Genomic DNA, 138,912 nt, shown 5'->3' with positions numbered 1-138,912 from the left:
CTCTCGTGGTCGCTTCGCTACGCGGACCTGCCCCAGGCGGCCATTCTACATGGGCTCCTCCCCTCACGTCCGGAAATGCGCTGCCCCGGCGCCCAAGAGCTGAGCTTAGGGCGCCCTCTCCTGGTCCTCAGGCCGAGGCCGGAGGCCTTCAAAGCCCCCTCAAGGCCCCATCCAGAATCTCACCTTTGCGCGCTCCGCCCCCCGCCCCCCGGCCCCCCGCCCGCCCCTTACTCCCGCAGGCCCACAGCAGTGGCTCCTCTTGCCCCATGGAGCTGTCCCCCCCGGCTCCTCAGGGGCTCCCTGCAGATTGGGGTCCCTCCCGGCTCAGAGCCCAGGCCAGAGACTCACCCCAAAGTGAGAAGGCAGTCAGCTCAGAGCCAGCCTTGAGGCCATGTTCCAGTTGGGCAACGCTTCCTTCTGTTTCAGGTTCATCTTTGTCAGGGAGGTGGAGTTAGTACGACGATGCAAAGGAAGTTCAGAATGAAATTTTCTCGCCGGTGGTCATTAAAACCGCAGTTGAAGAATCGGTCCAGGTGGCCAAGTCAAGAATCTGTGTGTCTTACTTAACAGTTCGGTTCATGGACATGTAAACAGTGTCATGACTGTGGGTGGGAGGGGGAAATGAGGGGACTAAATGGTAATGAGGAAAAACAAAACACATTAGAAAAGGACAATGTAAAGAAAAGAATAGAAAGGAAAAAAGCGAGGGGAAGACTTCCCACTATGTATAGTCTGATAAAAATTATAGGACAGGTTGTCTTTAAGAATTCATAAGGACTGGGTAAACCCAAGTCTGGATTCATAAGCAGAAATTAAACCACAATCACGTGTGCTGGTTGGTGACAACACATCATCTTTCTAAAGAAACGTGTGATGCCTCTTTTCAAACTTTGCACAACCTCCAGGTAGGACGCAGCTGGTGCTATCTTGCCAAGTACGCATGTCAGCATCTTTTTCATTAGAGGTGGACACAGTAGGTCTAATACTGGCAGGGCCTTCTCCATTCCGTATGTCCTTAATTTATCTCTTCCAGTTTTCCAAATCTTATCTGTGAGAAATCCAGCCACTATACTCACTGCATTCTCCATGCCCTCGTCCTTTCAAAATGAAAGAAGCGGATCCAATGAAAGAGGGTGATGCTCGTTTCCGTTGTTTTGCAAGTATGGCGTCGAGGTGGCCGAGTCAGCGTTTTTATAGAGAAGTGCTGGATACGTCACTTCCCCCTGAGGATTCTGGCCAACAGAAGTCTTGGCCAACGAGCGTGTGCCACGTTACCAAGAACTGCCTGTGATCCGAGACAACTTGCTGCACCAACTGGATTGAAGTTGAAGCTGACCAATAGGGCAAATGCTGGAGGGAGTGTAAGAGGGACCAACAAGGGACCCTCGTGCAGTACAGGCGGAGCATAGAACAGTGCAACTGCAGGAGCAGCTTGCGTCATGTGTAAAGAGTGAACGTTCTGAAGCCGTGTTAATGCTGTGAGAGGCTACGTAAGGGTCCCCAAAGAGCCAGGCTCTTCCCTTACAAGCTGAGGCCTGATGACTTGAGACAGACCAGGAAGGAAGGCCCCAGCACCGCAGCAGCCCCAACGGCCAGCACCGTCCCAGCTCCACACACACTTTCACTTCACTTTTATGGAACAAAATTACACAGATTTTAAAGAGATCCTGTCACAGCTCTGACAGGCTGTTTTGTAACTACTCCTTAAAAGCCATCAGCATTTGCTCTCTAGTGGATGAAAGATCCTGCCTGCTGTCCGCTGCCCCACGGCCCCACTGCAGGCTCACCCCGCTGTGCCCCACCTGGGTATCCACCCCAAGGCAGGTTTCTGCGTTCTCACGCATGTGCTTTGTTTGATATTTTCACAAGCCTGGTGTGTGTGCATGAAAGAGAGTTCACGCACAGACACGGGAGCTGAGAAATAAATTCTCCCTTGTGAGTTGTCTTGCTTTTTGCTCACGGTGGCTAGTGAGCCTTGCTTGAATCCTGGAGGACCTGAACAAGAGGCGGATGGTTGAAACCGGAGCTAGCGGCAGGGAATGATATGGAGGGAAAGGCTCCTGTGCAGAGTTAGGGTGAGCGCATTGTAAAGCCTGGGAAGGGTTTGGGCTATTGGATGAGTTTGGGATTAAGTGGACCTACTGTTGCCTCGGAGGAGGGCTTTGGAAAGGGGCTCAGGATGAGTCTGAGGCGGCGGCAGGCCCACCATTTACGGAGGAAGCAACTGAAATTGGTGGAATGAAGTCGAGGGTGTCCTTCTTCCAGATTTGGAAGGGCGCAGTGAACCTGGAGATACGAAGGACTGAGGAGAGGCGAAGGTTCTCGCAAACTCGGTTCAGCAGCCTGACAGCCAGACAGGGGACATGGGCCTGAAGCCAAGTGGGTGAGGAAAATGAGCATCCCGTCCGGAGAGCGAGGAAGGGTCTGGAGGACTGAGGACACCACGAACACAGGAATCCTGATCTGAGGGTGTCTGGGGACTTGAGTCAGGAAGGGAGTTTGAGGGTCAGGTGTTCAGACTAGAAAAAGGGACTGGGATAGCAGTCGGGGGAGGGCCGTGAATTGCAGAGCAGGGAACCAAGTGCACAGCAAGCCGTTCCCAGAGTGAGCGCCAAAGTGTCGCAGACCAGGTAGCTTGCAGTGAAGTGTGGTCTGGAGTCGGACATTGCCAGCATCTTTGCCAGCGCTGCAGTGGGATGTTTATCGTTTACTGAATTGTCAGTGGAGGCGTGGGATAGACTTAGAAATCTCCACCAAACAGTACTCGCTTTTGTTTCCTTACAGGTCAATAACCAGTGTAAAAAAACAACGAAAAAACATTTCTTTTTCTGCGTCTGGAGCTGGTGAAATGATCACCTGGTAGGTCAACGGACCCAGTGGGGCCGTAACTATACCCACCTGGCTTCTGGTGGCGAAGTGCTGGCCTCTGCCATTCCCAGATCCTGCCTCCCCCTTGCTGCTCTGGAGTCCGGTTCTGAAACACTTCCTGTTTTCCTCTCTGACCTACGGCTCCCTTATCATAGAATTGATATCCGCAGTTCTGGGTCTCTTTATTTATCGTGGCATTAACTTATGCTAGACACTCAAGAGGTATTTCTGCATTGTTCCAGAAGCTCACACAGCAGCTCTCGCCATGGAGTTAAGTTCTGTGTGGTATGCACCTGCCCTAGGTTGACACGCTCTTTCTTATTCAGGTGCGTGGTCCATCATCCCCTGCGTCCTTAGATCTGCAAGCAGACAAACTCTCTGACCACGGTTGTGCAAATTAGCTGGGTGCTGCAGCTCCCTTGTGCTTCATTCCTTCTTTTGTTTTTTGCCAACCCCCAAACTCCTGTTTTGAGTGTTCTGGCATCAACCCTGCAGTGGGGTAGGGACAGTCTTGATGGGAAAGCATTGCCTTGTAAGCTCCGCAGCGTCTCTTATCAAGGGCTGTCTTAGTTTCCGACGGCTTCTGTAACAAACTACCACGCACGCAGCGACAAAACCACGCACCCATTGAGTATCCAATAGTTCAGGATGTCAGAGTTCGAAATGAGCCTGACTGGGCTACAATCAAGGACCGTGGCTCCGCTCGGTCCTTGCGCTGCAAACCTGTGCTGCAGAGGGCGTCTGAAGGGGCGAACACGCATCCTCAGAGCAGGAGCCTGAGGTGGGCACCCGCAGATTCTCCTAGGGAGGTCAGTCCTCTTAAAGAAAAATATCAGATGCTCTGGCTCTGGCCATCTACGCTGCGTCAAGCGTGAGGTGTGTGTTAGCACCCGATGAGGTGCCCAAAGTTTACTTAGATCGGGCGTTTCCGGCCACTAAACAATATGCTTCGGTCACTAAACCATATATAACACACATGTTTGCTCTCATATAAATAAGGAAAAATACTTCTTTTCAGTTTCTACGATGATAAGGTTGAAACTTACAAAGAGAAAAAAATAAGTCTTCTGTCCACCAAGAAGAGAAATTTTTCATGTTTTTGGTTACATTTGCCATGTATCTATCTGCATCTCTCTATCTAGCTTTTAATTTTTTTTAATCTCTTTTTCAGTTCTTCTCTGGAACATCTGTAAATTAATTACAGAAGTGCAGAACTCTGTCCTTAATTCTACCACCAGCTTGTCTTCAGAAGGTGAGAATTTCTTTGGCTAACCATAATTCCTTTCACGCACCTAACAGAACAGTAACTCGCTCATGTCACCTAATACCCAGTTCACGTTCAAACTTCCTCACTAGTTTGTGGTTCTTTCAGACAGCAGCAATAGGAAACCCATACACTCACCTTTCTGAACGAGTATGCTAAAAATGTGTGTTAACAGCTTTCTTGAGATATCACTTGCCCGTGCAAAGTGCGCAGTTTAATCCTTGTGGTGTATTCACAGTTGTGAATCCATCACTGTCCTCTAATGGGAACATTTTCATAGCCCCCAAAGAATCTCCAAACCCATTATGAGTCACTTTGCCATCCTCACACCCTCCAGTTCCTGGCAACCAAGAATCTACACTGTTCTCTGGGTTTGCCTCTTCTTGTCATTTCATATAAGTGGAATCATTTATGCAGTACGTGACCTTTGTGTCTGGCTTCTTCCACATGCTATAATGTTTTCAAGGTTCACCCATGTTGTAACGTGTACAGTTTTCCTTTCCTTTTTACGATCGAATAGTACTCCGCTGGATGGACATACCACAGTTTGGTTTTCCATTTATTCGTTCATGGATATTTGAATTGTTTTGCTTTTTGGCTGCTGTGAATAACGTGCTACGTACACTTTTGGTGGGAAACATGTTCCCCTTTCTCTTGGGCATATGCCTGGGGGTGGAGTTGCTGGATCAGACAGCAACTCTGTCGAAGGCTTCGGGGGGCGGCCAGAGCACTGTCCAAGCAGCTCGTGCAGGAAGTGAGTGAGGATTTCCTATCAACGGCTGGTGATTCTGGCCAATTCAGATGGTGTGCAGTGGAATCTCGTTGTAGCTTTTACTTGTATTTCAGTTAAGACTAATGATGCAGGGCACTTTTCTGTGCTCGTTTGCCATGGGCATGTCTTCTTTGGACATCTATTTATTCATATGCTTTGGAGATGTTTATACTGAGATATTTTTGTTTTTGGTTATTAGTTTTGCATGTTATTTCCCATATATTCTTGATCCAAGTCCCTTGTCCGATATGCGGTTGGCAGATTGTCTTGCTCATTCTGTGGGTTGTGCTTTTACTTCCTCAATGAGCTCCTTGGAAGCACAACATTTTGACGAGGTCCAGTTTGTCCACTGTCATTTTTGTGCTTTTCCCCCACACATTTTGTGACCTTTTCGTAGTCATCATCTAAGCAAGGGTTTTACAGTGCACGGGATATTAATCTAGAAAGCCCTCCTTTTACGGCACACTTGACTGTCTGCGGGGCCCAGGCAGGCGGCCCGGGAGGCCCTTGTCTGGACGTTATCTCCTAGTATCCTTCTTTCCCCTTTACGTGGCCCACTTCTGTAAAGTGCAGGTGAAGTCTAAACTCAGCGGCACTCACCGAAATGTTTAGGGGAGGCCGTGTGGATAAAGCCCTGGCATCGCCCCAAATCCCGGCATAGACCGGACCAAAGAATCAGGCTGCCTGTAGAGGGCTGAGTGGGTGCTCCCCCACAAAGTATGTCCACATCCCAAGCCCTAGGACCTGTGAATGTGACCTACTTTTGGAATAGGTTCTTTGACAACATAATCCAGGTAAAGATTTCAAGATGAGGTTATCCTGGGTTTTCTGAACGAGACCGAAGCCTGATGCTATGCTCCTTCTAAGAAACAGAAGGCGGGATGACACGGAGCAGAAGGCCACGTGAGGATGGGGGCAGAGGTGGGAGCGATGAGGCCCCACGCCGAGCAGGGCCGGCGGCCACCGAGGGTGGAGAGAAAAGGAACGGAATCTCTCCTGGAGCCTGAGGAGAAAATGAGGTCTTGCCCATACTTTGATTTGGAGTTCCGACTTCCAGAATGCCAGAGGTTAACTATGTTTTCATTTTAACCCATCTATTTTGTGGAAATTTATTATTTCAGCCACAAGAAACTAAGGCTCTGTCTCCCTCAGAAAACAAACATACACACAAACAAAAACCTGAGACCATCTCCGAGTACAGACAGACAACTCGGTCTCCCAGGAGTAACTTCGTAGCCCCTCCGTTCCCGTGGGAACCTGATGGGACAGCTAAGCGCCTGAGGGGGTCACATCCCCAGCCCCCTGCTGCATCACCCCCCGCCCCTATTCCTGGCCTGAGCCCACTGTACTGTCTGCGGCACGAGGGCAGTCGCCGACTCTCTCGTCCACCCTGCACTGAGGTGCAGGCACCTCCTGTGCGGAGTGGGCTTCCTCACCCATGGACACTCATTCCTGCTGGGAAAACAGGACCCAGGCTGGGCACTGTTCCTAAAAGCCATGTCTTGTAGGGTAAGGAGTTGATACTGTCACCTCTAATAAAGAACATTTGGGGATGTTTTCTGTGTCTCTTTCACAGGAAAATTGTGGGGTTTTTTTTAACTTAATGAATGTATTTAATTTATTCCTTTTGATGCTAAAATCATCTCCAATATTGTTTACTTTATTTCTATTGTTGGCGTTATTGGAGATGTTCCCATTTCTCTCCCTGTGCTCGCTTCCCCCCAGCCCCCACCGCCCTTCCCTCTGCTGACTGTGTCTGCAAGTCACGCATATATTTTCTCTTGGAAACCCCCTCACCTTCTTCTATCCAGCCCCGCCCCCCATTGCCTTTCCCTCTGACAGCTGTCAGCCCATTTTATGTATCCATGCCTCTGTTTCTATTTTATTCATCAGTTTATTTAGTTCATTAGAATCTACACGTAAGCGAGACGATATGATTTTTTTTCCTTCTGACTGGCTTAGTTCCCTTAGCACAATAATCTCCAGGTTCATCTATACCGTCCCAAAAGGGAAAAGCTCCTCCTTTTTTGTGGCCTCATAGCATCCCCTCGTGTAAATGCACCACAGCTGTTTTATCCACTCTCCCTGATGGACACTTGGTCCGTTTCCAGATCTTGGCTATTGTGTCTAATGCTGCTATAACTGTAGGGGTGTGATGTGCGTATACTCTTTCGAACTGGTGTTTTGGGATTCTTAGGGTATATTCCCAGAAGTGAAATCACTAAGTCAAAAGGTACTTCCATTTTTAATTTTTGAGAAAACTCCATACTGTTTTCCTCAGTGGCTGCACCCGTCTGCATTCCCAGCAACAGACACTAGGGCTCCGGCTGTTGTTTGCTGAGTTACTGATGGTGGACATTCTGGCAGGTGTGAGATGATACCTCACTGTGGTTTTAATTTGCATCTTTCTGATGATTAGTGAAGTTGAGCATTTTTTCATATGTCAGGTGGCCACCTCAACGTCTTCTCTGGCAAAGGGTCAAGTCAGGGTTTTTGCCTATGTTTCAATTGGATTCTTTTGTCTTCCTGCTGTTGAATTGCATAAGTTCTTCATATATTTTGGATCTTAACCCCTTATCAAGAGCTCCCTTCCTGAACTGCAGCCCCGCAGACACTCACCACAGGGAGAAGGACCAGCCTGGTGGGAGTAACTCAGCAGAGGGAGACCAGCCGCAGTCCAGACCCCGGGGCCCTCCCCATGACCATGGCCCTGGGAAAGACCCTGCGCGGCTCGGTCAGGGCCTGCACTGAGGAGCCCCCTGGGATCCCCACAGAGAAGCTCAGCCCAGGAGCCCCTCTCCGGACTCTTGTCCCAAACATGCTGACTCGAGGGCCCCTGGGCAGCCCGTGTCCGGTTGGGTTTCGCCCCCTGGGAAGCTCTGCTCCCGAGGCTCCCGAGCTGGTCACCAGTCAGGGCTCGGCCCCACGAGCCACATTAGGGCAGCGATGGAGCCTGGTCCTTCACCCGAGACGCTGTGTGGAGAGCACAGAGAGACGAGCTCCCCTGACCAGTGGCCAAATGCCCTGGATGACACAGGAGACGCCAGTGGATGGTCCGCACCCGCAGGGAGGAACGGAAAAGGTGTTCCCGACAGCCGCTCCTCCACCAGGAGCCAGCCCAGGGGATTCGGGAACTCGCTGCCTGTGAGGGAAGTAAGAGTAGTTGTCATTTTGGGGGGCACCTTCTCATACTAAGTTTTGGGCAAGTATTTGGGGATGTTTTAAGGTTAACTCAGACAAAATGTTAATACTTAATCCATTTACCATTTGTTTGATATTAGCTCGGGAGAAACTGAGGCACAGTGCGGTACAGTCATGGAATCAGGGTCACACAGACCATGAGCAGCAGGTCAGACACAGCAAGGTCCTTGTATGAACATAGCCCAACCCTCTCCTCCACCCCCGGGGTCTCACTAGGTGTCTGTGGACCCCAAGACCAGCCATTGGCTCCGGTCCTTTCTTCTCAGGCGTCCCCACTCAGGGTAGATTTTCTGGCCTGGGGAGCGACAGCAAATAGAGAACTACTTAACTTTCACTCTGCACCAAAACTACCTTCATAAACAATCAGAGTTGATGCTGGAAACGCCCAGCCTCTCCCCCTCAGGTGGCCGATCCACACCGCCCTGCACTGGACTTGAAATCACTTCTTTCTTCTTTCTTTTTCTTTTTAGGTTGTATTTGTTTATCTTTAGAACAGGGGAAGAAAGGGAGAAAGGGAAAGAGAGAAACATCCATGTGTGGTTGCCTCTCGTGCACCCCTTACAGGGCACCTGGCCCACAACCCAGGCACGTGCGTGCCCTGAGAGGGAACCGAAGCAGCAACCCTTTGGTTCACAGGCCGGCGCTCAGTCCACTGACCCACGCCAGCCAGGGCAAAATCACTTCTTTCTTTCCTGATGTGTTGGTGTCACTTCCACTAGATATAAAGGTGAAGACTTTGCCTTCTCACTCCTGACTCTACGCCTGCAGCCAGCTCAGGGACCAGCACTCAATCGCTCGTTCACGAAGGAGGGAAGCGGCGAAGTGTAAATGAGTAAACGGATGAATGATGCATAATCTCCTCACAGACTGGAACCTGAATAAAGAGCCCTAGGAGGCTTTGGACACCCCTGTTCCCTGTCCCTCCAGGGGCTGAGACCCAGGTTCCATGTCTGTGACCACCTGTTCCTAATGCTCCCCAGGAGCCAAGTTTCGTAATGATTGGGGGGCTTTGGGGCTGTGGGAGGGTTTTCTGGGCTGCACGGGACTTGCCCTGGGGCTGCTGTGGGCCCTTGGATCCTGGAGGGGTTTGTGTTGCTGTTGTTGTTGTTTTCAGTTTGTTTGTCTCATCCTTACCGAGGAATGCTTATGGTTGTTAGAGAGAGGGGGACGGGGTGGGAGACAGAGGGGGAGAGGAGACCCGTTGATCCGTTGCCTCTCACGTGCACCCCATCCGGGGACCGAACGCGCAACCTAGGCGTGTGTCCTGACCGGGATTCCAACCCAGGACCCTTTCGTTTACAGAACGATGCACCAACCAACTGAGCCACACCGGCCAGGGTCCCGGAGTTCTTGAAGTCACATGTAACCGCCACTGCTCACAAAAAACATTGCGGGCTCTCTCTGCTCCTTCCATGTCTCTCGTCTGCCTCCTCCTTCACTCCAGCCACACTGCCCTGCTCTGCTCTGCTTCCTCCACCCTGAAGTCTCCCCAGGTTATCACCCTAACACCTGAGCCCAGGCCCACCCTCCTGGGCAACAGGAAAGGACACAGAAGTGAGTCAGAGCAGCAGCCCCTGAGCCCGGTTCCCAGGTCACCAGGAGAAAGAGGCTCCACTGTGCTCCCTTCGAAGGCATCTTCCCTCCCTGATGGCATCAAAAGGAACAGGCCAGCTGAGAAGGATATGTCACCTCTTTTTTCCTTAAGAATGACCTTTCATTTTTTATTTTTAAGTGTATTTTTTGATTGTGCTATTACAGTTGTCCCATTTGTTTTCTCCCCTTTCTCCCCCCTCTGGCCGGTACACCCATTCCCTCCAGCATTCCTCCAGCATTCCTCAGGCCATGTCCGTGGGCCCTACATATAACTGCTTTGGCTTCTCCATTTCCTATACTCTTCTAAACCTCCCCCTGTCTATTTTGTACCCACCACTGATGCTTCTTATTCCCTGCAATCCCACCCCCATCCTCCCCTTTCCCACTCCCCGCTGATAACTCTCCATGTGACCTCCACTTCTGTGATTCTGTTCCTGCTCTAGTTGTTTTCTTCATTTGTTATTGTTCTTTGTTGTTGTTGTTGTTGTTTTAGGTTCAGTTGTTGTTAGTTGTGAGTTTTCGTTGTCATTTTACTGTTCATAGTTGTGATATTCTTCTTTTTGTTAGATAAGTCCCTTTAAAATTTCATGTAATAAGGGCTTGGTGATGATGAACTCCTTTAGCTTTACTTTGTCTGGGAAGCACTTTTACTGCCCTTCCATCCTAAGTGATAGCTCTGCTGGATAGAGTAATCTAGGTTGTAGGTCCTTACTTTTCATCACTTTGAATACTCCTTGCCAGTTTCTTCTTGCCTGCAAACTTTCTTTTGAGAAATCAGCTGACAGTCTACTGGGAACTCCTTTTAGGTAACTCTCTGCTTTTCTCTTTCTGCTTTTAAGATTCTCTCTTTATCTGTAACCATTGGCATGTTAATTATGATGTGTCTTGGTGTGGCTCTCTGTAGGTCCAACTTGTTTTGGGCTCCCTGAGCTTTGGGCTTGCATGTCTATTTCCGTCACCAGGTTACGGAAGTTGTCTTTCATTATTTTTTTCAGATAAGTATCCAAATTCTTCCTTTTTCCCTTCTCCTCCTGGCATCCCTGTGATTCAGATGTTGGCCTTTTGATGATGTCCAGAGTCTTATTCTCACCTCGCTTCTTATTTGTGTGTGTGTGTGTGTGTGTGTGTGTGTGTGTGTGTTTCTGGATTCTTGTTTCTTCATTCCGTATTGGTTGACTGTTCATTTCTTCCTTACCTTCCAAACCACGGATTTGAACCCTGACTTCCCTCCCTTTCTGTTGGTTTGCTGTGGATTTTCTTTATTTCACTTAGTGTAGCCTTCATTTCTTCCCTTATGCTTCCGCCGTACTCAGTGAGTTCTTTGAGGTTCCTTATCACCAGTGTTTTGACCTCTGCCTCTGATAGGTTGGCTATCTCCATTTCGTTTACTTCTTCTCCTGGGGTTTTGTTCCGTTCTTTCATTTGAGCCATATTTCTTTGTCTTCTCGATTTGGCAGCCTCTCTGCGTTTCTTTCTCTGTATGAGGTAGAGTTGCCGTGACTCCCCGTCTTGGCGCACCTTCTACATTGTATGGAGCGGAGTCATAAGTAATCGCCAGGGCACGGCAACCCGCGTCACCGCCTTTTGGCTTTGTATGTGGGAGAGGGGACAAGGAGGGGACAGTACTGCTTTCTGGCTGCTGGGCGCTTGCTCAGCACTCGACCCGCTTCCAGTCACTTCAGCCACTGCCCGTGTGCTTCTGGTGCCTCTCTGGCTGCTGCCCTGGAGGTGTTTCCCAAGGTGGGCGTGTTTACATACATTCTGAGACCGCATGGGCCCCTTAAACGCTCTCTCATGACAGACCGGCGGTGTTTTACGCTGCCCTGACCCCCGCTGGTTTTTACAGCCAGAAGTTAGGAGGCTTGATCTTTCCAGCGCTGGAATCCTAGGCTGTGTGGTCTGGCCCGGGGCCGGGATCGCTCACTCCCCAGGTGCCCCGCCCGGTTTTTATCCAGGACATGTGACTGTGGGACCTTCCGCTCTGCCCTTCTGCGTGCTGGCCACTGCTCCCTGTGCTTCTCAGCCACCACCTGCTCGCCACCGCCACACTGCGTCCTCTCTGCCCTCGCTCCCCGTCTCCACCTCTCCCGCCCATCTGGACGAAGTTGGCTTCTGTAAATCCTTGTTTCTCGGGCTTCCATACAGTTTGATTTTCTGGCAGTTTTTTTTTAATTGGTTGTTATTCTTCTTCTGGGTGTGTGAGGAAGCAAAGCGTATCTACCTACATCGCCATCTTGTCCATAAGTCCAACCTGTTACCCCTTAATCAACTCTCTGTATGACTCTACCAGGGAGTCAGAGGCTGAAGAACAGGTCTCAGTCCCCCAGAACTCACAGGCCCACTTCATCACTGACTCACGACTCACATCTCTGTCCTGGCGTGAGGCTCCCATTCGGCCCATTGACGTCGAGACCTTGCCAACGTGCGGCGGTGACCCTGCACCATCTGACTACATCACGGCCTGTGCCACACAGGCATGTCCTCATGATGACACCTTTGCCATAACGTAGGATTTCTTAGATGGTGAGGTCCACCAGCCTGTGTCCTTTCCCTTAGCCGCTACCGACTTGAATGAATTTGATCAAACTCCAATTCTGTTTCCTGAGTTAGAAAGACAAGGAGGAACACAGCCCCATGCTGAGGCGGCTCCTCCCCATTTGCCTGAATGGCCATAGAACCTGCTGATGGGGACCTTCTTCCTAAATGCACTAACAAAACACATATATTTTCCACCAATGTGGTATCATTCCTCCCTTCATCCAACAGAGACACCTTCACGTGCCCTCTGATCAGTTCTGTCCCCTGAGCAGGACTCACAGCCTCTCTCTCCTCCCCGGGAGGCGCTGATGTCACACTCGCTGCAGCACCCTCCTCTGGCCCCAGTGTGAGCCTGCATGGACGGCAGGACTTGGTCTCCGACCTTCAATGTTCTGGTGGCAGGAAGGTTCCTCCAGAGACTGGTCTTAGATCTTGGGACATGAATAATGATTTTCACACGCTCTTTCACAATTTAACTCAAATTTCTATCTTATAATGCCCGATAGAAATGGTCGATGAGGGCCATATTTTCAGCATGTTCATGCTCGCCCGCCTTCCACAAGTAACGCCTTCTGTAGTTGCTGTTGTCTGAGTGTTTGAGGAAGGACCCCTGCCCGCTGCAGTGGGAGAAAAGACCAAGGGCAGGGAGCCTGGTCCTGCTGCCAAAGCCAGCGAGCTCCTGCCGTCTCTCACCCTTTTCTAAATAGTTCCTGGACTCTGCTCTGCCACTTATGGGGTCACTGTCCCGTGCCGGTCACCTAGGAGCACCTGGGCACACTGCCCACCAGATGGTCTTGCAGCCTGGGTACTGAGCTGACAGCCAGATTGGCTACTGGTCTCCCCGTGTATTGTTTCTGCTCAAACCCCCAGTCCCACACCGTGCTCCCCAGCCTCACCAAGGCATACCTACTATGGGATGGCCCTTCATGACTCATCTCGAGGATAAGCCTGGAACGTGAGGCTTCAGTGGGTGTACACTCGACTTGGTATTGCAGGTCTGTGTGGCTTGGAGGGACTCAGCACCTGCCCATTTCAGGTGAGACCGTAAGGTTTGTTAGACAGTCCGCTGGTCAGTGAAGGACCAGGACAGGTGGTGAGTACTCTCAGACTCCCAGGCCCATGTCTTTCCATGATCAAATCCTTATACAGGGTCTCAGACTCAGGCTCAGTGAACACAGGAGGTTATGGCTGGGGTTTTTTAAAACAAGGCTGTGACTCAGCTCAAAGGGAAACGGTGGTCCTGCCACCTGAGAAAGTCTGCGCTTTCTCCCAGACACACGGCTGGAGGCCTTCCTTACCTTCTCCTAGCACTCACACGTCCTCATGCATCTGTGTGGGTGGGACAGACAAACCAGCCTTATTCTGTTAAAAGCTCCGGTTGACTGAGAGGTGCGAGGTGTGAACCCTGATTGAGGATGCCTTTAGAGGAATCAAGGGTACCTCCTAGGGCAATGTTCTCTCTGTTATCTGCACAGCGGAGTTCTCCCAATGCAGCCCCACAAACAACTGCAACCCAAAGAAGCACAAGGAAATTCCAGTGTTAACATATAACCTCAGGCTCAGGAAGCCACCTACCTGTAGTTGACAAACAGTCTGAGTCTCCAGGACAGCGCCGGGCTGGAGGTGTCCAAGGACAACAGGACTCTCACTTTGCTCCCTGTCACAAGGAATGACACAGGACCCAATGAGTGTGAAACCCAGAACCCAGTAGGTGCCTGTATGTTCTCTGCACCTTCTGTCTTTACCTGGCCCAGGCTGCCCGCCCGAATCCACACTGCCAGAGACCAAGCTAAATCGCTCTCAGTCCCAAAATACACAGACCCTCACGCTAGACACCCAGCTGTCCATGACTTCCCGTCCCAGACCAATCCAGGCAGGTCCAGCCCTGAACCAAGACTACAAGATGGACGGCTCCCCTCCTGAAAGGCTCAGAGACGACACCCTGTGATGGTACAAACGGATTCATGTCTCAGACTCAGGTTGAGTGAACACAGGGGTTCTTGTTTGGACTTTTTAAAACAAGGTTGTAACAGAACTCAGAGGGGCACTGTGGCCCTTGCACAGACCAGGATCTTTCCCTTCACCCTCATTACATCAGCGTGGCTTTGCTCTGTTTTCTCCAGACACCCCAGACACCCACACCATTTTCCCCCTCCGACTCCCATTACCTCCCGGGGGAAAACCTCAGACTGCCTTGCCATGCAGCCTCTAACCCACCTGCACAGCATTCTTGGTTAATCATGGGGAGTCCCCAGCCGTCCACACAGGAGCTCTTCAACCAAACATCACTGCAAAGGATAGTGGATCCTACACCTGCCTCGCCTGGAACTTGGTCACTCACCTCCATAGGGCCACCGTCAAGAATATCACAGTGTCTCTAGTAAGTGCCCCCTGGACCATGGGCACCAGGCTCTGGGGTGGAGGTCCGTCTGCTTTTCAGAAAAGAGTCTAGAAGTTGTTATCTCACATCCTATGGCCATGGACACAATCAAAATTCTTCCCCTGAACCACCCACTATGTCTCTGTAGACTCTCGTACCCCTGGCTCTTCTGATTTCTCAGGACAGAGCTGGGGTCCGGCCTTGGAAAGTGAGGAGGGGGTTCTCTCAGCCCTTGAAAGCCTCATGTGGTAGAGGGGGCCCCACAGAGGGGGAAAACCAAGGGGCCTCTAAGTTGCTCCATCTGACACTGACCCATTCCTTCTGTCACCTCTTTCTTTTCTGTGACCTACTCCATGTGCTACAGGGAACATATGTGGCTTTGAAATAAGCTCACCTCCTTTTCCGCAAACAGAACGGTGAAGCCCCCGCCAAGGAGGGTGAGCAGGACAGTTCTCTGCTCTCTGCTCTGCTCCAGGCTCACCTGGTGCCTGACCCTGTCACCACTTGTGAGGGCACAGGGACCCGTGGAGGAATTGCATGGGTCACACGTCCTCAATCTGGCCAAGTTGTGCCACCCACTGACACCAGATCTCCCCCAGGCCAGGCTGCATGGAGAGAGGCCTCCGTGTCGATGCCTCTGAGCCCTCTCCTGGCTCTGAAGTCACCGGCTGTGTAACGCTGTGTGACACCAGCGGATATGATATTGCAAAGGAGAGCAGTGAGCGATGCTACTTCCTTGACAAGTAGGTAGATGCCTCCACCTTGTCCCTTCATGGTACAGAAGGAGCAGCGCCACAAAGCTTATAGATTACGGAGAAGGCTGAGTGTCCCAGCCTTTTGTTAAAGTGTGACTACTTCTCTCTAGAGGTTCCTTTCTTCTCTGTGACATTCAACTGTCAGGCCAGGAAGTGAAAATCATATTCACACTGAGAAGTCCTTTCGACTGGAATCATTGAGGCTCTAAGGTCATGAAGACTGACGGGGCTGTTCTCATTGTCTTATAAATTATTTAACAAACAGGAAAAGCCTTCCCATGTCTAGGTAAAGCCATCATACTGGAGAGGGATTTTGATCACTGAGAAGTTACAGAAAACGACCCAAAAGAGTCACGCAAATGTCAGGGGGTGAAAAATTCCACCTGAAGCTGAAGAAGCTGGACACATGGGCTGCTGAGAAGAGGTTCCTGGTGTTGATACTACAGTGTACAAGGGGAGAGGTCAGGGGTCATCCTGGGGTGACCTGGTATCAGAGGGAGAGCTATAGTCCTCTCTTTATAGATTGGCACCTGAACAAAGACACTTGTCCTTCTCCAGACAGCGGGGCCATTTTCTGGAGAGAGATACAGAGCTCACTGGGCACTGTGAGTGGCTGAGATCTGTGAGGAAGGAGCCCGTTCTCAGTCACTGACCTCGTTTCCCCTCAGAGCCCATGGGGAAGCCCTCGATCTGAGCTGGGAACCCCACCGTCACAGAGCATAAGGACACCGTGGTCCTGACACTAGGATCTGCACCAGGGGGTTCCTCAGTGACCGGAGTCTCCTGCTCACAGAGAGGATGAAGCTGCCCCAGGACAACAGCACCCTCACCATAGAGCCCGTCAGGAGGGAGGACATTGTGGGTTATCAGCGTGGTGTCTCCAACCCCGTCAGCTCCAGCAAAAGTGAGCCCCTCAGGCTGGATGGACAATGTAAGCGACCCTCGGCCTCTCCCACCTGCTCCCTTGTGTACTTCACAGGCTGGGGAATGAGACGGATAAAAGCCTTGAGGAATGGGCAGCCTCTGTCAGAGCCTGGAGGGCAACATGGGCAAGAACCCAGAATTAGAACCCAGAACTCTCGTCCTTCTCTCGGTTCCGCGTGTACCAGCTGTCTGACCTCAGGCAACACTCTCACTCACCTGAGCCTCAGTTTCCTCACTTGTAAAGTGGAATCAAACAGCTGGAACTTACGATGGTTGTCAGGATGTCTATTGGGAGATTAATGAGATTAAAGCCCTTAGGTTAAAAATTAAAATTCTCTCACGCACACTCACCTTTTATGTATACATGTATACAAAGGTATGTATCAGGCAGCTATAGACGTATGCTTGCAAAGGTATATGACAAAGAGGCCATATCCAAAGCACATAGCAAAACCCTACAGAAGTGCCAAGAAACAAACCGACAATCCATTTTTTTCCTGATGTGTCCATACTTGAAGTATTTTTTTCTCTACTTTGTAATTGGAACCGTTTTTAATGGTTATTCTGTTTCGGTTGTCCCACTGTTTCCCCCTTTGCCCATCTCCGCACATCCCACGCCCTGCTCCCACAGACGGTCCCCACACTGCCGTCCATGTCCATGGGTCACTCACGTGTTCTTTGACTACCCCCTTCCCCTTCTTTCCACCATTGTCCACACCCCGCCTCCCCTCTGCTCACGGTCGGTCAGTCCCATGTTTGCATGCTTACGGTTCCTTTTTGTCCATTAGTTTATTTTGTTCATTAGGTTCCTCTTCTATGTGAGATCATGTGGTATTCACCACCTGCTTTATTTCACCTAGTAGAATAGTCTCCAGTTTCACCCATGCTGTCACAAAAGGTGGGAGCTCCCTCTTTCTCTCTGCTGCGTAGTGTTCCATTGTGTAAATGTACCACAGTTCTTCGATCCACTAGGTAACCGATGGGCACTTAGGCGGTTTCCCACATTTGGCTATTGTAAAGAGCGCTGTTATGGAGATAGGGGTGCCCAAGTACTTTTGAGTTGGTGTTTGGGGATTCTTAGGGTATGTCCCCAGTAGTGGAATTGCTGGGTCAAAAGGCAGTTGATTTTTAGATTTCTGAGGAAATTCCATGCTGTTTTCCAAATCGGCTGCACCGGTCTGCAATCTGACCAACAAGGAACTACGGTTCCCTTTCTCCACATCCACGCCAGCACTTGTTTTTGGTTGATTTATCAATGCTGGCCATTCTGACAGGTGTGAGGTGATATCTCATTATAGCTTTAACGTGCATCTCTCTGATGGCTAGTGATGTCGCGCACCCTCTTTTTTCTTTCCTTTCCTTTAATTTTTTTATTGTTCAAATTCTTTTGTCTCCACCTTCCTGCCACCACTTTCCCCTGCCCCCCTCCCCCAACTCCCTCCCTCAGTCCTTCCCCACTTTGGCTTTGCCTATGGGTCCTTTATACATGTTCCTCGACCTGACCCTCCCCTTCCCCTTCCCTGCCCCCTCTCCCTCCTTCCCTCTTGATTCTGTTGGTTTCTTTTTCCTTTCAGTGTTGCTGGTTATATTTTCCTTGCTTGTTTGTTTTGTTGGTTAGGTTCCACTTATTGGTGAGATCATACGGTATTTGTCTTTCGCCCCCTGGCTTATTTCGCTTAGCATAATGCTCTCTAGTTCCATCCATGCTGTCGCGAAGTTTGGTAGTTCTTTTTTTCTTTCTGCAGCGTAGTATTCCATTGTGTAAATGTACCATACTTTTTTGATCCACTCACTTACTGATGGGCACTGGAAGCAACCAAAGTGCCCATGGGTAAAAGAGTGGTTCGAGCACTTTTTCTTATGTCTATGCGCCATCTGTACGTCCTCCTTGGCGAAGTGTCTATTCAGGTCCATTGCCCATTTTTTCATAGGATTGTTTGTCTTTCTGGTGTTGAGTCATATGAGGCCTTTATAGATATTGGGACCAAAACCTTGTCCAATGATCATTAGCAAATACATTCTCCTATACGGTGGGTGCCCTTTTCATATTGACAATGGTTTCTTTAGCCATGCAGTAGCTTTTAAATTTGATGCAGTCCCATTTGTTTGTCTTTTCCTTTATTTCCCTTGCCCTAGGAAAAATATTGGCAAAAATATTACTACGTGGGATATCTGAAAATTGCCTGCCTGTGTTTTCCTCTAGGATTTTTAGTGTGTCATGACTTCTACTTAAGTCTTCTATCCATTTTGAGTTTATACTTGTGTATGCGCTAAGTTGGTGGTCTACTTTCCCTTTTTGGCATGTACCATTTCAGTTCTCCCAACACCATTTATTTGGGAAGGCTATTTTTACTCCTCTGTATGCTCATGCCCCGTTTGTCAAACATTACCTGCTCATATTGGAACGTGTTTATCTCTGGGCTCTCTCCTGTGTTCCACTGAGCTTGTGGTCTTATGCCAGTACCAGACTCTTTGGATTACTATTGCCTTGTAGCATAGTTTGGTATCAGGCATTGGGATCCGTCCTAATACGTTCTTCTTTCTCAAGTTTGCTGAGGCTGTTTAGAGTCTTTTGGGATTCCATATGAATTTTTGAAATATTTGTTCTACATCTGTGAAATAAGCCATTGGTATTTTAATAGGAATTGCATTGAATCTATAGATGGCTTTGGCTATGCACATATTAATGATGTTAATCCTTCCAATCCCTGAACATGGTGTATGCTTCCATAATTTCTTCCTTTAGTGGTCTATGTTTTTCTGAGAACAGGTCTTTTATCTCCTTGGTTAAATTTATTCCTCGGTACTTTATTTTTCTTTTTGTTTTAGTAAATGGGACTTTCCCCCCTGGTTTCTCTTTCTGATAGTTCATTGTTGATATACAAAAATGCCTGTGATTTCTGAACGTTGACTTTGTATTCCACTGCTGTGCCAAATTCACTTACTAGGTCGAGTGGTTTTGTGGTGGAGACTATAGGATCTTCTACTTACCCGATCATATCACCTGTGAATAATAACAGCATTGCTTCCTCCTTTCCAATTTGGCTGCCTTTTATTTCCTTTTCTTGTCTGATCACTGTGGCTAGAACTTCCAGTACTACGTTGAATAAGAGTGGTGAAGGTAGACACTCTTGCTTCTTGCTGATGTTAAGGGGAAAGCTTTTAGTTTTTTCCCATTGAGTGTAATGTTGGCTGTAGGTTTCTCAAATAACGGCTTTCATTATGTTGAGGCATGCTCCTTCTATTCCCAGTTTGCTGAGTGTGTTTATTATAAATGGGTGCTGGATTTTATCAAATGCTTTTTCAGCATCTATTGATATGATCGTGTGATTTTTACCTTTTTTTATGTGGTGTATTATGTTTATTGATTTGTTAGTATTGTACCATCCTTGTATTCCTGGGATGAATCCCACTTGATCATAGTGTATGATCTTTTGAATGCATTGCTGAATCTCGACTGCCAATATTTTGTTGAGGATTTTAGCATCTATGTTCATCAGAGATATTGGCCTGTAGCTTTCTTTCTTTGTTGTGCTTTTACCTGGTTTTGGAATTAGGATGATACTGGCCTCATAAAAAGAGTTTGGGAGTCTGCCCTCTTCTTGAATTTTTTGGAACATTTTAAGAAGGATAGGAATAGATTCTTCAATAGATGTCTGGTAAAATTCACTGGAAAGCTATCTGGTCCAGGGCTTTTGTGTGCCAGGAGTTTTCTGAGTGCTGCTTCAATTTCACTGGTTATTATCAGTCTGTTCAGGCTTTCTACTTCTTCTTGATTCAGCTTTGGCAGACTGCCTGTTTCACGAATTTTGTCCATCTTGCCCAGGTTGTCCAATTTTTTGGCATATAATTGTTCATAGTAATTTCTTACAATCCTTTGTATTTCTGTGGGACTGGTTGTTACTGCTCTTCCATTTCTGATTTTATTTATTTCGGTCCTCTCCCCTTTATTCTTGCTGGTTAAAGGTTTGCCAGTTTTGTTTATCTTTTCAAAGAACCAGCTCCTGGATTGGTTGATGCTTTGAATTGTTCTTTTAGTCTCCATGTCATTTAATTCTGCTCTGATCTTGATTATTTCCTTCCTTCTGCTCACTCTGGGCCCTGTGTTGTTGTTCCTCCAGTTCTTTAGAAGTAGGGTTAGGTTGTTTTTTTGAACCGTTTTTATCTTTTTTAGGTAGGCCTGTATTGCTATGAACTTCCCCCCTCAGGACTGCTTTCTCTGTGTCCCATAGCTTTTGGACGGTTGTGTGTTCATTTTCATTTGTATTCCTATACTTTTTGATTTCTTCCTTGATCTCATCATTGACCCATTCATTATTATTACTTTTTTCTTAGCTTTTCACTTTATTTAACCAACAGAGGCACATTGCAAAGCTATGGCAACAAGATGCTAGAGTAACTTTCTTCCCTCCCTCCCTCCCCCTTCCTTCCTTCCTTCCTTCCTTCCTTCCTTCCTTTCCTTCTTTCCTTCTTTCTTCTTATTCTTCCAATACATCTGTCTCCATTTACCAGCCACCACTTTCCTCTGTCCCACCCACCCCACATCCCCCCCCCAATCCGTCCCCAACTTGGCTTCATCCATGTGTCCCTCACATCTGTTCCTTGATCTGACCCTTCCCCTTCCTCTCCCCTTTACCCCTTCTCTCCCTCCCTTCCATCCCTGTTGGTTTCTTCTTTCTTTCAGTGTTGCTAGTCATATTTTCCTTGCCTGCTTGCTTTACTGATTAGGTTCCACGTATAGGTGAGATCGTATGGTATATGTCTTTCACCCACTGGCTCATTTCACGTAGCATAAAGCTCTCCAGTTCCATCCATGCTGTTGCAAAGGGTAGTAGCTCTTTTTTCTTTCTGCTGGTAGTGTTCCATTGTGTAAATGCACCATTTTTGATCCACTCATTTACTGATGGGCACTTAGGTTGCTTCCAGAACTTGGCTATTGTAAATTGTGCTGCTATGAACATTGGGGAGCATAGGTTCTTTTGAGTTGGTGTTTTGGGGTTCTTAAGGTATAAACCGAGCAGTGGAATCGCTGGGTCAAAAGGCAGTTCCTGTTTTAGCTTTTTGAGGAAATTCCAAACTGTCCTCCACAGTGGCTGCACCGGTCTGCCTTCCCACCAGCAGTGCACTATGGTTCCCTTTTCTTCACAACCTCACCAGCACCCGTTTGTGGATTTATTTATGATGGCTGTTTGGACCAGTGTGAAGTAGATTCTCGCTGTGGTTTTAATTTGCATTTCTCTGATGGTTAGTGATGCTGGGCAGCTCTTTTATGTCTCTGGTCCCTGTGTATGTCCTCCTTGGAGAAGTGTCTTTTCAGGTCCTTTGCCCATTTTTTAATTAGATTGTGTGTCTTCCTGGAGTGGAGTCATGTGAGTTCTTTATATATTTTGGAGGTCAGACCCCTGTCTGAGGTTTATCATTGGCAAATATATTTTCCCATATGGTCGGGTCCCTCTTCATGTTGCTCATGTTTCCTTTAGCCATGCAGAAGCTTCTTATTTTGAAGAAGTCCCAGTTGTTTATCTTTTCCTTTGCGTCCCTTGCTTTAGCAGACATATCGGTGAAAATATTGCTGCGTGGGATATCTGAGAGTTTCCTGCTTGTGTTCTCCTCTAGGACTTTTATGGCGTTGCAACTTACACTTAAGTATTTTATCTATCTTGAGTTTAGTTTTGTGTATGGTGTAAGTTGGTGGTCGGATTTTTTGCATATAGCTGTCCAGCTTTCCCAGCACCATTTGTTGAAGAGGCTATTTTGACTCAATTTTATGCTTCTGCACCCTTTGTCAAATATTAATTGACCATCGAGACATGGGTTTATTTCTGGGCTCTCTGTTCTGTTCCATTGATCTATGTGTCTGTTCTTATGCTAGTACCAGACTGTTTTGATTACAGTGGCCTTGTAATACAGTTTGATGTCAGGTATTGTGATCCCTCCTACTTATTTTTCTTTCTCAGAATTGTTGCAGCTATTTGGGGTTGTTTATGGCTCCACAGAAATGTTTGAAATGTTTCTTCTATGTCTGTGAAATACATCATTGGTATTTTAATAAGGATTGCATTGAATCTATAAATTGCTTTGGGTAGTATGGACATTTCAATGATGTTTATTCTTCCAATCCATGAACAAGGTATATGCTTCCATTTATTTGTGTCTTCCTTAATTTCTTTCTCCAGCATTGTATAGTTTTCTGCGTACAGGTGCTTTATTTTTCTTGTTGCTATAGCAAATGGGATGGATTTTTTCCCCCAATATCTGCTTCTGCTATTTCATTGCTGGTATACAAAAATGCCTTCGATTTCTGAATATTGACTTTGTATCTTGCTGTTTTGCCAAATGCACTTATTAGGTCAAGTAGCTTTTTGGTGGAGTCTATGGGGTTTTCAATGTATACTATCATGTCATCTGCAAACAGGGATAGTTCTACTTCCTCCTTTCCAATTTGGATGCTTTTTATTTCTTTTTCTTGTCTTATCGCTGTGGCTAGGACTTCCAATACTATGTTGAATAGAAGTGGTGAAAGTGGACATCCTTGTCTTCGCGATCTTAGCGGGAAAGCTTTTAGTTTTTGCCCATTGAATATGAGGTTGGCTGTAGGTTTTGTCATATATGGCCTCTATTGTGTTGAGGTATGCTCCCTGTACACCCACTCTGCTGAGTGTTTTTATCATAACTGGGTGCTGTACCTTATCAAATGCTTTTTCCACATCTATTGATATGATCATGTGGGTTTTGTCATTCCTCGTGTTTATGTGATGTACCATTTATTGATTTGTGAATATTGAACCACCCTTGCAGCCCTGGGATGAATCCCACTTGATCACAGTGGATGATTTATGTAATGTATTGCTGGATGTGGTGCCAATGTTTTGTGGAGAATTTTAGGTCTATTTCATCAGCTATATTGGCCTTTAGTTTTCTTTCTTGGTTGTGTCTTTATCTGCTTTTGGTATTAGAATGATGCTGTCCTCATAAAAAGACTCTGGGAGTCTTCTCTCTTCTTGGATTTGGATTTATTTTTTAAATGATCAGAGAAGGACAGAGCCTAGCTCTTCCTTAAATGTTTTGTAAAACTCTCCTGTGAAACTGTCTGGTCCAGGGTTTTTGTGTGCTGTGGGGTTTTTCGATTACTGCTTCAATTTCACCAGCTCTTATCGGTCTGTTCAGACCTTCTGCTTCGTCTTCATTCAGTGTTGGAAGGTATACTTTTCTACAAATTTATCCATTTCATCCAGGTTTTCAAATTTCTTGGCATGTAATTGTTCATAGTAATCTCTTACACTCCTTTGCACTTCCGTGGTATCAGTTGTGATTTCTTCTCTTTCATTTCTGATATTATTTATTTGGGTCCTCTCCCTTTTTTTATTGATGTATCTGCATAAAGGCTTGTCAAATTTGTGTATCTTTGCCAAGAACCAGCTCCTGGATTGGTTGATCCTTTGAATTGTTCTTTTTGTCTCTGTCATTCAGTTCTGTTCTGATCTTGATTATTTCCTTTCTTCTACTCTGGCTTTGTTTGTTGTTGTTTCTCCAGTTCTTGAAGCTGGAGGGTGAGGTTGTTTATTTGAAATGTGTCTATCTTTTTTAGGTAAGCCTGTATTGCTATGAACTTCCCTCTCAAGACTGCCTTTGCCGTGTCCCATTGGTTTTGGACTGTTGTGTGTTCATTTTCATTTGTTTCCAGAAACATTTTTATATCTTCTTTGATCTCATTATTTAGCCATTCATTGTTGAATCGTGTGCTAGTCCGTCTCCATGAGTGTGAATGTTTCTGAGTTTTTTCCTTGAGTTTTATTTCTAGTTTCCAGCCTTGTGGTCCGAGAAAGTGCTTGTGATGATTTCGATTCTCCTGAATTCGTTGAGGCTTGTTTTGTGTCCTATCATGTGGTCTGTCTTTGAAAACGTTCCGTGTGCATTTGAAAGGGATATGTACTTTTCTCCTCTGGGATGAAAGGTTCTATAAATGTCCGTTAAGTCCATTTGATCTAATGCGTCCTTCAGTTCCACAATATCCTTGTTGATGTATTGTTTGGAAGAGCTATCCATTTTTGACATAGGGTGTTAAAATCCCCCACTACCAGTGTGTTACTGTTTATATCGTTTTGGAAGTCCTCCAAGATCTTCCCTATCTATTTCGGTGCTCCTATGTTGGGTGCATATTTGTTTACCACGTTTATATCTTCTTGGTGGATTCTTCTTTGAGTATTATAAAGTGTCCTTTCGGGGTCTCTGTCTATGGCCTTTGTTTTGACATCTATTTCTTCTGATATAAGTATTGCTACCCCTGCTTTTTTTCCCCTGTCCATTTGCTTGCAATATTTTTTTTCATCCCTTTACTTTCAGTCTGTGTAGGTCCTTTGTTCTGAGGTGGGTCTCTTGTAGGCAGCATATGTGTGGGTCATGTTTTCTTATCCATTCACAGTTAATCCATTTAATCCATTTACAGTTAAAGTTATTATTGATAAGTACTTATTCATTTTTTCATCTTGTACCTGTGTTCCTCTCTTTCTCACTCCTTTTCTTCATCTTCTTAAAGCAGTCCCTTTAGCATATCTTGAAGTGCTGATTTGGTGGAGGTGTATTCTTTTAGCCTTCTTGTGTCAGGTAAGCTCCTTACTTTGCCTTCCACTTTAATTGAGAGCCTTGCTGGGTAGAGCAGTCTTGGTTGCAGGCCCCTGCTCTTCATGACTTGGAATATTTCTTGCCATTCCTTTCTGGCTTGTAGTGTGTCTGTTGAGAAGTCAGCTGCTAGCCATATCGGGGCTCCCTTGTATGTTACTGTCTGATTCTCCCTTGCTGCCTTTAGGATTCTCTGTTTGTCTTTGATATTTGCCTTTTTAATGATGATGTGTCTTGGAGTGGGCCTCTTTGGGTTCCTCTTGAATGGGCCCCTCTGTGCTTTCTGAACTTGGGTGACTTTTTCTCTCCTCCAGCTAGAGAAGTTTTGCATCATTACTTTTTCAAACAGGTTCTCTGTCCCTTGCTCCTTTTCTTCTCCTTCTGATATGCCTATTATACGGACATTATTACCTTTCAGGTTGTCCTGCATTTCCCTGAACGCCTCTTCATTCTTTTTGCGTCTTTTTTCATTTTCTTGCTCTTTCTGGGAGATTTTTTTCTACCTTGTCCTCCAGCTCACTGATTCAATCCTCTGCTTCATCGAGCCTGCTTTTGATTCCTTCTACTGTGTTCTTCAATTCAGAAATTGTATTCTCCATTTTCTCTTGCCCCCTGCTGATAGTTTCTTTGTCTTTTTTCATGCTGATATAGTTTACATAAGTTCCTCATGGATTCCTTGTAGTTTTTCGTAATTCTCTTTGCGCTCACTGAGCTCACTGAGCTTCCTTGGAACCGTTGTTTTGAACTCAGTATCTGATAGTTGACTTGCCTGTATTTCATTAAGTTCTCTTTGTGGGGATTCCTCCTTTCCCTTTGATTGGAGGGGGTGTTTCTTTTTCTTCCCATTATTTGTGAGACCCTTCTTTTTTGCTTCTGCTTCTTAAATTGATCTGTCTTGACTTCCTAACTTTGTGGTATGAACTCCTATGGTAGGAGACCGCTTTTTTTATTTTTCTTTCTTTCTTTCTAGAGCTGCCTGTGATGATATCAGCTGTTGATCCCGTCTGACCTTAGGCAGTCTTTAAGAGACTTCCAGGAATCTACTGTCTGTATCTGTCCCCTCCAGTTATTAATCTAGTCACTCTGCCCTTAGCAGTCAGGGCCAGGCAGAGTTCCTCCTGTGGGTGGGGCTATTGGGTCCTTTCACATTGCTGCCACTCAGCGGAGCGGTCCGCCCAAGCAAGATGGCAGCTGGGGAATGGGTGGTGATTCAGCACCAGACCCCACAGGCCACTTTCTCAGTCCTCTCCCCAAAGCCTCCTTCCCCAGTCTCTCCTCAGGCAGCTCCAGACCTGTCTGCTCCCACCTCCCCCGAAACCCAGATAAGTGGCTGCCATGACAAATTGTTGCTTTGGCCCTTTAAACGGCTGCCTGCATTTCCAGCCGCCCGTCTCTGGCAGAGAGCACCGCTATGCTTTTCGCAGCTGGCTGTTGTCTGTGTACTTCTTGCGCTCTGGTGCTGTAGGCTGGAGATCCCCGCTTAGGGTTTAGACCCTGCTCTTCTCAGCGGGGGTCCAACTGGCCGTTTCAATATCCCTCTGGTGCTGCCACCCATGGGCGCCTAGCCCTTCTTCTTGAGTCTCTACCGCACTCCTTACCCGTTAGGTTGTGCTGAAGCCAATTCCTCTGTCTCTCTGAGGTTCTAAGGCTCCTCTCTTGCTATTGTTCAGTTATTTCCAGGTGATTCCTCCACAATTTAGCTGTAATTCCAGATTGGTCCTGGGAGGAGGTCAGTGTGACTTCCACTCACTCCTCCGCCATCTTGCATCTCCCATTATTTATTTTTTTAAACAACAGACTTTTTTTTAATGGTTCTTGGGATTGGGAAATCCAAGATCGAAGTGCCAGTAGAGAGCTCCCTGAAGGCTCTTTATAAGGATGCCAATTCACTCACGAGGGTGCTGCCCTCATTTCCTAATCATCCCCCAAATGCACAACTTCCAAATACTATCACACTGAGCGTTAGGTTTCTACATATGCCCTCGGGCGGGGGGCATAGGAGACAAGCATTCAGTCTATAACACTCCAGCCTTGGCTTTTCAAAATTTATATGTCTTCTCACCTGCAAAGTGCTTTATTTCCCTCCAGTGTCCCCAAAGTTCTTAACTTGCTCCAACACCAACCTTAAAGTCAAATACCCATTCATTATTTAAAAACATGTTACTCAGTCCTCATGTAGTTGAATGTTTTTGAGTTTTTTCCTTGAGGTTGGTTTCAGGTTTCATTCCATTGCGATCTGAGTACATGCTCGATACGGTTTAAATCTTCTTGCATTTGTTGAGGCTTCTTTTGTGTCCTACCTTGCGGCCTATCTTTGAAAAATGTTCCATGTGCATTTGAAAAGACTGTGTATTTTTCTTCTTTCGGGTGAAAGGTTCTGTATAGTCCATTTGATCTAAAATGCCGTTGAGTGCTACAATAGCTTTGGTGATTCTTTGTCTGGAAGACCTATCCATTGTTGACAGTGGGGTGTTAAAATCCCGTACAATGGGTGTGCTGTTGTCAATATCTTTCTCGAAGTCCTCCAAGATTTTCTTTATACGTTTAGGTGCTCCTCTGTTGGGTTCATATATGTTTACAAGGGTTATATGGTCCTGTTGGACTGCTCCCTTAAGTATTATGTTGTGACCTTCTTTGTCCCTTTGTATGGCCTTTGTTTTGAAGTCTATGCTGTTTGATAGAAAGTATTGCTAGCCCAGCTTTCTTTTCATGTCCGTTTGCTTGGAATACTTCTTTCTACCCCTTCGCTTTCAACCTGTGTAGATCTTTTGTTCTGAGGTGAGTCTCTTGTAGACAGGACATGTGCGGGTCATGTTTTCGTATCCATGCAGCTACCCTATGTCTTTTGACTAGAGCATGTAATCTAGTCACATTTAAGGCTATCATCGATAGGTACATATTCATTGCCATGTTTCCATACCTGTGTTCTCTCCTCCCTTCCCTCTCTCTCTCTCTTTCTCTCTTCCTTTTTATAACAGTCCCTTTAACATCTCTTGCAGTGCCCGTCTGGTGGAGATGTACTCTTGTACCTTCTTTTATCTGGAAAGCTTTTTGTTTTGTCTTCCACTTTAAATGAGAGCCTTGCCGGATAGGGTAGTCTTGGTTTTAGGTCCTTGCTTTTCATTACCTGGAATATTTCATGCCAGTTCCTTCTGGCTTGTAGTGTTTCTGTTGAGAAATCAGCTGATAGCCTTATTGGCGCTCCCTTATATTACTAGCTCCTTCTCCCTTGCTGCTTTTCGGATTCTCCCTTTATCTTTAAAATTGGTTACTTTCATTATGATGTGTCTTGGAGTGGGCCCCTTTGGGTTCATCTTGATTGGGACCCTCTGTGTCTTCTGAACTTGTGTGACTTTTCCCCTCACTAATTAGGGAAGTTTCCTGTCATTATTTTTCAAGCAGGTTTTCTATTCTTTGCTTCTTTTCTTTGCCTTCTGATATTCCTATGGTGCAAATGTTGTTGTATTTCCTGTTGGCCTGAAGCCCCCTTAAACCATCCTCATTCTTTTTTTAGGTTCCTTTTTTTTTAATTCTGTGACTCTGACTGGGCATTTCTTTCTACCTTGTCTTCGAGCTCGCTAATTTGGTCCTCCGCTTCCTCTAGCCTGTTTTCTAGTGTGTTTTTCCATTTCAGATATTGTATTCTTCGTTTTTCCCTAGTTCCCATTCACAGGTTCTATGTGCTTTTTCATGGCGCTGTAGCTCCCACTAAGCTCCTTGTAGCTTCCATAAGGTCCCTTGTAGCTCTCACTGAGTTCCTTGAGCATCCTTATAACCATTATCTTGAATTCTATGTCTGATACGTCGCTTGCCTCGATTTCATTTAACTCTCTTTCTGGGGATTCCTCCTTTCCTTTAGATCGGAGGTTATTTCTTTGTCCCCCCATTTCAGGTGTCTTTCTGTTCATTTGTGCATCTCAGGGTGCTCTGCTCTGCCTCCCTGTCTCCATGGGGTGGGCTTCTGTGGTAGGAGTGCTGTGGGAATCAGTGGTGTATACTCTTTGATCTCCTGATCTGGATGCTCTAGGGTTGCACTTTATTCAGTTTATGTGGGCCCTCTTGTTGCCCTTGGGCTTTGGTTATTGATGGCTCATTCCTTGGTGGGTTCTCCCCTCTGGCTGGCTCACGGGGAGTCATGACCTCCGCCATGTTTTGCATGCTGTTCTACAGGTGCTGGTCAACAGAGCAATAGTGCCCAGGAAACCAAACCGATGCCAGCAGAAATACCTCCCTGCAACACCGACAACATCAACAGCAATTGAAGGAAGATAATGAAGGCGGGAAGGGATTAAGAATGTTGTAAGATCAGAAGAGGGGACTATGAGACGACTAAAGGATGGAGAGATGATTTTGAGCAGGAGAAATAATAGAGTAGGAAATACAAACAAGGAAGAGAAATGGAGAAAATGAAATTTAAAATGGAAACAAAACAGGGAAGTGCAATGGCAAAATTCTCTAAGAAAAGGGAAGAATATAATGTGAGGTTTGAAATAAAATTTAAAAACTGGTGAAGCGAATGGAACAAAATGGCAGAAAAACCGCAACAGTGTCAATGAGAAGAAGAGCTAAGCAAAGATTAATAAAGGGGGAAAGAATAAGAACATTAAATGACAGCGAAAAGAGAATATGGGATGTTTACAGCAGAGAGAGATGACTTTGAGAGGACACAGGGAGGAGAAATAATGAGACTAAGGAAGAGAATGCCGGCTAAGGAACGGGAAAAATAATAGTTCAAGCGCAACTAAGCGAGGGCAGGAGGAAGGCAAAATGGAAAAAGACCGGGGAGAGTAACCTATGAAATTTGAAATAAAAATCAAATACTGAACAAATAGGAATAAAATGAAGAACTGCAATAACTGCAATATCCATGCCAAACAAGCCACACTTTTGAAAGCTGGAAAGAAAATAAGAATATTGTAAGAAAAGGAAAAAGAATGTGTGCTGACTAAAGGGGGGGAGAATGATTTTGAGAGGATAGAGGGAGGAGAAATAGAAACAGTAAGAAATAAGAACAAGGCATAGCATGGGAAAAAATAAAATCTACAATGAAAATAAGAAAGGGCAGGAAGAAGACAAAATGGAGTAAGACAAGGGAAGCGTACAATGTGAGATTTGAAATTAATATTATAAAAATCTTCCCTGACCTGTGGATTGAACGCCGGCCTGCAAACCAAAGTATTTCTGGTTCCATTCCAAATCTAGAGCACATGCCTCGGTTGTGGTCCAGGTCCGCAGTAGAGGGCACTCAAGAGGCAACAATGGATTGATGTTTCTCTCCCTCCCTTTCCTCTCCTTTAAAATAAATAAATAAAATCTGTGAAAATTACTTAAATAAAATATGCCAGGCATCATCCTCAACTTCCAGCTGAGGTACCTTGATGGCACGTCATTCTCATCGCACCTAGTAGCTAGTGGTTGAGACTAAAAGGAGGCTGAAACTGAGCCTCTGCAGGTCCCTCTTTAGCCTTTCCCCATTATGAAACGTTTCCAATGAAAAGTTCTTACATCACTGGAATCTCAAATGCAGTGTCTCTTGTGCATGGCCTCGAATCACTTCCTCATTTAAAAGCCACGGCGGGAACACAAACGCAGAGTCGAAGCCACAGCTGTTCCCTTCAGAGGCGCAGGACCCAGCAGGCAGGACCAAGGCACCAGCGAGCTGCAGGGCTGCGGGCGCGAAATGACTTTCAGTTTGAGGGGGTGCCCGGGAGCGTTTACACCAAGTCAGGGCGCCCCTGGGTAACTGCCTGGTGAAAGCTGACGATCCACGTTTTTAAATGACTAAAAATTCTGACAGACTCTAAACAATGGAACATAGGTAAATGGCCATTAAACATGTGTAAAGCTGAATGTGCTTTGTGGTTATCTGGGAAACGCGAATAATAGCCATTATGAAAAAACATTTCAACCACACAAGAATGGTTAGAAGTAAACGAGTGCCGATACCGACAGCTGGAATCTAGACCCATAAACATCACGGGTGGGAATATAACTTTGTTCAACTACCTGGCAGGAAAATCTAAAATGCATATATACTTTAGAAGATATTCCAGCAAATACAATGGTATTTACCAGGAGGACATGAGTTCAGCCCTCCAAAATACATGTATATGCATATTCACCTCCGTACTGTTCAGAAAAGCCAAAAACAGGCAATCCGAACGTCCAACAGCCGATGGATAAATACTGTGGTGCATGCAAACAAAGGACTATCACATAGCCTGGCAAGGGGCGAATCACGTCCCCCCACCACGGCGTGGATAGTCGCATGGCACAGACTTGAATGAAGGTCGTCAGATGCAGAAAGAAGAATGAGAAACGCTTCTCCTTGTGGTAAGACCCCCAACAGGACAGACTAACCTGGGTGCTGCGGGTCAGAGTGGAGGCGACGCGGGGCTGCGACGCTGGGAGGGCGGCCGAGCGGGTCCTGCTGCGGGCACAGGTCTCTGCCGTGATCCGGGCGGAGGTGTCACGGGCACCCCTACAGGCAGAAAGCTATTGCGACGTTCCTGTGACTTTACAGACAGAGGAGGGAATGTTTCTTCAGGTTAAACAGACAGACAGCAGTGGACCCAAAGAAATGAAAGGGCAGCTTTCTCCAACCTAAGACAACTTTCCCTGAGAAAAGAAAAGAAAAGAACCCTCGTTAACTCTCTAACGGGACAGCATAACCTTCATGTCAAAACCAGACCAGAAAAGAATGAGGGAGTAAAAGTGCAGGCCCTTTTCATGAACAGAGATGAAGACTCCCTGAAGGAAATGCTACTAAGATCCATCAGGATTTATCAGGTGACTTTGGTCGCGAGGAATGCGATGGGGCTCATGAGTCACAAATCCGCTGTTGCCTTTCACCACACTAACAGGTTATCTAGAAAATCATGTCTAGTGATGACAAGAGAAGCCAAGCGGCCTTTGGTGGCACTCCACACCCACTCGGTCTGGGACAAAGCAGACACCGACAGCAAACGAGGAGAAGGGGGAGCTCCTTGGCCTGAGGAAGGCGCCCAACGCGCTGCAGACGCCCCGGACGCCCTGGAGAGACCCTGATGCATCATCCTGGTCACGGGGGCGGTGGGAAGGGCGCCTGTGCTCACCCCCTGGGCTCCAAGCCTCTGGGCCTCAACCTCCTGCAAGAGCTCTCACTGGCGAAACCTATGGGGACAGCTCAAGAGCAGTGGCAGAGCCACGGTCAGGCCTGGTGGCAGAAGCCCTGTTTGGGGCCAGGGTGTCCAGAGGAGACCTGGGCCTCAGAGGGGCAGCTCCATGGACAGAGCACCAGGCGCACAGCTCAGACCTCAGACCCAAGATGGACGAACCGGGGCTGGGCCATTTCTAGGGGGGACTCTGATATAAAGGGACCAGAATGAGACAATGCCCTTGTGGGTGATTGGGAGAAACACTGCGAGCTTCCTATTTCCTGACCAGAACTGACCCAGACCTGCAGCTCTTCCAGAGACAAATGGGGGAAGGGTAGACAGACTTGTCTGTAGCAGGGGGAACTGGGAGGTCTCAAGGAAAGGGAGGTGCTGTGGTGAGGGCAGGGACAGGTAAGGGGAGTGACCCAAGCCCTTACACCCATGGACTCACTGCCATTTCCCCACAGGGTGGAGGCATCTGGTCCATAGGTATCCAGCCTACACTGTCCATCCCTCTCTCCAGGGGCTTGGGTCCTCTGGTTGATTCTGGATTCCAGCCCATGCTGCACCATCCTCCAATGTGAGGTTCTTTTTAGGGACCCTGACGTCTATCCCAGGAGCTTCACCCTGAGAAAATCTAATGAGTACTTGAGAGCTGGGGGCTGCAGCAGGAAAGACACTTGCATTGATGTGCCTCAGGTGATGGCAAAGGACCTCAGGGGCTCAAGGAGGATCATGAGCGCCCTCTAGGGGATGGCTCCTGCCAGAAGAGCAGTAAATGGGAGGGATGGTTGAGAGGTTAATTAAGGCTGACCTGAGGAAAAAACACGTTCAGGTCGGAACGACTGGAATGAAAATGCAGAGGAGGGGGACCGGAGGGGCCAAGGTCGGGAGAAATGAGAACAGCAGGGCCAGAGAGGCCTCCTGGGAACGCTGGGGGCAGGACACCCAGCAGGGCTCTCTCTGTCTCCTCACCAGGGATAGTTGGGGCTGGTCCTTGTGGTTGGGGGCTGTCCTGTGTGCTGTAGGGTGATTAGACCACCCCAGAGCCTCTACCCACCGGCCTCCAGTGTAACTCTCCACCCCACCCCGAGGGTGAAGAGCATTTCCTCTGACATCACCCTGTGTCCTGGGGAAATGGGAGGGTGAGAACCACGGATCTACACTGACCTCCAACATCAACTAACCCTGCACCTCTCTCCTTGTGAAGAAGAGAAGAGACAGACATCTTTATTATGCAAGAAAAAGTAACTTCAATCAGCCAGAAGTTGGTCTGTCAGTTGAAGACATATTTGCAGGTGACTAATTGATGGCCGCCTGTAGCTCTCCAGCTGGAGGCCTGGGGGTAATCAAAGGGCAGAACCTCCAGTCAGAGTGACTCCCCTGGGTTGTGCTGCGGTCAGACGAGGGCAGTTCTGCAGACACTGGGAAGAGGAAACACATAGCAAATCCACCCGCCATGTCGTTGCACCATCTCCTCTGATGTTCTTACCGTCTTCACAAGAGCCTTAGCAGTGAATGCACAGTCTCTACTGTCACTTGGAAGAAACATGTTATTAAAAGGAATATTTGTCACCCGGCTGGTGTGGCTCAGTGGGTTGAGTGCCAGCCTGCTAACTGAGGGGTTGCTGAATCGATTCCCCATCAGGGTACATGCCTTGGTTGTGGGCCAGGTTCCTGGTTGGGGTGTGTGAGAGGCAGCTGATCGAGATTCTCTCACACATTGATGTTTCTCTCCCCGTCTTTATCCTTCCCTTCCTCTCTCTCAAAAGATAGATACATAAGATTTTTTTAAAAAAATAATATTATATCATAGAAATTTCTCTATATTTTCAGAATCATATACCGGGACATCATCCCTGACATATGAACATCCCAAAATGGACTTCATTGGTGACTAGACAGCATCAGGTTTTACTCCCAGCACCTGTGGGCTGACAGCACCCGCCTCCCTCCCTGGGCCCCTCTCTGAACCACAGAACCTCTGATGTCCCCTCATTTAGGGGACAGGGGGTGTCATTGTAGTGTCCTCACCAGTCCTCTGTCCATTCTCAGGCTCTGGGCAGACTCTGTTGTCCACTCTTGAATGGAACACTTAAATTACCAACCTCCATTTCTGCCCTTCACCATCCCAACAAGTGACAGGTCTGGGAGGTGCCTTCTGCATGAGATATTGAGTGGAAAGTTCTCAAAAGCAGTTGCCTGCACCTACCTGGAACACACCTGTACCTCCAGTGCCATCACCATTACCAGCAGCGTTTGGACACCTTTCTTTTCTCATGGTATCAGTGCTCCCAGCTCTGGAGGAAGCGTGACCCTCTACGTATAGCAATGAGTGACAGAAACTCACAAAAAGAAATGGCATTAGAGTTCACAGATGATCTATATAAACTGAATAAAGATTAAAATCATAGGAAAATCTACATAAAATCAACATTTCTCTTTTGAGTGCAGAGGGAACCCTCTGCAAGCTCAGAGCAGGTGCCCAGATGCACGTCTCCATCGGAGGCGCTCCCAGGCCTCAGCACACCCCCCACATCCTTCCGGGGTGAATGCCCACTCACGCACCAGTCACAGCCAGAAGGCCACTTCCTCAGAAGGGCTCTCTGTGATCCCCAGACCTGTGAGGTTCAAGGGCATGCTCCAGACATGGACACTTGCCCTTGACGGCCCTTCTCTCAATAATTAACTCCTTAGTTCCATGATTACACTGAGTGACAGTCTCTCTGTTATAAGGTAAACTCCATGAGCACGGAGCCCCCTATGTCCTTCCCTCTGTGGACACCTGGGATCAGAGCCTGTTCCTTAGAGTCACACAGACATGGGTGTCAGCACAGGAAGAGGTCACTGGTGCCCGAGGCTGTCCCAGGGACAGGCCTTCACCCTTTCTAGAGTCATCAAGAAGGACCAGGACCTCTTAACAGTGGGGGGTTGGAACCTCCCTCATTCCCAGAAAACCACAGTCCTCCCCGCTCTTCCCTGTGAAGGCATCTCCTGGGGAGGGGGCTGGGCAGACAGCCCGAGTCCTTCCTCTTCTCAGAGACCTGACCTGGTGCAAACTCTGGATTCCCCACCCCCGGTGAGTCAGCACCAGGGAAGGAGGGAGTCCGTCCTGACCACAGATAAGTCAGGGGGTGATTTCCCATCCTCAGGGTCCCTGGTCCCTGGGGACACCTGCCTGTGGTCCCCGGAAAACATCTCGCCAGCCAGCCCGTGGTGTCCTGGGGAACAAGGGGGGCTTCCCGCGCAGAATGGGACAGGAGGACCCAGGATCGGGGCTCCTTCCATCTCGGAGGGGCTGAGGGTTGCACAGGGGCCTCCCCATCCCCTGGCTGAGTCTCCATGTGGAGCTGCTCCAGCCCCTGGGCCCTGTGTGGAGGCCTCGAGCAGATGACAGGCAGGGACACAGATGACTTGCGGTGGGGACACACACGGCAATCTGTGGACCAGCCCCCCAGGTTTGATCTCTCTCCTGAAACCCTCAAGAGACCCCTCACCTGGACCCTCCTTCGAAACCTCGGGGACTAAGAGCTCCTCCTGAGACAACACATCTCCCTGGATCAGGACTCCCCTGGACAACGCCTGTCCTCACGGGGCTCACGCTGCACTGGGACGGAGTCGGGAAGCCAGAGACCAGGGCTGAGCTCACTGGCCGCTCAGCCTGGCGGTCAGAGCCCGTCTCTCCCAGGGGTTCAGGGTCCGCTCCTGCCCTCTGGAGCCTGGTCAGCATCCCTGGTGCCGCCCCTTGACAGTGGCCGCGGGTCTCCTTCATACCCTCCAGGTGGCAACACTGAGTCACACAGACGACACCCTGGACACTAACACAAGAACCTGGCTTTGTCTAAAGAGGTAGAAAAAGGGACTGATTTCCCTACCACAGACCTTTGTAGGCCCCTCCCACATGCCTGCTCTGCCCCACCTGCTCCTTCTGGGGGCCTGGGAGCACCTGCTCCGCCAGGGGCCCCGGTGCTGCTCCCCACTCCCTGCCGGGCACCACCTGTGGGCAAGCCTGGGCGACCACAGCGAAGTCCTTCCGGAGGACAGAGGCCGCCCCCACGGTCAGGGAGCACATGGACAGGCTCAGCCTCAGGCACGGAGGGCAAGGGTCTCCCTGAAATTGCCCCCTGAGGACCAGGGAGCCCACAGCCACCAGACTGCCCACCAGCATCTTTATTGCCAGGACACGCACGACACCTCTCCCTCCACACCCAGTAACTTCAGGTCCCTCGGAGACACCCAGTCCTGGGTCTCTGCCCTTAGAAGCAAAAGCCAGGCTGGTGACACCAGTCATCACCCAGCTTGCCCCTCTCTCACCCCAGAGTCACCTCTGTGACCTTCCTGCTGGGAGGAAACCCAGTCTCCCCAGGGCATCTGAGGACCTGGGGGAGACCCAGGGACCAGCTGGGTTTAGTGTCACAAACAGAAATAATCCCAGGTTTGGGGCCCACGGGCCCTCCGTGCGATGCTGACAGACCCCAAACCAGCACACAGCGGAGCCCAGAGCTGGGGAGAGAGCGCTGTCCTCTCAGGGGAGGGAAGGGGCCGCCCCCAGCCTTGCTACTGGAAGCGCGGTCCCGCGCTCCTGTAGCTTTTCTACCCAACAGATAGGGATGTTTACAAGAAATGTCCAGTGAAACATTCTGATGGATTTATCAGTAAGCACTGGATTCTCATTTTTTTGTTTTGTTCACTGCTAATTAATGCCCACTTTCTAAAAAGGGGCTCAGAGAGCAGTATAAGCTCAATAAATAGTTGGTAAATGAAAAAATAAAGGAAAGAATATGAGCGCCACAGGCCAGCAAGGTCAGCCTTCCCTGAGAGCTTGTCCGATGCAGAGTCTCTGGCCCACGGCGCACCTGCCGACTCAGAATCCGCATTTGTAACAGGACGTGCGGGCCCTCCCTATGCACAGGAGAGGGGGGCTGCCCCACCCCCACATCACGGGGTCTCAGTCTGGCGGGGCATCCACGTTACTGGACAGCTGTGAAGCAGCATTTCTACGGAGTCACCTGGGCATCACAACCTTTACCAAGTTCCACAGGTGATCGATGAACAACGAACGGGGCGACATCCCTGTGACAAGTTTTCCTGATGTCGCCCCCGGACTCCTGCTTTTGGGGCGGGGGGAAGCCCGAAGAGATAAGAGAGGCTGGAGGGGAGGCTCCTGCGCCCTCAACGTGAGGCTGTGAGGAATGCCCCCGCCCCGCGGTCCCAGGCTTGCGCGGGTCCAGACAGGTGGTGCCTGCGCGCGCACGAGGGTCGGGGATGGAGGGTGCAGAATCGCTTCGGACAAAGGCAGAGGCCTCAGAGGGTCCCAGCGTCTGAGATCTAAACGGAAGATAAAGGAAAAGGAGGAAACTGGGGAGGCCAGAATGGGGGAAGGGAGAGGGAAGGACCTGGGCACAGACCCCGCCCCGGACCACGTGACTGGGGAGCCTCTGGACCCCGAGCGAGCGGGCGCCACACCTGGAAACAGACTGCAGATCGCACACTCGGGACAGCGGTGCCCGTGAGCATTTCTGGAAGCCAAGCCCCTGTCACAGAGGGAAGGACAGAGCAGGAGGCAGGCGGCAGGTGCCATGGGGTCCCCCTCAGTCCCCGCCCGCAGAGGGCGCGCTCCCTGGCAGGGACTCCTGCTGGCCGGTAAGGAGGGGCAAACCCTGCGGGTGGACGGGAGGTTGGAGACGGAGATCGGCTGGGTCCCCTGGGGAGGACAGCGCTCTGAGAGGGGACAGAGGGCTCCTGTCTGGGCCCGAGGGAGGAGGACAGGGGAGCAGAGTAGGAGGGGGAGGGAGCTCAGCAACAGGGAAATCTCATGATCTGGAAGTGGTCAGGGGCAGGAGAACCTTGACTACAGTAAGTTTTACAAGGTGTTCATCACTAAGAAATAACTTCTTAAAACTGATGATAACAATAACAATTTATGTCAGTGTGACACCGGAAAAACCAAGGACACTAAACTTTTTTCTTACCACCAACCTGAGAAAGAAGCAAATACAGCCCAGGAGGTGCAGGACCCTGGGGTCACTCGCTCGCTCACCCAGAGGTGCTCGCAGCCTGTTGCAGGCACTGGGGGTGCAGCAAGGCCAGGCAAGCCCCTGCCTGCACAGAGTCGTGTTCCATGGAGGGGGCGACAGACCAGGAAAGATCTGGATGTGAGGGCCAAGGGAACAGAGCAGCGACAGGTCAGAGAGTGAAGAGAGTGTTGTTAAGGAGGTGGTCAGGGAAGGTGTTTCCCAAGGTCACCCCTGAGTCAGCAGGGGTCTGAGGGCCCTGAGGGGGTGAGCCGGGCAGACACCTGGAGAAGAGTTTTCAAAACAGAAGAAATAAAAGAGGTGCCGAAGTAATGGTGGCCGTGCTGCTGACCTTGACCATGGGACACACACACACACACACACACACACACACACACACACAGAGGCTGAGAGATGAAGAGACTTCTCAGAACCCAGGGCCCTATATTCCCAATATCTAGACCCCCAAACTAATTGATTTCTCCCTCCCTCCTAGGCTCACTCTTCACCTTCTGGAGCCCGCCCACCACTGCCCAATTCACTATTGAGTCAGTGCCGCCCGATGCTGCTGAAGGGAAGGATGTCCTTCTCCTTGTCCACAATCTGCCTGAGGATCTTGGAAAATGTAAATGGTTCAGAGCAGAAAATGTGGACACCAGCAAGCAAATTGCATCATATAGAATAGACAATCAAGAAACTACCCGGGGGCCTGCATACAGCGGTCGAGAGACGATATACCCCAATGGCACCCTGCTGTTACAGAACGTCACCCTGAAGGACACAGGATACTATACCCTACAAATCATCACAAAACATTTATCAACTCTCAGAGCAACTGGACAGCTCCGTGTGTACCGTGAGTGATCCCTCTGTGGCCTCTGGGTGTCGGGTGGGTGAATTCTGCCTCACACACAGGACTGGCTGCCCTGGACTCGGCCCCCGCCCCCCTCTGCATCATGTCCCAGGCTGGGGTTGGGCATTTAGAGTGGGACACACAGAGTGGAGACAAACTTCCTAAGATCAGAGCTCCCTTCCCAGATTCCAGCCCTGCAGACATCCACCGCAGAGAGAAGGGCCAGCCTGATGGGAGAGGCTCAGCAGAGGGAGACCAGTCTCAGTGCAGCTTCCTGGGCCCCTCCCCATGACCATGACCCTGAGACAGACCCTGCACGGCTCAATCAGGGCCTGGACTGAGGGTCCCCTGGGATCTTCACAGAGAAGCTCAGCCTGGTCAGCCCCTCCCCAGACCCCTCTCCCAGGATCCTGACTCCAGGGACCTTGGGGCGCCCGTGACTGGTTGAGTTTGTTGTTCTGGGAAGGGCTGACTTGGAGCAATGGTTTCCTGGGTACACGAGTCACTCTTGAGCTGGTCACCAGCCAGGGATCAGCCTCAAAGGCCACCTCTGGGAGGGGTCCTTCACCTGAGACTATGAGTGGAGAGCACATGTGGACAAGGCCCCCAGGCCAGTAGCCACCTGTCCTGGGCGACGTAAGAGACTCTAGAGGAAGGTCAGCTCGTCTTCAGGGAGCAACAGAGAAGATGCTGCTCACAGCGCCTCGTCCACCAGGGAGCAGGCCAGGGAGTCCTCTCTCGGGGACACCAAGGATAACAGAGGCCGTTAGCTGGGCAGCCCCTCTGCTCCAAACTTTAGTTCAGCCAGGACATTGGGAAAGATTTAAGGTTCATTCACAGGCAACCTGGCAACCTGAGACCATTTACCACCTCTCCTGTTTTACTCAGGGGAGACCGAGCGACAGGGGGCACACTCTCTCAGAGTCACGCAGACCAGGGCCGTCCAATCTGAGTCACACCAAGATCTGTCTGCAGCCACGGCCCCCCCTCTCCTCCACTCCAAGGGCCTTGCCATGCAAACGCAGACCCTGACACCTTCAGGTTCAGGCTTAGTCGCCAGCTCAGAGGGAGAGATTCTGGCATGGGGAGTGAAAGCAAAAGGAGGGTTAATCTGTTTTCACTCCAGAACCACATATCCTGCAGTAACAATCAGAGTCAGTGCTGGGACGCCCAGGCCTCCCCATCAGGTGGCCGATCCACACCTCCCTGCCCTGGACTGAAATCACTTACTTGCTTCCTGAAGTGCTGGTGTCACTCCCACTGGATGTGAAGGAAGAGACTTTGCCTTCTCACTCCTGCAACCAGCTCAGGGGCCCTCATGTAACAAACACCCAGTTGCTTCTGATGAAGAAGGGAAAGATTATGGTGAATGAATGAATGAATGAAAATCTCTGTAGAGAATGGAACCTCAATGCAGAGCCCTAAGAGGTTTTGGTCACACCTGTTCCCTGTCCCCTCCAGGGGCTGAGACCCATGTTCCATCCCCTGACCGCCTGCCCCTAAAGTCCCCGCCCCGCCCCCCCCCCCACCTGCCAATGAGTAAAGTCTCAAGGTGACTGTGGGGCTGCTTGGCCACTAGGGGGGTCTCCCAGCTGCACTGGTCCTTCCCTGGGGCAGCCCTGGCTCGTGGTCCCTGGGATCTTTCAAGTCACCTGTGACCCTCACTGTGCACCGAGGACACATTTCTGGCTCTCTCTGCTCCTTCCGTGTCCCTCATCTTCCTCCTCTTCACTCCAGCCCCACTGCCCTGCTCTGCTCTGCTTCCCCCACCCTGCAGTCTCCCTGGATTCTCCTGCTCACACCTGTGTCCAGGCCCACCCCCCTGGGCACTAGGAAAGGACACAGAAGCCAGTCAGAGCAGCAGCCCCAGCTCAGTGAGCCAGGTTCCCAGGTCACCAGGGGAAAAGCCTCTACTGTGCCCCCATCCAGGGCTCCTTCTCTCCATGAGCCCAACAAGAACAGCCCATGTGACAGGGACATGCTCTCGGGGGTCCCCAACTGCTGAGCCAAGCACCAGTACCAGTCCGTGTCCTGTTAGGATCTCAGCCACACAGCAGGAGGTGAGCCTGACCTCCACCTCCTGTCCCCACCGCCACCACACCCTGCGGGCAGTGGAAAAGTTGTCTTCCATGGAACCGGTCCCCAGTGCCAAAAAGGTTGCAAACTGCTGCTCTGTAAGGCTAAACCAGGGAGTCAAAGGCAAAAGGAAGGGTCTGTCCCCGAAAACTCACGATATCACTTCATCCCTGGCTCACATCTGTGACACAGTATGAGGCTCCCGTTCCTCCCATTGACCTCGAGACCTTCCCGAGGGGGAGCTGGTGACCCTGCACCCTCTGACTGGTTCACTGCCTGTGTCACACATGTGTGTCCTCATGATGACACCTTTACCACGGGGTGGGATCCTCTCAGATGGTCAACCAGCCTCTCCTTTCTCTTAGACACTATCCAATTTCAATGAATTTGATCAAGCTCTAGTTTTGTTTCCTGAGTTAGAAAGAAAAGGAAGAGCACAGCCGCGTGCTCATGTGGGGGCCCCTCCCCACTTCCCTGACTGTCCATAGGAACTGGTGACAGAGACCTTCTTCCTAAATGCACTGACATAATGTGTATCTTTTCTACCATTGCTGTCGTTCCTCCCTTTATCCACCAGAGACACCTACCCGTGCCCTCTGATCACTTCTGTCCTCTCAGCGGACTCACAGCCTCTCTCTCCCCCCAGGGAGGCACTGATGTCACACTCGCTGCAGCACCCTCCTCTGGCCACAGTGTGAGCCTGCATGGACGGCAGGACTTGGTCTCTGACCTTCAATGTCTCTAGACAGAGATTCCTCCAGAGACTGGTCTTAGATCTTTGGTACATAAATTACAATTTTCACATGTTTTTTCACAATTTAACTCAAAGTTCTGTCTCATAAGGCCAATCACAAATGGTCCGCGAGGGTCATATTTTCAGCAAGTTCAAGCCCCAGCACTTCCCACAAGTCACGCCTTCTGTAGTTGCTGTTGTCTGAGCGTTTGTGGGAGGACCCCTGCCCGCTGCAGTGGGAGAAGGGACACTAAAGACCAAGGGCAGGGAGCCCGGTTCTGCTGCCAAAGCCAGCCGGCTCCTGTGCCCCTCACCCTTTTCTAAACCACTCCTGGACTCTGCTCTGCCCTTTCTGGGGTCACTGTCTCATGTCAGTCACCAATGAACTCCCAGGCACACTGCCCACTTCACGGTCCTGCAGTCTTGGTACTGAACTGACCACCAGACTTCCTTCTGACCTCCTGTGTATTGTTTCTGCTCCAAGTGCCAGCCACAGTGACCCTATCGCACAGAATGTTCCCTGTGAGTAACATCGGTCCCTGTGAGGTGCAGGCCACCACCAGAACCCACATTCCAGAGGCAAGGCTGCATACCTCTCTGTCCCAAACACACAGACCCTCACCCTGGACACCCAGGCTGGCCATGACTTCCTTTCCCAGACCAACCTGGGCAGGCCCAGCCGTGAGCCAAGACTCGGATGGTATGGGCGGATCCTGTCTTGAAAGGCTGGGCATCAACAACCTGTGATGGGGCAAACAGATTAATGCCTCAGAATCAGACTCAGTGGACACAGGGGTTATGGTGGGGACTTTTTCGAACCAGGCTGTAACCCAGCTCAGAGGACACTGTGGCCCTTACACAGACCCTTCCCTCTGATTACATCACATGTGTCTTTGCTCGGTTTCTCCAATGGCCCGGACGCCCCCACCATTTCCCCCCTCAGACTCCCATTACCTACCGGGGCCAACCTCAGGCTCTCCTGCCACGCGGCCTCTGACCCTCCCGCACAGTATCTGTGGCTTATCAATGGGAGACCCCAGCTATTCACACAGGAGCTCTCTATCCCCAGCATCACTGTGAATAACAGTGGATCCTACACCTGCCTCGCCCATAACTCTGTCACTGGCCTCAATAGGACCACAGTCAAACCATCACAGTGTCTGGTAAGTGCCCCCTGGACCATGGGCACGAGGCTCTGGGGTGGAGGTCTGTCTGCTTTTCAGAAAAGAGCCTGGATGTTATCTCCATCCTGTGGCCGTGGACGCAGCAAATCACAAGGTCCTCCCCTGAGCCCCCACTACAGCTCTGTCAGCTCTCCTCCCCTGGCTCTTCTGATTTCTCTGGGCAGAGCTGGGGTCCAGCCTTGGAAAGTGAGGAGGGGGTTCCCTCAGCCCCAGAAAGCCCCATGTGGTAGAGGGGGCCCCACAGAGGGGGAAAACCAAGGGGCCTCTAAGTTGCTTCATCTGCCACTAACTCATTCCTTCTGTCACCTCTTTCTTTTCTGTGACCTACTCCATGTGCTATAGGGAACATACGAGGCTTTGAAACAAGCTCACCTCCTTTTCCCCAAACAGAAGGGTGAAGCCCCCGCCAAGGAGGGTGGGCAGGACAGACCCCTGCTCTCTGCTCTGCTCCAGGCTCACCTGGTGCCTGACTCTGCTGCCACCTGTGCTGGGACAGGACCCGTGGGGGAGTTGCATGGGCAACCTGTCCTCAGTTTGGCCAAATTGTGCCACCCACTGACACCAGAGCTCCCCGAGGCCAGGCTGCATGGAAACAAGTCACAGTGTAGACGCCTCTGAGCTGTGCCCTGGTTCTGAAGTCACCAGCTCTGAAGCGCTGTGTGACACCCACGTACATGATACTCCAAGGAAGAGCAGTGAGCAATGGTGCTTCCTTGACTAACAGGTAGATTCCTCCATGAAGTCCCTTCACGGGACAGCAGAGCAGTGCCACAAAGCTTAGAGTTTGCAGAGAAGGCTGAGTCCCGGCCTTTGTTGAACTGTGACTATTTCTCTCTACTTTCTTCTCTTATATTCAATCCACAGGCCAGGAAGCAAAAGTCTTGTTCCCATTGAGAAATCCTTTAGACTGGAATTTATTGAGGTCCTAAGGTCATGTAGATTGTCTGGGCTGTTCTCATTGTCTTATAAATTATTTTACAAACTGGAAAGGGAATGGCTTCCCTTCTCCAAGTAAAGCCATCATATGGAAAGGGAGTTTGATCACTTAGAAAGTCATAGGAAACAGCGGGGAAGAGTCACACAAAAGTCAATGGGTGGACAATCCCCCCCGAGGCTGAGGATGCTGGACACATGGGCTGAGAAGAGGTTCCTGGTGCTGATACTACAGATGTGCAAGGGCACAGGTCAGGGGTCATCCTGGGGAGATCTGGTATCAGAGGGAGAGATATAGTCCTCTCTCTATGGATTGTCACCTGAACAAAGACTCGTTCTTCTTCAGAGGTCAGGGCCATCCTCTGGTGACCATGTCATAGCTCACGGGGACTGAGTGGCCGAGGTCTCTGGGGAAGGAGCCCACTCTCGTCACTCACCTCCTCTGTTTCTCCACAGAGCCCGTGGGGAAGCCCTCCATCCGAGCCAGCAACACCACCGTCACAGAGCATAAGGACACCGTGGTCCTGTCCTGTCTCACAAATGACACTGGGATCTCCACCCGGTGGTTCTCCAATGACTGGAGTCTTCTACTCACAGAGAGGATGAAGCTGTCCCAGGAGAACAGCACCCTCACCATAGAGCCCGTCAGGAGGGAGGACGCTGGGGGTTATCAGTGTGAGGTCTCCAACCCCATCAGCTCCAGCAAAAGTGAGCCCCTCAGGCTGCGTGTGCATTGTAAGTGACCCTCGGCCTCTCCCACCTGCCCCCTTGTGTACTTCACAGGCTGGGGAATGAGACGGATGAAAGGCCTAAGGAATTGGGAGCCTCCATCAGAGTCTGCAGGGCAACATGGGGAAGAACCCAGAAGTAGACAAATCTCGTCCTTGTCTCTCACCCACCTGAGCCTCAGCACCCTCGCCTGTAAACTAGAAAGAAACAGCTGGGCCTTAGGATGGTTGTGAGGATGTTTTTTGTGAGATTTGTGAGGTTAAAGCCCTTGGACAGGGTCACTCACAGTCAGGCACATCCTTATTGCTAATCAGCACTGAGCAGACAGGTCAGGGCCTGCCCTCTGAGACTGTCAACAGGGATGGAGAAGAAACAGAGGGAAGAGACACAGTGTGAGGGGAAAGAGGAGTTAGGAGGAAGGGCAGTGGTAGGCGTGAGAGAACCTGCAGGGTTAGAGCAAACGGAAGGTTTCAAGTGTGCGAAACAACGTGACGTGACCAAGGGAGTTGGATCCAGTGAGGCCCGGACCTTTCCAGTAGGTCGCACCCTCGGGCGGTTCCTGTCCTGGTTCCTCTCTCCCCTCCCTGTTTCTTGAACCCCTTCCCCTGGAGGCCCTTCCCCTGCGGGCCCAGATCAGCCATGGTTTCCTGAGGCCTTGCCTCAGAAGGACGGTCTGATGACAGCACCTCCAAACCGCACACCGATGGCGACAGTTCCTTCCTCCCTAGCCAGGCCTCCCCGGTGCGAGGCCCCTCCTTGTCTCCTGACTGGACTTGGGCCCCTCCCCGCCCCCTCTCCCTTCCCCTCTCAGCAGATGAAAACTACTCGGGCTACCCCGTGGGGACCATCGCTGGCATCGTCATTGGGGTCCTCGTCGTGGCGGCGCTGGGGACCTCCCTGGGGTGCTTCCTGTGCCTCCGGAGGACTAGGAGGTACCATGGCATTCCCTTCACCCTAATCCTCTCCCCACCCCAGGCTGACCCCCGCTGACCCCAGGCCAGGAGGAAGGAGACCCCTCCCAGATGCTGGGCTGGCTCTCTGGCCTCCCGACTCCCCGTGGATGTTCCTAACTCACCCCCTCCAGCCCCTCCGGCACCAGCCGCTGACCAGGGCAGTTTCCTCAACAGCTTCCTCGTCTATAAATCGCTCACAACTAAGGGACTGTCCCCTCGGGATGGTCCTGGTTCAGTCCTCACCCCCGCAGCGGGGCCTGCTGGCAGTAAGTGCTCAGTAAGGCACCTGCGGTTGTTTGTCTAAATCCACCCACCGGGTGAGGGGGATCTGCTGCCCCAGGACCTGAAGGGCCTCCTGGCCAAGGTCACACTGCTGAGGGTGGAGGAGCCTGCACAGGCCGGGGGAGCTCAGTCGCCCCCGCGTGGCCAGTTTGGTAGCTACAACCCCTGATGTATGAGATGGGATACCTGGGCCTGGACGGGACAGCAGACGCTGTGCAGTCATCTTGGCCTCTAGTCTGGGCAGATGGAGATGGAGGACAGGCCACTGTCACAGCTCAGCTCTCGGGCCTGAGGGGCAGGTCTGGCCCCAGCAGGACACCGCATTCATCCAGATGCAGCAAGCACGGGGCTCCCAGGGTCCTGCACAGGCAGCTGGCCCTGCTTCCCTCTGCGGCCTTCAGCTTCCCACTTAGTCACACGCTCGGGGTGGTGCCTGTCCCGGGTCCTCAGTCCCTTCCCTGGTCACTGCCTCTCGAACCCCGCCTGCCCCTGCGTCCTTCCCTTGTGGGCCCAGGTCAGCCATGGATTCTTCAGGCCTTGCCTCTGTTTCCCTCTCCTGGTCCCTCCCTTTCCTTAACAGTAGAGAAAGGTCTTCACCCTCTGATGAAAAAGGGACCCTATTGTCCCCCGTTGTGACGCAAAAGCTCCCCCTGCTCCCCTCACAAGGAAGTCTGACCTTTCCTAGGGCCAGTGACCCACGAGGCCGCAGAGAGCACCGACCCCCAGCATCCACCCCTGGTGAGTGCCTGCTCAGCCGGGCAGTGGCCGGAGCCCCTGACCCGCCCCACAGAGTCCACTCCTCCCTGTCCCCCCCCCCGGGCTCTGACCCTTCCCTGGGCTCCAAGACGGGGGGCTCTCATCAACCTCTGTCAGCCCTGACCTGCAGGGCTGCATCATGGTCATCCCCTCCCTCGATGGACCCTATGATGGCCAGAGGGTCTGTCTCTGGGAGGTGTTCTGTCCCCCCCTGGTTCTCTGGGGGCTAAGGGACCCATCCCCTCCCCAGAGAAGGGGAGAAGCTTCCTCACCCCCCGGGTGCTGACTGCTGTCTCTGCTCCCAGGCCAGGGTCCTTCTGGAGCCTCCGCCTCCCCGGTGAGTCCATCCCCTCCCCGTCTCTCCACCCAGGGTCCCGGCTGTGCAGGCCCAGGGCAGGGGTACCCTCCAACCTCGCCGCACAGCACAGACCCCATCCTCAGAGCAGCCAGCGCAAGGCCTCCCGCCCGGCCTGGAGGGGGCACCCACGTCAGGGACAGACGCCCGGCCTGCCCTGAGTCTGCCCTCGTCCCCCGGGTCAGCCCGAGGAGAGCCCTGGGGTCCAGCATGGAGCGGAGTGAGGGCTGCGAGATCAGGCAGGGCTCCTGGGCTACCAAGGGTGAGGGGGTGCAGTGTGGACTGAAATTGGGGTGCAGGGCGATGGGTAGGTGTGGGGACAGCTGGTCAGGAGGCAGAGCTGTCACTCCTGTGGGGAAATGACCCTCCCTCCCTGTCCCCTGATGCCCTCTCTCTCTTGTCCCTGCACAGGGTCCCCTCGACTCCCCCAGGACAGCCTGCCCCATCTATGAGGTGAGTGGGGGTGACGAACGTTCTGTCCCGCAGGTCCGAGGGCGCCCAGGATCTGCCCCAGCCCAAGGCTGGCGGGGCTTCACGTTCAGGAAACGGCAGCATAAAGTGAAGACAGAGGGTGGGGAGGAGGGGGTGCCGGGGTCAGGCACCCCAGCACGGTCAGCCCCATCACACATGTGAAACGCTGCCCTGGCTCTGGGGAGGATGCAGGGCTCAGAGGCCTCTTCTCTCTCCCACAGGACTTGCTGAGCCCGAGCACAGACGTGTACTGCCAGATCCACCCGAGAGCAAACGGGGCCCCTTAGTTCCCTGGGGACCTGCTCCTCCCACCCAGGGCTGTGGGGAGGAGACCTGAGACCCCCGACCCTGAGGCCTGTGGGGGTCAGGAACTGGAGCCCGAGCCAGAGAACCAGCTCTTGAGTCCTGGGGATATTCGGGGACCTGGGCCCAAGGTCCGGGTCCCTCCTGATCACTGACAACCCTGACAGGCTACCTGGACCCTGAGGGACCAGGGGAAAGGCTCTCATCTTCCAGAAAGTGACTGGGGCCGTGAGGCACCGTGGACCACCTGTGTGATCCAAATAAAGGGGACCTACCCCTCGTTTGCTCTTTTTCTATGACAGGGAACTTCTTTTAGTAGAAATTCACCTGAAACTCTGGTCATTTCTCTCCAGGTTCACACAGGGAAAACATCTCTAAGTTGCCCCAGCCCTCATTTCTGTTTCCTGAGAGAAAGGATGGAATGTGGGTGTGGAGATGGCGGGACATGTTAAAGGAAAGGCAGAGCCCTGGCCTGGTGTGCTCAGAAGGTTGGATGTCGTCCTTGGGTGCCAGGGTCACGGGTTCAATACCGGGTCACGGCACATGCAGGGCTCAGCCAATGAATGGATGGATTTGTGGAAAAAGAAATCAATCTCTCTCTCTCTCCCCTTCCCCCAATCAATAAATTTAAAAAATTAAAAATAAAAATGAAGGAAACACAAAAATGACAGGGGTGCCCTGGCTGGTGTGGCTTAGCAGATTGAGCTCCAGCCTGTGAACTCAACGGTCACCAGTTCAATTCCCAGTCAGGGCACAGGCCTGGTTTGTGTGCCAGGTCCCCAGCTGGGAGTGTGCAGGAGGCAGCTGATCGATGTCTCTCTCACACAGTGATGTTTCTCTCCCTCTCTGTCTCCCCCTGTTCCCTTAAGAAAAGATTTTAAAAAACAATGACAGGAACCATAGCCCTGCCAGGAGACAACACTACCTACAGTCCTTGCATGGCCCTGGGGACCAGGCCATGGACCCTCCCAGGGTTTGCCCCTCTCCACATGTGCCCTGTGTATCAAGAGAACACAGTAAGGGTCACCTCAGGTTCTCAAAAGATGAGCAAGGGTCCTTCCGTGGGGTCACTGCCTATACCCATTGGTAGGGAACATATTCTTGGTGGGGCCCCCACTGAGTCTCCCAATGTCCAGTGTCCTCCCTTCTTCCTCCCCCAGGCCCTGGTGGCCTCAGCTGGTGGCCTCCACAAATAGACTTGCCTGTCCCCACATCCAGGATCCAGGGCGCTGGGCTCTGTCGATGAGGTTCCGCTTTGACCCAAAGGCTAGCCCTCGGGACACCTTTACATGTGGGGGACACAGACAGGCGGCCAGAGTAACCGAGGTGGGGAGGACCCGGGACTCCTGCCTGAGCAGGCCCTCCTTGGCTCACCCATGAGCTCAGCCCCCACTTCCCATCCGTCTCCACTCTCCTGCTCCACCTGGATCTCACTGGCTCGGGCGTCCTTTCCACAACGGAGCGTCCAGGTGTTCCAGCAACAAACTCTCACCCAGGCTGCCACGGAGAAGGGACAAAGTGTCTCCTGCACCTGGCCCACAGGCCTCCTCCCACACACGCCTCACCTGCAGCCCCCCTACACACCTGGGCCCGCCGTTCTCAGGCCTCCCCTGAGCACCCAGGATGGGTGCTGTTCCCATGTAGGTCCACTCGGATCAGGGTGCCCACGTTCACACAAGCAAAGCTGGTCCATCACTGAGGCGCAGAGCCACAGCTCGGGGACGTTCCGCGTTGCCCGAGCATAATCTGTCATGAGAGGAGATCGTCACAAGCCATCAAAGTCTCTCATCACGATGGGGCTTTAACTCCTTCCCTATCCCAATGCACACGAGGCTGGTTAGACAAGGTGACGCCTCTCGCTGGTTTCCTACAGCTGCTGCAGCCAATCACCGCAAACATGGCGGAGCCACACAGCACAAATCACAACATCAACATGGCTGGTTCTTTCTGGAGGTTCTTTCTTGTGTCTTTGCCTTTTCAAGATGTCAGAGGCACCTGCATTTCGTAGTTTATGGCCCCTCCTCCATCTTCATAACCAGCAGCGCAGCATTTTGAAGTCCCTGTGCTCTGCTTCCACCGGCACACCTCCTTCTCAGGCTCTGCCTCTCCTGCCTCCCTCTGCCCCTTATAAGGACAGGACGCTTGTGATCATAAAGAGCCCACCTGATGAACCACCAGAGTCTCGAATCACGTGATCTTTCACCTGTTAGTTCCCTTTATCAGGCGACATGTTCACAGATGCTAGGGACGAGATGTGGACTTAGGGGCCCGTGTCCCGTCCACCGCCCCCTCTCCAGGTAAGTCCTTCATCTTCCTCCACCATGAGCCGCCTGTGGGCAGCCTGGACTGGGTCCTGCTGACCCTGGGGCCAGTTCATGCGGTGACGTCCACAGCACCCTCAGTCCCCAAGCGAGGGAGACAGAGGCCATTGCACATGCCCGACAGCCCCTCCTCTGCCTCCTCCTCGTGTCAGCAATGCTCCTTGTAAACAATGACAACAAGGCCGACGCAGCTCCTGCTCCTGGGGCGCTCAACCCTGGGTGCTGGGCGTCCGCGCCACAGCCGGTGTCTCGGGACGCGGCTCCCTGGGGCTACGGTGGGGCAGGCACCATGAGGAGGGGCTGCGAAAGGCCACTGGTTTCTATTCCACATGAGAAAGACACCACCAGGGGGATGTTACCCGATTCTGCTCTCATCTGTGAATCGTGAACCTGTTGCACGGGTCTGGAGTTCACTTGTTGGCTCTCTCCACACAGAGGCCATGGCTGAGCCCAGAGGGCAACCTCTCGGAGGCTGACCGAGCTCCGGCCTCAGGGAACGTCCCTGTCCCTGAGGGTCAGGCCACTGTCATGCCTACAACACAAAGAGGACATTTTATGATTACCTTCTGACTGTGGTGCCTGGCCTTGGATATGCACCCATCACCCAGCCTGAAGCACCGCTGAGCCCAGCGTCCTGCTCCCCAGGCCCCAGCTGGGCCCCCCAGGAACCAGGCCCAACCCTGGACTGCTCTTTCAGCTCTTCCAGGCCAAGAGCAGCCCTGGTGTGATGCCTTTTGCTGTCTGTCTGTCCCTCCCAGAAGAGGGAACCATCCTCCTTGGAATAAGTGGTGCATGAAGACCATTCTTCCCAGATAGAACCCCACACCTGAGAACTCCTCTATCTGCCGGTGACCCCCAGGGGAAGCTTAAAAACTGGGACCCTTACAATCACTTCTATCCACATCCCCCCCTAAAAACAATTCTGACCCTTCAGACTCAGCCATGCCTTTCCCAGGGGCTTAGTTCCAGTCTGTCCCCTCAGGGTACCCAGTGTAAGGTCACCTCCTGCTCTTATCTTTATCATTTGTCTCCTCTTCTTGAGTTGGGTTCATTTTGCTTGTGTTTGTCTAGTTTCTTGTGGTCATGCCTTAGATTATTGATTTGAGAGATTTCCTCTTTTCTAATGTAGCATTTAGTGCTACCAGTTCCCCTCTCAGTGCTGCATAAGCTGCATCTCAGTCATGGTGGGGTTTTTTTTTTTTTTAGTGTAGTTCATTTAATTCTATGTTCCTTAATTTCCTTTGACATTTCCTCTTGGGCCCATAGATTATTTAGAAATACTGTGTTGTTTATTTTCCAAATGTTTTAGAGAGTTTCCTGTTGTCTGTTATTGATTTCTAGTTTGATTCTATTGTCAGACAACATACTCTGAAAGTTTTATTTCAATTACTTTAAATTTGGTTACACTTTAGATATGACGCCAAGCATAAGCAACAAAAAGGATGAAAGTGGACATTCCCTCCTTTGGTCATTATTTAAGGATAGATCGGCTAGCAGCAAACTCTCATAGTCTTCTTTCATCAGAGAGTTTTCCTATTTCCCCTTCACTCCTGAAAGACAATTTTGCCAGACACGGAATTAATTCATAGTTGACAGTTCTTTTCTTTCAGCACTTGAAAAATGTTAAGCCACTTCATTCTGGCCTCTATACTTTCAGATTCAAAATCTACTGTTCTTTAAGTTAGTATTCCTTAATAGATGTGTTGTTTCTCTCGATGTTTCTTACGATTTTTTCTTTTGTCTTTAGCTTTCAGTAGTTTGCTACCTGTCTTAGTGTCGAGTTGTTTATGTTTGCCTTACTGTGGATTCACTCATCTTCTGGAGCCATTATTTTCTTCACATACATTTTCAGTTTGTTTTTTTTCTTCTACTTCTGGTCCAGTGGTACAAGAGTTAGATCCCTTTGTTATTGTCCCACAGATCTCTGGAACTCTGTTCATGCTCTTTCAATCTATTTCCTCTCTTTTTCAGAAGGAGTAGATTCTATTGATATGTCTTCAAGTTCACTGGGTTTTTTTTAATGGAGGGTAACAACACCTTATGTTTTAGAAATACACTCAGATGTATTTATAAACAATAATATATAATTTCTGAAATTTCATCCCATGAGTGGAGGAGTAAAAACAAAGTTTGTCAGGAGTTGATATTTTTGAAGCTGTAGATGGGTACATGGGGTTCACGGGGTTCACGATCCCATTCTCTCTAGAGTAATGAACTGGAGTTTGTTTATATACAAACAGTTTTTGTACATGTTTGTGTACAACCTCTCTCTGTATATAATTGAAATTTTCCATATGAAAAGTTTTTAAGGAAAAGAGAAAAATACTCAGCCCAGTAGTTTTATCAGTGAGTTCTACAGAACTTTCAAGAAAGATCATCTCAATCTTACACAAATTTTTTCATAAAGTAGAAGAGGAAATATTCCCCAAACACATGTTAAGGTAAATATAACCTTGGCATTGAAACTAGATCAACAAAGTTACAAAGGAGGAAAATATCAGGCCAATTACTCAAGAACAAAGATGCAAAAATCTTAAACAAAGTATTAACAGATAAAATCCAACAGTATAAGAAATAATGATGCAGCCTTGTCTGATGTGACTCAATAGGTTGAGCACCGGCCTATGAAAGGGTCATCGGTTTGATTCCCTGTCAGGGCACATGCCTGGGTTGTGGGCCAGGTCCCCAGTAGGGGGTACATGAAAGACAACCACACATTGATGTTTCCCCTCCTCTCTTTTCCCCTTCCTTCCCCTCTCTCTAAAAATAAGAAGGAAGGAAGGAAGGAAGGAAGGAAGGAAGGAAGGAAGGAAGGAAGGAAGGAAGGAAGGAAGGAAGGAAGGAAGGGAGGGAGAGAGGGAGGGAGAGAAGGAAGGAGGGAAGGGGGAGGGAGGGAAGGAGGGATAGGAGGAATGAAGGGTGATGCACCTTGACTAAGTTTTGTTTTTCCCAGGAAAGCAAAGGTGATTTAACATTAGAAATCTATCAATGTTCTTAACTAGACTCTGGGACAATTGTAATAGAATAACAAAAAAAATTTTTTTAAGAAAAAATCTATCAGTGGAAGGGAGCAAGAGCTTCTAGAGTACCTGCAATGCACTGTTTCCTGATATAGCATCTGGACACATGTATAACAGTGGAAAACTGAAACAATGGGAAATTGTAACCTACCCCACCACTCTTTTTAACATTGGTTCTGTAAGTACTGGCTCTGACTAATATGTAGCTTTAGATGAACAGCATATTTGTATAAGAATCCTAGGAACTTTAAAAGATATGGGCTCTGACCTTCAGGCATCCCAGCTTGGGGAGATTTGCTGACCAGCTGTAGAGTCAGGATGATGTGAAGCTAAGATGATATGAAGCCAGGATGACTAAACCAGAACGATATGCCCTGGACCATCACGTGCCATATCAGAATGGACTGTGCTAGTCTGCACATAGAGAACTTTTCAACCCCATCCCTTGATCTCTGTTCTGTCCCCCTTCCCCTCCTTATAAAAACCTCTGTGTGCTCTGAGGTGTGGAGATGGGCTTTAAGATGTGAATCCCCCATCTTCCAACGGAGATGAGTTTTGAAGATTAAAAAATATAATAATAATACTGTATTGTATACTTGAAAGTTACTAAGAGAGTAGATCTTAAATGCGCTCACCACAAAAGGAAACGCTAATTATGTGATGTAATGGAGGGGTTAGCTAATGCTATAGTGGTAATCATTTTGCAATATATACATGTATCAAATCATCATGTTGTACAATTAAAATTTACACAGTGTCAACTGCATCTCAGTAAAGCTGGACAAATGCATAACAACTATCCCTTTAAAACAGCAAGCAAACAAAACATCAAACATCACTGTTAATAAGGAAATGGCAGCATTTCATGTAAAATCAAGAACAACCTGAGGATGCCCAGCATTGTCAAGTTATAGTGGGATTTTTCCCAGCCAGCACAGATTGTCTGTCATTATCCACAGGTGATTATTATCTACAGAGAAAGCCAAAAAGAAAAAAGAAAAAGAAAGCCTATAAATGAATTCTTAGAAATCATAGACGAGTCTAGCAAGATGTCTGGCTGTAAGAGCAATATATAGTATTAAAAATCAATTACATTTCTATAAATTAAAGGTAAATAGAAATGTCATTTTTAAAAGACATCATTTAGCCCTGGCTGGTGTGGCTCAGTGGATTGAGTGCCAGCCTGCGAAGCAAAAGTTCACCGGTTCAATTCCCAGTCAGGGCACAGGCCTGGGTTGCGGGCTGGGTCCCCAGTGGGGGGTTGTGTGAGAGGAAACTGATCGATGTATCTCTCCCTCTCTGTCTCCTTCCCCTCCGCTCTTTCTATAAATAAATAAATAAAAAGACATAATTTATAATAATAAACTCTTTTGAATAAATTTTGGAATAAATTAACAAGATCTTAATACAGAAAAATTTTAAAATGTTACTGAAAAGTATTAGGGAAGATCTAAATAAATGGAAAGAAATCACTTGTTCTTGGATAGAAAGGCTCAACTTTGTGATCCACAAACTCTCCCCTAAATAAGCTATTGTTCACTGAAATTCCAATCAAAATCCCAACCGGATTTTCAGGGAACTTGACAAGCTGTTCCTAAATTTATATGGAAGTGCAAATGCCTAAGAATAGCCAAGAGTTTCCTGAAGATGAAGAAGTGGCAAAGAGAATGACTTGTATTATCAAATATAAAGATTTATTATAAAGCTATGAAAATTATGAGAGTATACTATTGACACAGGAACAGGTAAATTGATCAATAGAACAAACAGGGAGCTCAGAAACAGACTTATACATATATGGAACCCTGATATACGACCGAGATGCCATTGCAGATAAACGGGTTGGAGGCAGGGAGAAGGAATTATTCGATATCGATGGAGTTATCCATGTGAAAAGATTTCTACCTGAAAGATGCACAAAGACCAATTTTACATAAATTAAGAACTGAAGTGTGAAAAACCAAACTTAATTTTTGGAGGAAATAAAGGAGCACATATTTTATATATTTGGGTAAAGAAGAGTCTCTTAAGCAAGGTACAGGAAGACTCAACCATTAAACTGGAAGACTGATAAATACAACATTAAAATTCTGTTCTTCAAAAGATGCCATAAGAAATTAAGACAAATCATCCAACAAAGGATTAGTGCATAATAAGCATACACACGAAATTCCTACATATCAATAAGAAAAAAACAAACAAACCTATAGAAGAAAAGAGTCCTCAACCTCCCCCGAAAGTAGGTGTTTTACAAAAGAAATACAGCCAATAACACATGTATAAAAAGAAGTTCAACCTGCTTAGTCATCAGGGAGATAAAAAATCAGACCACAATGAGATGCCATTTTACATCCACCAGATAGGCAAACACTGAAAAGTCTGAAAAACTGGAGGACATATAAATCAACAGGAATTCTTCACTCTCTGACCAGTAATGTATAATTGCTACAACCACTTTGGAAAACAATTTGGCATTGTCTCACAGAGCTAAACAAATCTTCCAGCCCAGCTTTTCTACTCCTGGGTGTGCACCCAGGAGAAACTCTCACACACAACCACAGGGTACGTGTAAAGAATATTCATAGCAGCAATGACCTTAAGTATCGTAAAAACTGGGGGGAGGGAGAATCCAAGCATAACTGACAAGTATCGTATTGTGATTCAAAACAATGGGAGGTAAATATATCAGTGAAAATGGAAGAACAAAACCATACTCTAGAACATGGATGAGTATTAAAAATATCATGATGAGTTTTTAAAGAGCAAGTTCCAGAAACTACATATAACATTTTACATAGATCAAAAGCAAACAAGTAGAAACACTTATTGTTCAAACATATTATTATACAGATGTGATCAAAGTATGCAAAAATCGAAGCAAGTAAAACGGTGGTTACTTCCTGGGAGAAGGCAAAGAGATAGGACGGGAACAAACACACAGGTAAAATGCAAGTCACTCCTGATACCGTATTTCTTTTAGGTGTTAAGTCCTATGAATTCCGTATATATTTTGGATATTAACCCCTTACAGATGTATCATTTTTTCTTTTCCTCCCAGCTTTATTAAGGTATAATTGACAATGAAAATTGTATATCCTTCAGGTATACAACGTGATTATTTGATATACATCGATAAATAATCATCACATTCTACATAATCAACATATCCATCACCTCACAAAGTTACCTATTTCTTGTGGTTATTTGTTTATTTATTTATTTTGCTTTATTGGGGTTACATTAATAGATGTTATCATTGTTGCATATCTTCTCCCACTCAGTAGGTTGTCACATTCACTATGCTGTGCTTTACATCCCCATAACTATTCTGTAACTACCAATTTGTATTTGTTAATGCTTTCACATTTTTTACCCAGTCACCTAACCCCCTTCCATATGGCAACCATCAGTTTGTTCTCTGTATCTGTGAATCTGGTTTTGCTTTGTTTGTTCATTAGATTCCACATATAAGTGAAATCATATGGTACTTGTTTCTGTCTGACTTACTTCACTTAGCATAATAACCTCTAGATCCATTCATGTGTTTTGCAAATGGTAAGGTTTCATTTTTAATAGCCAAGTAACATTTCATTGTGTGTGTGTGTACGCGCGTGTGTGTGTGTGTATATATTTTCACCTCTCCTTTATCCAATCATATATCTTGGACACTTAGATTATTTCAATATCCTTGCTATTATGAATAATGTTGCAATGAACATAGGAATGCATATATATCTTTTCAAGTTACAGTTTTGGATTTCTTAGGACAAACACCCAGAAGTGGGATTGTTGGGTCATATGGTAACTTTACTTACAATTACAATTTTTTTTAAGATTTTATTTATTTATTTTTAGAGAGGGGAAGAGAGGAAGAAAGAGGGGGAGAGAAACATCAATGTGTGGTTGCATTTCACGTGCCCCCTGCTAGGGACCTGGCCTGCAACCCAGGCATGTGCCGCACAATTGGAATGGAACTGGTGACCTCCGGTTCACAGGCTGGCGCTCAATCCACTGAGCCACACCAGCTGGGGCTCTACTTACAATTTTTTGAGGAACCTCCATACAGTTGTCCATAGGGGCTGCGCCAATTTGCAATTCCTCCAACAGTGCATAAGAGTTCCCTTGTCTTCCACATTCTCACCAACACTTGTTATTTGTTGATTTATTAATGATAACCATCCTAATGGGTGTGAGGTGCTATCTCATTGTGGTTTTAATTTGCATTTCTCTGATGATTAGTGATGTTTAGCATTTTTTCATACATTTATTGGCCATTTGTATGTACCCTTTGTAAAATGATCTTGAAAGCCTTCTTTTCTCTTGAATTATTTGGAATAGTTTGAGAATAGATGTTAATTCTTTTTTGAATGTTTGGTAAAATTCACCCAGAAGCCCAGCTAGTCCAGGACTTTTGTATGTTGAGAGGGTTTTTTAATTATTATCACTGACTCAGTTTCATTGGTAGTAATCAACCTGTTCGGATTTTTGTTTCTTCTTGATTCATTCTTGAAAGATTGTATGTTTCTAGACATTTCTCCCTTTCTTGCAGATTGTCCAATTTGTTGTCATGTAACTGTTTATAGTATTTTCTTATCATCTTTTGTATTTCTGTGGTGTCAGGTGTCATTTCTCCTCTTTCATTTTTTTATTTTATTTATTTGGACCCTCTCTTTGTCTTGATGAGTCTGGTTAAAGGTTTATCAATCTTGTTTAATTTTTCAAAGAATCACCTCTTGTTTTCATTAACCTTTCGTAATTTTTTTTAGATTCTATTTTATGTATCTCCTCTCTGATCTTTATTATTTCCTTCCTTCTACTCACTTTGGACTTTGATGTCCTGTTCTTACTTTCCTTAGGCATAAAGTTAGATTGTTTATTTGAGATTTTTCTTGTTTCTTGATGTGGGCCTATATGGCTGAGTTTCCCTCTTAACGACTCCTTTGGCTCTGTCCCATAGATTTGGGGTTATTGTGTTTTCTTTTTCATTTGTCTCAAGGCCTCTTTTACCTTCTTTGATTTCATTGTTAACCTGTTTGTTGTTTAGAAGCATGTTATTTAACCTCAGTGTGTTTGCGTGTTTTTCAGTTTTCTTCTTGTAATTGGTTTCTAGTTCATACCCTTGCGGTTGTGGAAGATGCTTGATATGATTTCAGTCTTCTTAAATTTATTGAAACTTGTTCTATGGCCTATCCTGGAAAACATGCCATGTGCACTTGAAAAAAATGTTGTATTCTGTTGCTTTAGAGTGAAATGCTCTAAAAATATCAATTAAATTCATCTGGTCTAATGTATCATATAAGGCTATTGTTTCCTTGTTGATTTTCTGTCTGGAAGAGCTATCCACTTGTGACTATATCACTGCTGATCTCTCCCTTTATGTCCATCAAAATTTACTTTATACATTTAGGTGTTCCTATGGTGGGTGCATAAATGTTTACAAGGATTACATTCTTTTGTTGGATTGATCCCTTTATCATTATGAAATGTCCTTTGTCTCTTATTATAGCCTTTGTTTTAAAGTCTATTTGTCTGATATAAGTATTGCTAACCCAGCTTTTTTTTTTTTTTTCTATTTGTATGAAATAACATTTTCCATTCTTTTACTCTCAGTCTGTGTATGCCTTTTGGTCTGAAGTTCGTCTCTTGTATACAGCACATGTATGGGTCTTGTTTTTTGTGGTTTTTTAATCCATTCAGTTACCCTGTCTTTTGATAGGACCACTTAATCCATTTACATTTAAAGTGATTATTGATAGATACATAGTTATTGCCATTCTATTATTCATATTTATTTTTTTAAGATTTTTTAAATTTATTTTTAGAGAGAGAGGAAGGAAGTGAGAAAGAGAGGGAAAGAAACATCGATGAGTGAGAGATACATTGATCTGTTGCTTCTGCACTCACACCAAGAGGGGAACAAACCCACAACCCAGGCATGCACCCCAAGCGGGAACCAAACCAGTTCCGATTGATGTTTCTCTCATTTGTCAATGTTTCTCTCTTTCTCCTTTTCTGCCCTTCTCTCTAAAAATGAAATCTTAAAAAAAGGCTAAAGGACATAGCAGATTTACCTAATACATAAAAACAAACACAGAGAGGCAGTCAAAATTAGGCGACAAAAAAACAGGTCCCAAATGAAAAAAAGAAAAACCCAGGAGAAATCTCCAGAAAATATGGAGATTTCTTGGGCCCAGCCTTTGGAGGATGGCACCCAACCAAATGAGCCACACAAGTCAGAGCTATTATTCATATTTATGTACTTTTTCCCCCCTTCTTCTTAAAGAAGTCCCTTTAACGTATCTTGTAATACTAATTTAGAGCTGATGAACTCTTTAAGCTTTTTCTTATCTAGGAAGCTTTTTCTCCCTTTTTAAATTTTATATGATAGCCTTGCTGGGTCAAGTAGTCTTGGTTGTAGGTCCTTGCTTTTGATCAGTTTGAATATTTCCTACCAATTCCTCCTGGCCTACAAAGTTTCTGTTGAGAAATCAGCTCACAGTCTGCCTTTGTCTTGCTGCTTTTAAGATCCTCTCTTCATCTTTAACCTTTGGCATTTTAATTATAATGTGTCTCACTCAGTGTGGTCCTCTTTGAGTTCATCTTGTTTGGGACTCTCTGTGCCTCAAGGACTTAAATGTCTGTCTCCTTTGCCAGGTTAAGGAAGTTGTCAGTCATTATTTTTGTTTTTTCTTTTTTGTTTTTCTGTTCAAGTGGGTGTTTTCTGCTATCTTGTCTTCTAAAGCACTTAGTCGATTCTGTTTCATCTAACCTGCTGTTGATTCCTTCTAGTATATCCTCCATTTTCAGATACTGTATTCTTTATTTCTAATGAAGGATCCCTATAACCATTGTTTTGAACTCTGTATACAATACCTTGCTTGCTTCCATTTAGTTTAGTTTTTTTTTTTCTGGAGATTTCTCCTGTTGTTTTTGGGGTTTTTTTTTTCATTTGGGACATGTTTTTTTGTGACCTAATTTTGATTGTCTCTCTGTGTTTGTTTCTGTGTATTAGGTAGATCTACTATGTCCCCCAGTCTTTTTTTAAGATTTTATTTTTAAAGAGAAGGGAGAAAGAGAGAGAAACATTGACATGGGAGAGAAAAATCAATCAGCTGTCTTTCACACGCCCTCCCAACTGACATGTGCCCTAACTGGGAATCAAACCAGGAAACTTTTGGTGCACAGGCTGGTGCTCAGTCCACTGAGCCACACCAGCTAGGGCTCTCCCAGTCTTGATAGGGTTGCCTTATATAGTAGGTGACCAGTGGGGCCCAGTGGCAAGCTCCTTGATCGCCTAAAATGGGTGCTCCAGAGTGTCCCTTGTGTATGTTGTGTGTGCCCTCCTATTGTAATTAAACCTTGAATGCCGCTGGCACATCAGAGGGTGGGATTGACCTTCAGGTTGACAGGCTGTGGGAACTGTCCATGACCACCATGTATAAACTGCTGTGCGGGGGCTGACCCCCTGGAGTGGGATCTACCCTGCAGACTCTGGGGTCCACCAGCTTTTGGGTGTGCCACTTGTGGCCTGAAGCTGGCCACTGAGTGTGTCAGTTTTAGGGCCTTTTAGGAGGGGCTCCAGTGCAAGCCAAGGTCAACAACTGCCTTTGAGTGGCCCAGGCTACCTGGTAGGAACTACAAAGTGATCTGCGGTTGGCAGCTGCCTGTGCTGAACCTGGATGAGCATGGGAGAGGCCACACTGTGGTCTGAGGCCAGCTGCCACCAGTACTGGGCCTGGGGCAGCTCAGAAAAGGCACAAGGCACCCCAAGGCCTGCCACCACCTGCCCATTAGGCTCAGCTGCTGAAAAAAAGCTCAGGTGGTTACGCAAATTGGGTGAGGCAGAGCCTCAGGGAGTGACCAGGGTGGAGTGAGTGGTTTTCACCAGGTTAATGCAGATTTAGATATGGCACCAGTGCTGAGCCTGAGGTCACTCAGCAAAAGACACAGGGTTCACTGGGGCCGGCTGCCACCCATCTGGAGCCTGTGGACCTCTGAGAATTTTTTTCTAATCTTCACCCAAGGATTTTTTTAATTGATTTTAGATAGAGAGTAAGGGGGAGGGAAGAAGGGGAGAGAAAGAGAGAGAGAGAGGGAGAGAGAGAGAGAGAAAGAAACATCAACATGAGAGAGAAACATTGATCAGTTGCCTCCTATAAGCACCATGCCCCAATAAGGGATCGAACCCACAACATAGGTATGTGCCCTGACTGGGAATCAAACCTGAACCTTTTGGTATATGAGATGACACTTCAACTAACTGAGACACCCAGCCAGGGTTCTTTGAGACTTTTTAAAGAAAGACTGCAGCATGGGTCAAGACCAGATGCCTTTTGCCAAAAGAGCCCCTGGTGACGCACAAGTTGAGTCAGGCAAGATCTCAGGGAATCATCAGAGTGAAGCAAGTGGAGTTCACCAGGGTAATGCAGATTCAGATTTGGCCACAGGAAAGATGGCACCACCTGCCTGCTGTGTGGTAGAAGGGCTCAGCACAAGGGCAATAGCGGCCATCCCTCCAGCCCTCACCCTGAAGCCACAGAACTCAGCTTCTCCTCCTATGTCTCTGGCGCATTCCACCCCCAAGCCACTGTCCCTTCACCAGAGCCCAGGGTGAGTGCCTGTGAGTGAGTGAGTCTATGCAGAGGCCCTTTAAGAGGATGCCTGGGTTTCCAGCAGCCTCCTATCTCACCCAGACAGACAGAATCCCTGCTGATTTTCACAGCCAGATATTGTGGGGGCTCCTCTTTGCAGCACTGTTGCCCAGGGCTGGGGAGCCCAGTGTGGAGCTCAGGGAAGGGGAGTGCCTCTGCAGCTGGGACATCCCACTCGATTCTCAGCCGCTGCACATGCGTATGGAGCCAGCACATTTTGTGTCTCCACCCCTCCTCCCAACCTCAGTATGACTTCGGATATCCTTAGTTATAGGACTTCTGTTCAGCTAGGCTTCAGGTGGTCCTCCAGGTTGATCATTCTATAATTTAGTTGTAATTTTGGTAACTGTGTTGACCTACTCTCCCATCATGATCAGAACCCCTCCCATGTCTAATGTCCTATTTCTTAGGTGAAGTGATATGTTTGTAGGGTTCATTAAGTCACCCTCCATATCCAATATTTTTGTTCCTTATATCTTTTGTACATAGTAAACTTGTCCCATCTCCAGGGTTATGATTCGGGCTATCCATTTAAGACACCTAAGGATACCACCGCCTTTGACTTTCCCATTCCTTTTGAAGGTTATTGATGTCCTCACCACCTTGCCTAGTGAGATTAAATGAAATATGCCTTGGCCCACCAAAGCCTCAGCTCAGCCCTTTCAAATTATCTCCTAGCACTACTACTTGCCATAAGTACAGGATGGGTGAAGCTCACTGAAAAATCTTGCCCAAAAAACCGTCCTTCCGTGACCTAACAGCCCCTTGCCACAGGCTTCCGGTCTCCACTCAGACCTAGCGCACTTATCACGGCCTTCTTCGGCTTCCCAACCACCCTTCCCAAACCTGTCCACAGTAACCGAAGTCTTCATGCCAGTCCCACTTCTGGGGCCAACTGCAGGCATCTGTGCTTCAGATCCCAGTAGCCCCAGCTATTAAGAAAGGTAGGCTCTGGGGCCTCAGGTATTAAGCCTGTTTCTTCACCTGTAAAGTGGAAATACAGAAGTGACAATATCTGTTTAGTAAGACCATAGTAAGAAAAAAAATGAGGCAATGCACAGAAAATAATTAACCTGTAGTAAAAGTGCCCTTAGTGTCTCCTTCCCCACTTCATAAAACAGTGGGGCAAATTAAATTGAGATCATATATGTAAATAGCCCAGTGCAGAAATTCTGCCTTTCATATTCCCCATGACAACTGGCACACACACCCCTACTTTGAAGGCATCAAATTGCAAAATGGCTGTGTCTGCTGCCCCCTTATGGCCATAGGGAGGAGTTACACTATCCTCCTCTCAGGTTTTGGTAGAAAGGAACCACCCCCAGCATTGGTACTTCCTCTTTCCTCTGTATTTGCCAACTTACACAAAGAAACAACTACTGGACAGAGGAAAGCAGCTCAGGTCTGCGAATTTCTCAAAATTTCTTCAGCAGGAAAAGAGATCTACCGAGGAGGCAAAAGGGGCTCTTCTCCAGGCAAATAATTTATCCCCAGGAACAAGTTTCTTCCTTGCAAAACAGAGATAATAGCTATCTCACTAAGGTCTTGTGAGGATCCAAATGAGACCCTAATACCAGCACAGTAGCTGACACATACCGAGTAGACACACAATAAGTAATCATATTTTTAAATCACCCTAACAAGACTCAGCTCTAATTCATAAAGTGCTTTATTTTAAAGGAGAGTGAACTGAGGCCCAGAAAAATGGAGAGATCTGGCCAGAAGTTATAAGTAAGTGGCTGGACCCAGGCTAGTGCTCAGGTCCCCAGAGGAAGTGGGAGGAGAAGTATTTGGATTCCTCCTGGTTGCTGAGCATGACACTGTCACTTTGCTAGTGATATTCCTCATCCCCTGATCCCTGCTTCTGGTCACTTCACCGGGAGCACTGCCTACTACCTGCCCCTCCTGCCTACTTCCCTGGACACGTGGTTGGTCCTCCTCCTACCTTCCATGCCTCCATAACCCTCATGGGCCACAGGACAAAGCAGAAAAGCAACTCTGATTTTATTTGGTTATGTGAAAGGGTCTGGGCGAATGTCCTGTCCACTGCATCATCAGCCCCTAAGGGCAAGCAGGAGACCTGCGAGGATGCCCCAAGTAGGACCCCGACTGGAGGGCTCTGCACCAGCAATCTGGGCCTTCTCTAAGACGTTGAGAATCTCAGTCACTCTGATGGTCCCGATACGGTGGAAATCTGCTAAAATCTTATGTTGTTCACGAGCACAGCCCATGAGAAGGAAGGTGGTATTGAGAAACCCTGTAAGGAGGAGAGGGAGGAGTCAGGGACACTTTCAGGACTCAAGTACCCTCACCCTCCTTCCAGATACCCCTCACAAACCAGGCCACCGGCTCTCCCATCAAAGACGTGGGCACAAGGCACCCACCTTCCTCCTTGAAACCCATGTGCCTGGTGCCCGCAACCCCAATCCCCTCTCCAGATCCCACCAGCCTCCCTCAGAGATGGGAAGATACCAGACAGCACCTAGCACAGAGTAGGCATTTGATAGTTTTGATAAAGTTTCTCTCCTCTCACCTGCCTGAAATTTTAGAGTGGAACTGTAACACTTCGGGGCATTTTGGGGGCAAGAATCAGTGGTGACAAAATTTGGGAGGCAGTCCTTAGAGTGCTCGCCCACACAGGTTGGGCAACTAAGGGATGAAAATGCTGTAGGTTTAGGGGTCTTCCTGAGTCTCATAAAAGGATCCAAGTTGGTGAGATTATTGCAGAGATATTTCCGGCAGACATGGCTATAGGAGGCAATGGACAATCCAGGCGGTGAAACAAGGTAGGAGACACGCTGGGGGTACGATGGGGCTGGGCTGCAGCCTTTAAAACCCACAACTCCCCTTCTGGTCCCTGAGGAGCAGAGATTAGAGAGCTCTGATCAGTGTTGTTGGCCACACCCAGAGTCCACCCTCCCACCCGCCACCCTGCTCTTCCTGCTCCCTCTGCGCCATCACCAATGTGACCTCTCCCCCAGGGTCCACTCTCTGCCGCAGCACAGGGCTCGGATGCCGGGGTCCCTGTTGGTTTCTCTTCACTCCTCTCCCCTCTGCTCCTCTCTCCTTGTGTCCCAACTTTTCCTCGCTCCCAGATTGGTGCACTCCCCCTGGGATCAGCCCACTTCTCATCCAGCCTACACCACAACCGGCTGGATCCTGCCCCTCTCCTGCCAGTGTCTTGATATTATTCCCCAAAACATAATATGATAAATATGTAGAACTCAAGTCCAGAGTCCCTGGGTGCTGGGGATGGAGCTAGAGGTCAGAAGAACAAGCAAAAAAAAAAAGTATCAAAGTCACTTTCCTTCACTTGTCTCGATGAGCACCAACGTCTCCTCACAGCCCTCATTCAGCTTACATACCATGCTCCTCATCAGAAGCCATTTCCAGTTGCGGAAAGTAACAGCTCTGAAGAGTGAGGATGTTGCTTCATAGCACAACAGAGTCCCAGCCCCTAAACAGAGAACGATCTTCCAGTTATTTGTCTCTCACCATACCTACACCGCACCTGAATTGCCAACCAAGTGCTCAGCCTCCAAGATCCTGTCCCTGGAGCAACACAGATATCCAGTCCCCTCCCTCTGGGGCCCCAAAGCATCCAGCACCACAGGACATACAAGGCAGAGTGGAGATGGCCCCTAGGAGGCAGAGCAGCTGCATAGGTCTCAGATGATGAGGTCCCATGGTCCTGTGTCAGGGTTCTGGATGCTAGAGGTCAGTCCAGAACCAATTTCAGCTTAGGCTTCAAGTTTGCTTCTTGCCAGTCCCTGGATTCTCTGTCCACCTGCCTCTGGGTCACTGTTTCTAGAGCAGAGAGCTGATTATCATTTTCTGTGGCACAGGCTCCCAGATACCTTCAGGGACACAAGCCTTCTCATCTCTATAGACTCCCCTGCAATGACCCTGGACCCCATCCCCCACATTAGATTCCCAAATCATGACTCTCACTCTCCTGCTTAGGTTCTTCCCGTTAGGATGCTGAGCAGAGGATACTGGCTTATTCAAAGGATCACTATTCTCCAGAGACAATGAGATCAGAACAATAAATGTGTATGTGGAAGTTAACTGACATTAATACGTCAGCTAATAAATAATAAACAATCTTTGGTTCAAAAGGAAATTTAAAAGTGTTTAGAACTGGCCCTGGCTGTGTGCCTCAGTTGGTTGGAGCATCATCCTGTACACCAAAAGGCTGTGAGTCTGATCCCCAGTCAGGGCGTGTATGGGAGGCAACCAATCGATGTTTCTCTCTCAGATGGATGTTACTCTCACTCCCTCCCTTCCTCTCTCTCTAAAGTCAACAAACATATCCTAGTGAGGATTTCCTTTTAAAAAAGTAGTTAGAAATGGATAATATTGAACACACTACCTGTCACACACATACACAAGTGCATGTAAAATCTGGTGAATACTGAATTCAGGTCTGTAGTCTAGTTAAGAGTATTGTACCAGTATCAATGTCCTGCATACACACTACAGTTATAGAAGATGTCCCTATGGGAAGAGGGAGGAAGGGTTTAAGGGACTCTAGCTACAATTTTTGCAACCTCCTGTGAGCTAACAATAATTTCAAAATCAAAAAATTTTTTAAACTACTCATCAAAATTTGGGACTAATCTAAAACAGTATTTAGAAGTAAATTTATACTTAAATATATTTATCAAGAAACAAGAAGCATTAAAAATGTTTATGAATTAACTCAAGAAATTATATAAGAAGTAACAAATATATATAAGAAGTAACTGCACCCCCCCCAAAAAAAGGGATAGAAATAAAGATGGTAGAAATCAATAAAATAGAAAATAACAACAAATCATTGCAGAAAACTACCATTTGCCCTTTGACAAATTAATAAGGTAATTCACCAGCAAACCCAATTAAGAGAAAAAGAGAAGGTGCAAATAAAATATAGAATGAAAAACAGGAAATAACAGACATCAGGTGTTTTAAAAATAATAAAAGTATCATTAATAACTTTACACTTATAAATTTGAAAACCAAGATGAAGTAAATTGCTAAAATAATATGACATGCCAGAATTGGCATAGGAGAATATGTGCAATGTCTTAAACCAATGACGATGAGCAAGAAACTCTGCACTAGGAAAATGGGCCAACCACATGAAGAAGCAATTCTCAGAAGAGCAAACCAAAAGGCCAAAAAACATGTGAAGAGACACTCGGACTCAGCAATAATAAGAAAAATGAAATCTATCAAACTGTACATCCATCAGACTGGCAAAGGATCAGAAGGCTGGAAATGGAGGCGCACTGGCAGAAACGTGGGGATACAGAGCCCCTGGTGTGTGGCTGCTCTTGGGTGGTTGGGACAGGGGTGGAATAGGGCCCTTCTGGATCCTGAGGAGCAGAGAAGTGTTCTGATCAGCGTCTCCGGACTCTGGCAATAATGAGTGAAATTAGGTTTTTAAATACCCATTTCTGGTATATCTTAAGTACACAAAACAGAGATGTCTGCCTTCATCTACAATGGTACGCATACGAGGATACAGCATTATTGAGGTGACAGTAAGTTGAAGGCAATGTGGGCATCCTTCCCTGAGACCTAGTGAACACTCAATGCACAGGGCATGAGCATCATGGAATATCATTAGATGTACACGTAACATGTACGTGGATGGATGGCAAAAGCACAGTACTAATTATTTTAAATAGTAAAGAACACAATATCACTTGCAGGAATCAAAACCTCAGGCACATTAAAAGCAGCACATCTTGCAAGAACATGCATAAACCAAAAGATATGCACTAGCCACACGAAATGAGTGTGTACGGAAGGGTTAGGGAATGAGAGTGGGGAATGGGGACTATGGGGAATAATTTAAACAGTGTAGGTGGTACAAAGTTCACAGACTTTGGACTCAAAGGTAAACCAAGGCTGAAACCTTCACCTCCACTTACTAGCTGTGCGACCCTGTGCAATTGATGAACACGTTTATAAAGTAGATTAACAATGCATCTCATAGGGTCATTGTTGAAAAAAATAAATTAACATAAATACCAGGCAAGTGCTAAGCTCTCCATAAATGGTTTCTTTCTTTCCCTTTCTCTTTCTCTTTCTCTTTCCCTCCTTTTCTGCCTCCCTCCCTTTCTCTCCCCACCCCCATCTAAAGAATCAAGGTCACCCTAGCCAGTGTGGCTCAGTTGGTTGGAGTGCTGTCCCACATGCCGAGAGGTCGCCTGTTAGACTCTGAGTCAGGACACACATCTAGGTTGCAGGTTTGACCCCCAGCCATGAGGGAGATGACCGATTGATATTTCCCTCTCACTGTTTCTCTTCCTCTCTCCCTCTCTCTCCCTCTCTCTCTCTCCCTCTTTCCTTACCCCATTTTTCTAATGAGAATAAAATAAATCTTTAAAAAGACAATAAATAAAATATTTGGAAAAGAATCAAGGTCAACCCCTTTAGCTGGCATTCAAGCCTCCCACCCAGCCGCCCCCAATTGGCCCCAAACAACCTTTCCAACTTCATCTAGTACTGCTCCCCTGCACAGCAGTCCAAGCAGGGGTCACCCACAGTTACTGTTTTCTGTCTAGAATGCCTAAAGCACAAGGTCTGTATCCCAGAAATCTCGGCAAATACAAGAGCTAAGACCAACGCGGATGAGAAATGAAGACTGACAAAGGAGTCCACCAAGGGATTGAGCCAATCAGAGAAGACAGCACACACCAGCCTGGAATGCAAAATACGACAGAAGCCAACAATTTAAATACAAGAGGGACAGAACCAGAAAAAACTGGAATGAAATCTCCTAGGAAAAAAGGGTTAAGTGGAGGTTGGAGGAGACGCTGCCTTTACCGAAGAGAAATTGCACAGAGGAGGACCGAACTGATGGAATGGAACCCTGCAGGGAGTCGGAGGAAGACCAGCAGAGGGCACGATCAGACCTGCGGGAAAACGAGGAGTGGGGCACAAAGACCAGGTCTCAGGGGAAAGGGGAGACCCTCTTTGAGGGTGAGGGAGAGAGAAAAGGAGACAGGGCAGAACACAAAGTGCACAACACTGAAAGGATTGGAAGGGAAAACGTGAGATGGGTCTGAGAGAGGTACACAGACAGAGAAGGCAACCGATTACGGAGTACCGAGAGGCGGGTGAAATCTGGGAGGAGGGGTGCACACAAAGCGGGGAAAGGGCTGAAAACACAGAAACACTACAGAGACAACTAGGAGAGTGAAGAAAGTGGGGAAAGGGCGCCGGGCTGTGGAAGAAGCAGGCGCGGGGAGAAAGGTAGTCCAGAAATCAGCAGAATGGGCAGGCTGAGAGACTCCGAGAGAACAGAAAAACCGGGTCAGGAAAGTCAGCTCCGACAAAGAAGAGACACAGGGAAGGGGCGCGCTCTGAGGGAGGCTGAAAGGTCAGAAGGTGCAGGACGCATAAAAGGAGAAGGGTAGATGGGGAACTGGAGCACCGGGAGAGAGGTGAGAGAAAGCACGGGCATCCACGCTGCAAAGAGGAGCCACGCAGAGGTGAGGCCAAGAGCACAGGAAGTGTAGCGACGCAGCACGGCCGCAGGGCGAGACCACGCATGCGCAGCAGGGTCCAGGTCGACGCCTCCAGGGTGGGGCCAAGCTGGCGGCGCCCCGGGCATAGGTCCAGCCTAGTCCTGGAAGCTGCATTCGACGCCCCATTGGCCACCTGCCTCAAAAGGGGAAGAATAATCTGGAATGGTAAGCCACCGGAGAGGGGACTGTGGCACGAGACTCAACTCGAGGCGCTATTGGCTGGCCTGCTAGTCTCGCGTGAGTGGAGAAGTGGCCTGGAGCTAACGGGCAATGCCATCAGTGAAGGATCTTGAAGCTCATTGGTTGCTTGCCTGGATGACAGGAGTCGGCGCTTGAAGCTCATTGGTCCTTCTGAGAAGGGGCGGGAAAACCAGCGCGAGCACAGCCGTTCCTTAGGTCACTTCCTCACTGCAGCCTGTTACCTCCTCCTGAGTCAGACTCAGCTCGAGGCTGTGGTAACCGCAGGCCTAGGACGTGAACGCGACCCCGCCCCTCCCTGATCCACCTCCCCCTTTCTTGCACAGGACCCCCCTCCCCCTCACCCCCCGCATCCTCGCCTCCCCCTGACTTCCCCCTTGAGCTTCTCGCGCCCTCGCCTCCCCTCCCCCACCCTGTGAGCCCCGCAGCACGCTCCCCGTGCGCCGCTGCCTTCCTGGGACCCTGGAGTGGGCCACAGCCTAGCTTGTGGAGGGACAGCGGTGGCAAGGGGGTGCATCTAGTAACAGCTGCGTGAGGGGGCACACTGCGGGAGGTAGGGTGGGCCTGACATCAATTGTTGGGCATGAGCAATGGCACAGGAAGTGTGGGGCGCAGCGATGCACGGGTTTACATCAGAGTTTGGGACTGTGGTGGGTGTGAGAGCGAGGTTCCTCCCGGGAGGAGAGCGCTAGATGGGGGCCTAGCACGTGGAGGGGGCTCAAAAACATCTGTTGAGTGAATGAAAATAATTCTTGGAAGAGGGGCAAGGAATCCATGAAAATAATGGAATTTCTGTCGGTGCAAGAGAGTGCTCTAATCAAAAGGGACGCAAAGGGGAAATTGAATTGCAGGGAATACATGAGGCTGTGAGTTGCAGGGGGAACATAAAATATGAGTGGGAATTGGGTAAATGCAGGAAGGAAGGATAATCATTGTTGAAGGGGATACCAAAAAAAAACTGTTGGAACAGGGTGACTGTGGAAAGGGGATGTAGGATTCCTTGCGGGGCGGGGGGTCCTGAGAGTGTGTGAGTATACCTAAAACTGGGGTGTGTGCAGGGGAAGGCACAGATGAGCAGGAGAGAATAGCGTTTGGGTTGAAGGAATACACAGGAAAGGAAAGAGGAGAAGGGTTCTTGGGAAGAAGTTTCACTGGGAAGGAGGATGCCTGAGGAAGGTGGTGGGCTGAAGAGGGGAGAAGCAAAGGTGAACGCGGAGCCCACAGTGGGCCAGATGGAGAACCACCTCAGTGTGGCCTCCCAGGGACAGGAGGGCTGGTCAGGAGAGAGCTCACATGGCCATCCTGACCCTCCACTCCTGCCCCCAGATCCATGGAACCTAATGAAATGCTTGCTGTCCACCACTGCCCCTCAGACTCTGCTGCAGGAGATGAGAACAGAGTCTCCCAGAGCAGGGAGCTCATCCCTAAGAGAGCTGCCAGTCGCTCTCCAACGTGTGCCCGCTGCCGCAACCACGGTGTCACTGCCCACCTCAAGGGCCACAAGCGCCTCTGCCTCTTTCAGGCTTGCGAGTGTCACAAATGCATCCTCATCCTGTGAGTATGTGACGCAGGGAAAGGAGGATGATGGCTTCTATCTCAAGGGCGGCTGACTTTTGACTCACGACCCCTCCTTTTAGGGAACGCCGAAGGGTCATGGCTGCCCAGGTGGCCTTGCGTAGGCAGCAGGAGGCACATCTAAAGAGGCACCTGGCTCATGGACTGATGAGAAGTGTGGCTTCTCCCAAAGCTCACAGCCACATCAAGAAGGGAGCCCGGCGACCAGGGGCCCCGCGTGAGTGTCTCTGGCTAGAGACAGGGCAGGGATTTGGATGGAGGACCCACGAGTTGGGAAAAGAGTCCAAGACATGCCACTGAATTGGCATGTGACCTCAGGCAAGGTGTTTGTATTCTCTGGGCCTCAGCCTCCCCACCTTTAAAATGTGATCAAGCGTTGGGAAGATGTATTGAGATCTGTGGGTAGAAAAGGGCCCATAGGAAGATGAGAACTCAGTTTTCAGTTGGGAGTGGGATGTGGGTCAGGAGAAAGGGCTCACCAAAGCTCTCCCTGGTTCCTCACAGCTGGAAAGGAGAACTTAGCGCCCCAGCCTCAGATCCTCCATGGTGCAGTCCCACTGGCCCTGACACCCCCTTGGAAGGTAAGGAGAGCCTGGGCCCCGATAAGGCCCCTAGCCTGCTAGGGTCCTTCCCTCTCAGCCCTTGACATGTGGGTTCTAGGTCCAACCCTGACCTGCTGTATCATCTTGGGCAAACCTCTTCTCTTCCACGGGCAAGATGAGGGGGTGGGATTTTACAACCCTCCAAGTTCTGAAGTTTTGGGGTCCTACTAGCATCTAGAATATACCCATTCCTCCCTCAACCTTGTACCTGAATCCAACCTGTGTCCTCTGCTCTTGCAGGAGAATTCCCAGGGGCCTCTGCTGCTCAGTCATCCCCCAGAAGCCTTGCCTTTGCCCTGCACTCCAGTGCCTCCAGGTGCTTGGACCCCCGGACACTGGCTGTCTCCAGGCCTTTCCGCGCCGCCCCCAGTGGTGTGCTGTTTGCTGTGCCAAAAACCTGCTGTCCCTCTGCATTCCTTTCCTGGTAAGATGAATTCAACAGGTATTTGAATGCCCGCGTACCACTGTGTCAGAAAAAGAAGAGGAAGAGAATACAGGGTAAGAAGAGGAAGGACAGAAGCCATGACCTCTGACCCCTGTACACTCTGCATTCTCTTCCTCTCCTTAGGCTTTGACCCTGTCACCTCCCTCCAGCTGCCCACTTGTGGGCCCCTCCCCACATGCCCAGGATCTCATCCAATACTGACGGCTCCCCTTTCTGGAGAATCCGAAGGGCCCTCTGCTCTGCCCCAAACGTGAGTAGAGAGAGAAGATTATGTGTTTACCCTGTGCCTAACCCTGTGCTTGATACCACAGTAGATAATAAGGAAGAAGAAAAGATTTCAGACTAATGGGTGAGGCAGAGCTCTCCTAGCTCTGCCATTGCCTGGCTGTGAACCTTTATACAAGCATTTTTACGTCTCTGAGCCTATTTTTCTACCAGTAAGTCAGAAATACTATTACTTACTTCTCAGGTCATCATGAGATTTAGCAATAACAATATCACACACTTAGCACAGGCCCTGGCCTTGAACAAATAGTAGCTGTTAAATCTCTTAAACAGATAAGATGAGGTCAAGTCACCTGCTGAAACAGTGGGGGTGTGGGGGGAGCACGATGATGAGCGCCTCCGAGGCCTAGGAGAGAAGTCAGAGGCCGTTAGAGAATGCGTCCTAAAGGTGGGCCAAGCTGCTCCTCAAATGCCTTGAGAATTGAGGCAGGAACAGTCATCCCATTTCCTCCAGATGTTTTGTCAGTTTTTTTTAAATTTATACCAATTATTCCCATAATCCTGAAGGTGGCCCTGGAAGAAAGAAGGGGGCAGGCATTGTCATTTTACAGAAAATAAAGTAGGCTAACAGAGGGGAAGGGACTTACCCAAGGCTACAAAGCCTAATGACCCAGCAGTCACACAGATTCCCAGATTAGAATACAGTCATGAGCCACTTAATGACAGGGATACATTCTGAGCAATTTTGTCATTGTGCAAACATCAGAGAGTGCCTTTACACAAATCTTGATGGTACATCCTACCACACACCTAGGCTATACGGTATAGGCAATTGCTACTAGGATGCAATCCTGTATATCACATTACTGTACTGAATACTGTATGCAGTTGTAATGCAGCAGTAAATATGTGTATATCTAAACATAGAAAAGGTACAGTAAAAAAATGTGCTTTAAAAGCTAAAAAAAAAAAACAGTACACCTGTATAGGGCACTTACCATGAATGGAGCTTGTGGACTGGAAGTTGGCTCTGGGTAAGTCAGTCGTGGTGAGTAAATGTGAAAGTCTGGGACATTACCGTGCACTACTGTAGACTTCATAAAGACTGCACACTTAGGCTGCACTACATTTACTAAACAAAACATATTAAATCAAGCCCAAGAGAAAATGGTGCAATCAGGAGTCCTGGTAAACACCAGAGGTATGAGACTGCTGCTAGCCTAACACAGCATGCTGTTTTACAGCAAGCTTTGTTTTATGTGTAGAAAAGCACACTCTAAAAAGTCTAGTATAGTCAATACATAAAACATTAACATAGTGGTTTATTATCAAGTATTATGTACTATACATAATTGTACTTTTATATGACTGGCAGCACAGTAGGTTTACACCAGCATCAATACGTAATGCATTGCACTATGATGTTATAATGGCTACAATATCATGAGGCAATTGGAATTTTTCTGCTCCATTATAATCTTATGGGCCCCAGGTTGTATATGTGTGGTTCATCCTTCACCTAAACATTGTTATGCAATACATGGCAGTATAGCAAAATCCTGCCCTCTTTTCATGTGGACATGTCTGTCCATGTGTTTAATATTCCTGGCATCTTCTCTCCTTGTTTCTAGATGCTCAGCTTTGATACTTCAGCCCTGTGGCACCCCAGATCCTCTTCTGCTACCGCCACAGGTCCTGGGAAAGAAGTGGGATCCAGGACCCTGGGAGGAAGTTGACCTAGGGAAGGGCAGAGTAGGGGATAGTTAAGCAACTGGGGGCTGAGGGAGCACTTGGAGGGTGGGTAGAAGTGGGGGTTCCCAGTCTGCTTCTCTCCCTTTCCTTTGAAGGCCTCCAGAGCCTCTCGCCAGGCCTGGACCTCTGCCCCCTCAGAACAGCAGCTGCAGCAGGAAGCAGCTGAGGCTCTTGTGGGGCTGAAAGATTCATCCCAGGCTCCCCGCCTGACCCCTTCTGTTCCCCCCAACTCTGCTTGGATCTCACTGCTCCACCCTTGTGGTCCACAAGGTAAACTCTTTCCTGAAAGGGAAGGATGGAATAGGAATGGTTGGGATATAGAGGTACTGGAGTGTGCAGGGACTAACCAAGGACATCAGGAGGTCAGCAGTTTGAATGTCCTCAGGACCAGGCTCCAAGTTTCTCATCTTAGCTTCTGGGATAGTTGAGAGTTATTCAGTGAATCAGTTTTATCAGTTTTGTGCCCAAAAGCAAATGTCCAGTGCCACGATGGCAAAGAAATTGAGGCCCTGGGAGAGGCAGGGAATTGCTTAAGGGCACAAAGCAAGAGAGTGGCAGAGCCTGGTCTCCTGGCTCCAGGCCAAGGCTCTCTCTGGACACAAGCTGCCTGCTGAAGCCTAGAGAGGAGCTGAAGAGGTAACTAGGGTTTGGCTTGGAAGGAGATCTAATAGCTGCCTTTGAGCAGCTTCCATTCTACTTGGGGAAACTGGATGCTTTCACAAAGTTCAGTGACAACTCTGGAGAGAGCTACAGGAATCTTGAGGAAAGAGAAATACCTATGGGGACAGAAAGGGAAGGCTAAGAATTCTCCTGTCCAAAAATGGTGGTTTGGGCATGGTGTGCGGGTGAAGAAACCATCCTGGAGGAACTGGTAGAACAGATGAGGCTGAAAAGGCTTTTCTGATCATGGAGGTCTGCATGCCAGTCTTAGGAGTGTAGACCTCTAACTGTGCATGAAGGGGAGCCAGAGAATGGTTCTGAGCTAAGCAGGGGCATAGTCTCAGAACCTAAGCTTTAGAGGAGGCAAGACTGGAGTGAGAAAAATTAGTGAGGAGGAAGGGCTTGCTGTAATCCAGGTGAGCAAGGACAAGGCCTGGACTGGAGAGGGTAAAACAAGGGGGTTTCTGGGAGGAGAAATGGATGTGACCTAGTCCTTCCTCCTTTCTTCCTGCCTATAGCTCCTACTGGAGGAAGAGGATTCCAGCCTGTTGGCCTCTCTCCCCAACCCAGCCCAGCCCCCTCCGTGGCTCTGCATATTGGACATCTGGGTTCCATCTCCCTCCTAAGCTAGAAGCCCAGAGGTGGGTGCCTCACTGGGCAAGGTGCAACAGCCTGCAGGCACTCATATTTGGTATTTTACTTATTTATGCATGGAATTTAACGTACTACAAGATGAAGGCTTTTTTAAGCCTTCAGGTACTTCGTTAGCTTTTGGTTCCTTTTGTAGAGTGTGCATTTCCTTGGCCAACAGTGGATATTCTCTTACACCCTTGGGTCTTGGGACCGTTTTAATATCCCAACAAAGAAAGAGTTGTGCAATTTAAACTTCTAAGTAGGTTTTTGCATGAATTCATATTTCAGGATATTTATTTGACATGTAATTCTGTACATACCTGTGCACTTCTGTCTCTCTCCATGCATGCAAAAATGAGAGACTATTTTCATTTTGTGTCTAAATTTGTATGAGTAAGGAAGAAATAAAACTTTGTTGTGTTAAGCCACTGAGATTTGAGGATTGTTAGTTACCACAGCCTAACCTACTCTATCCGGATGGACAAAAAGGACTTGTTCATTTCACTTCTCAAAGTGAAAATTGGTTATTTAGTAACTACCACAGATAAATACAAACATGGATTTCTTATGGTCAGACAAGAAAGCGTGGTAGAGGGAGACAGTGGGATATTCACTGATTCAATAATTCAGTGCCTGCTCTGTGTCAGGCATAGACAGTTTCCAGCTGTCCAGGAGGGCTACAAATTGAAGTGCCTACAGGGCCAAGCAGATCATCTAAGTGAGTAAAGAAGGTCAGGTGAGCCTTACAAAACTGAGAAAACATGCCTTACCCAACAGGACAGCCTTCTTTTGACTCCAGCAAATTATTGCCAGGCAGGAATGTGTGCTCAGTATCATCACAACTGATTTTTCAAGAGGATCTGGAAAACTAGATTTCTTTTTCTTAATTTTTTTAGGATTTTATTTATTTATTTTTAGAGAGAGGGGAAAGCGGGGAGAAAGAGAGGGAGAGAAACCTCAATGTGTGGTTGCCTCTCATGTGCTCCCTACTGGGATCCTGGCCCACAACCCAGGCATGTGCCCAGACTGGGAATCGAACGAGCAACGTTTTGCTTCACAGTCTGGCACTCAGTCCACGGAGCCACACCAGCCAGGGCTAGAAAACTCGATTTCTGTGTAAAACATTTTAATTTTCAAATGCTGGCTCAGTTTTCTTAAATCTTATGTGAGCCAAACAAAACAGGTCTTCAGGCCAGCTTTGGCCAATGGAATGCCAGTTTAATGTTATTCTAATATTTTTCAAATGGGGAAACTGAGCCCAAGAAGGACAGGAAGAATCAAATTAGTCATTATTAAGAGTTTGCCTGAACTAGGGAAGTTCATGTACTTAAGTTTTGAAGGACCTATAAAAGGTTAAAGGCACTTATTACTGATTACCCACTGTATGCGATTCACATACACCCTCACAGCAACTCTGTAAACTATGCATGATTACACCCATTTCACAAATAAAGGGACAAGCTTAGAGAGATGAAGTGACTTGCCCAAGTATTTTAGGGAAAATGTCTAGGCAAATATTGGGAGAAGTTTCTTCTCCTTGCCAGGCCTGAAATCAATTAGTAGGTAACTTTTATAAAACAGAGTGCACGATTCAGGACTTCAGGAGAGAGACAGGAGTCCCAAAGGTCTTTCAAAAAGTCTTTTATTTTTTAACTCAATATATCCTTAAGTGATATTGAGATCTTACCTACATTTGTTTCTTGGTCTTCTGCTATCAAGTCCTTCTCCTTGAACCATTCCAAATATATGAAGATTTGGTGAGCTATTCCAAAGATATTGAGACCTGGAGACCCGCATCCCCATGCCCACCCCTAGAAAGCTCAAACAGAAAGCTCAAGCGATGTGCCTGATCACTGATTATTTTTCCTGATGTTACCTAAACCTCTCTTTTTATTCAAGATGATTGATGATGATGGCATCCAATCATAAATTGTTCTTCCTTGTTTGGGGCCTTGGGAAGGTGGACTACTCCCTAGCAGATTACAGAGTAACAAATCTGCACCACTTAGTGCCAGAAATTCAAAGTGGGAAAGTTAGCCTCATACCCTCCTTCCCTCCTCTTGTTATAACTTAGATATACAATTGCGTCTTGATAGACCTGCCTAAGCCTTGCTGTGCCATGCTCTGCCATGCTCTCCAGTGACCAAGCCCACATAACCACAGAGGAGGGAAGGACTGCAACTTGCAACCTGGCTAAGACCCTGCTACTCGGGACTGACCAAAGGTCTCCAGTACACCAAGCTCCCGCAGCTGGGAAGAGTAAAGGAGAAAGTATAATTTGGGGTGACATTAGAAAGGAGCAAAAAAGAAAAAGTGATGGAGACTGGGAGGAGGAGCTAGAAGTAGCCCTTCTCTGCAGCTCACCTCCCCTTACTGCCAGACCTGGCTGGGCTTTTCATGCCACTGGCTAGGCATATATGTCTGTCAAATTGTTAGGGTTTCCCCACTGGTGCCTGAGAGAGGGGGCATAGGTTCTGCAAAGGTCAGCTTGGGGGAAAAGGGCAGATTTAAGAATTGTTCATGCTCCTATGTCCCTGCCTCTTTGGGTGGAGCAACCCTCACCTGCAGTTGTAAGGAGCCAGTGGGCTCCTGGCCTCTGACCAGCCCCTAGAGATTACAGCCAATGGACTGTAAGCACTGTTTCATATGCCACCTCTTTTCCATTTCCCATCGCAGGGCAAAGAAGGGTGTTTTGGTCCATTCAACAGGGCATATCTCTTCTAAGCTTCCTTCATGCACCATCCTGACATTCTGCAAAACAAATAAACGAGATTCCAAAATTGGAGTACCACCCCGCTCCTGTCTCTCCAAACAAGGCTTCTCCCTCCCAGCCACCAGGTTTTACTTCAGGAACTCATTTCACATTTTGTCCTTTGGGACTCCATGCTCCTTTCATTTCAGCCCTTTGTGAACCTGATCTAGTTCTGATCACTCTCCTTGTCCAATGCAGAACTGACATCATAACAGCCATCGCCATCCAGTTTCTACTCAGATGCCAACTGCCTAGTCCACGTAGTCCTTATTCCCCCCGCCCCCCGTCTTATTGCATAGCTGGTTTGCAACCCCCAACATATGTTTGCATAGACATGCCCTGCATAGATCCCCATGAGATCTTGAGCTCTTCCCAAAAGCAAGATTCATCCTTTTCATCTAACTTAATATATCTGATAAGCCCCTCAGGCAGAGCTCTCTACATTCCTTAGGAGCCCTTTGCCGGTTCTTCCACGAGTCTGATCAGCCTAAGCTCTGCCCATCTCTGTCCAACTATATCCCCCTATCCAAGAATAAGTACTTGCACAGGGCAGGACCTGCATTCCATTCCCCCCTGGGGGCTCAGAATAAATGACTTAAGAACACACATTCTGTCTGATTTCTTAGCAATAGGGTTTTTTTCCTACATAGTTAGTGCATTCTGATGCCACCTCTCTCCCTCATCACAATATGAACAGCTTCTTGCCCTCAAACCATTTTTTAAACAGTTTATTTTTTAGAGCAGTTTTAGTTTCATACTCAAAGTGAAAAGAAAGTACAGCAATTTCCCATATCCCCTGCCCCACAAATGCACAGTCTCCCCAGTTAACAACAATCCACACCAGAGGAGTACATTTGTTCCAACTGATAAATCTACACTGACATGCCATTATCACTCCAAGTCCGCAGTTTACGTTAGGGTTCACTCTTGGTGCTGTACATTCTGTGGGTTTAGACATATGTACGAATATAATGACATGTACCCATCATTATAGTATCATGCCAAATAGTTCCACAGCCCTAAAATTTCTGTGCTCCACCTACTCATTACTCCCTCCCCCACTCCTAGCAAACACTCATCTTTTTCTGTTTTCATAATTTAGCTTTTTTTCAGAATGTCATATAGTTGGAATCATACAATATACTTTTAAGATTGACTTCTGTTGCTCTGGCTGAGTAGCTCAGTTGGTTAGAGTGTTGTCCTGGTACACCAAGGTTGTGGGTTTGATCCCTGGTCAAGGCACACACAAAAATCAACCAATGAATGTATAAATAAGTGGAACAACAAACCAATCTCTCTTGTCTCTTCTCTTCTTTTCTCTCTCTCTAAAATCAATTTTTAAAAAAAGATTGGCTTCTGTCCCTCAGTAATATGCATCAGAGCTTCTTCCATGTATTTTCATGGCCTGATAGCTCCTTTTTTTTTTTTTTTTTTTTAGTCCTGAATAGTATTCCATTGCCAGGATGTACCACAGCCTCAAACCATTTTTGAAGTCTCTGTTGACAGAGTCACTGAAGGAGACAGAGCAGTCATCAGCTGTATATTCAAATCCCAGCTCAGGCTTTAACCTTGCCTTTGGTCAAGTGACTTGGCTCTCTAAGCCTCAGTTGCCTGGCTTGTAATTACCTCACAGAGTTGTTAAGATTATAAACCTGTAAAAACTAACACCTACGCAAATTAATGCCAAGGACACAGTCTGAGAAACCATGTTGTCTAAAATCATAGACTGTCAGAAAGTTTCCTCTTTGAAATCACAATTGTCAGAAAGGGACATCTCACTTTTGCCTAGAGGGTCTAAGTCACTTTGACACAGAGAAGGAGTCCTGACTTAAAACTCAGGTGCAGAGTTTCAGAGGGGGGTTTCAAGAGATAACATTGTGTTATTTATCTTAACCTTGTAATTTCCAAGGAAACAGGACCCTGAGTCTTCTTCTCCACCTTGGCATAATGTTGACTCAATTCTATAAAACCTGCTTTGCTTTGAGTCCATCAGAAAACTGCTTAACGTAAATTTTACCTAAGCTTCACCTTTCCCCAAATCCTGTATTAACCCTGTCTCTTCCTTTGTTTGATGAGACACTACACAGTTCCTCTGGAGAACTCTTCCTTTTTTTTCTTTTAAATATTCAGTGAATTGACTCAAGAGAATTAAGTTTAAATGATTCAGCATTAATATTAGAAATGTACATCAGAAATGTATAAAAATTGAATATAAGTACCCAAGATAAGCAAATAAACACAAAAAATACTCTAGTATATGGACATTTATAGTTACACATGGATACAAATACAAATTCAACACACGTGTTGATTCTGGGGGAGAAATCTGGGATACTAAAACTATCCTCAAGTTTTATAAACAATGCAAAATAAGTTTCAACAACATTCTACAATGAAAAGGCCCTAATATAAATACATGATATTATCATGCTAGAAGCATTGTTGGTGTTATAAGCTGAATGTTTGTGCCACCTCCCCCCATTTGTATGTTGAAACGTAATCCCCAATGTAATGGTATTTGGAGGTGGTGCCTTTGGAAGGTGATTAGATCATGACGGTTGAGTCCTCATAGTGCCCTCATAAAAGAGGCCCCAGAGAGCTTCCTTTCCCCCATTCTGCCATGACCACATACACAGAAAAAAGGTTGTCTGTGAACAAGGAAGCAGGCCCTCACTAGACACCGAATCTGCTGGCGCCTTGATTTTGGGCTTCTGAGCCTCCAAAGCTGTGAAAAATAAATTCCTGTTGTTTACAAGACAACGCAGCCTGTGATACTTTGTTACAGCTGCCTAAACCAACTAAGACACTTAGTTTTAATTATAACAAATACTGGTATAACATATTGGCTTAATAATTAAGACATTGTGCATAAACATTATCTCACTGTGGAAAAAAATTATTGTTCGCTCTGATGGTTTAAACGCTCAGTCTTTTAAGCGTAAGACAATAGCTACACACATTTAAGTGTTTCCACTTTTGCAGCAAGCTAACAGTTTCATCAAACCATTGGTGTGTCTTGCTTTTCTTGAACTGTATAAGGATTAAACTCGAGTATGCCTGTAATAATACTACATAATATTTACCTGTGCCTGGCACTGAGGAGGCGCGCGCGCGCACACGCGCGCGCACACACACACACACACACACAAATTGTTGATAGAATTTGTATGTGATGCACCAAGTTCAAAAGCAGTCACTTAAAAAAGATAAACAATTGGGATCTCGGTGTTTGCATTTAAATTCTTTCCTTTTTTTTCCTGGCTGGTGTGCCTCAGTGGACTGAGTGCCAGCCTGCGAACCCGAGGGTTGCTGGTTTGATTTCTAGTCAGGGCACCTGCCCAGGTTGTGGGCCGGGGGCGCAGCAAGAGGCAACCACACATTCATATTTCTCTCCCACTCTTTCTCATTCCCCTCTCTCTAAATTAAAAAAAAAAAAAAAAACAAAACAAAACCCTCATTTTTTCATTTAATAAATTCTTTCCCTTTTTTTAACGGAGAGACTTAAGACTTGACAGGGGAAATGGACAGCCTGAAGCTGCACAGGTCAGTAAGGTAGATAAACATAAAAAGGCAAGTAAGGGTAGCGACTTCAGTGAACAGATTCAGGCACTAGGAGGCAGAGCTGAACTAATTCCTCTCAAGGTCCCTCCTCTGCCTGTTTGTCCCTGCCCTTATCTCCTCCCTGCCTCCAGCCTGGGCTATGTAGTGAAGCAATTTCCGCCCTAAGAAGGGTGGGGCTTCCTTCTGCTGCTCTCCCGAGTGCTAGTGGTCGAAACGGGAAAGGCGGTGGACACATTTGTTTGTAGCACTTCCTTTAGGTTCCCCATCACAGTTCCGCCCTCACTATCCCCACTTCCGACCAGTGAAGCCGCTTCCACTCAGAAGAGGGGAGGGTCGTCCCCCGCCCCCCGGCGCAACGGAAGTGGCTAGGTATTTTTTTTTCCCGTCCACCGACCCTCTCCATAACTTCCGCCATCACAGTGTCCTCCACTGCTATTTTGCTCAACGCAAACGAAACCAGCTCTCCCCAGCTCAAGACAAGGACGCTCTCTTCCCTCTATTACGCTCCAGGAGAAGGAGGGACGGGGAAGAAATAGGCTTCTACGTCCGGCCCCTTAGCTTTTTCCTTTGCCTTCCTACCACCTCACTATACACCCTCCCACCTCGGCGGAAGCGAAGTCCCTGTCGCCCTGAGATAGGCGGGACCGCCTTGTCGAACCCTGTTCTCGCGAGCTCTTGGAATTCTCGCGAGACCCGACGCCCGACTTGTGCGCCCGGGAAACCCCGTTGCTCCCTTTCCCCTGGCTGGCAGCGCGGAGGCCGCACGGTAAGGAGGGAGCTCTGGGCTGGGCAGGGCACGGGTGGTCGGGACCCTACAACCCAACCTGATACGCCTGCCTTGGAGCTCTTAAGTGTCCGTGCGGCGTCGCCCCGCCCCCTGAAGCCGCAGCCACGTGCGAGCGGCAGGCCCGGACATGCCGGCTCGGCGCGGTCCGGGAACCAAGACTGGGCCTGGTGTGCAGCCGAGCCGAGAGTGCGGTGAGTCCCAGAACCAGGGACTATGGTCATACAGCGTCTCCACAAACGCGGGTGGAAGTCAGGGGAGCGCAGCGGTTTAGGTCGCGTTGGGCCCCTTTCGGTCCTTTCCACCAGTTACCGTGTTCACATGCTTGGTCCTTCTCGCAGATGCCCGGAGTTACTGTAAAAGACGTCAACCAGCAGGAGTTCGTCAGAGCTCTGGCAGCCTTTCTCAAAAAGTGAGTGTGGGGCAGGGGTTCCAAGTGAGTGGAAGCTGTGGTTTTTGCCTGACCCCTGGGTCCGCAGTGCCGCCCTCTGGTAGGGGAAACTTGTTGGAGGTCGCAGTTGGAGTCCACCCTTTCTACAAGAGGCCCGGGTTGTGTTCGAGTTTCAGCCTCTTTAATTATATTCTGGGACACATCCGGCTCCTGTTAACCGACAGTGCTGTTGAGGGAAGGGGATGGGGGTGGGGGGGTGGAGACTCCTGTACTATACCTTGTTGCTGTATTGGTTTCCAGGTCCGGGAAGCTGAAAGTCCCTGAATGGGTGGACACTGTCAAGCTAGCCAAGCATAAAGAGCTTGCCCCCTACGATGAGAACTGGTTCTACACGCGAGCTGGTGAGGAACTAGGGCCTTTGGCTGGGTGATGGTGGCACAGGCCATGTATCTGTCCCCTTTCTGAGCTCTTACCCCCCCCCCCCCAATATTGTAAAAGAACAGAAATCTCTGGCTGTCACTGTATGCTTTGTGTGGCATTCATTAACCTCATGCTCTGAATCTCTCTTAGTTTGTAAGAGGTTTGTGTGAGGACCTGTGGCTTCCTGTGATCCTCAAGGGAAACCCAGGAACAAATGAGTGTCCATGTTTTGCTTAGAGGTGGTTTGTTCTGTTGACAGGCATTTATTTGTTTTCTGTCTGTGAGGTCAGGGCTCCTTGAATTCAGGTCCTTCTCTACACACAATTTGTGGCCTCCATGTGCCTGTTCCTCATTTTCCCCATCTCTAAAATGGGGTTAATGCTGTATTGATGCAGATTATTGTTGGTTCAGATGAGCTTAACACAGAGAAACTGCTTTAAAGTATGCTTGCCTGTTGCAGAGTAATCATTGAAGAAAAGTCAGCTGTCTTTTATTGCTCATATCATCACACTAGCTGTCTCCCAGTCTCTAGCAAGTTATTCCTAAGTGGTTTGGGATCTGGCGAGTCCCAGATGCTCAGAAGAAAACCTAACGGTCAGCCTGTGACCATTTGCCAGCCCCCTTTCTTATTAATCTTCCAGTAATAATAACTTGGAAGGATTACAGTGTAGCCCCTAACTTCACAGTGCTAGCCCTCTGTTCTTGACATTTCAAGTTTCTCCAAACTGTCCCTCCCAACCTTCCACCTCTGTGAGGTGGGGGCCCCATCCTGGCCAAAGCTTGTCTTCGGATGAGAAATTGGTGGAAAGCAGGGTCTTGAGATTGATAAAACTTCAGAATAACAGAGGAGAGTTGCCTTGGGTACAAGTTGCACAGCACTTCAGAACATGTATTTTGCAGATTGGTGGTACACTCATGCATTAGATTAGATGTCTGTGGGGTCTGCTCTGTTTCAGACCCTAGACTGGACACAGGTGCCAGTTTGAGCCACAGCCTCTGACCCCTGAGGACTAAAAGGTCAGCTTTGTGAGGTGGGAAAGGTAGGTGGCATATCTACCCACCCACCACTGTGATTTTAATAGGAAAATAGAGTTGGTGAAGGGAAGCTGACTTGACTTCCCTGGACATGCAGAAGTGCTGGGGCCTAGACAGAACCACCACCCCATCACTCATCTTGAGAAGCAAGGCTCCCTGGTCCTGGATGTTCTTGGGCAGTGCCTCAAGAGCTGGTAGGTCAGGGCAGCTTTGGCTCTTAAGATTAGGAGAAAGAATCCGATAGCTTTTCCCATTTGGTCAGGTGTGGTCAGGTGAATATATATGCATATTTTAATCTGTACCTATCAAAAACTTCCCTAACAGGACTAATGCTTTCTCTTTTTTTATAGTTGATGTCAGAGACATTAAGTAACATGTTGGGGGTCTGCCAGTTAGTGATTGCCACAGTTCTCCCTGTCGTCACTGGATGGGGAGTGGGGGCTCCAACTCTTTCCTGGCAGCATTTCATACTTTATTTTTCAGTGGGGAGAGATTAACAGGAAAGTGCGTCAAGACAGTGTGTAATTCTCATTTGCTGTGGCCCCTTTCTGCCTGCCATGCCCCTTCACCAATGTCTCATACTGGGGTGCGTCCTCTGCCTACCCTTCTGGTCTCCCTTGGAGTTTCCAAGCTTCCTTTTTGACCATACTTTACCAGCTGCCCTGTGGGCATAGAGTGATGGTTCTACACCAAGGTCTGTTGTGAACATTTTTGTTAGGTGTACGGCCACATCCACCTATTTACGTGAGGTAGAGGCAGAGTTGCAGTTGTGACAGACCATATGATCTGTAAGTCTAAGGTATTAACTGTCTTGCTTTTTACAAGAGAAGTTTGCCAATACAGTATAGAGGGCTCCCACCTAGGTCCAGCGATCAGCTTACACTCTGGACAAGTTGGAGTTGCAGGAGATTCTTGTTTGCCAAAGAGAAAACAGGTACAGGCAGGTGAAGTGGCCCTGGAAGGGCAGAGCAGGATCTGTGCTTTTTGTTTTTTCCCTTTTTCTGGATTATGGGGGTTTGGCCTCTTCCACCCCCTCAGTTTTAGGGTAGTGGAAGTGAGGAGGGGTGTAAATTCTGAGGATGTGTACGGCTCTTCTGAGGGTGGTCTAGAAGGGCAGAGCTGCCGGAGTATGGAATCCCCAGGCCGTGGTGTACGGGGTAGGGTGAGAAGTGAGGTATGGCTAGAAAAAACCTGTGTCAGGAGACTGGGGACTTGCTGAAAGGGGAGGAATGGTAGCAAGGAAAGACCATTTGTGCAGAGGGTGGTGCAGTGTGGCTCTGGACAGCCTTGTGATCTTGACTTAAAATGGCCTACTCGAGAGTGAGGTGAGAATCCAGTCTGTGTCTTACCTAGGTATCTGTCAGTGAGCAGCTGCTTAGTTGGGTTATCTGAGTGCACTCTATTGTAGGGTGTAGGTTAAGCTGTCCATTCTCTGCGTGGGGCTCGGTGCCTAACTCATGTTGTGTTAGTCGAAAGAACAAGGCCTGGGAGACATTTGCAGGAGCAAGTCAAGAGGTGCACCATTGTCAGGGAAGTGATTTTTCACCTTAGAAATTTAGCAGAGAAGGATCAAGAACAAAATGCATCTGGGAGGCTTCCTTCCCCCACTTTGTCTAAATAGGTCAGGATGCAGCCACTAATCTAAACTTAAAACCAGCAGTTGAGATGCTAAGTTGTGAAGACACTTGGCAAAGCATTGCTTTGACAGCCATGCGCTCAGTGCTGTGTGTCCCACCTAGTGGGACATGCATCTGCTCTCCCTTGACTGGCTTTACAGTGGGTGGGGGCCCCTATGTGGTCTTTCCTTCACAATTGAGGGGCAAGTTGCCACCCCAAGGAGCAGAGGGCCATTAGAGGGACCAAAGAAGGAGCCATTAGTGACAGCACCTAGCTCACTGTGGTCCTTATAACACCAGCGGGGATTGTGTGGTTACATCTCCACTTCAAAAGGTGGGGCTAGGACTTGTATCTCAAGGGCTGATGAGAGGAGAGTGGAAAAAGAGGTCAGTCTTTTGTAGAACTCAGTATTTCAACTGTTAAAGCTTTCAATTTGTGATGTTAATAATCTTCTCCATCCTAATAGGTCAGGAAGATAATTGTCACAAACTGGGGTGACAGGAGGGCCTATAACATCTGACAACACACCAGATAATTTCAAAGTTTAAACCCAACGTGCCCCCCTTTAAGAAAATCACAGGCTTTATAAAAGAGTATTGCCTGCCAGTCACTACTCAAGTAAGCACAAACCTGAAAAAAGTAGGCATGCTGACACAGCTGAGGAGGAGCAGAGTTGAAATTGAAACTGTCTACAGGACAGCTCGGGGCTGGGCCACCTTTTCCATATTGAGCCCCAGCTGGGACTGGTCAGAGTGCTGGTCGCAGCTCAGTGAGACCAAGTTTCAGCATCTTGTCTCCAGTGGGCAGCCTCTTCTGGGCATCTTAGGACTGTTCATCTTACCCGCTTCCTGGGGCTGTCCTCCACCCATCTTGAGTGAGAAAGCTAATCTCCACCCAGGGTCAGGACATGGCCAGGGGCGGCAGTAGGTGTTTGGGCATTTGTACTGGCCTTAGAGGGTAGAGTTGTCCACTGATGTCACTCCTGGTAGAAAGATTGTGGGTGATGACTTAACTAAGTGAGTTTCTTAGTCCTGCGGGGGCGGGGGGGGCAGCTTGGTGCCTGCAGGGCAGGAGGGTAGAGGGTAGGGTGAGGGGAAGGTCGGGATAGGAAGGACCAAGGAGAGTGGTTTGTAAGTGAGCAGAGGCGGTGAGTCCACAGAGAGGCTGCACTCTTGAGTGACCCCCAAAGCCCACCCGTGGCTGAGTCGCGGTAATGAGGGCAGGGGAGGATGGGGAACAAGTGATGTGAGAGAAGCTCTCTTAGAGTAGCAGCCGGAGGGAAGTTATGACCCACTCACCGGTCAGTCTCAGCCCCTCCCCAACTCGTAACACTGGAGGGTCATGGACATGGCTTGGCATCTGGTTCTTAGCAGTAAATAGTTACAACACTAGCCTCTGGGGGGGCCTGGAGTCCCTGCCCTTTGTCTCCCAGCCAGGCAGGGTCAGGTGATGACTGAAGTCGGGGCACTTGTGCCCCTCAGCCCTAATTCCTTTAAACCTCAGTGGCCCGCTGAGGGAGAAAACCAGAACAGTCTGGAGGAGCTGTCCCTCCAGAGTTGTGTGACAAGAGGCCAGTGAGTACCCTCTGGAGCCTGTTTCCTTTTCTGTAAAGGACAACAGCACTTGACACATTCACATGAAATCCTCACAATTACCCTCATCTGCAAGATGGTTATTCCTGGTTCTTGGATGAGGGTAGGTGACTTGCCAGGGCCCACCCTCAGGCCAGCTCCTAAGGCCGCCAGTATCTCATGGGAGAAAATGGAAAGCAGGTGCACAGGGCCTCATAGACAAGTGCTCCCCATAAACACAAGTGAGAACATTTCGAAGGAGGCTGACAGGGTGGACCAGGGACTTACCCAAACCATTGTAGGGACAATAGCCTCCCAAGTCCACAGAGGGGGTGATGCACAATCCAGATCGAGAAAATCTACTGCATGGGATCTCAGCCCCGTGCTGAAATCCACCCCCACCGCAGTCTCTGGGGGTTGAGGGCTCAGAGTTGCACTCAAGTGGCAGTGGGTCCTTTCTCCATTCTCCTGCCCCTCTGGCATGTGGAGGTAGACAGCTGTGGCTTGAACATTGGCTAGACTCTACCCACAGACCCTCAGGTCCAGTCTCAGCCGTACGCCATGGCACTTCCTCCACTGCTTGGGTGTCCCTGTATTCTGGGCTGGGCTGCAGCGTGGCTTGGCCTTGGTGAGAGTGAGGGGTCAGATGCTGGGTCTTTGTGTGTGTGCTCAGCTTCCTTGGCTATGAAACAGAATTGGGTTGCCACAGAACTGTGTGTCAAGGCCCTTTTCTCAAGCCTGCCTCAGCTGTAGAGGAGAGTATTCTCTGCCTGAGAAGGGTCCTCAAGTCTGCCTTGCACCCCACGCAGCTTCCACAGCACGACACCTCTATCTCCGGGGCGGCGCTGGTGTTGGCTCCATGACCAAGATCTACGGAGGACGACAGAGAAATGGTGTCATGCCCAGTCACTTTAGCAGAGGTTCCAAAAGCGTGGCCCGCCGGGTCCTCCAAGCCCTCGAAGGGCTGAAAATGGTGGAAAAGGACCAGGATGGGTAAGCAAGGAAGGGAGAGGGGGGTAATGGAGGAGCCTTGGGGCCAAGTCACCTATAATGAAGTTAGCGAGGGCCATCCCACTCCCCCCACGCAGAGGTGCCAGGTCTGCCTTTGCACAGTCTGGACCTGCCCCTTGAGGGACAGATTCTGCAGAAAAGCGAGCAGCCCAGGCCTCGCCCCGACCTCTCTAGCTGACTGCCCTGGGCTCCAGGAAGGTAATTTAGCGACTGTCCGCTTTCATTAGCCTGCTCGTTAACTTTACCCAATTGATTTTTCGGGGCTTTTGATCTAATGCTTGCACAAATGACACCCTATCAACTCCTGGGGGGCTCCCTCCCTGCCCCAAGCTCCTTAGAATGCAAGCCCATTGGGGCCGTCAGTGGGACTTGGCTGGCAGCATGCGGTCCCATGGCCGGGTGCCTTTTCGGGGAAGCCCAGCTCACATCCAGCTTGGTGGGGAGGGTGGTTGAGAGCCTGCCCTCATCAGGGGCTGCATGACCTTTCTCCCTCTCCTCCCTCCCAGGGGCCGCAAACTGACACCTCAGGGACAGAGAGATCTGGACAGAATCGCCGGACAGGTGAGGCTGAGTCCCTCAGTCACTAGCTGGGCATTTCCCCCAGCCTGGGCTTTGTCAGATAAGAATTTCCTCCCTGGGCTGATGGAGGTCAGAGAATGGGAGTAGGCAGGAGAAAGCATTTTTTCTTGAAATGACTTTTACTTGAACTGGAGTGAAGGGAACCCAAGGGTGCAGATAGTTTACTTTCCATGCAGGGCATCAGTCTTGCCCAGATTCTGTCTTCAGTGTTTCCTCCTTACTCTTCCAGCTTACTGGGCATCAGGTGGGGTGGCTTAGAACTCAGGTCTCCATCCTGGCTGAACACCCTGGAGCAGAGTTGATTCAGCTGGAGCCAGTCTCCCTGTTGGTAGGGGGAGTAACATCCTCAGGTGGTTACTAAGATTCAGTGAGCTGCAAACAGTGGGGGGACCCACCCCAGCACAGCCCTCACTGTTAGTTTCCAGAGAAAGAGGGAAAGAAACATCAATGTGTGACTGCCTTTTGAATGCCACCCCCACCCCCCCACCCCCCCACCCCCCCACCCCCCACCCCCCACCCCAAACTGGGTATCTGGGCTGTAACCCAGGCATGTGCCCTGACTGGGAATTAAACCGGTGACCTTCAGGTTCGCAGGCCGGCATTCAATCCACTGAGCCACACCAACCAGGATGGTTTCCTTTTTTCTATATCATTGACTCAGTCCTCCCAGGAGCCTTGAACTGTTTAGTCACTAGAGTCAAAGTGTCAGAAAGGAATGAAAGGTGTTGCCCTCTGAGAGTTGGGTGGCCTGGAAGAAGGTGAGCTCTTCCAGAGCAGGGCCTGGCACAGACGTCAGTGTGTATGGCCGGGCATTCGGCAGGATTGGAATCCCACTCCAGCACTCTTTTCCTTGAGTCCCAGTTGATGATTCTGTAAAATGGTGAAATGCCCCGGGGTTGTGAGGATTCTCACAAGATGAATAAACGTGAGACTGCAAATCAGGATGCCTGGTGTCCTCTGGGTAGTGGGTAGCTATCATAAAGTGCCAAAACACCCGTCCCGTGACTGTTCTTAATTAACTTCCTCGTCCATCTTTTCCCACAGGTGGCAGCTGCCAACAAGAAGCATTAGAACAAATGATGCTGGGTTAATAAATTGCCTCATTCGTAATCCTGGTCTGAGTCTCTTGATTGGCTGCTCCTCTTCCATTCAGGGGCATGAGGAAGGGGAGCCATGGGCCCCTGGGTGGCTGGGGCTTAGGATGCCCGGGCTGGGCAGGTGGGTGCGTGAGTGGGCTAGGACCCAGAAGCCCTTGTGCCTCCCTCACATCCTGCCTTTGCAGTTCTTAGGAAATTAGAAACGAAAGGGAGAGGCTATCCATGCAGTGGCCCCAACTGAGGCCTGGGTTGAAGTGCCAGTCCCTGGGGCTCAGTGGTTTCTTTGGAAGAAGGTGGATGGGGACAGAGCCCAGACTCCAGCTCAGGTTGAACTGTTCTGGGAAGCATCTGCTTTCCATTGTCTACACGTGGGCAGGGCGGTTCTCCCTTTCACTGAGCATTATCTGTGGCCTTTGTCCCTGCTGTGAAATGGAGCTAGGTGTACCAGCTCCAGAATTGTGATGGGACATTGGCTGAGAGGCAGCACCCTCGGGAGGCGGGGCGGGGCTGTGCTCCTGGTCTGTGGCGCTGCTTCTGCAGCCCTGCCTGCCGATTGGCTCTCGGCGCTAGTGGGGCGGGTACTCCGCCTGTGATTGGGCCCCTGGTGTGGGCGGCAGAACCAAATGGTTCCTGGTGGACATGTGCTGAGCCACAGGGACGATCCTGGAACGGGCCCTTCCGCCGCCACCTCACGGGAGAACTATGAGGCTGAGCCGGAGCTGGCTTGGCCAAGGCCCCCGTCCAAGTTACCCCTCAGATCAGACTCATCTTCCAGTGCGAAGCCTGGCCTCTGAATTTCACACAACGAGTTCAAATTCCAACTCTGCCCGTAATAATGCAACACTGAGTCACACTGCCCCTCTGAGCCTTCCAATCCTTGTCTGCAGTGCTGCTGCCTCCTGAGGGGTTCCAGGGATACGGCAGCGAGATGGTGCCTCGGCTCAGAGCAGCACGCCTGGCAAACAGTCAATTGGTGTTACCCAGTTTTAAGACCATGATGTTCAGAGGAGAATATCAAACCAGAATCCTACACCAGGTGAGGAGTGAAGCTGTCTGTAGTCTCTCTCAGCTCAGAAGTTGTCAGTGCTGGAAACTACAGAATAAACACCTAGAACCTACCACATGTAAGGCGCTCTATAAGTATTACGTATCATTTACCCTGTGCAACCCTGTGAAGTAGGTGTTAAAAAGCACCTGCAGTTTGGAGATGGGGACGTAAGCCACAGGTTGGGTAGCTTTTCTGGTGTCCCACAACTGAGGAGTGGCAAGGCCAGCATCTGAACCCAGACAAGCTGGCTCCGGCCCCAGGCTCCATTCCCTACAGTAAGCGAGGGAAATGGGAAAATGAGACCCAGAGTCACTCCTCGTTCTGGCCTCAGTTTCCTCTTCTGCTGACTGAGATTGAAGATATCTCCAAGAGTTCCCATGAGAACGCAGTGTCAATCACCTGGTTCCCAGGCACAGCGCCAGACACCAGGGGTGCTGCGTGCGTGGGAGGTGGAGGCGCCCGGACTGGCCAGCCAGCCCTGAGAGGACCCGCAATCCCGCCGCCGCGCCTCTCCACCGCCGGGGGGCAGTCGAGGGCCTAGAAACCCTCTCAGCCACTGACGGATGACTAAGGAAGGGAATTTCTAGGGCCGCAGCCTCCTGTTCCAGGCTTCTGATCCTTAGGAGGGGATCATAAGGAAGAACGGAAGCACAGAGGGGCTAATGACCGGCTATATACACCGCGGGTCCCATTAGAACACTTGGGTCCCTGGAGGAAAGGGGAGAGGACCGCACGGCCAGAGAAGATGAACTTGACTTAGGAACTGTACTAAGCACACTGTTACTCACACAGCCTCACAAGGTTGGGAGGCCGCGCGGGCAGGGGGCGGGGCGGGGGAGGGGGGAGGCGGCGAGGGCGAGGCAGAGATGCCCAGATAACAGGAGAAGAAACTGAGGCTCAGATGACCGACCAGTCAATTGGCAGAGTTGAGATTCAAACCCAGGAATTATGACTTGAAGGCCATGTTCTTCTGTGAGGATAACAGTTGCTTTTCTACAAGGCAAAACAATATATGTGATAGTGCAACAAAGACTCATGAGACCACCACCCAACTTAAAAAATAAAACAAGGCATAAAATGGAGGTGGTCCAAGCCTTCTGTGTACCCTTCCCAGTTACAACCTCTGGCTCTCCCCAGAGGTGACCCCTCTCAGGAACTGCTGTCGCTCCCCAGCATTGGGTCTACTACACCTTTACTACAGACGCCCATGTCCCTAACACTGCACAGTGTGGTTTTGCCTTTTGAAAACAAATCAACTGTATCATGCTACCATGCCTTCTCATTTTCATGTTTTTTCCAGATGCAGCCATGAAGGTATGTGAGATTCTGACTTTTCTCCTGCTGTGCACTTCTCTGTCAGAGGGCTGTACCACAGTGTGTGCATCCATTCTCCTATACATAGGCTTTCACTTCTCTCCCAATTTTTGTTATCAAAAATCTCCCTGTAATATATTTTTTTTCCTGTGTGTTTCCTTATATATGTGTGTGTGTGATGGTCCCCTAACAGCTCAGAAACATCTCAACAACCTTGTATCATTCCCCACCCCCACTCCTCAGACCTCATTTCCCTCCCCTCTGACCTAAAACGATGCTCAAAGGAATCTGGACACACATAGTGACTTTGAATCCCTGCTCCACCATCAGACTGTATAACACCAGACACATGACAGTGACAGTGTCCCCTCTCTGGGCCTCAGTTCCCTCTGTAAAATGAGAGGGGGTTGTCCATTTGTGGGGAGGCTGACTGAAAGAATGCTCATCATGGCTATTCACTCTTTGGATACCAGGAACATCATCTCATGCCAACACTAGGGAGATATTATTATCCTAATCCCTTGGATTAAAAATAACAAGGCTCAGGACTTCCAGTCAAGATGGTGGCATAGGCAGACATGGCTCATCTCCTCGCAAAACCACATCAAAATTACAACTAAAATATAGAACAACCATCACTCAGAACTGTCAGAAATCAAGTTAAATGGAAGTCTGATAACTACAGAATTAAAGAAACCTCATCCATCCAGACTGGTAGGAGGGGTGCAGATGTGGAATGGGCTGGTCGCTCACCCATGTGTGACAGATAAAAATTCAGGAGGGATATCTCGGGAGAGAGGAGTCCCAGCCCCACACCAGGCCTCCCACCCCAGGGTTCCAGTGTCAGGAAAATAAGTCCCAACAACTTTTGGCTGCAAAAACCAGCAGGGACTGTGACAATGAAAGAAACTACTGGAGCCCCAAGCAGTTCCTCTTTAAAGAACCCATACACAGACTCACCTACTCAGACTCATTCCCTCTGAGCGCCAGCACCGGGGTGGCAGCTTGAAAGGCACCAGTGCTGTAGAGGGAGAAACTGAAATGACTGGCATCAAGGTGAGCAAAGGCCATTGTGCCTTTTCTAAACCCTCTCCCAATAGAGGGCAGAGCTGGCAAGCTGGTGCCATATCTGAGACTCTATCAACCTGGCTAACACTGTTCAACCCACCTTGGAGATCCCCAGAGACTCTGCCCCACCCAACTTACTGGCCACCCAAGCTGCTTTTCCATATCAATGGCCAGTCTTGGCTTATGCTCCATAACTTCCTAAATCCTATCAAATAAGCCACAGCTGACCTCAGTGAGCCCCAGGCCCAGCACTAGCAGCAGCCAGCCTAGATTCACAGCAGCAGCTTTGCCTGGGAACCTCAAACCCAGCACAAGTAGCAACCATCTCGGATTGCTTTATAGTTCATGCAGGGTGTCCCCAGGCAAAACACAGGTGGGGGCTGACCTTGGCTGCACCACCCTGGAAACCCCATGGCCAGTGCACCTAGTGGACAGCTACAGACCACATTGACACACCACCACCCTGCCCCTGCACAGCTGACCCACCTGGACAGCGGAACTTTATGGTAAGTGGCTACAGCCAATCCTTGCAGCTGATGACCTGGGTAAATCCCTCCCATTGATCTGTCAACAGCAATTAAAGCTCAACTGCAAGAGCAGGGTGTACTCAGCCCACACAAAGGGCGCGCCTCAAGTACGCAGCTTTGGTGATAGGGGAAGCTGTGTCACCACTCCTACAGGAGAGCAACTACATTAGGCTACCCAAGACACAGAGTCAAAACAGCCCTACCTAATACATAGAAATAAACACAGGGAGGCTGCCAAAATGAAGAGACAAAAAAAAAAAAAACATGGCCCAAGTGAGAGAACAGATCAAAACTCCAGAAAGAGAGCTAAAAGAAATGGAGATAAGCAATCTAGCAGATGCAGAGTTCAAAACAGTGGTTATAAGGATGCTCAAGGAACTTAGAAAGGACCTCAACAGCATAAAAAAGATCCAGTCAGAAACAAAGGATACAGTAATTGGAATACAGAACAATCTATAGGGAAACAACAGTAGAGTGGATGAAGCCAAGAATCAAATCCATGATTTGGAACATAAGGAACCAAAAAACAACCAATCAGAACAACGAGAAGAAAAAATAATCAAAAAAAATATGAGGATAGTATAAGCAGCCTCTGGGACAACTTCAAGAGATCCAACATTCACATCATAGGGGTGCCAGAAGGAGAAGAGAAAGAGCAAGAAAATGGAAATCTATTTGAAAAAATAATGAAAGAAAACTTCCCTAATTCAGTGAAGGTAATAGACATCCAAGTCCAGGAAGCACAGAGAGTCCCAAACAAGATGGATGCAAAGAGGCCCACTCCAAGACACATCATAATTAAATGCCAAAGTTTAAAAATAAAGAGAGAACCTTAAAAGCAGCAAGAGAAAAACAGTTAGTTACCTACATGGGCATCTCCATAAGACTGTCAGCTGATTTCTCAAAGGAAACTTTGTGGGCTAGAAGGGATTGGCAAGAAATGTTCATAGTCCTGAAAAGCAGGGACTTACAGCCAAGATTGCTTTACCCAGGAAAGCTAACATTTAGAACCGAAGAGTAGATAAAGAGCTTCCTAGACAAGAAAAAAATTAAAAGAGTTCATCATCACCAAACCATTATTATAGGCAATGCTAAAGGGACTTAAGAAAAAGATCACAATTGTGAACAACAATTTGGCAAAAAATACATATCTATCAACAATTGTATCAAAAAAACAAACTAAGCAAACAAGAAGAACAGAGACAGAGTCATGGACAGAGAGCGTTTTGATGGCTGCCCGAAGGGAAGGTGGTGTGGGGGAATGGGTGAAGAGATGAGAGGATTAAGAAGTACAAATAGGTAGTTACAGAATAGCCATGGGGATGTAAAGTACAGTATAGGAAAGGGAGCAGCCAAAGAACTTACACGCATGACCCATGGACGTGAGTAATGGTGGGGGGATTGCCTTAGGGAGTAGGGGGTCCTGGGTGGAGAGAGGCAAAGGGAGAAAATTCAGGACAACTGTAATAGCATAATCAATAAAATGTAATTTTAAAAAATGTTTTTAAAATGCCAAGGCTCTTGGAAAGGGAAGCCACTGCTTAGTCATAGAGAGGCCTGCCTCGTTTATTCCTCATGAGCATTAATAATAACCAACATTTACTGAGCACCTACTATGTGGCAGGTGCGGTGTTCAGTGCTGTACATGCACTATGCCTTTAAATCCTCACTCCCAACCCCATGAAGTGAGGACACAGAGGCTCCGACAGGATACAAGTTCTGCCCAAGGCCAGTAGGGGCAAAGACTAAGAAAGCTCAGAGTCAGCGCCCTGACCGCCTGTTCACAGCAGGCACCCAGTGAGGAGCCAGGCCTTGACCTAGCCTCTTTCCCCCACCCAAGCAACCTCCTCTCAGGGGAATTGTGGCCACCACAGGTGCAGGGAGCAGTTCCTCTCCCCTCACAGCCTGAAACACACTGGCAGGAGCTCCTCTGAAGGGCCCAGCAGCGGGGCCAGTGGAGCCCATCTCCGGCAGGGCTGGGCAGGAAGTGGGGTGGAGTTTGGGGCCCACCAAGGTGGGATCTGGTACCCCAGGGCAGCTGCAAACCCAGACGAACTAACCCACTGGTAGAAGATGCCTGGGGGTCTTGGAGTCCTGAAAACCCCACCTGGGATGATTGTCCTCCTCTTGATCTCCACTGCTGACCTGGGTAGGTGGCTGACAGAAGTGTGGGGGAGGGGGACCTGGGGAGGCTGGAGAGAGAGCGCAAGCAGAGGGAAGGGCTGCAGGGAGTGGGGCAGAGAGGAGCCAGCCAGAGGGGGGCTGGGAAGGCGGCTGTGGACACTCTGTCTCCTTGACACTCCCAAACAGGCCTAAAGGAGCCTGGAGGGGGCTCAGCCATATTGAAGGGGCATCCACCACCCTACGGAGGGAGAGGGAGGCAGGGGCCAGTAGTGCCTTCCCCACCCTGTCCCACAGGTCAAAATAAGGAACTAAGATTGCCCTTGACTGAGCTTCGGAGCTCGGAGCAGGAGGGGACCTGGGGGAGCACTCAGCTTCAGAAGGAAGAAAAAGCTTGCCCTTTTACTGCCTTGAATCCCAGTCACCCCGCTGCGTAGGGAGCCCCTTCTAGTGCTGGGGGAGGAGTGCCCATGACACCACCCGCCCCACCCTCCCTCAGCAATACCAGCTGTCAGGGCCGCAGCCACCTGTTTGACCAAGGAGTACACAGAGGAAGCTGGTCACACAAGGTTACACTAAGAGCTGGGACTGGACCCCCACGACCCTGAGGTTGCTGCCTTTTTCCCCACTTGTTCCTTCTTGTTTCTTCCGCACCTCCCTCCGTCCTTCTCAGTAAGAGGCAGCACAGCCATGTGGGCCGGCCTGGGGCACTGGAGCTGGGGTTTCCCACAGCACCCGGGCTGGGCCACCCACCCTGCTGAGACACGCTCCTAATCCCCAGCCCAGGGACTGAACTGCCCACTGACCCCCAGGTTGACACATGCAGGTTACAGAGAATGAGGGGCGAGCTCAGAGACACAGGACAAGGCAGACCCAAAGACTGGCAAAAGGAGGCCCAGGAAGCCTGAGGTTTGAACTCCTAGCCACTCCCATGCCCTGGGCCTCTGCTGCCCCACTTGAAAGAATGGCATAATGACAGAACCTTATTCTAAGGGTTTTGTGAAGATTACGTAAGATAAAGTGTCGGGGTGCAGGGCAGGGCTGGGCTAGGAAAGTAGACAAGAAAGGCCTTCTGAAGGAAGTGATGCCCAAACTCGTTGTGGAAGTTGCTGCCCTGGTAGAGGCACTCTGGTACCAGGGAACCAAGTATCCAAATGCAAGAGGTGGCACTGGAGAGGGGAGTGGGGGCCCCTCGAGGGCATGTTACCACACCAGGTGTCTTACTCTCCTCCCCCAAGGTGTGTTCCCTCCCTCTTCCCAGGGGTCTCTCTCTCTCTCCTCTCCTAGGTACCTGCTCGCTCCCTGTCCCCACACTGCATGTCCTCTGTACGCCCTCCCCCTTTTTCCCCAGCTGTGCCCTCATACTCCCACCCCCCCCACACACACGCCCCCCAGGAGCACTACAGCTGCGGGGACCAGGGCTGGAGTCAGTGTCCCCATCCACGGTCCCTGACGCATCCACCTCTCTGCAGGCCTAGGAGCCCAGACCCCGTGGATGGACTGGGGCCCGCCATCAGTGACGGTGAGTGTCGGGGACAAGGCCCACCTCTGGTGCCTGCACAATAGCCTCCCTGGCAACCTCAACTTCACATGGTGGAAAATCCTCCAAGGCAACGGCACATGGCCCCCTCGATTCCAAGGCAAAGGCCATGGCTCCAGGGGTGAGCTGATCTTCCCGCTGGCGAGAAAGAACCTCACAGGCCTGTACATGTGCAAAGTCGAAATAAACAACACGCTGATCAGGCACTCCTGTGGCACCTATCTCCGCGTGCGTGGTGAGTGCGGGTCCTGGCTCTGGGGTCCCACCACTCCGCAGCTGGGGACTCCGGGCCTTCTAGCCTGTGGAGTGCGGATGGAGCCAGTGCCTGCGTGGCCAGCATCCTCAGTCTCCACTGGTGTAAGCTGACCCATTTCTCATCCGTACAGTGGGGGCTCCCGCGGGGCCTTCCTCGGGGCAGGGCTGGGGCTGGGCTGGGCACAGGGCTCTGAGCAGCACACCCTCCTCACAGAGCCGACCCCCAGACCCTTCTTGGACATGGGCGAGGGCACCAAGAACAACATCATCACAGCCGAGGGGATCATCCTGCTGTTCTGCGCTGTGGTGCCTGGGACACTGCTGCTGTTCAGGGTGAGCCACCTGGGACCAGGCTCTGGAGTCTGAGGGGCCCCCGCTAAAACTGAGAATGACAGCACCCACCCCACAGGGGCTACCGAGGGTAAACAAGTTAATACCAGGACAGGATTTCACGTGGTGCTCGGACGGACGTCCTTGCTCAGTCTTCCCTCAAGGCTGTCCTCATTGCCATTCTGCAGAGATGTTCTCACTCTGCAACCCCTACCCTACCCCCGACCAGCAGCCCCAGGGTAGGGGGTGCAGATTCTTTACTTTCCTCGGACCCAGAAGTGCTGTGGCCCTCCAGATGTTGCCAAGGCCAAGGAAGATGGGGGCTGGGGGTCCTCCCAGACTCTCTGACCTGCAGTCTCTTTAGGCCATAGGGCAACGATAGCTACTTAACTATGGATGTTGTTATTAGTGGAGAACAATTAGGCAGTGGAGACAGCCAAAAGGGTACTGGCTTGGACCCAGAGAGACTCTCCCCTCACCCAGTATGTGGCTTTCAGCAACATCCCTTACTCGCTCTGATAAAGCACCTCCTGGCATCTAGAAGGGCCTGAAAACATAGCCCCCCCACCCCCCAACTGAGGCTGTCAATCCCCCACAGAAACGATGGCAGAATATGAAGTTTGGAGTGGACTCCCGGGATGATTATGAAGATGAAAATCTTTATGAGGTGAGTGGAGAGCTGGGACAGGCTAGGAGCAGGTGCTTTGGGGGTCTCATGGGGGTCCTCATGGGGTAGGCTGGGGGCAGGGAGCCAGGCATCAGGACACTGAGGCCTACTACCATGTTTGCACCCCAGGGCCTGAACCTTGATGACTGCTCCATGTATGAGGACATCTCCCGAGGCCTCCAGGGCACCTACCAGGATGTGGGTAGCCTCCACATTGGAGACGTCCAGCTGGAGAAGCCATGACTGTGACCAGCCAACCTGGCTGGCCCTGCCTGCTGTGGTCCCGGTCCGGTGTCTCCCCCTTTCCCTAGAACCAGCTCTGTTCACAGTCATTCCCAGGAGTGCCCTGCATCAACTTCCCCCTTGGGAGATCCGCTCTTTCTCCCTCTAGGTTGTCCTCCTCCCCTCCACACATCCTAAGCGATGCTCCCCGCCAATGCCTTTTCCAGGCTCCCACCCACTCACCCACTCAGCTGATAATGAGCCCTTAATTGCTGCCTCTAGGGGCCTGATTGTAGCAGCCTCGGTGTCACCTCCCCCCTCCCAGCTCTGGCACGGCCACTTAGTGATAATAAATGCTTCCCAACTGCAGCTCTTGGCAGGCTTCATGGATCTTATGGGAACTGCTCACCTTCCTGCCCTGGGACCGACCCAGGGGTCCAGGCATCCAGTCCCCTCCTCCTTGAGACCCAGGATTCTGGGCCCCCAGCTGCTGTGCACCCTGACTCCCCGGGACCAGGGTGCCAGTCTTGGCTGCCCCCTGAGAGAAACAGGAAGTGTCTTGGGGAGGGCTCCACCCCAGGCCATGTCTTCCCAGTGAAGGAGGTACACAGGAGTGAATGGAAGTGGCCGTATTTATTTATGCATCTTTAAGTTCCAGAATCCCAGGGGACTGTCTGGTGGCGTTGGTACCGAATTCTCCTATGGCTACACCCGCTCTCTGCTAGTGGACCTGTGGCAGGGGATTTGGACAGTCTGTGGTCCTAACCAGAAGGGCAATGGCAGGCATAGAGATGCAGAGTGCCTGAGACAGAAGGGAGAAAGGTTGAGCCACGGGAGGCAGTGACGGCGGCACAGCTAGCGAACGGACAGGCAATGAAGGACAGGGAATCAGACAGAAACAGTAGAAAGAGAACGGAAAGAAGGGTCCGTAGAGAAGCAGACACAGAGAGGAAAGCAGCAGGTGGGGAAGTGACTGAGATGACTATGCAGAGACCAGAGACGGGAAGAGAAGGGTTCCGAGGGTGAAGTGACAGAAAGTGGGGCAGACGGCCGGACCGGGAGACCCCGACGGAGAAATGGGGAGAGAGAAAGAGAGACAGACACAGACAGGGAGGGAGGGCCAAGGACAGGAGCACAGGGAGGCGGAGAGAAAAAGACCGAGCAACACCCAGAGACGAAAAGGGGAGGCGGCCTTTCTGCCGCGCCGCGGTCGCCCCCAGCCAGCCGGGAGGTGGCGGCGAGCCGGGGCAGAGGCGGGAAGCGCGGAGCCCGCGCCCGGCACACCCACGGGCCGACCCTGCGGGGAGAGGTCGGGCCGGGCGGGGCCGGTGCCCGCGGCGGCCGGGAGGGCGGCGAGAAGGGGAAGGAAGCGGAGGTGCCGGGCGGGCGCGGGGCGCGGGCAGGAAGCGGGGAGGGGCGGCGGGGCGGGGGCCTCCGGAAAAACGCCCCAACTTCCTGCCCCGCCAGAGCCAGGAAGCGGGAGCCGGGACGCAGGGCTGGGATCGCTGAGCCCGACCTCGGGCGCCCCGCCGGCCACCTCCCCGCGCGGACACCAGGTACACCGTCCGCGGCCCCGCCCTGCTCCTCCCCTCGGCCGCTCGGGGAAGTGGGAGGAGGATGAGGGGCTGGGGCGCGGCCGGCAGCGGAGGCACCTCCTCGGGGCCCCCTGAGCCGGCGGCCGCCCTCCCTGGGCCTCAGTTTTCCCACCTGTCAAAGGGGCGAGGAGAGGAGAACGAATACCTGCCGAGTGCCAGTGGGGGGAACAGGGACTGACGCGTGCGAGGCCTGGGCCAAGGCCTCCAACTGTCCAGCGGAGGACAGATGATCACTCCCTCTGTACGGGTGGGGAAACTGAGGCCAGGGCGCAGAACCGACTCGTGCCAGGGCACACCCGTTGTGAAACCGAGTGGAGGTGGGATTTGAACTCGCAGGTGCTTTCCGCTAAGCGCCGTCCTCCAACGTCACTTGCCTTATTTAGAGCCACCTAAACAGAAAAACGACAATAAACGTCGCAGGCCGCTGTGAAGCTGAAAGTTGCAGGGCGCTTTTGAAAGCGTTTTTGGAAATCTCTTTTTCTGGGCCATTCACTCCATCCTGAGAGCTGGGTTGTAGGGGACAGAGCTGACGGTCTGCCCCCATTGTATAGATGGGAAAACTGAGGCTCGGGAGAAAAAAGTAATTGAATATTCCAGATTCCACTGCATGTCAGATGGAAAGGTACGCCTGCTCCCAGGAGTTTTGCTTTCCAGTCCAGCAGAAAGTGTGCAGGGGTCGCGGTCGGGGGGAGAATTAATGTACGAGTGCTGAGAATTCAACTGGCCTCTGAGTTGGGGAGGCAGGATACCGCAGGAAGCCCAGTCCGGGAACTAAGAGGCCCCGTTGACTCTCAGATCTCAGACTGAGCCCCGGCAATCCCGGGGCAACTCTCCCTCCTCACCTCGGGCCGGCGTGGGGGTGGGGCCCAGGGGAGTGACGGGAGCAGTCGAGATACGGAAACTCCAGCCCTCCAAGGCGGGCCAGAGCGACCCCATCTGGCCAGCGTGGTGCAGTGGAGACCTAGAGCGGCCGGCAGGAGGAGTAGAGTCGCAGGCAGGAGCCGAGCTAGAGCGGCTGGCGGAAGGAGTGGCTTTACAATCAAAGGAGGCCTCTGGGGCGGCTAGAGCGACTCAGAGGCTGGGGTGGGGGAACCGGAGCCGGCGCTCTGAGGCTTCGGTTTTGGCAGCTGCGGTGGCTTCTCCGACCCCGAGCAGGTGAGGCACGCGGCCCCTGGCGGGCGTCAGACCTTGGCTCTGCACGTCCGCCCCAGCATCCCTAGCAGTGCACACAGCCACGTTTTCCGTAGGATTTGGGGCCCCTATAGACCCGCCACGTCCCATGTAGGTTTGGGGGCTCGTGTACACCCGCCACGTTCTATGTAGATTACAAGGTCCTACAGACTCCCCAGGTTTCTGCTAGCCCCTTATGGAGACCCGGCTCCTTACAGACTTGGTGACCCCATCAATCAGTGGCATCCCCTAGAATCTAAGGCCCTGTAGCTCCTGGCTCTAGGCACACGCCACAGGCCCCTATAGAATTCTGGTCCCCTTTCAAGTCTCCAGAAATCGCATAGACCGGCTACTCTTTTCTGTGGTTTCATGATCGCGTGACCCTCAGATCCCTGTAGACCAGCCATGTGTCAAATGGAATAATGGAAGCCCCTTATGGACTTACACTGACTACTCTGCATTGTAGGTTCTTTGAGGCTCCCAGAGGTTCTTGGAGACCAGGATCATCCATTCAATATCTCATATAGACTCTGAGCCCTGAGTAGAACTCAGGTACCCATGTTGTCTCCCACAAGTCACTGTTTTGCTTTAGGATCTCCACCCCTAAACCTGCTCTGACCCTCCTCAGCCCCATGCACATAGCACCTCAGGCCTTGTCAGCTGCCTACAGATACATCGGACAGCTTCAACCTTTGTGGCAGCCCCTCACCTCTCCACATCTCCTAAGCAGCCAATCTCCCCACCCTCATCCTTCCTCAGCCTCAACCCTTTGGGGAGCAGCCCTCCTGCCCAGGCCACAGTGCCCACATATCCCTGACTTTTCTAGGCCCCATAAGGAAACCTGATGTGTCTCAGCTTTGACTCAGACGTTAATTTCCTAAGTTTGGGGTTCCCCATGCTCTGGAGCAACACATTCTGGTAGTTAAATGAATAAACTGTGAAGCCAGACGGCCTGGGTCGGAATCCTGGTTCTGTCCCCTATGAGCTGTGTCTGTTTCCCCGCTCTGTGAAATGGGATGATAATAACGATGACTTCATGGGGTCACTGAAAGGATTAAGTTAGTTAATACCTATAAAAAAGTAATGTTGTGCCTGGCACATGCTTAATGGTACTTAGTGCACATTAAGTATTGTTATTATTTCATATTATTGTGATGAGGAATAAAGGAGATAATACGTGTTAAGTGCATGATTTGAGGGCCTGGCTCACATTTGCTCAGATAACCTGTGTCCTCTCCTGTGCTCTTTTGGAATCTCCCTGCTTCTGTTGAACCTATCCACTCCCAAGTGGGACGAGCATGGACTCTCCATGTTCATGGTCATGTTTTTCAGCCCAGAAATTGCACCTGACAGCCTGGTGAAGGTTTTCCATCTCTGGTGGGAATAACCATAGCACGGGGTCGCTTGTGGTTGCAGGGGCTAAGTGAGTTACTGTGTGAGAAGTACTCAGAGCAATGCCTGGCACCCTGTAAGTGCAATGTAAGTTTAGCTTTCATAATAAATAATTACTATTCTGCCTTGGTTTGCAGTTTTATTTATGTGAACATTTAACAATGCTCAAATCTTAAATTACCCAGCTTGGATGTTGGACAGATACCCTTTATGGAAAAGAATAAAAATGATGCCTGCTCTGGTGAACCCATGGGATGGCATTTGGACACTCCAGAAAGCATCATTGTTTAATGATCATAATCAAAATCCTAGCTACCATTTATTGAGTGCTAGGGAGGAGGCCTGTCTGTGGAAAAGGGAGAAGGGTGGGTCTCAGGCCACTAGGGTTATAAATAGCTCTGGGCTGTGTGTGTGTGGGGGGGGGTGCAGCTCTGGGAGGAGGAGAGTGCCCCCCACGGGTCCACCTCCCCCCCACCCCGCCCCGGCCCCGTTTCTACAGTTTTACCCACCTGACGTGCTCTTGCGGCATTAGTCAGACTAAATAAGGACACAGAAGACATCAGAGGGAAGACACAGGGAGAAATGGATAATCTAAGGGAGATGACATGGGAAAGAGAGATGTGAGGGAGCGACTCAGAGAGGTGCAGGGGCAGTGGCTGCAGAAACTAATGTGGGAAGACAGGCAGAGACGGAGGGAAAGGCAGGGAGCAGCAGAAGCTGGGATGGGGCGGAGATCACCATGAGGGAGAGGAGGAAGGCAGGACGGCAGACACAGTGGGGAAAATGAGACAGGTCTGAAGGAAGGAAGAGAGAAAACGGGGCAACAGGGAGAAGAGAGGCAAAGATGCGGTAGATTCAAAGGAAATAAGACAAGTGAGGGAGACGGACACACCTTGGGGATGAGCTGTCTGAAGACTGGTTCTTATTTTCCTGGGACTGGAAGCCAGAAAGATATTAGGTCCCTGAGGGGAAGAACTTATGGGTTCAGGGACACTTGGTCCCTGAGGGAGGAGGGTTCAGAGTTTTGTCTTCTTATGCGGAGGGAGTTGGGGTTTGGAAGATTTGCCATTATGATTTCCTGTCACAGGAAGTGGGGCTGGTGGGTTCAGAAACAACATCCTGCCCCAAGCCTGTCACAGATCAGAAGAGAGCCCCCACACACCCCAGTTTTATCCCTCCTACCTCCTCCCCTTTAACCTTCCCAACTCTGGCGGCCTGCAGGCCCTGCCTCCCCAGGGCCAGCCCCCAGCCCTTCCTCCCTCAGTCCCAGGAGTCCAGGCCCCCAGCCCCTCCCCTCTTGGATCCCAGAGTCTGAACCCCAGGCTCCTCCTGCATTAGGGACGCAAAAGGGGCAGGCTGTCATGGACCCAGGCTCCTGGGACTCTGGCTTCTCCCCCAGCAAGACTCCCTGTCCTTGGGCTCCCCGCCCTGGCTGGCCTCTGAAGGGCTCTTTGTCGCCACACAGAGGCCCTATTGAGCTGTGGAGGCCCAGATGGGGGAAGGCTGTTTACTCACCTTCACACCTGGGCCAGGAATCTCTGAGTAACCGCCCGGTGCCACCTCCTCCCATCCCCTAACCGCAGCCCCTCCTCTTCCCCCAGCCCTGCAGAGCCCATGGAGGCAGACAACGCTGTGGCCCGAGGGGCGGTGAGTGGAGAGAGCCAAGGGGTGAGAGGACTGGGGGGCTGTGAGCTGGGGAGCATTGTGGGCTGAAGCAACCGTCCTCTCCCACAGGCCCCAGGAACCCCCCGGCATGGCCTGGTGCCCGTCAGCATCATTGGGGCTGAAGATGAGGATTTTGAGAACGAACTGGAGACGGTGAGGAGGATATGGAGTGGAAAATCTTCTGTCTCCCGCTCCCTGGGGCTCCAGCCCCTCAAATCCCATCCTCAGTGCCCCTTCCCACCCTAGAGCCAGTGCTCTGTCCTCGGATGCTGTCCCGCTGCATCCTCTCACTGTCCTTTTCGCTCTCATCCTTTTCCCTCCTTCCCCATCCCTCCACCCTGTTCTTGGTCCCACCTTTTTTACTCTAGCCCCCATTTTCATCGCCACCACCCAATTACAGTGCAGATCCCTACTCCGTCTCTCCTAAGTTCTGTCCTCCTCGTCTCTCATTGTAACATTAAATCTTCTCCATTCTCCCTGACACCTGTCTTGATGCTACCATCACAGTGTAGATACCATCATCACCCGCTTCCTCCCAGCTTGGATCCATCTGGAAGTGCAAGGGAAGGGGAAAGGGCAAGCCCCAGGTCCGTCTTCTGCTCTCCAGAGTCTTACCCCCATCCCCACCCCACCTACCCCGCCCCAGAATGCAGAGGAGCAAAACAGTCAGTTCCAGAGCCTGGAGCAGGTGAAACGGCGCCCGGCCCACCTGATGGCCCTCCTGCAGCACATCGCCCTGCAGTTCGAGCCAGGACCCCTGGTGAGGGCGGGGCTGGGTAGGCACAGGGAGGGTGGGGCTGGGCCAGGCCAGAGTGGTCAGTGCATTAGGCCAGTGCAGATGAGCTGGGAGGGTGTAGAAAACAGATCCAGAAAGCAGATCTAGAACTAGAGAGCCAGAGGGACCACTGTGTGATCCAGACAAAGATTGCAGGTGCCCCACTGCACTCAGTGAGCAGTGAGTGCAGGCTGGGAGCACACAGAGCAGGGCTATGCAGAGAGCAAGAGATTCCAGAAGCCTGTCAGAAACCACGCCTCCACTCGCCCTCTGTGCTTGTGGCAGCAGCCCCCGTCCACCACAGCACCCTTTCCCATGGACTCCAGGAATCGAATCCCTCGCTCCATGGCCCGGACAGGTGCCACCAGTCAGTCATTAAGGGTTGGTGCCTGTGAGAAGCCATTAGCCTCCTCGGACTAGGTGGCACAGCAGGCCCCGATTCAGAAAAAGCAACCCACAAGGCAGAGAGAATGAACGTAACCGATGATCCAGAAACCACCTTTATCGGGTAGAAAACACCCGGGAGCTGCCAGTGCAGAGCCGTGCTATGTAGAATACCTGGGAATGTAGAGGACCCAGCAGGTGATGTAGGAAGGAAGAAGCTCGGTGTACAAGAAGCCCCGTGTAGCTCAGCACAGGCCTACGCAGTGAGGTTAGGCAGGGCCCAGGGCCACACAGCAGGTCCCTCCAGAAGATGAGGAGACTGGCAGAAATGCCAGGGAGAGATGCCTGGGGGATGCAGGAAACAGGGCACGTAGACTGATGCCGAAGCTTCAGAAACTGGCAGGAAACGGCCTTCTCTCCAGAGAAGTGGCAGACCCTCCTCTGGTGCATGTAGGCTCGGCCCTGTGGGGAAAGGCGTTCCCCTCCTGAGCCCGGGGGGTTTCTAGAACCTGAGCTCCAGGACTCAGCCCGGGGGTGGTGCTGACGGCCATGTCCTTGCACAGTTGCAGAACCTGAGGTTTGGCTGAGGTGACTCGGATGGCCTCGTGAGAGTTGTCCTTATGCTGCTCCCTCACCTCATCGGCTGGGGGATAGTTCTGGACCCCCGGGCCACTTCCCTGTGACCTTTCATGGAGTTTCTGCTTCGGGGTGGGGGTGATAGATTTGTTGAAAGTGTTTATAGGGGCAGAAACAGAGTCCCATCCCCACTGGGCTGAGTCCTTAGCACACTGAGACCGAGGCCATGTCCCTTACCAGACAAGAGTCCCCCCAAGGAGTCAGGACAGGTTGGAGTTCCCACTGCTTTGCCAACGTCACCCAACACAGGGCTGGCACACAGGCAGCCCCAGGAAATGCTTGATGAATGAATAAGTGGGCCCCACTTGTTCATTTTTCTATGTACCCAGCCCCCTGAGACACAGTTGAATCGGAACCTACATCCCCACCCCCACAACACTAACCCTCAGGTTTCTCATGGGGTTTCTAGGCAGTGGAGTGTAGTAGGGATGGGCTGCCTGGATTCCAATCCCAACTTTGCCACTTACTAGCTTTGTGACCTTGAGGAAGCTCCCTGAGCTCAGTTTTCTCATCTGTGAAATAGGATGGCGATGTGTATGAACTAACAGGCTTGTGTGTACAAAGGGTTTAGAATGAGTCTGGTACATACCTGTGTAGCTGGTGGTAGTGGCAGCAGGGAGGAGACAGCCACAGAGAACCATGCCACAAGATAAAAAATTACGGTGGCCCTGGGGAGGCCTTGAGAGAGGCAGGGCCTGGGTGTACGGGTGGTGGTCAGGGAGCACATTTCCTAGAGAACTCGAGCCCCACGGCTTTCCAAGGGGAAGTGTGGTCTGGGTGGTTGGGAAGGAGAACAGGTCCTGCTCTGTCTCCCCAGCTCTGCTGCCTGCACGCGGACATGCTGAGTTCACTGGGCCCCAAAGAGGCCAAGAAGGCCTTCCTCGACTTCTACCACAGCTTCCTGGAGAAGACCGCAGTAAGAAACACCTTCAAGGGCCCCAGTCCCTGCTGCCTTTGGCCCTGGACAGCCATCTGTCTCCTAACGCGCACGCTGCAGAGGGCAGCCTGGCCCCCTCCCACCGCTCCCCTCAGACCAGCATTCCTGGGCACTTAGGCTGCCATCCCACCGCTGCCGAGTCCTTCCCTTCACTCTGTTCTCCCTCCTGAGCAGGTCCTGCGGGTGCTTGTCCCTCCCACAGTCGCCTTTGAACTTGGTAAGGAGAAGAGAGGGGACTTTGGGATGAGGGAGAGGTCTCTAGCAGGGGCCAGCCCTCCCAGGAAGCCCAGGGATGGAGGCCACGTGCCCATGCTCCTTGGTCAGTGGAGATTTGCTCCTTCCTCCTGGGCACAGCAGAGCAGCCCAAGGAAGCATGACTGTTGGAGTCCAAGGGTGGGTGGGGAACCAGGGCCCAGGAACCTGGCCCCAGCCTGCACCCCTATCCCACAGACCGCACGCGGCCTGACCTCATCTCTGAGGACATCCAGCGGCAGTTCGTACAGGAGGTGGTACAGAGCCAGCAGGCAGCCGTCAACCAGCAGTTGGAGGACTTCCGCTCCAAGCGGCTCATGGGCATGACACCCTGGGAGCAAGAGCTGGCCCAGCTGGAGATCTGGGTGGGGCGGGACCGAGCCAGCTTTGAGGCCCGGGAACGGCATGTGGCAGAGCGGCTGCTGGCCCACCTGGAGGAGATGCAGTGAGTTGGGCCAGCCCCCACCCCCCTCAGCTGCCCCACCCACTTCAGGGTCCCTCTACAGCTTCGTGGCTCATTCCTTAGCATCTTTCCTTGACTTCTGGGTCCCACAGTCCTGGCATTGTAGTTCATCTGGTTTTTCATCATTCCTTCCCAGCTTTGGGGTCTCCCCCAGTTTCCAGGCCTGTCCAAGGCTTGTATTCAGGCCTGGTCCCTGTCACTTCTCTCCACTGCACCAGGATGAGATCATCTTCCTCCTATGATCCTCCTTCCCAATTGCTTCAGCAGCACCCTCTCTGCCTCTCCTCTGTCCTGTCCCAGCTTCAAAGGGACAGCACCCTGGACATTTGTGCTAGGTGAACAGAGACCCCAGGCTTAGCAAATTTGTCTTCTCCTTACAGACATACCATCTCTACTGATGAAGAAAAGAGGTGATGGAAGCAGAGAGGACAGCAGAACAGGCGCCTTAGTGTCCTGGGCCCCAGGGAGGAGGCACTGGAGACATGGGGTCCTGGGTGGAACAGTGTCTCCGGTCCTGTCCCCTGGAGCCCTCTCCCCTTTCCTCAGATATGCAGCAGGGGGTGGTTGTGGGGTTAGGGTGGGAAGTGAATGTGGAGGGGAAAGCTGTGGGGGAGCAGTGTGCATGTCCGTGCACGGTGTCCTTACTGTCCCCTCCCCACAGTGCTGCTGTGGTCAACGCCATCAGCCTATACATGCGCCACCTCGGGGTGCGGACCAAGAGCGGGGACAAGAAGTTAGGGAGGAATTTCTTCCGAAAAAAGGTGCTTCCCTGAGTGCACAAACCTGGCCTTTTTTCCCCAGAGACCCCATAGGGAGCCTTGTGACTCTGTGCTCCTGGGTCCTGTTCCTCTCTGTTGGTGGCTCAGAAATACCAGCCCCCTCTGGCCTCTCCCGTCTCTCGTAGGTGATGGGGAACCGACGGTCAGATGAGCCGACCACCAAGACCAAGAAAGGACTGAGCAGCTTCCTGGATGCTGCCCGCTGGAACCGGGGAGAGCCCCAGGGTGAGGTGCCCAGCCTCGGCTTGCCCTGACTTCCTCCCCACCCCCCACCGCACGATCCCATGGGTCCTATTTCTCGTTTCAGCCCCAGATTTTCGACATCTCAAAGTGGACACTGATGGTAATGGTCCTAAAACCAGAGCATGCATCCTGGGAACCTAAGAGGAAGGGGTCTCTTGGGTCTGAGGGAGGAGGGGGCTGGGGACTGGCCTCTCGGATCTGAAGGAGGAGGAGGGGTCTCCCGGATGACGGAGAGGACGGAGCTGGAGCACAGCAACAGATCCCCCCGGCCACAGGGGTTAGTTACTGGGCTCCCGTTTTCCCCTTTCTCCCTCAATGTCTCCCAAGCTGAGAAGCCAGGCCTCACAGAACGGAAGGGAGGCCTGGGGGTGCCCTCCCGGGAACGGAATGTTGGAGCCCCTGGGCAGGACACCCCTGGAATTTCACTGCAACCTCTGTCCGGAGACAGTCCTGACCGTGAACCAGGTGAGAGTTCCCTGGTCCCCATGGTGAGACCACCCCTTGATTCTCCCCAAATGTTCCTCCCTGCTCCTGGTCACCAGTGTTATTAATAAAATGACCCCTTCCCTCAGTTTCCCCTTTCCACAGCTTTCCTCCCAGACTCTGACCTTTGTCCCAGTGATGTGTTGCCCACCTCCTTGGACTACGTTTCCCATCACCTGCATGGCTTCCTTTCCCAGAAACCGCTCTGAGCACATTGCCCATCAATCCCGTTTCATTGGTCCCCTATCTTTTTGGCTCCAGGGACCCAGTCCCCAGACCCAAGAAAGGGAGGAGTTGGGGTGGGGGTGGGGGGAGACAGGAGGCAGAGCTCAGGTGGTAGAGTGAAGCTTCGCTAGTCCCACCTGCTGCCACCGCCCGCCCCCCGCCCTCCCCACTCACCTTCTACTGTGTGGCCCAGTTCCTAACAGGCCACGGACCAGCACTGGTTTACAGCCTGTGGGGTTGGGGACCTCTGCCTTAGGTGGTGAGCCTGCCAGCCCCATTGACTGCTTCTCACAATCCTTGTGTGGTCCTCAGCCCCTGGGACCTCAGACAGCCATTTGGCCAGGCCCAGTTTCTGATCCAGCCCCACAGTTTACTTGTGCTGTATCTTGGCAGTCACTCCCCACTCTGAACCTCAGACTTCTTATCTCTTAATGGGGTCTGTCCTCTTCCTGAAAGCCCTGGTTGAGGGTGGGGAGAGCAGGTGGATGTGGAGACATCGGGCAGAGCATCCGGTTCCCCTGCCAGTTCTGTGGGCCCCAGCTGTCCACTCCACACCATGTTCTCAGAGGTCTTTCCATCTGTCCATCCCCCATGGAAGTGGAGAGCAGCCACTTGGTGTTTGCCAGCCACTGGATGTCTGTAGTCCCTCAGCCCTCACTCCATGGCGACCCATAGTGGGGCCTCGGTGCCAAGGGGGCCTCCCAGCCAGCCCTGCTCCCCCTGCTGCTCCCACAGGTGTTGATGCCTCACCAGAGCTGGGGGACCCGCCCCCACAGGGTCCTGCCAGCCTGGAGCCCCCCGCGCCCCTGGAGAGCACTGAGGAGGGTCCTGATACAGAGAGGTGCCCAGGCGGGGGTCCGGGGGACAGAGTACAGGAATCGGGGCTGGGAGGGTGCGTGTTAGGGGTTTGCTGCCATTTGCACCTGCTATCTCCAAGCCACCTCCACTCAGCCCTGCCCTCTTTCTATCTTCTCCCTCTTTTTCCCTCTCCTTTTTCTTTTGTCTTCTCCTCTTTCATTCCTTTTTCCTCCCATTTTTCCCCTTCTTCCTTCTTTTCACAATTATTTCTCCCCTCCCTTCTCTCTCCTTTCATCCATCTCTGTTCCTCTCCCTCTTCTCCCCCTCCTCCCACCCTGGCCTTCACCCCTCAACTCCTCCTGGCCCCTCTCCCTCCGCCCCTTCACTTTTCTCACCGTCCTCTTTTTCTTTTAAGCCTCAGCCCAGCTGCCTTGCTCCTGCCTCCTGGTGCCCCTTCCCTCAGCCCCTGAGTCCTCCGTGCTCCGTGCCTGGGGGCCCTGTCCCCCTCACAGTTGGGGGGCAGGCTCTGCCCCCTGCCAGTCTTTGTGCTGCTGCTTTGGGGACCCTTTGGTGGGTGGGGGAGGTGAGTTGGGTTCCATTTGAGTCCACCTCTGACCCTGTGCCCCTCTCTCCCCAGAAGGTGGAAGAGGTGGGTGCCTGGGCCCGGGGTAGGGGGAGGGCTAGCCCCTCCCCCATTTCTCCCAGCCCCTCCCCTCTCCCCATGGGCCACCTGCTCCCCTTCACCCCTGAGAGGGGTGGGTGGGGACATCACCCTCCCAGTCAAAGAGCTAAGTATTAAAATCCCCCTTCTCCCACCCCCAACTCCTGGCTCTGCCCCCACCCCACCCCTCCTGCCTCAGGGAAGGGAGGGGTCAGTCCTGTGCTTCACACTGGGTTCCCCTCTCCTCCCCCACCAAATTTCAGTATCCCTCCTGACCACCCCTTACTGCCCAGCACCCCTAGATCTCACTGCTCCTTCTGATTCTCTCCTCTCTTCTGTTGCATGTTCGATCCCTGTCCTGGTCTGTCCCTGTCCTGTCCCTGTCCCGGTTTCTCCTTGTCTCTCTGTGTCCTGGTCTCCCTGCCTGTCTCTGCCCTGGTCTCTTCCTTATCTGTCCCTGTCCTGGTCTGTCCCTGTCCCTGTCCTGTCCCTGTCTCTCCTTGTCTCTCTGTGTCCTGGTCCCCATGCCTGTCCCTGCCCTGGTCTCTTCCCCATCTGTCCCTGTTGTGGTCTGTCCCCGCCCTGGTCTCTCCCCGTCTCTTCCTGTCCTGGTCTGTCCCTCGTCTCTGTCCTTGTCTTGGCCTCTGCCTGACTCTGTCCTTGGCCTCGGGTCCAGGCTTTCGGGGCGTCTGGGGCGCTCAGAGAGCCTGCGGGTGAGTGACCGCCGCCGGCCTTCCCGGGGCAGCCTCGGGGCTAAGGGCCGGGGTGGGGGCCGCTCCAGGAGCGACGTGGACATGAACCCCAGCTCTGCCACGGCCGTGCTTGGCCCTGCCCGACGAGCCACGTACGTCACTCCAACACCCCACCTCCCATCCACTGAGTCAGCCTGGAGAGTCAGGGAAGATGCGGGGAGGGGCCATGGCCAGAGTCACAGGGAACTGGGTATCAGATGCCGAGGTCACTGAGGCCTATGGTGGTCACAGGAGAGGGGTAGGACAGTTCTTTCTAAAAATCTGGGGGCTGGTCTGCATCCTGGGCCACCCTGTGGGCGTGGAATGCTGAAGCCACTGAGGGGGGTTGGACACTAGGAGTCAAAGTCTCCTCTGTGGGGCACCCTAAGCCAGGGTCTTAACGAGACCTTTGTCCCACAGCCCTGAGCCTGGAGAGGAGGGGGAGACAGGACGGGCAGGAGTAGAGCTGGAACCAGAGGAGCCCCCCGGCTGGCGGGAGCTCATTCCCCCAGACACCCTGCAGAGCCTTTCCAAGAGCCAGGTTAAACGGCAGGAGGTCATTAGCGGTAAGTGCCACCGGCTCCAGTCCACTGTGACCAAGGACACGATCCAGCTCTGGCAAAGACAAACAGATGCAGGGAGACGTCTGCCTGGGTGTTACTTACAACAGGCAGAATTTGAAGATGGCCATTTACTGCGTCCTTGTTAAATAGCCACTCCATGGACCAGGAGTGCTCCTGGCAAAGTGGCATTTCCAAAGAATTTCCAGTGGTGCAAGCTGTGCTGGCACTGAGAGCACTATTTCTAGCACAGGCCCATGTTGCCCTGTTTGTGAAATGTGGGCGTAGTAGCTCCTGTCTCCCGAGGCTGTCGTGACGATGAGGTGATTCACACGAAGCGCTTAGCGCAGTGCTGGGCACAGAGTGAGCACGCCTGCAGTTGTAGCTGTGACCCTCATTGCCTGGGCCGGGGAGAGTCCGTGGGGAAAGAGTCTGGGAAGGTAACCAGCATATTAGCAGTGCTTGCTCCTGGGCGGAGAGACAACGGGAGCATCCATTCTGTCTTGATTCTTTTCTGTGATTTTGAATTGTGAGTGTGTAAAGGGAATTTGGCAAAAGTAGATGCCTTCGGAACCTCTTTTGGAGGTTTACTTAAAGGAGGTACTCATTCAGCATTTCTAGGACAGTAGGTGAGTGCTTTTTAGCTCACAGATCCTTCTAAGAATGTAATCAAAACATAAGCAGTGTTCTCAGAACTTTCTGGGATGATGGAAATGTGGATATTTGCATTGTCCAACATGATTTCCACCAGCCATTATGTGGCTGGTGAGCACTTAAAACTGTGGCAAGCACAACTGAGAACTAGATTTTGTGTTTCATTTCATTTTAATTAATATTTGAAGAGCCGTATGTGGCCAGTTGCTACCACATCGGACAGCATAGCAAGTTATCTCACCAGAAAAATATACGTAACACACAAAACCACATGTTTGGTCTTTGGCAACTTCTGGGGCCCTTGGAGCTTAGGCAAGCACCTTGCGGGGCCCCTGGGCCTGAGGCTGTCCCCCTGTGCGCAGAGGGAGTCGTTGTCCCAGAAATTGAGGCTGATTCACTTGCTGGACAGTTAGGCGCTGGACACAGCTGCAAGTTTGTGTTCATTGGGGCAACCAAGTCATCCTGGTTTGCCCAGGACTTTCCCCAGCTTGGCACTAACAACCCCATGTCCTAGGAAGCCCATCAGTGCTGGGCAGGCTGGGACTCACTGGTCACCCTGGCTGGCTGCCACTGCTAAAAAGGAGAGGCAATGTGTCAATGAATCCTCAGTGGCTGTCTTGGGGGCAGGTGACTTCAACCCAGACCGAGTTATCCCTGTCCTGTCCCTTTCTTACCCCTCGAGCCTGCCTCTCAGACTGCCCCCCATAGGTGGGACCCAACCGTGCTTCTTTCCTGGTGGCCCCACAGAGCTGCTGGTGACCGAGGCAGCCCACGTGCGAATGCTGCGGGTGCTGCATGACCTATTCTACCAGCCTATGGCCGACGGCGCCTTCTTCCCCCTGGAGGACCTACAGAACATTTTTCCCAGCCTGGACGAGCTCATCGACGTGCATTGTGAGTGCAGGGCCGCAGCGCTACTGTGCCCCCACTGCTTCCTCCCTCCTTTGAGGCCTCAGCAACTAGGCCTGGGGTCTACTATGGTCTCTTGGAGCACCCAGCATGGGCAGCCCCTGTTCTAGCGCTGGGGGCAACCTTGCCCTGGACCTCCAAGGCTCACATTCTGAGGGGACAGTCCACCGGCCCCAAGTATCAGACACGCCTGCAGCCCCACCCCCGCCAGCTCCCCCTCTCTGTTGTGGGTCGTGACAGCACCTGCTATCCTCACCTCTCCCCACAGCCCTGTTTCTTGATCGCCTGATGAAGCGCAGGCAGGAGAGCGGCTACCTCATTGAGGAGATCGGAGATGTGCTGCTGGCCCGGGTGAGGGTGCCCAGCCCAGCCCCCACCCACTCCTCCCAGCCAGGGACCTGGAAGCCCCCAGCCCTGTCCTTTTGTCTGGGCTTCCATGTCACACCTGAATCACCCCCTGGCCTGAATCTCACTGTAGTTTGATGGTGCTGAGGGCTCCTGGTTCCAGAAAATCTCCTCCCGCTTCTGCAGCCGCCAGTCATTTGCCTTAGAGCAGCTCAAAGCCAAGCAGCGCAAGGACCCTCGTTTCTGCGCCTTTGTGCAGGTCAGGGGCAGGGAAGGCGGGGGGGGCGGGATCTGGGCCAGGGTCCCAAGGAGGAGGGGCTGGTGTCCCTGTCCCAGAGGTGAGCTCCGAGTGTGGGCCACCTCAGCACTGCTGTCCCCCCAGGAGGCCGAGAGCCGCCCACGGTGCCGTCGCCTGCAGCTGAAGGACATGATCCCCACAGAGATGCAGCGGCTGACCAAGTACCCCCTGCTCCTGCAGAGCATCGGGCAGAACACAGGTACGGCTCGGCCACCCTGCTGGACCCCAGCTCTCCCATCTCCTGCCCTGGCCGGGGGCCGGCAGCGTCCAGGCTTGGGGCTCATCAGGGCTGGCCCCTCCCTCACCCACAGAAGAGCCTGCGGAACGGGAGAAGGTGGAGCAGGCGGCCGAGTGCTGCAGGGAGATTCTGCACCACGTCAACCAGGCCGTGCGGGACATGGAGGACCTGCTGGTGAGTCTGGCTTTGTCCATCTCAGGCCACTTCTGCTCTGAGGTTAGGCCTGGTTTTCAGCTTGACCCTGAGGAGTCACTGCCGGTCCAGGGGTTGCCTGGACCCTTACCTCTTCCCTCTCAGGGTCACTGGAGGTCAGGCCTTGCCCTGGGCTTAACCCCTGGGGGTTACTGGGGGATGGCCCCGGCCCTTGGCTTATACCTATGACACTCTGTTCCCTGCTCCAGCGGCTTAAGGATTATCAGAGACGCCTGGACTTGTCCCACCTGAGGCAGAGCAGTGACCCCATGCTGAGCGAGTTCAAGGTGACCCCGCTGGCCTTCGCCCCCTTTCCCTGGGCCCAGATTCTCTGATAATGCACCCAGGGAGCGAGAGAAGCCCCTCAGCTTTGACCCTCTCCCATTCCCACCCAGCGCCCAGTCTGACCCCGATACCCAGCCCCCTGGTCACCTTCACCTTCCCCTGCCTTGCCCTGGTCTGCGCCGACCGTCATTTCCTCCTAACTCCAGAACCTGGACATCACCAAGAGGAAACTGGTCCACGAGGGCCCGCTGACATGGCGGGTGACTAAGGACAAGGCTGTAGGTGAGCCCCAGGGCATCGAGCAGGGGCCTTGGGGGTTGGGGTGGGAGTGCAGGAAGGAGGCGCTGAGCACAGCCTCACCCCTGCAGAGGTCCACGTGCTGCTGCTGGACGACCTCCTGCTGCTGCTCCAGCGCCAGGACGACCGGCTGCTGCTCAAGTCCCACAGCCGGACACTGACACCCACGCCAGACGGCAAGACCATGCTGCGGCCGGTGCTGCGACTCACCTCTGCCATGACCCGGGAAGTGGCCACCGGTGAGGCCTGGCTACCTAGGGCGTCTGCAAAGAGCTGAGGAACTCGCGTTCTGGGGAGGGGGAGGCCAGAGTAGAGGTTGAGAAGTGGGAGGCTTAACAGGCCTGAGGCTGAGGCTGAGGCTGTGGGAGGGAGGCCTGAGAGCTGGGTGGGGACAGGGCCTAGGCTGCACTGTGGATTTTATTAAGTGAGATGGAAACTGCCCCAGATTTCTACACAAAGGAGCAGCCAGCTCTGCCTGCTCTTTTGAAGACACCTGGCTGCCTCTTGGGAATTATAGGGGCACAGATGGGAGCTGGGAGCCCAGTGAGAAGGGGTTTGCAAACAAGTTGCCAAGGAGCTACCCCAGGGCCATGGTGGTGGAGATGCATTGCTGGTTAGAGGCATGAGAGGCAAGGCTGGGAAGAGGGCCCCTGGGGGGTCGGTATTACTGACACAGGAGGGGGAACTGAATCACGGGAGTCCTAAGGGCTCTGCCCTCATGGGAGCCGCCCTGGCTCTGAGCCCTGCCTCTCCCTTCCCTTGCAGATCACAAAGCATTCTATGTCATTTTTACATGGGACCAGGAGGCCCAGATATACGAGCTGGTGGCCCAGACCGTGTCGGAGCGGAAGAAGTAAGGGGGTCTGGGTTCCATGAACAGGTGGAGGACAAGGGCCAGGTCCCTGGGGAGAGGGTGAGGGCGGGGGGCCCTGGCAGAATATCTGGGGGCTCTGAGTGCCCAGGGGCTGGCCTGTCTCAACAGCTGGTGCACCCTCATCACTGAGACCGCTGGATCCCTGAAGGTCCCCGCCCCTGCCTCCCGCCCCAAGCCCCGGCCCAGCCCAAGCAGGTGAGGGGGGCCAGGAAGGGAACTGGAGGGCTGGGGGTCTGGGCCCGGCTTCCTCATGTGTCCCTAAAACTTGAGCTCTAGCCCTGTCTCCATGTACGTGTCTGTGTGTGTACATTATGTCTCTGTGCCACGCCACCGGGGCCCATCTCTCTCCTACTCAGACCTGTCTTCTACTGGCTGGGCTTCTCTGTCTCCCTGTCCCTGCTACCCCCCGGGGCCAGGGGTGTGCGAGTCACCCAGCACTTGCTCCCCCCAGCACCCGCGAACCCCTGCTCAGCAGCTCTGAGAATGGGAATGGTGGCAGCCGAGAGATGTCTCCCGCTGACGGTGAGCCTGGAGGGGCCTCAGGTCGGGGCAGGGGCGTCCACAGGGAGCCGGGCAGATTCTGACCACCTATCCTGCCCCCCACCCAGGCCGGATTGAGAGACTCCACAGCACCCTCCAGTCCTTCTGCAGGCCCGGCCCTGAGGGCCAGCTCGCTGCCAAAGCCCTTCAGAAAGGTAGCTGCCCGGCCCCCAGACTGCGCCAGCCACCACGCACATGACCCCAAGCCCCCCTGCGGAAACATCCGTCCCTTCCTGGGCCTTCAGTTCAGTCTCCCTGGACCCAGCCCCAGCCCTGCACTTCCCTTCACAGCCCAGCCCCGTCGGCAGACCTGGCTAACCCCAAGCTCAGCCTGGCCCGGTACCTGCTCTCACGTCTACCCACAGGCCCCTCACGTGTCCTCCGCTGAATGCCGCACCCCAGCCCCGCCTCTGACTCTGTCCCCTCATCCCTGGCCAGTGTTGTCCCTGAGGCAGCTCCTGTTCCCCTTGGAGGAAGACAGCGGGGCAGGGCCTCCCCCTGAAGGGGATGGAGTCCCAGGGGGCAGCCCCCTGAGCCCCACACAGACCCAGGAAATTCGAGAGGAGCTGCTCAGCCTGGAGGAGACCATTAAACAGCTGGAGGTGGTGGCCGGGTGTGGGGCAGGGGGGCAGGGGAGGTGGAAGGGGCTGACTCCGTGTCGGACCCCTCTCATGGGTGACCCCCCAACCCAGGAGATGGAGGAAGAGTTCTGTCGCCTGCGACTCGTCCTGTCTCAGCTTGGGGAGAACACTGCCCCACAGCCAAGCTGTACCTGAGGTTCCCTGCCCCAGGCAGGTAAGTGGGGATCTAGGGGACCCACGTGCTGCCCAGAGACGAGGGCCAGAGTGGGTACCTCAGGGGCTCCCCACTCTACAGCCCCATCCCTTTCTCTTCTGTCTTCATCTTCTTGAATCTCCCCCGTCCACCTCCTTCTCTCCATCTCTGTCTCTGTCAGTTTCTGTTTCTCTGGCCATTTTTTTGTTGTCTTTCTTCCCACCCTCCCTTTTTCCCTGTTTTTCTCTTCACTCTGCATCTCTCTCCAGGCCTCCCTCCTTCTCCTGCATCTCCCCAGGCATTCTTCAAGTTGGAGAGGACATGAGGACCACCCACCCACAACTGCACAGCTGCCACAGCACCTGCCGCTCCCAGGGCCCCGGGGCCCAAGGAGAGGGGGCCAGGCTTTCGAGGCCACATCTCAGGGGTCCACCTGGGATCACTGCCTCCCCCCATCCTACCACTGGCCTTCTGCTTGAGGGACTCAGGACTTCACTCCCAGGGGCACCCTGTGACCCCCATTTCCTGGGCCATCTCAGTATTGCCCGGTGGGGGACCACCCCTCCATCTCCCACCCCCAAGTGCCTTTGCTGTTTTTATACCCTGAATTGGAGGTCTATTTTTAATATATATTGTCTAAGGAGAGGTCTGTGTTGTGAGGGTGGGCCCTGGAGCGGCGGCCGGCGTGCCCTTCCCGCGCCTGTGCCCCCGCGTTGCCTCTGTGCCTCCTGCCTCCCTCCACTTGTTCATTCCATGTTTTAACGATTCTTCCCCAAACACCCGCACACACCCCCTCCCGGCTGCGCCTCCCCCGCTGAGCCCCCATGGTCACCCATAATGCTGGGCGCCCCACGTGCACACTCCTTTCTGTTCTTTTATTTTTGTAGTAAACTCTGGAGGTGGCTGTTGGAGGTCATGGGGAGGGGGGCCCTCCTGGGCGGGGGCTGGGGGCGGGATTATTGCTCTGAGCGCCCTGTCCCCAGGGGGCCTGTGTAGAGGGTGTCAGGACTGGGGCCAGCACAGGGGACACACGGCCGCACAAACACGCAGGTCACAGCACAGGGGTGGGGATGGGGGTGTGGGAGGCTGGGCACCGTATTGCACTTTGGGAGTGGGGCCAGGCAGAGGCCCCCTCAGACCAGAGCCTGGGGAGGAGGCTGGAGGTTGCCGTGTTCCCTCCCCTCTCTGAGGGGGAGGTGAGACCCCCCCCGAGTCGGGTTGGGGAAAAAGACTGGGGCAGCCATGTGTCCGGCCCTGGAAGGGGCCGAGGGCTGGTCCCTGGCCTCTGGTGGGACATCGAGGGCAGACCAGACAACAGAAGTGGCTGCACGGGCAGTGGCCCTGGTCCCTGCCCCTGCAGAATCCTTCACCCCATGCCAGCTCAGGTGCAGAGCCCTCCTTTGCCCGCCTTGGCCTTGGGGGGCACAGGGAGGCCCTCGTCGCCCTCACTGTCAGAGCTGCAGCCGCTGACATCTGTGATCTCCAGCTCCGAGTCGCTGTCCTCCTTCCCTCCCAGTGCAGCCTCTGGACCCCCAGCACCCGGCAGTGCCAGGCGGGGGGCTGCTGCCAGGCCGGAGGGGCGCTCGGGGCCCAGGCCCTCCCCTGTGGCAGCCAGTAGGGGCGCAGCTGTGGGCCCTCCCCCTGCCCCTGTGGAGGGCAGGTGGCCCAGGGAGCTGGCCAGAGGGTTGGGGTAGAAGTGGGGGGGGTAGAGAGAAGGGGGCAGCTTGGGGAAGGGGCCAGCGAGGTACGGGTTAAAGTTCCAGGGGTAGTCTGGGAAGGCTCGGCTGTAAGGACCCAGCAGACCAGGGGGCTTGGAATAGCCTGTGGCACCTGGGGGACAGAGGGGGTGTGGTGCGTCAGGCTGGGCCACTGCTCCATGGTCACAGCCGCCTCCCTGGGCCTCAGTGAAGAGTGCCACTGACTTGCTGTGCTCTGCTGCATGGTTCTCCCCGGTGTCCCTCCCCTACCTGCCTCCCCTCATGAGACTTCCCCCACCTCCATCTCCACCACTGTCCCCATTCCCCCACGCCCCTGAAAGCCCTTCTCCCAGCCCATCCCCCTTTCCAGTTTCCCTCCCTGCCTCCCCATGGATCCTTCTCTAGCTTTTAAACCCACATGCACGCACGCACAGAGCAGCCTTGCCTGGCCTCCTTCCTATACAGTCTGCTCTCCATGCTCCCCGTCTTTGCCCCTCCTCTTCGCTCAGACACGTGCAGCATCCCTCCCCTCCACCCAGCACCCCTGGAACCCTGGGTCCTTACCTCCTGAGCCCAGGAATGGGAAAGGGCTGTCCAGACGCAGTTTGTCCGTCTCAGGGGTGAACACCGGTGCCCGGGCTCCCGGCTCTCCCAGGCGTGGGGCAGAGAACAGGGTCTGCAGGGTCTGGAGAGGGAGGGAGGCGGGGCTGCTCAGACTGGCCGCCCCCTCCCCAGGAGCTCCACGGCTGTGGGGAAGGCTGTGGGGACGACAGATGCTCCGCTCTGGGGCCTCAGCATCCAGACTCACCTCGGGGGTGAGGGGAGGAGCATCCGGCCCAGGGGCACCCCCAAAGGGACCAGGGGTCAGCAAGAGCGGGGAGCCCGTGGTGGCTGCCGCCACGTCCAACAGTGGGTAATTGACAAGCACGACTTTGCTGAAGTTGAACTTGTAGGTGAACCTCTTCCCTTTGGTCTTGTGGAGAATCCGCTTGTTGTAGTAGTAGCTGTGGGGAGAGGGAGAATAGGGGGTGAGGCAGGATACCTGGGCCCATGCTCTGTGCCGGCCCGGAGCACAGCTGGGGAAGCAGGCTCACGGCAGTCTCCTGACTAAGGTCCCAGGGCAAGGAAGAGGTGAGGCAGGGGCTGGGGTCCTGGCCTGAGTGGCTCCAAAGCCCAGAGCATGGGTCCCTTCTCCCTGCCCGCCTTCCACTCAAAGAAGTACGTACACCCGTGGAGAGCCCTGGGTCTGATCTAATGGGATTCTGCCCCAGGAAGCCCAGGAAAAGCTCCCAGGGGTGAGGGCCCAGAGGGACAGTGAAGGGGGAAGGGACAAGGCCCCAGCCCTCCTCACCGCAGGGCCCGGCTCAGCTTGTCGTAGTTCATGTGGGGCTTGCACTTGCGGATGCCCCAGAGCCGGGCCACCTCGTCAGGGTCCTTGATGACGAATTCCCCGTAGTCCCCCTGCCAGGCGATGACACCCTGGTATTCCTCCTTCTGCAGCAGCTCCAGGATGAAGTGCCACAGCTGGATCTGCCTCGAGCCAGGGGACGACTCCGGCTTGTAGGCCCAATCCGGGAAGGCAAACCCTGGGGACAGGAGGCAGGGCAGTGGCCCCTGCTTGGAACCTAGGAGGCGCCCAGCCCTCTCTGACTGCGGGCCTCTGCTGAGCAGCTGCCTGGCCCCAGGCACCTTTAGGGACCTGATTCCCAGTCTCCATACCCCACTTGCTGTCTAGTCCCCAGACTGTGCCAATAGTGGGAGAGAACTCAGCATCAGGCCCCTGTCTTGGCACAACCCTCCCAGGTTGAGTGTCCCGGGGTGGAGGGTAGAAGGCACCAGTTTACTGCCTCCTTGACTCCAGGGAGAAGCTGGGAAGGGCCAGCTTGCAGGGAGGGGCACCCCCTGCACAGCAGGGGCCCCTCTCTGTCTCGCACCCAGGGCTCTCACCCCAGGAGGCGTCTGGTCTCTTCTGCATTCTGAGCAGCCCAGATTCTTGCCGTCTCCCCGCTCCCGCTGCCGCCGCCCTGCTCCATCTCTCCCCAAAGCTCCACGCCCTCTAACCCCACCCTGGCCCATCCGGGCTGGGCCTGTGTGCACACATCTCAACCTCTGTCGTGCATGTGTGTCTTTCACGCCCATGTCCCCTCCCTGCATCCATGCTGTCGGTCTGACAGCAGTGTGACTGCAGGTACACACGGCACACAGCCTGCCACACACACGTCCGCTTACCCTCAAGGGACACCAGCTATACCGTGGGACACGCATGCCCCACACTGGCACACTCCTGCGGGGGCACACCACCAACACAGGGTGCCACCAAGGCAGACGTGCCAGACACCCAGCATCGCACAGCCATCCCGGCACACGCAGTTACACATCTGCTCAGGCCACTCCGAACTGGGACTCATGACAAGAAACACACAGGACCCCAAAGACCCAAAAAAGACAGAGTGTGGTAGAGACAGTGAATCAGCATCAAGACACATATGTCACCTTGACGGACACATGCAGCCGACAGACACATGACAGAACAGCCTGCCAACCTACCCACACTCTGTAACCCCCCCGCTCACTCAGTATTACCCCTTTCATACTCAGAGCATCCTGCTCCCCGTTGCCCAAGTGTGACCAGAAGTCGGGGGGGAAATGGAATGTGCTTGCCTGCCCCTAAGTCTCATCACCCAGAAGGTCCCAGGCCCCAGGTCCCGCCTCTGTGCTCACTCCTGGGCCACACCCTCTGTCCCTTTCCCATTCCTGAGACCCCAGACCCTGGCATTAACACGGAAGGCAGGACTGGTCTATAAAGAGCTGAGAGTCGGGCCAGAAGGGGAAGGCGGTTAGCAAGGGAGGCGAGGCTGCGCTGGGAGACCAGCCTGTATCCACTTGCTCTGCGATTCCGCAGCAGTTCCCTGCCCTCTCTGGCTTATGATGATTTCAGGGGAGGGAGGCAAGGACGAGCAAGGCCGGCCCAGGCTGCTTGGTGTATAAATGTGGGTACTGATGCCTCCCTGCCTGAGGCTGGGGGAGGCCAGGCAGTTTCCTCCCTGAAGGGAGAGTTTTCCCTCAACTCCATTCTGGGTCTCTCTCACCTCAGACCACAGGGCTCAATCAACATGCGAGCTCCAGCCCGTTTCCCACCTAGAACACATCCTATCACAGACACACCCACCCGACCCAAAGACAACAACAGAACTGGCCACACACATGCAGACACACAACCCAACCCAGAAACACCTCCTGTCCTCAAATGTGTTGTACCTGCTGAGACTAGAGAGAGAGGACCCACAACCTCAGCACAAAGATACACATGGTGACAGACAGCCTCCCACACTCAGTCACACCCAGTGACACACAGATGCAAGAAACCCCACACACACCTGCCAACACAGACGCAGCCCCCAACACAGAGGCCCAGGGGGCCGCCCACCCTTGCACCACCGAGACATCCATTGCGAATGCCACACACCATGCAACAGACCTGTAAGGATCAGGCGAAGGGTCTTCCCCGCATCAAGGCAGGTGTACGTTCAGTGAGCTGGGAGGCACCCCCCAATCCTCAAATGCAGACACACTGACGTCCCAAAGAGACACACCACGCCCGGCCAAGAGACACTCCAGGAGCCTCCGCTGTGCATGTACAGGTACGCACAAGCAGCTTGCACACACAGACAGGCTCGCCTAGTGTGGCCCTTTCCTTCCGAAACACTCCAGTGTGACACAGGGACACACTCCACAGCCCCAAATCACCAGGTACAGAGTCTCAGTCTCCACAAACACACCCAAGTGCACACACATGCTGCCCATCTGTGGGGCGTGTGACTTGGATTCAAATGCACATCCAAGCCAGTCTTCCTGTCCACATCTCCAGCTCTGAGCATCCACTTCTGAGCAAGCCGTCGTCTCTCCCAGGGCTCTGGCTGGCTGGGCTGTGTCTCCCAGTCCCCTTGACTGGATAGTGCCCCCACCCAGTTGTCCACCAGCACCTGGCCTAGTGCCCCCTCTGGTCCTCGTCCCTGCTCCATCAGTGCCGGTCGGTCTCCAGGCCCCCTGCTTCTCTCTGACTGCAGGTCCAGATGCCGGCAGGCTGAGGTGGGCACGGCAGACACCCCAGGACCTCAGGCGCCTAAATCCTCGTTCCTCTCACACCTCAGTACCTCACCCGCCCTCCAAAAGACCCTCACATCCCAGCAGGCAGGTGGCAGGGACATCTGGCCGTGAAGTTTTCAGCCAAGTTTTACATTAAGGAATTGGATTCAGGGGACCCTGACAGAGATCCGGACGGTGGAGGGAGGAGAGTCAGAGATCAGAAAAGGAGGGGCTGCTGGGAAGGCCCAAGGGCTGAGGGGTAGAGGGGTCCAGGCCAGTTACCGGGGGTCCAGAGAGCCGGCAGGGCAGGCGGGGCGAAGAGAAGGTCGGAGACGCAGCTACAGTCCATGGTGGAGCCGGCCCTGCAGAGAGGCCGGGACAGACATGCGGGGACAGGACGGGGAACAGGCGGGAGAGACAGATAGGGGTCAGCACCAAGACCCTGCCCAGCCTGACGCCGGCCACCCTTTCCCCCACATTCCTCCTTGGTACCCTCGTCCTGTCCCTCTCCCAGCCCTGTGCCAACCATCCTTCCCTCCCAGCCGCTCCTCCCCTTGCTCTGCCTCGATCACTAAGCACCAGGGTGCTCCCAGCCTCCATCCTCGCTCCTCACCACTCACTCGCTCACTCACACGCGCTGGCTCTCGAACCGCCCACCCCGCACCGTCTCGGGCGGCTGTCTGCTGTCTCTCCGTCCCCTTCCCGTGCCCGACCTCTCCCTCTGTGCCTCTCTGGGTCTCCCTCTGCCTCTCTCTGTGGCTGCCTCAGATTCATCTCACTCTGAACCTCGCCCCGCCTCGGGGTCCCCCCGGCTGACCCTCAGCCTGTTTCGTCCAGCCCCGCGAAGCCCCGCGCTCTCATCTGCCTGCCCCGAGCTGGCCGGAGCCGGGTGCCCGCCCAGCGGGCTGGGAGGGGACAGGCCCGGCCCTGCCCTCCGCCCACCTACCAGCAGAGCGGCCCCCAGCGCCTGCCGGTGCACTCCCACAGACACCCTCCTTCAACCCGCAGCTCACAGCGCACACCCTGCCGCTTGGACCTGCTTCCCTTCCCCAAACACTTCTTTCCTCTTAGACCTGCCTCCCCCCTCAGACACTCCTTCCCCCCTTAGATAGGCCTCCTCTCTCCAACCCGGACTCCCTCAGATATCCCTCTCCTCAAATACTTCGTCCCTCTAAGATACCCCATCCCCTCCTTGCTCCTCTCTCTGAACCCTTCCCCTTCCTGACAGCCCCACCCCCTCAGATGCCCCACCACCCCAGAACCCCTCCCCTTAGACACTTCAGCCCCGCATACTCTTAAATACACAGTTCCTCTCAGACACCTTGCTGCTCCCCAAAGATCCTACACAGCCTTCAGAAACCCACAGGTACTCTGCTCCCCCATAAGCCCCACCGCACCCCTTGGACACCAAACAGGACTTGTCAGATAGCTCATCTCCCCTGCAGACTTCTCCAGTCTCCCACAGACACCCTCACCCCGATCCCCGTGGCCCAGTGTCTACTGACATCCCTCCCACACTGTCCCCTCCAGCTCTAGCCCCTCTGGGGGCCAGTCCCCACCCCCAACCTCGTCTGCCCCCGCCCCCGCCAACGCCCATCTGCCCAACTTTCTCTGCTGGCCTCCCTCCCTGCCTCTCTCCCTCTCTCTCTCTCCTTCCTCAGTCTTTTTTTCCCTTCTCTATCTCCTCCCACCATCTCCCCCATTTGCCTGTCTCTCTTCTCTCTTTCCTTGTCTCCCCCCAACCTGGGGTGTCTGTCTGCCCATCACTGTGACCTTCTGTCTCTCTGCATCTCTCTCTCTCCATCACTAAATCCCTTTTCCTCTCTCTCTGTCTAGCACTTCCGCGCCCCATCTCTTTTCCATGTCTGTCCCCCCATCCCTGGTCTCTCACTCCCTGTCTCCCCAGTTCTTCCATCTCTCAGTCTCTCTCACTCCCTCTCTCTCCACTATCTGTCTCTTCCTCCTTCTCTCTGCATCTAACTCTCCCATCTCTGTGTCTCTGCCCCCACCCAGTCCTTGTCTCTCCCCTTATCTCCCTCCCCTCTGTCTCCCCGTCTCTTCCCATCACCCTACTCCGCACCTCTCCCCGTCCACCTCTCCCACCTCCCCGGCTCTCTCTGCCTCTCTGGGTCCCCTCCCTCCTTCCTCCACCCCATCCCCCCCCCCACTGGCCCCTCTCATTTCCGTGTTGGTTTTGATTTCTCTTCCCGACGCTTTCAACTCCCCGCCGCCTCCTCCGGACACGTTATAACGAGGAGCCGTGGGATCGGCGCTCCAGGCCCTGCTCCCACGCTCCCCCGCCGTCTCTCACACGCGTCTCTGCCGTCTCGCGGTCTCTGCCTGCCACTTCTCCCATCTCTGTCCCCCGCCTCTGTCCTGTCGGGCCCACCCCACTGGGACTGGGTCCCTGCCTCCCCCTCCCATTTTGTTCCCTTCCCTGCGTTTTTGCCCTGACTATCCTGGTTCGAAGCCCCGCGTCTCTTTTCCCGTGTCTCTGGGTTCCCATGGGTCTGTCTCTGGGTCATGCTCCCCCCAGTCTCTGTGTCTCCACATCGCTCTGCTTTTATGTCTCTGGTCTCCTTGTCTCTCTGTCTCTGTTTCCACGTCTCCGTCTGTCTCCGTGTCTCTGTTTCCATCCCAGTGCCCATCTCTTGGGGCCCCTTTGATCTTGCCCTGCCCCTGGCGCCCCCCTGGCCCCATTGATCACCGATCGACCGACAGAGGCAGTGGGGCCTGCGGGGGCCGGGGCTGCGGGGCAGTCAGGGGTCTGGTAGGACAGCAGCAAGGACAGACAGACAGACAGACAGCCCCAGCCAGGGTGGCTGTGGAGGGGGAGCTGCTGCACCCCCTGCGGCTCCCCACCGGCCTGCGCTGTGCGGATGGGGACTCCGGGCGAGCTTTAATTTTTAATTTTATTTTGCTTCCTCCACCCCCCTTGCCCCCCATCTCCACCGCCTGCAGCCATGGCACTGAATGTGTGTGCGTGCGTGTGCGCGCACAGCGGTGTGGAGAGGGGCTGGGCAGGCCCGGGCTGCCTCCCTCCTCCCCCTGCCAAGCAGACACACAGACCCACACCGCAACCCAGGCACACACACCGCACCGTCACACACACCACACTGCACAGACACATGCCAACAAAGTGACACGCACACCACCACACACAACACAACACACAGACACATCAACAAAGTGACATATACCACACTGTCACACACATCACACCACAGACACATGTCAATGAAGCGACACACATTGCAACATGACACACAACACACCACACACAGTCGACAAAGCGACATACACACCACACACACCACAGACACATGTCAACAGCGACACACATGACATCACACACCACACACCACAGACCCATGCCAACAGTGACACACAAGATAACATCACACACAACACACTATGTACACATTAACAAAGTGACATGACACACTGCAGGCACATGTCAAAAGGCAACACACATGTCACATGCAGCATACCACAGACACATGTCAACAAAGCCACACACCACACCATCACACACAACACAACACACAGATGTGTGATGCATTTGTCAACAAAATCATATGTACAAAAAATGCTACAATACACATCACATAGACCCACACAGCAATTCAGCCACATATGCTGCCCTGTCCAGTACAATACACAAGCATGTGTGTCAAAAGTCACACCCCCCCCCCAGGGCTGTCACACATAAATCATGATCAGACATTGCACAAACAAAAACACACAATTATACACAGATACACATACAAGACACATCAATTCAGTCCCACACATAAAGCACAAATCATAGACACTAACATATAATCACACACCAAGGTTCACAATCACTGCAGATATACAGACTACGGTGACACCATGCCACACAGAAACAGAGAACACTCAGGCACCCAGGCACATGCACTAGCACAGCAAAGCCAGTCACACACAAGTGACATAAAAGCACAGAGTCACACAGACAAGCACCAGAGACCCTGTGTGCACATGTCACGTCATGCATGGACACAGAGATGCACACACGCATACACACGGACCAGTCTGAACAGTGGCACAGTCAGACCCGCAGGCCGTCTGGGTGAGGGGTTGTGTTGGGGCGGGAGGTGGGCACTCAGAGGGAGCCCCACCTGGGGCTCTACTGATCCTGCCGCCATCTGCCCAGCTGTCTGGCTGTCCATCCGCCCACCCACCACGCCTGAGCATGTCACCGCATGTGCGTGCACGTGTGTAAGGAGTGCCGCAGTCTCAGGCCCACTTCTGTGCTGTCCCTTTAGAGACAGATCTTCTGGCCTCTCTCAGACGCCGCTGGGTGTCAGTGTCTCTGTCTCTGTCTCTCTCTGAGGGTCTTGTGGCTCCATCTCTCTGTCTGCCTCGATCTCCAAATATCTTTTCCAAGTGTCTCTGTTCCTTGTCTCTGTCTCTGGGCGTCTCTGTCTCTCTTCCTCTGTCCCTCTCTGTCTCTCCGTGTCTCTCTTCACCCCCCATCACTGAGGCCCCCAGGGCTGGGGTTTAACCAGTTGTTTTGATTTCTCTAAGCTGCTCCGGCCGCCTCGGGAGCCGCCTCGGGCCTCACACACCCCCCACAGCCCCTTCATCCCTCACCCAGCCCCCCCAGCTCCCCTTAACACAATCTGCACAAGTGGAATGAAAATTGATTTTTTTTTTAAATTTCATATCTTCTCCGGGGCTCTGTCTAAAGAGGAGAGAGATGCGGCCCAAGACCCCTCTCTCTCTGCCGCCCCCACAAGCACACACACACCAACAGGCACACACATTACTCCCAGACACACACCAGCGCCCCCCGCTCCCTTGCACCCACCCAGGGCGCACACCCCTCCCTACAACACACGCTTGTGCAGGACACATCCGTGCACACAGTGGCGACACACAGCAGACCCCCCTGCACTCTCCGTCCCTGGACACCCACCACTGGGCCTACTTCTCACACCACACACAGCCTGGCCGCCTGCCGTCGCACACAGTATGTGTGCACGCTCACACGCACACCTGCCATCTGGGTGACATCTACGTCCGTGTGCACACAAACCCAGGCTCAGGGACTGTCCCATCACGGGCACTGAGGAGACCCAGGAGGACAGGGTGAGGAGGGTGACAGGGAACCTCCTGCCAGGACTTGCCCCCCGCGGTCGTCCCCACTCCCCGCTCTGCCCATGTCAGCCACCAGCTCTGGCCTGACCCTGGGTGCGGGCGCGGGTGCGGGTGCATCTGTGCCTGGGGTGTGCGCACACACACGCTGCTCGTGGCGTCTCTCAAGGCCGCACACTGTCGTCCCCACCCCGGCACACAGAACACACACACACACACAGAGGCACCAAGCGCCCACCCGCGTTCACACGCCACCTCAGGGACACAGCCCCACACACCGCAGCGCACAGCTCACACTAGGAGCGCACATGTGTCACACACAAACGCGCAATCACGTGCAGCCTCCAACAGTCGTTTGGGCTGGTCACGCAGAGTATTGCCCACTGAGCTCTTATGAACCGGCATCCTCATCCAGCCCGTGACGTCCGGCTCCCCAAAGTGACCCCACACGTGCACAGGCACACGCACACACGCAAAAACATCGTTCACATCTGACCCCAGACTCAGACACAGGCCCACAGGCTTAGAGACACCGCAGGCCCCCCTGACACAAACACACAGCCACACAAGCTCACATAGCCAGTCTCTGATGACGATACGGGGGGATTTTTGTGACCTTTCCCCATGGTAGTTCTTTGCTCAACAGCTGGGCCCCTGGGGTCCTACTGGGCAGCGCTCACTTGGTCCTTCCACACTGTCTCCCTTGAACTAAGCCTTCTTGTCGCCTGGCCCTCAGAGACGTGGGCTGTCCCGTGCTGGGCACTCAGACACGCCACATGGCCACCCGAACTGGGAACTCCAGACACGGCACAACTCCAGAGTTTGGACGATCACAGCAGACGCTCACACTGGCTTCTGCACAGAAGGCACACACGTGCTCATGCACACGACACACATAGCTTTACCTGGGCACACGGACTTAAGTCATTCGTGCTCAAGAATGCACACATCTCCACAAATCACATTCATACCTGCTGCAACGCAAGTCACACAGTCACACACAAAGACAGCCAAGACTCCCCCCATACGCCTATGGAGTATCACATACAGTCACCAAAGCTCACACACGCATGCACGCATGTACACGTGCACGCGCACACGCACGGCAACCTCTGCCGGGGCTGCATTATGCACAACAGACTGAGGGACGGTCTGCAGACAGACAATGGGGCACAGGCTCCCAGCCCAGAGAAGGTGTCTCAGACACTGGTTTAGGGTGCTTAGGAGACACCAAGCCCCGGCAGGGAGGGAAACCTCACACCCACCCTCTTCCCGGCTCTCCCTCGAGCTGGAGTCTCTGTCTGGGGCTGTGGATGTCTCTGGGTCTCTGTCTCTCCCCCTGAGACTCCCCCAGTCTCTGCATGGATGTCCCTGGGGCTGCAGCCAGCATACAGAACGGTGTCAGTGAGGGGGTGGCAAGAGAGCGTCCCCAGGGAGGTGGGAGCCGCAGTGCCACGCACCCCGCCTACCAAACAGCACTGGGGGAGGGAGGCGGAGGCAGCGAAGCTGCTCTGCGGACCCAGAGCTCAGGCTGCTCCCCTAACCCCTGCAGGGGGAGCCCTGCCCCTCCCTTCAGAGGCCCAGAGAGATGGAGGAAGTGCTGGGGTGGGTAGGGGAGGCAGAGAGGAGAGACACCCAGAGAAGGGCAGAGACAGAAAGAGACAGAGAGGGGGCAGAGACACCGAGAGAAGATGAGAGGGAGAGACAGAGACAGAGGTGGGGGGATCCAAGTCAGAGGAACCCGGAAAAGGCAGAGAAGGCGGGTGAGTCAGGCTTGACAAAGTGAATTAAAGAGCTGGAGGTTAAGGGGAGAGAGCTGCTGGAGGAAAGACCCCGGGTCAGGGAGGAAGGAGAGGAGGGGGCAGAGATGCGGAAAATTGAGGGATTAGGGCCGAGACGCAGGAGTGGATGAGGGAAAGTCGCAGCTGCGGGGCAGAGGTGGGAGGGGCGGGGAAGGCCCCAGAGCCTGGGCGCCCAGGGCAGTGCGAGCTCAGGGCCACCCAGGGCCACTGAGACGCCCACCGGCGGCCCCTCGGTAGTGCTGGGGCAGTCAGCTCAGGCGGCCACCCCAACTCCGACTCCAAAACCCGCCCTCCCCTCCCCTCCTCACCTCCACCTGGCCTCATCCCCACACCCTAACCTGCCTCATCCTGAACCCCCACCTCTTCCCAATGCAAGTTATCCCTCAAGTCCAGCTCTCACCCCTCTTCTCATCCCCAAGCCCCAGGCCCACCAGGCTGCCTTGGCTGGCCCTTCTGGCCCCTAAGCCTTCTGCCAGAGACAGTGACAGGTGAGCACTGGCCGGAATGGCCAAGGGGCAGGGCGCTGTGTGTCCTGCTCGAGGGGCTTGGTGCCAAGTATGTGCTCAGGAAAAATTGCTTAAATGGAGTTCGGATGAAACAGAGCGAGGCAGGGGAACAGAGACAGGGAGCTGGTGAGTCAAGGGGACGAAAGCCAGAGAACAAGGGAAGGAAATGGAGGTGAAGCAGTAAGACCTGGGGCAAGAGGGCAGAGGGACAAGGATGGACAGATGGAAATGGAGAGAGAACCAGAGGGACAGGGGGATGGGGGACTGAGACACAGAAACAGAGGAACAGGGAATTAAATGGAGGAGGAAATGGGCTCAAAAATGGGGGAAAGTGGGTGACAGAGGGTCAGAGCAAACGAGGAACAGATACACAGGGTTAAAGGCCCAGGAAGGCAAACATGAGGGGCAGAGCGAGACAGTGAGGGGGGAAGAGACAGGGGGACAGGAAAATAGTAGACAGAGGGCAGCGCCAGAGCACCCTGGCAGGGCCAGGCGTGGGGTCCGGGCCAGCCGGAGCTGGGCGCCGGGGCCGTGGAGAATCGCACAGGGCCAGAGAAGGACTGGGGTCCGGCAGGCGTGGGGAGGCTCGGGGCTCCAGGGGCATCGTACGGTGCTAATTCAGCGCCATCGATCAGACGGGATGAGAGCAATAAATTATTGTGACAAGATGCAATCCTGGCCCGCGCACTGCCGCCGAGTGGATCGATCCCTGTCCCCAGCCCCACACTGGTCCCATGCCCAGGCCTCGGCCGGGATGCCTCTGCCCACCTCTCTCTCCATTCCCCCCACCACATACTTGCTCACCAATAGCCAGGTGGGGTTGCAGCCCTCGGGAAGATCAGGGACAGAGAGGGACCCACAGACAGATCAGCCCCTATCTGTCCTGGGCCCTCTCGCTGCCTTCAGCGCCCACCGTCACCACACAACCTGGGAGGTCGCAACTGTCATGGTGCCCATTTCTCAGATGTGGAAACAGAGGCCAAAGTTTCACAGGGGTGAATGTTGATGCCTGGACTCAAATGGGGGTCAGTATGACTTCAAGCCCCCTCAATATCTACACTGTCAGCAAAGAGAGCAAAGGGCAGAGGAGGGAGGAGACAGAAAGACGGAGGGTAGGACAGAGAGAGTGCAGGACACAGAAACAGAGTCGGGAGCTATAAAGGGACATGAAGAGGTACAGACATTCTGAGAAAGAGTCAGAAATGGGGAAGCAGACAGCAGAGAGACAGAGCAACCGGGAGGGAAGAAAAGAGACAGAGAAAGAGACAGAGACCCGGAAAAGAAGACTCAGATTGAAGGACAGGCAGAGGAAGAGATGGGCAGAGGGAGACAGGAAGGGAATAAACGCAGGACGGGCACACAGGAAACGCGAGCGGGTATGAAGGTGCCTGCAGACATAGGCAGTTCCAGAAACCCAGGTGTGTCTGGGGAGACAGCTGCGGGGTGGCGGGCGGCTGTGCTGGCTCCGTGAGGCTCGGGGTGATGTACCGATGGGAGTGAAGATTCGGCTGACAAGCTTGGAGAGGGGTCAGTGTCAGAGAGTGACAGGCCTCAGGGCAGGGAGGCGGGCGTGTCCAAGGGCAGGAGGGGAAGGAGAGCATGAGGTTGGGGTGTGGAAGAGCTGGCAGGTGATGGAGGAGCAAGGGTGGCCCCAGTGATTACGTGGACAGAGAGTCTTCGAAGGAAGTAGGTCACCTGCTAGGCAGGTGTAGGAAGCAAGGACACCTGGATGACTTTAGTCAGATGGCCTCAGTTTGACTCAAATCTTCAATATCTACCAGTTTCTGAGACCAGTTACTAAAGAAATGACTCTGTTTCTCTGCGCTCAGTTTCCTTCTCTGCAAAATGGGGAGAAGAGTAAGCACCAGCCTCAGAAGGGTCTTGTGAGGATGAAACGAGACAGTGGATATGAAGATCTCAGAATAGTGCCCGTGGCAGAGACAGGTGCAATAAGTGGCAGCTGGGCGCGTGCTATGAGGGGGCACTACTCAAGGGGTGGTCCATGGACCAGCAGCAGCAGCACCCCCTGGAGCTCGTTAGAAATGCAGGGCCTCAGGTTGCCCCCCAGACGTGCTGCACCAGAACCTCTCAGGTGAGGCCCAGGCAAGCCCCCACCCCAGGGGTTTCTGGGCCACGCTGGAGCCTGAGAACCTCGGGCCTAAGGGATTCTGCGTGATGCAGCGGGCAGGTGTGTGGATGGCTGGGAACAGATGTGACACGGGTAACAAATGCTACAGGTGTGACTTACGTTCACCAAAAAGGTCTTCCTTCAGGAGATAGATGGCTAGGGGCATGTGCTATGAAAAGAGATGGGTATTCTCAGAGGGGAGCAGGCTGGAGACAGTGTGAGAGATATGAAGGTCTGTTTCTCAAGATGTGGAGGTGACAGGTTGCAAGAATAGATAGTGAAGATAAGCATAGCTGAGACCAGGTAGTTGTGGGTACACAACGTTTGAAAAAACCATGAAGAGACGAGGGTTACACGGATGTCGACAGGGAAGAGAAGGAGAGAGGGGACCCTATACTGGGAATCAGGTGCATGTTTGTGAGGAAGGAGTAGCTGATCCTTTTGGGGACAGGACGGGGAGGCCGGGATGGCAGAGACCCGGCTGAAGACATGTAAAACAGGGACTAAGGAGTGCACTGTGGAGTTCTCAGTATTTATTTGCTGCAGAAACGCGTGAAAGTGGTACCAGAGCAGGCGATGATGCCTGAGGTAGACAGGTGAGGAACGGGCAGGTGTGTGGAGATAGTGGTGTGACCTTGTGCAGGAAGAAAAAGCAAGTGAGAAACATGGGATATCAGGTGTGTGGGAAAAGAAGGGAAGTGGGTAAGTAGTACATGAAGGTAGGTACAGAGAAACAGGCATCCAGGGGAGGCAGACGCCTGTGGCCAAGGACAGAGTTCCTGCTCTGCCCAAACACGAGTATGCGTGAAGTGGTGTTGCGTGTTGTGAAAGACGGAGACAGAGAGAGGCAGAGCCAGAGAAACACTGAGGAATCAGATACAAGATGAGTCGCAAGCGTGTATGCGGAACAGGTGCGGCTTCTGGAGGACAAGGGCTTGTAAGAGACAGCGTGGCGGGAGCGAGACATGAGGAGGAAGGATAGACATGGTGCCCAAGGACCAAGGCATGTGTGCGCAATCAGCTGGTGGTGGGTGAGGGGGCAGGTGGGACTGGAACGCGTGTTGTCCGGGATGCGTCAACCTGAAATGAGAAGTGGGAGAGACAGGTATGGGGGAAGGAGTTAAACGTAGGTGCGTTTATGTAAAACGATGGGAGATGGAGTGTGAGGGAGCTAGGTAGAGGCAGAGAGAGTGGTGTGAGGCAGGTGTGTTCTAGGTGACACATGTGCGGGGGGGGGGCTTCTGGGAGGACAGGTGAAAAGGGGGACAAGATTAACGTTGGAAGGGAGAAGCGCGGGTGAGAGCCAGGAGCGTGGGAGAGGACAGGCGTTATCCGAGGACAGACCAGGAGGATGCACATGTGGTGTCAGTGCTTACGGGCAAAGGAGGGGGTGTGTGTGTGAATTTATGGTAAACAGGTACTGCTTGAGGGGAGGCAGATGTGAAGAAACATGAATGTGTGAAAAACAAGTGTGTTTACAGTTTTAGGGGACAGGTGGGATGGTGCAAGTGCAGGCAGGAAAGAGACAGGGCGCTATGAAATGCAGGGATTCAGGTGGAAAGGGCAAACTTTGGGGAACGGGCATCACCTGGAGAGGCAGGCAAGAGGAGATGCTCAGGTATGAGATAGAGATCATGGGTATCTTTGGGGAAGCTTTCAAAGGGACGAGTGGTGCTTAGAGGGAGCAGGCGAGAGGAACAGGTGATAACTATGGGGGCAGATGAAGAAAACAGGTGCAGAGGACAGATGTTACCTGCAAGGGCAGGTATAAGAAGACAAATGTTACCTGGAGGTCCAGATGTGGGAAACTGAAAGAGGAACATGATGTGACAGATGTGTTGATAGACAAGTGTGGATGAAAGGTGTTACCTGAGGCCATAGGTGTGTGCAGCATGACTCTCCCGGGTGGTTTGCTGCCTGGGTTTCACTCCCTCCCCTCTCCTCCCCTCCCCTCCCCCTCCCCTCCCCAGGGGTCAGTTCCGGCTCTCCGATCCCTCCCGTGGTTCCAGTCCTCAGCAGGGCACGCAGTTAGTTCTGGGCTCGGTAAAGCTAGGCCTGCCGGGCAGCCGGTGCTCCTGAGGCTGCTTGGCGATGCGGAGCGCGTCTGGGCCTCGGCGGGCCGGCAGGGCGGGGGGAACGGGAGGGGGGGCCGTTTAGCCGTGATAGATCCGCGCGCCGCTTGTCTCTTAATCTCCGGAGCGACCGATCGATTCGCTATTTCCCTTTGTTGCCAGAAAATTCGATCCTGGGCCTGGAATTAGGTCCCCGGCTTAATCTGAGCGGAAACCAGCGAGGGGGAGACAGAGACAGGGACGCTGGGAGAGACAGAGACAGAGAGTAGTGAGAGACAGAGGCAGAAACAGAGAGACAGGGAGATGCTGAGAAAGATGCGGAGGGAGACAGGCAGGGAGATTCTGAGAGTCTAGGAGTTGGACCCAAAGAAATAGAGATGCTGCAAGAGGCAGAGATAAAGAGCCAGAGAGAAACAGATTCCGGGAGAGTTAGAGGTGGACACAGAGATGCTGGAAGAGACAGAGACAGCAGGAGAGATGGAGCCAGGGGAGGGAGGGCAGAGGTGGCTCAGCACGGCCCTGTGCCAGGTGTGGAAGGACTGGGACAGAAAAGGTGTGTGGCACAGTAAGCCACCTGACCCCAGAAGGGTATGGCCAGCAGAAAGTCAGGGCTGGGCCTGCACTCCCAACCGTGAATTGTGCAGACCCCAAAATTGGCCCAAATGTCTTTCTCACAGTCCCTGTAACCCCTCACACCAAATATCCAGATCCAAATTTGCAGACTCTCAGCCTGGAACTCGAGCTCCAAATAGAGACCTCTCAGCCCCTCAAATCCAACCCCTCACGCTGACCCAGCCCCAAATATCCACACAGCCAGTCCTGACCCCCAACCCCGAAGAGCCTGCTCTCAACTCCAAATACCCAGTCTCCTGGCTCTGTGCCCCCAGGTCCCAAATTTCAAGCCCTCGGCCCTGGCCTCTAAACCCCACCAGGACTCTGGCCGAATGTCCAGACTCACCCTCAGGTCGGCCCGCCAGCCCCATTCCCAAATATATTCAGACCCAGTCTCTCCCGGCCCCGCTTTCCCACTCTCTGATAGATTTCCAGGCCCCCTAGCCCGATCCCTTACCGGCCCCCTGCCCGGAGGGCACACCTCCAGCTCTCTCCCCCATCCCCACCTCCCCAGGGATGGGCGAAGCCCCACCCGCCCCCACTGCCCGGGCGGCGACCCCACCGCCTCCCCGCCTCGGGCTCCCGCAGCCCAGCTCCGAAGGTCCCCCGGGAGCACTCGGGCGCCCCGGCCCCCGCCCCGGGCAGGAATCCCCGCCCCCCATCCCCGCCCCTGCGCGGCCCGCCGCTCACTCACTTGCTGGGTTTGCGCATCCGCCCCGGTCCGGAGAGAAGTGTTTAAAGTTCTGGTCCCGCAGCCATGGTACCGCGGCGTCCTGGGGAGGGGGCACCGGGACGAGGACGGGACGAGGGAGGTGCCCGGAGCCCCGGGGATGGGGGCGCAGTAAGAGGGGCGCGGGCAAATAGCGAGAGTCACTGAGAGACCGGGACAGAGGGAGACCCAACACAGAAAGACAGCCAGAGACGGGGCCGAGCAGAGACAGGGAGACGCAGAGACACGAAACAGAGACGCGCAGAGAGAGACGGAGACGCGGGAAGCTGGAGACGGAGCTCTGGGCGGGCGACGACGCGGCGAGCGGGGCGCGGGGCCGGACCGAGGGCGCGGGGGGCGGCCTCCTGCCCCTCCTCCTCCTCCTCCTCCTGCTCTTCCTCCTCCTCCTCCTCCTCCTGGGCTCCTCCACGCGCCTCGCGCCTCCCGCCCTCGCGGCCGCCCGGCCCGGCTCGGCGCGCAGATATATGGAGGCGGCGGCGGCGGGCGGTGCGGGGGAGGGGGCGGGAGCGCGATCGATGGAATATAATTTTCCTCAAACTCGGAAAATAAAGTTCAGAGCTGATCAAATTTGAAAACAGATGTCGAATCGCGACTCTAAATAAGGTTCGATCCCGGGACTGAGAGAGTGAGGGTGGGGGCGGGGTGGGTGGAGAGGCGGAAAGACCCCCCTCCCCTTCGTGCCCCGCCCCTCCCCTGCCGAGGAGGACGCCCTTGGACACCGCGACCAGGCGTCAGGTGGAGGCCAGAACCCCTGCTGGACACGCAGAATTGGATCCGCGCGCACACGCGCACACACACACACACCCCAGGGACAGCAGACACATGGACGTAAGGACACACGGATACAGTAACACAGACCATGCAAACATACACAGGACTGCCTAGTGAGCACATGGACATACGACCCTACTCAGGGACACACATGCAGAGAAGTATATACACAAAGAGATGGACACACAGCCTGTATACACTGACCTACCTTGACCCACAAACTGGACACATGGACACACAAGATCCATAGTGACATACAAAACCCTCACTGACACATGAGGCTGGGGCATGTAGACAGACACAGACAGTCACACATGGAACTCGGGGCAGGCATGCTGCAGTCCCCTTCCAACGCCCACACAGTCCCAGGAGCACACGCCCACACCTGCAGTGGGAAGGGCCCACAGATCTGCTCCCACTGAAAAAGTAAATGTCCCCAGCTCTCCGGCCCTGAGAGCTGCAGCCCCTGGCCCAGAGTTCAGCTCTACTCCTGGCCCCCTGGCCCAGAGCAACCCCTACCCTTATTATCCACCCTCCCTGTCCCCTCCCTGGTGCCTTCCCTTTACCCCTTCTCCCTCTCCCTCTCCTCACTTCTCTCTCCGACCTTCCTTGCTCATTCCCAGGTCAGGCTCCCCTGCCCTCCCAAGCCCCAAAGCCACACTCTCAGCAGCTGACCCTAGAGTCATCTTTCTCAGGAGGGGGAAAGACCACAGGCCCTGAGAGGATATGGTGGATGTGGCGGATATGGCATGCCGGGACAGCTCTACCAGGTGCTGAGGGGTGAAGGGGACTTCAGACAGGCTCCCGCTCCACCACTGCTCACCACTCACTGGGGCAGGTCACTAAGCACCCCTAGCCTCAGTTTCTTCATCTGTAAAATGGAGCAATACTGAGGGCTACTTCCTAGAATTGCCAGGAGAGTTAAACAGCAGGACAGGGAGTGTACTTGGTACAGTTCCAAGCACCAAATACACATACTTGCTCTGAGCATGACTACTTCAATTTGCTCATATTCAAAATACTAA

General features: G+C 51.9%; 7 protein-coding genes across 10 annotated transcripts; 5 read left to right on the top strand and 2 right to left on the bottom strand.

Moving 5' to 3' along the window:
* The first annotated feature begins 37,503 nt into the window (after positions 1-37,503).
* On the top strand, positions 37,504-47,693 carry LOC129075424 (carcinoembryonic antigen-related cell adhesion molecule 3-like). The gene is made up of 8 exons (XM_054579516.1): positions 37,504-37,693; positions 38,561-38,920; positions 44,300-44,578; positions 45,387-45,504; positions 46,493-46,545; positions 46,869-46,900; positions 47,330-47,371; positions 47,611-47,693. Exons 1-8 carry the CDS (start codon positions 37,630-37,632, stop codon positions 47,674-47,676), a joined length of 1,014 nt encoding a protein of 337 aa, XP_054435491.1. The 5' UTR covers positions 37,504-37,629; the 3' UTR covers positions 47,677-47,693.
* A 16,045-nt stretch (positions 47,694-63,738) lies between these two features.
* Positions 63,739-65,371, bottom strand: LYPD4 (LY6/PLAUR domain containing 4). The gene is made up of 4 exons (XM_054579504.1): positions 65,305-65,371; positions 64,998-65,141; positions 64,218-64,541; positions 63,739-63,941 (listed from the first exon to the last, which is right to left on the bottom strand). Exons 1-4 carry the CDS (start codon positions 65,369-65,371, stop codon positions 63,739-63,741), a joined length of 738 nt encoding a protein of 245 aa, XP_054435479.1.
* Positions 65,372-70,735: 5,364 nt separating this feature from the next.
* Positions 70,736-75,295, top strand: DMRTC2 (DMRT like family C2). The gene is made up of 8 exons (XM_054579502.1): positions 70,736-70,959; positions 71,043-71,197; positions 71,485-71,561; positions 71,826-72,006; positions 72,151-72,277; positions 73,884-73,944; positions 74,100-74,274; positions 75,183-75,295. Exons 1-8 carry the CDS (start codon positions 70,736-70,738, stop codon positions 75,293-75,295), a joined length of 1,113 nt encoding a protein of 370 aa, XP_054435477.1.
* A 6,990-nt stretch (positions 75,296-82,285) lies between these two features.
* Positions 82,286-90,128, top strand: RPS19 (ribosomal protein S19). Its single transcript, XM_054579501.1, has 6 exons — positions 82,286-82,376; positions 82,736-82,806; positions 83,086-83,186; positions 88,238-88,421; positions 88,946-89,000; positions 90,063-90,128. Exons 2-6 carry the CDS (start codon positions 82,736-82,738, stop codon positions 90,087-90,089), a joined length of 438 nt encoding a protein of 145 aa, XP_054435476.1. The 5' UTR covers positions 82,286-82,376; the 3' UTR covers positions 90,090-90,128.
* A 5,972-nt stretch (positions 90,129-96,100) lies between these two features.
* CD79A (CD79a molecule) lies at positions 96,101-99,566 on the top strand. Its single transcript, XM_054579500.1, has 5 exons — positions 96,101-96,221; positions 97,666-97,968; positions 98,203-98,321; positions 98,917-98,985; positions 99,115-99,566. Exons 1-5 carry the CDS (start codon positions 96,146-96,148, stop codon positions 99,226-99,228), a joined length of 681 nt encoding a protein of 226 aa, XP_054435475.1. The 5' UTR covers positions 96,101-96,145; the 3' UTR covers positions 99,229-99,566.
* Positions 99,567-100,672: 1,106 nt separating this feature from the next.
* On the top strand, positions 100,673-119,005 carry ARHGEF1 (Rho guanine nucleotide exchange factor 1). Of its 4 annotated transcripts, XM_054579514.1 has the most exons (30): positions 104,966-105,011; positions 105,099-105,182; positions 105,676-105,789; positions 107,642-107,740; positions 107,936-107,978; positions 108,212-108,458; positions 108,857-108,886; positions 109,138-109,237; positions 109,381-109,480; positions 109,563-109,598; positions 109,826-109,963; positions 110,942-111,047; positions 111,642-111,653; positions 112,342-112,509; positions 112,817-112,962; positions 114,358-114,504; positions 114,788-114,870; positions 114,998-115,123; positions 115,247-115,361; positions 115,474-115,574; positions 115,802-115,879; positions 116,084-116,159; positions 116,246-116,413; positions 116,940-117,027; positions 117,157-117,243; positions 117,500-117,570; positions 117,657-117,743; positions 118,027-118,190; positions 118,281-118,383; positions 118,661-119,005. In XM_054579514.1, exons 1-29 carry the CDS (start codon positions 104,979-104,981, stop codon positions 118,362-118,364), a joined length of 2,931 nt encoding a protein of 976 aa, XP_054435489.1. In that variant the 5' UTR covers positions 104,966-104,978; the 3' UTR covers positions 118,365-118,383; positions 118,661-119,005. The 4 variants fall into 4 exon arrangements, with proteins under 4 accessions (XP_054435486.1, XP_054435488.1, XP_054435487.1 ...); XM_054579511.1 differs by lacking the exons at positions 111,642-111,653; positions 112,342-112,509 and adding an exon at positions 100,673-100,763; XM_054579513.1 differs by lacking the exons at positions 111,642-111,653; positions 112,342-112,509 and adding an exon at positions 100,673-100,763 and having other exon boundaries at positions 118,632-119,005.
* Positions 119,006-119,743: 738 nt separating this feature from the next.
* ERFL (ETS repressor factor like) lies at positions 119,744-124,503 on the bottom strand. The gene is made up of 5 exons (XM_054579499.1): positions 124,428-124,503; positions 121,411-121,645; positions 120,868-121,063; positions 120,624-120,744; positions 119,744-120,192 (listed from the first exon to the last, which is right to left on the bottom strand). Exons 1-5 carry the CDS (start codon positions 124,492-124,494, stop codon positions 119,744-119,746), a joined length of 1,068 nt encoding a protein of 355 aa, XP_054435474.1. The 5' UTR covers positions 124,495-124,503.
* Between the last annotated feature and the right edge of the window lie 14,409 nt (positions 124,504-138,912).

Source organism: Pteronotus mesoamericanus, unplaced genomic scaffold (genome assembly GCF_021234165.1).
Source record: "Pteronotus mesoamericanus isolate MK-2021 breed Mesoamerican mustached bat unplaced genomic scaffold, CSHL_Meso_final contig_538, whole genome shotgun sequence".
In the NCBI taxonomy this organism is placed as follows: domain Eukaryota; kingdom Metazoa; phylum Chordata; class Mammalia; order Chiroptera; family Mormoopidae; genus Pteronotus; species Pteronotus mesoamericanus.
This window is presented reverse-complemented; position numbering and strand designations above follow the sequence as displayed.

Coding starts and splice junctions, on each gene's coding strand:
- LOC129075424 (XM_054579516.1), top strand. CDS start 37,630: ATGGGGTCCCCCTCAGTCCCCGCCCGCAGAGGGCGCGCTCCCTGGCAG. Junction 44,579..45,386: donor CCTCAGGCTGCGTGTGCATT/GTAAGTGACCCT, acceptor CCCTCTCAGCAG/ATGAAAACTACTCGGGCTAC. Junction 46,546..46,868: donor ACCCCCAGCATCCACCCCTG/GTGAGTGCCTGC, acceptor CTCTGCTCCCAG/GCCAGGGTCCTTCTGGAGCC.
- CD79A (XM_054579500.1), top strand. CDS start 96,146: ATGCCTGGGGGTCTTGGAGTCCTGAAAACCCCACCTGGGATGATTGTC. Junction 96,222..97,665: donor GATCTCCACTGCTGACCTGG/GTAGGTGGCTGA, acceptor ACCTCTCTGCAG/GCCTAGGAGCCCAGACCCCG. Junction 98,986..99,114: donor AAGATGAAAATCTTTATGAG/GTGAGTGGAGAG, acceptor TTTGCACCCCAG/GGCCTGAACCTTGATGACTG.
- ERFL (XM_054579499.1), bottom strand. CDS start 124,494: ATGGACTGTAGCTGCGTCTCCGACCTTCTCTTCGCCCCGCCTGCCCTG. Junction 120,745..120,867: donor CTCCTCCCCTCACCCCCGAG/GTGAGTCTGGAT, acceptor CTCCCTCTCCAG/ACCCTGCAGACCCTGTTCTC. Junction 120,193..120,623: donor CCCATTCCTGGGCTCAGGAG/GTAAGGACCCAG, acceptor TCTGTCCCCCAG/GTGCCACAGGCTATTCCAAG.
- ARHGEF1 (XM_054579514.1), top strand. CDS start 104,979: ATGGAGGCAGACAACGCTGTGGCCCGAGGGGCG. Junction 105,012..105,098: donor ACGCTGTGGCCCGAGGGGCG/GTGAGTGGAGAG, acceptor CCTCTCCCACAG/GCCCCAGGAACCCCCCGGCA. Junction 109,599..109,825: donor TCTCAAAGTGGACACTGATG/GTAATGGTCCTA, acceptor ATGTCTCCCAAG/CTGAGAAGCCAGGCCTCACA.
- DMRTC2 (XM_054579502.1), top strand. CDS start 70,736: ATGGAACCTAATGAAATGCTTGCTGTCCACCACTGCCCCTCAGACTCT. Junction 70,960..71,042: donor CACAAATGCATCCTCATCCT/GTGAGTATGTGA, acceptor CCCTCCTTTTAG/GGAACGCCGAAGGGTCATGG. Junction 71,198..71,484: donor CCGGCGACCAGGGGCCCCGC/GTGAGTGTCTCT, acceptor GGTTCCTCACAG/CTGGAAAGGAGAACTTAGCG.
- RPS19 (XM_054579501.1), top strand. CDS start 82,736: ATGCCCGGAGTTACTGTAAAAGACGTCAACCAGCAGGAGTTCGTCAGA. Junction 88,422..88,945: donor GTGGAAAAGGACCAGGATGG/GTAAGCAAGGAA, acceptor CCTCCCTCCCAG/GGGCCGCAAACTGACACCTC. Junction 89,001..90,062: donor TGGACAGAATCGCCGGACAG/GTGAGGCTGAGT, acceptor CTTTTCCCACAG/GTGGCAGCTGCCAACAAGAA.
- LYPD4 (XM_054579504.1), bottom strand. CDS start 65,371: ATGGGACCTCATCATCTGAGACCTATGCAGCTGCTCTGCCTCCTAGGG. Junction 65,142..65,304: donor GGCCATCTCCACTCTGCCTT/GTATGTCCTGTG, acceptor TTCTCTGTTTAG/GGGCTGGGACTCTGTTGTGC. Junction 64,542..64,997: donor GTTGGTGCTCATCGAGACAA/GTGAAGGAAAGT, acceptor TCTGCTCCTCAG/GGACCAGAAGGGGAGTTGTG.